The sequence below is a fragment of the Parambassis ranga genome, chromosome 10 (assembly GCF_900634625.1).
Source record: "Parambassis ranga chromosome 10, fParRan2.1, whole genome shotgun sequence".
Lineage (NCBI taxonomy): Eukaryota > Metazoa > Chordata > Actinopteri > Ambassidae > Parambassis > Parambassis ranga.
The window spans coordinates 6,617,646-6,758,431 of NC_041031.1; the positions used below are offsets into that span (position 1 = coordinate 6,617,646).

General features: G+C 43.5%; 13 protein-coding genes across 22 annotated transcripts; 9 read left to right on the top strand and 4 right to left on the bottom strand.

Moving 5' to 3' along the window:
* Positions 1-1,160: 1,160 nt before the first annotated feature.
* cysltr1 (cysteinyl leukotriene receptor 1) lies at positions 1,161-4,567 on the bottom strand. 2 transcript variants are annotated; one of them, XM_028417084.1, is made up of 2 exons: positions 4,312-4,567; positions 1,161-3,512 (listed from the first exon to the last, which is right to left on the bottom strand). In XM_028417084.1, exons 1-2 carry the CDS (start codon positions 4,321-4,323, stop codon positions 2,469-2,471), a joined length of 1,056 nt encoding a protein of 351 aa, XP_028272885.1. In that variant the 5' UTR covers positions 4,324-4,567; the 3' UTR covers positions 1,161-2,468. The 2 variants fall into 2 exon arrangements, with proteins under 2 accessions (XP_028272885.1, XP_028272884.1); XM_028417083.1 differs by having other exon boundaries at positions 1,161-3,515.
* A 15,213-nt stretch (positions 4,568-19,780) lies between these two features.
* lpar4 (lysophosphatidic acid receptor 4) lies at positions 19,781-24,508 on the top strand. The gene is made up of 3 exons (XM_028416519.1): positions 19,781-20,086; positions 22,574-23,370; positions 23,459-24,508. The coding sequence occupies exons 2-3, from the start codon at positions 22,795-22,797 to the stop codon at positions 23,945-23,947; spliced, it is 1,065 nt and encodes a 354-aa protein (XP_028272320.1). The 5' UTR covers positions 19,781-20,086; positions 22,574-22,794; the 3' UTR covers positions 23,948-24,508.
* A 1,843-nt stretch (positions 24,509-26,351) lies between these two features.
* p2ry10 (P2Y receptor family member 10) lies at positions 26,352-30,294 on the top strand. 7 transcript variants are annotated; one of them, XM_028416513.1, is made up of 7 exons: positions 26,352-26,801; positions 27,098-27,157; positions 27,283-27,341; positions 27,658-27,733; positions 28,479-28,701; positions 28,788-28,968; positions 29,087-30,294. In XM_028416513.1, exons 3-7 carry the CDS (start codon positions 27,330-27,332, stop codon positions 29,993-29,995), a joined length of 1,401 nt encoding a protein of 466 aa, XP_028272314.1. In that variant the 5' UTR covers positions 26,352-26,801; positions 27,098-27,157; positions 27,283-27,329; the 3' UTR covers positions 29,996-30,294. The 7 variants fall into 7 exon arrangements, with proteins under 7 accessions (XP_028272314.1, XP_028272313.1, XP_028272312.1 ...); XM_028416512.1 differs by lacking the exon at positions 27,098-27,157; XM_028416516.1 differs by lacking the exon at positions 27,658-27,733 and having other exon boundaries at positions 26,358-26,801.
* Positions 30,295-30,828: 534 nt separating this feature from the next.
* On the top strand, positions 30,829-34,403 carry gpr174 (G protein-coupled receptor 174). The gene is made up of 3 exons (XM_028416474.1): positions 30,829-31,074; positions 32,913-33,361; positions 33,459-34,403. The coding sequence occupies exons 2-3, from the start codon at positions 33,161-33,163 to the stop codon at positions 34,257-34,259; spliced, it is 1,002 nt and encodes a 333-aa protein (XP_028272275.1). The 5' UTR covers positions 30,829-31,074; positions 32,913-33,160; the 3' UTR covers positions 34,260-34,403.
* Positions 34,404-34,596: 193 nt separating this feature from the next.
* On the bottom strand, positions 34,597-40,008 carry LOC114442474 (integral membrane protein 2A-like). The gene is made up of 6 exons (XM_028416047.1): positions 39,672-40,008; positions 39,165-39,302; positions 37,761-37,940; positions 37,568-37,678; positions 36,449-36,593; positions 34,597-35,879 (listed from the first exon to the last, which is right to left on the bottom strand). Exons 1-6 carry the CDS (start codon positions 39,741-39,743, stop codon positions 35,785-35,787), a joined length of 741 nt encoding a protein of 246 aa, XP_028271848.1. The 5' UTR covers positions 39,744-40,008; the 3' UTR covers positions 34,597-35,784.
* A 13,100-nt stretch (positions 40,009-53,108) lies between these two features.
* tbx22 (T-box transcription factor 22) lies at positions 53,109-58,444 on the top strand. Its single transcript, XM_028416633.1, has 8 exons — positions 53,109-53,426; positions 53,724-53,976; positions 55,272-55,373; positions 55,446-55,620; positions 56,493-56,657; positions 57,436-57,500; positions 57,741-57,826; positions 57,915-58,444. Exons 1-8 carry the CDS (start codon positions 53,288-53,290, stop codon positions 58,442-58,444), a joined length of 1,515 nt encoding a protein of 504 aa, XP_028272434.1. The 5' UTR covers positions 53,109-53,287.
* Positions 58,445-64,952: 6,508 nt separating this feature from the next.
* On the bottom strand, positions 64,953-68,749 carry LOC114442386 (charged multivesicular body protein 1b-1-like). 2 transcript variants are annotated; one of them, XR_003671341.1, is made up of 9 exons: positions 68,608-68,749; positions 68,274-68,371; positions 68,045-68,191; positions 66,956-67,024; positions 66,770-66,877; positions 66,623-66,666; positions 66,317-66,389; positions 65,577-65,745; positions 64,953-65,032 (listed from the first exon to the last, which is right to left on the bottom strand). XR_003671341.1 is itself a non-coding variant. In XM_028415882.1 (8 exons), exons 1-8 carry the CDS (start codon positions 68,621-68,623, stop codon positions 65,698-65,700), a joined length of 603 nt encoding a protein of 200 aa, XP_028271683.1. In that variant the 5' UTR covers positions 68,624-68,749; the 3' UTR covers positions 65,452-65,697. The 2 variants fall into 2 exon arrangements, 1 of the variants encoding a protein (XP_028271683.1); XM_028415882.1 differs by lacking the exon at positions 64,953-65,032 and having other exon boundaries at positions 65,452-65,745.
* Positions 68,750-70,466: 1,717 nt separating this feature from the next.
* tent5d (terminal nucleotidyltransferase 5D) lies at positions 70,467-76,508 on the top strand. The gene is made up of 3 exons (XM_028415881.1): positions 70,467-70,516; positions 72,494-72,811; positions 73,128-76,508. The coding sequence occupies exons 1-3, from the start codon at positions 70,502-70,504 to the stop codon at positions 76,455-76,457; spliced, it is 3,663 nt and encodes a 1,220-aa protein (XP_028271682.1). The 5' UTR covers positions 70,467-70,501; the 3' UTR covers positions 76,458-76,508.
* Positions 76,509-84,826: 8,318 nt separating this feature from the next.
* LOC114443126 (non-histone chromosomal protein HMG-14A-like) lies at positions 84,827-88,262 on the bottom strand. Of its 2 annotated transcripts, none has more exons than XM_028417054.1 (6): positions 88,111-88,262; positions 87,130-87,162; positions 86,923-86,952; positions 86,120-86,164; positions 85,896-86,015; positions 84,827-85,798 (listed from the first exon to the last, which is right to left on the bottom strand). In XM_028417054.1, the coding sequence occupies exons 1-6, from the start codon at positions 88,123-88,125 to the stop codon at positions 85,751-85,753; spliced, it is 291 nt and encodes a 96-aa protein (XP_028272855.1). In that variant the 5' UTR covers positions 88,126-88,262; the 3' UTR covers positions 84,827-85,750. The 2 variants fall into 2 exon arrangements, with proteins under 2 accessions (XP_028272855.1, XP_028272854.1); XM_028417053.1 differs by having other exon boundaries at positions 86,120-86,167.
* Positions 88,263-89,208: 946 nt separating this feature from the next.
* sh3bgrl (SH3 domain binding glutamate-rich protein like) lies at positions 89,209-98,337 on the top strand. The gene is made up of 4 exons (XM_028415860.1): positions 89,209-89,445; positions 95,932-96,117; positions 96,993-97,073; positions 97,452-98,337. The coding sequence occupies exons 1-4, from the start codon at positions 89,401-89,403 to the stop codon at positions 97,485-97,487; spliced, it is 348 nt and encodes a 115-aa protein (XP_028271661.1). The 5' UTR covers positions 89,209-89,400; the 3' UTR covers positions 97,488-98,337.
* Positions 98,338-99,221: 884 nt separating this feature from the next.
* On the top strand, positions 99,222-100,787 carry LOC114442372 (uncharacterized). Its single transcript, XM_028415857.1, has 2 exons — positions 99,222-99,497; positions 99,821-100,787. Exons 1-2 carry the CDS (start codon positions 99,329-99,331, stop codon positions 100,486-100,488), a joined length of 837 nt encoding a protein of 278 aa, XP_028271658.1. The 5' UTR covers positions 99,222-99,328; the 3' UTR covers positions 100,489-100,787.
* Positions 100,788-103,159: 2,372 nt separating this feature from the next.
* LOC114443012 (sodium/hydrogen exchanger 2-like) lies at positions 103,160-114,706 on the top strand. Its single transcript, XM_028416915.1, has 16 exons — positions 103,160-103,406; positions 103,564-103,786; positions 103,880-104,120; positions 104,204-104,454; positions 104,535-104,752; positions 104,829-105,025; positions 105,107-105,196; positions 106,127-106,197; positions 106,358-106,492; positions 106,689-106,785; positions 106,881-107,009; positions 107,113-107,176; positions 107,328-107,460; positions 110,591-110,634; positions 110,957-111,169; positions 114,576-114,706. Exons 1-16 carry the CDS (start codon positions 103,160-103,162, stop codon positions 114,704-114,706), a joined length of 2,484 nt encoding a protein of 827 aa, XP_028272716.1.
* LOC114442373 (transmembrane protein 182-like) lies at positions 107,961-112,165 on the top strand. The gene is made up of 5 exons (XM_028415859.1): positions 107,961-108,309; positions 109,701-109,824; positions 110,022-110,120; positions 110,497-110,634; positions 110,957-112,165. Exons 1-5 carry the CDS (start codon positions 108,136-108,138, stop codon positions 111,175-111,177), a joined length of 756 nt encoding a protein of 251 aa, XP_028271660.1. The 5' UTR covers positions 107,961-108,135; the 3' UTR covers positions 111,178-112,165.
* Positions 114,707-140,786: the final 26,080 nt, after the last annotated feature.

Sequence of the window (140,786 nt, forward strand, 5' to 3'; positions counted from 1 at the left end):
GTCAATCATCTTTGTGATGAATTCAGTCTGCAGAATGAAGTTATAAAATATGACAGAGAGGCTACACGCCTGCAAAAACAGCAGCTCTCCCAGAGAGCTTCTCTAACTGTTTCAGATCTCACATGGTGAGCATTAACACATGTTGCAAAACCGAGCCTGTCGCCCCTGAAGGCAAAACAAGCTTTATTCCTAACCTTTCCCAAAAACTAATCAGCGCTAAGGCCAAATAACTTAAGGGGTGACAGAGGACAGATGAAAGAATTAAAGCCATATCAGGGGTCCATAGCCTGTTTAGATTTAACTGAATTTAGCTGGGACTTTCCTTGCTTCCTGTATAGTTTTCTCTAAGGTATGCTCTTAGTGCCGCCACAGAATCTCATCTCGGAGATAGCTCTGTTTTCGCAGAAACAAACATCTTTTTGTTCAAATGGAGGAAGGAGCTGATCATGTGCTTAATATTATCTGTTTATGAAGTGGTAATACAGTGGCCTTCTATGTTCTAATCAGCAGGGATGGCCTCAGCGCTCTGGCATCTTAGAGTTGTTTTATATTTCTAATTAACCTGGAAGCTTAATGTTTATTAGGTAAAGCAGACACTAATCCTGTTTGATACAGCAGGTCTGTAGTAAAAATCTTATCTTTTGAGATACTTTAGAGATGCATAGGTTCAACTTGATGATCACTTCTATGCTAATATATTAAACATTGATGCTACAAAATAACAGAAACAAAAAGGCATAATAATCACATCAATCTGAAGAGTAGCCCTCACTAAAGATGGATGTGTTGTATGAAATAAAAGTATAGTTTGATTTGAGTGGACATGCCCTCAGACTCTTATCTTAGTAGAGTAAATATGTTAATATACGCCTTGAACCTTATATCTTCAGCACAAAAGACACAGTTGCTCAGGATGAATACTGCGAAAGAAATGGAGACATATATTAGTGTGGACATGCAGACAATAATCAGTGCTTACAATATGTGTGCTGCTGTGACACCTGGTGGTTATACAGTGCAACTCTGTGAGGATGATCAGACAGACCAGACATTTTTTTTTAACATTTATTGATACTTATAACATGAAAATTGTTGCACACAACAAAATCACAACAGCATATGTTCATATGCTTCAAAGAATAGTTGAACATTTTTGGGGCGGTTAGCCTGGAAACACCACACACAGGTGGGGTACCCCCGACTACTGTGGCTGTTTCTGTTTCCAGTCTTTGTGTTCGGCTAAGCTATCCAGCTGTTGGCTGCAGTATCAGTGCTGTCACTCTTGGTAAATTTGGTCAAACTATACTTTTAAAAGCTACACTCCCAAGCTACATCCCAATATTTACTATAAGTATGTATCTTTAAATTGTCAAGTAAAACCATCAATGTTATTTACAAACGACGTAACAGTTCGTACTGTCTATTTACTAGAATTAATAAAAGAAGGGAAGAGTTATAAAAGCTGTTTAACTAATAAGAAAATGTACAAAGTCTTCACAAAACAATGATAATGATAAATAACAACAAAGAAAAAAATACAAATGCACATTTAAAGGTACAATATGCAATACATCTATTTTAATACAAATATAAAACACTAAAAAAGATCTAAAAAAACAAAAATAACAGCTGTGCCATTATACCCCAGACCTCTATGTTACAGAGATTAAAGTTAGCATGCTAACCAGATAAGCGTGGCCTGTATCCCACTTTGTACCACCAGGTGGTCTACTGAGCCAATGCAGCATGCTGTCCCAAAGCGAAGAAGTGTTTATGTATATACCAACAAGCTGTATGATGATCTGCTGCTACATGATCGTCCAATGCGTTCCTGTCCATGTTGGCAGGCCGGGTGAGCGGCCCTCCTTTTGCAGAACTGACTTTAACTGCATGTACGTGTTTGTTGAGTTATTATCATTAATGTGTGATGCAGATGACTGAGTGTGTTTCTTTCTGTGTGAGCTGAGACACAGCTAGAGAAGCAAGCCGGCACAGTGAGACACTCACTGTTAATGCTTTGAACCATCTTATGTCCTAATGTTTCCTCTATGCATTGAATTAAACTACATTAGACCACGCATCTTTGTTTTCTGGACTCACATAAGTGCTCCTTACTCGTCTGTTGTGTCTGATTATAGCAGAACACATATAGAAACTATATTGTACCATTAGCCATTCAGCCCCCTAGGATGCATAAAATAAGACATTCCTCTTAAAACGTCATCTAAAATGCATACTTACTGATTTACACATTTGTACTCAATTTTAAAACACAATAGCACACTTTTTCTATTAGGTAATGCAGAACTTTATGTTGACTTAAATATTGAACAATGCGCTCTCAAGAACAATAAATATCAGTTTCTCCTGAGACTTGTTTCTGAAATGTTCTAATACTTACGAGTTAACCAGTAACATTAATTTAAACTTCCTTTTTTTCCTGCCTCCCATCTTACACTAGGCTGTCACTAGGCCTTCAGCTGTTGGTTCTCCCTGGACTGTGACCCTCTATTGGGCTGCAGCCGGGCCGTGCGCCGCGCGCTGTTGCCGGACACTGACTTGCGCAGGGAGGACAGGCGGCTGCGGAAACCTTCTCCAGAGAAAAAGTAAAGCAGCGGATCAAAGCATGAATTGGCTGCAGCGAGGCAGAGTGTCACCACCACAGACTTCTGCATGGCCACCCTCTCTGAGCAGGCGGTGTCCTTGCGGGACAGGAAGGACAGGTGGACACTACGCTGCACATGGTAGGGCATGAAGCTGATCAGGAAGGTCAGCAGGACAATGACGATCATACGGATGGCTTTGCTACCTGTGTCCTGCTGACGCCTGGTGGAACTGTTGCGCGACACTAAGGTGCGGACTATGCCAGCATAACAGAGCAGGATGACCAAGAAGGGCAGGGCAAAGCCCAGCACCAGAGATAAATAGTTGAGTGTGACCAGTTTTTGCACAGCTCCACCCTTTGGAGGCTCAAAGCATTTGGTTTTATTTGTCAATGGGTCAAAGTGCTGACCGGTCATCAAGAAGGGGGAGGACGAAATACAGATAAACACCCAGATGCCCCCACACACAATGCGTGCACGGTTCTCTGTCACCAGCTGCAGGTTCTTAACTGGGAACACAATGGCCAAGAAGCGTGTGATGGACATGGCAGCCATGAAGTAGATACTGCAGTAGAGGTTTACATAAAGGGCGTAGGAGCTGATTCGACAGAGGAAATCCCCCTGGTTCCACTGGCCCTTGTTTACATAGTAGAGAACTCTCAGTGGCAGTGTCATAACACACAGAATATCAGACACAGCCAAGTTCAACATGTAGACATGAAAGGGGGAGCTCTGGCGGTACGTTTTAATGAGCACCACCAGGGCGAGGCCATTCCCCACCAGGCCCAACACCGTGATGAGGGAGTAGGCTGTGGAGTACACCTGGTTGCGGAAGTCATCGATGGACGGACACTCAGTAGAGTTCCACTCTGTCTGATTCACTGGCTCCATTTGCGACCACATATGCAGCTGCTGAGACAGACAGACAGACGTTGCATGATAGTGTGTGCATAAACAGGAAAAATAACCTGTGGTCGGGTGAACCCCCCCCTACAATATGTACACGCAGAAAAAAGGATGGCACGCTGCAGACTGTAATGAATAAACTGAGGCAGATTGGCTGCTACTGTGCAGCCTGGAGGAAACATGATGTGTAGATAAGCATTTCTGACCTTATCCTGTCACATGACAAACGCTCTGTTTGAGTATAGTTTCTATTACACAGACAGAAAACTCTGAGTTGACTCTAGACACTTTGTTTTGTTATTAAGTCTAATGCACCGAAGCATCGGATGACAATGTTTACCATCTGCACATCAGGTGATGAATGCATAGAGAACTTTAATACTTCGTATATTGACTGAACATTTCATCTAAAAATAAAAGAAGTTGAACTAATAATATATTATTAGTTACATGCATTTCTATTACACACATATGCATGCACCTTGCAGTAATCATGTTTGTGCAGCTCTAAAGCGTACTTAATTGCACAATTAAACATTCATACATGTTTCAACATCAATCAATCAAAAATCATTCATTTTTTACTGACGGACTATTCCTGTTCCTCTTTAGACTGAGAGTCATACATGAACACTTCAAGTGCCTTAAAAACCACAGACTTACATAATGCCATTCAGGCATGCTCTGAATGGTAACACAAGTTGTACTGTAATCTTCACTGAGTCTCTCCCCGTATTAAAATATAAGAAAAGACAAACTTTTTTTCTGTGGCGATAATCTGACTTTTATAAGTGTACCTTACCGTCAAATTCATGTCTGGTGCCAAAACAGAGCAGCCGGTGTGCAGATCGTGTGTCCTGCTGAAGCGCACAACAGCAACACGCTTTCAGAGTGTCTCTCCTCTGCCTCTCTGCGTCATCTGCCAGATGCAGCAGCAGCAGCAGCAGTAGTAGTAGTAGTAGTAGCAGGGTGATGCTGCCTGTTCAGACACTCGGTTGTGTGTGTGGCGTAGGATTGGTCTATCCCTTTTGATGTGTAGCACCACAGCATCAGCCCCTCTGACATCACCCCTCTGCAGCCCCACATTTACTGTAAATGAAAGAAAGAAAACGAGTGGTGCACCATTAACACACCGGCCTGAGTTGTGACTCCTCTTCCCTGGTAATCATCACATGTTTCTTTCTAAGGTGTTTCTAGTCTGACCTGTTCTGCTCTAATTATATTTAATCCGATCATTAACATAGTGTGCAGAATAACTCTGTGATGCTACACTGCTTTAATAAGTGTTTACACAAATTGAAACTTGTTCATCCTGCAGAGCCACAGTGTCTATTCATTCTTACTGAACAGGTCATTTACACATACCATCACAACTGTTTAAAAAAGTCTGCAGAATGTGTACCTTAAAGAACACACAGACTTCAATGTAGTTAACCAGGGACTTAAGTGAAACAGACAAATAATTGATGCTGAAGAGGCCCACAGACATGGAGACCACGGATAACTAATACTGACTACTCCAAAAGGAGCGGTGGACTGAAGGGGGGAAATAGAAGAAGTGCCTGGGTGAGGAGGGAGGCCATTTGATAGCAAAATTTCATTAAACAAAAATGCCAAAATTGCCTGTTTGGACCTGCCAGCTGTGGGCTTCCAGACCATAGGGGCTCAAGTTAAGGCTCTGAGTATGATTTATCGTCTTGTTAACTCATTTGTTGAGTGTTCTGTACAAAACAAGCAGTGATAGATCAGATGACGGTGAAGGGTAAAGTGAAATAAAACATATGAAGATAGGGATCAACCAAAGCTACCCCCCCCCCCTTTTTTTCCTGCAAAATGTCCTCAGCTTGTTGCTAATGAGTGTGGTTTACAGTTAGTTAATGGAGTGCGGATACTGCAGTGGAAATGGACAAACTCATTTTCACGGCTGAAAGCCCTGTTTGGTGGAAGAGGAGGGTAATTTATTCGTAACTCATTTAGTGTTTGGGCACCAGCAAAGACAAGCATTCATCCACACTGAGGAGTCATCTGTATTATGCACTTCATGTGAATTAAGGGCAATGCAATAAATAATTGCTCTGCAAAGTGTTGACTCTTTTGAGAGTGGTTCAAAGTGCATTAATGTTTTCTGACTAAACTCATTTCATGTTTTCTCTGAACTGACCGTAGTGACCATAACTGACCACAATGCTTTTACTTCTACAGACACACGTTTGTATTGATTACTCAGTGACTGATGTTCAATTCTTGGCAACTACTCATTACACCAGACATATCAAAGAGGCCACATCTATCAGCAAGGCTGCTCAGAACATCAAACCCATCCCACATAAGAAGCAAATGCATAGGGGAAAAAAATCGTTCCCATCTACATAACAAATGAAGGTTAGTGTGTGTGTGTGTGTAGTTTCATGAGCTGCTGTTGTGGTTCCTTTGTGAATCATAATTGCAATGCAAAATCTAATAATGTGGGTGGGAAGACATGATGCTTAAAATCCAAAAGTGCATCCCACAAGTTTTTATTTGTGAGTACTTTAACCTTTATAAAACAGTATAATAATAATAATAATAATAATGTTATTTATATATCACTTTTAAAAACTCAAGTGCTCCACAATAAAAACTCACAACCATATTATTATTCTTGTTTTCTTTGTTTGGAAAAGTTGTCGAGTAGGATTTTAGTCAGATGCAAGAATTGTCTCTGTGCCACACCTGTATGGATTGTATTAGTTACTTTGCAAACATTGTCAGGAGATGTGGGTTGGACGCCTGTGAGGGATCGTGCAGCTCTTACTACAGTAAAGACTTGCTCAGCTGTGAGGTGGAGGGAGCTGCATATGCTAAGGTGTGTGTCTCATCTTCACCCGAAAGTGTGTGCAGGATTTGTTTCTGTGAAAACAACAAGAACTTTTCTGTCTTTGTGATGACGTCACAACCTTGACCTCTACTTTTTTTCCTGTTACCATGGTGACAAATCCTTCCCATAAGGTTTAAAACACAGGTTTTCATGAAAGCCTTCAGTTTTATTATTCAAAGGAGAACATGCAGAACAACATCTTGTTATGTTTATTTGTGATGGTGTGAAAACATGTACAGGGAGCAGCCTTAAAGGGAAATCTCTAGAGCATCAGAAACTTTTGGATGGTGCTGACCAAACTTTTATGCAATCGTTCTGGTATGAGCCACTTTTGTTTACTCAATACAGACACCATGCATATTTGACCCAGCAGCTCATCAGCATTAGCGGTGGTTTCAGTCCTTTCATGGGCGTGAGAACAGCTGCCTCTCTTTGTCCTGAGCAAATAAATATTAGTTACTACAGTGCGATTTTAATGTTTCCCTCTCCTCCTCACTTAAATAAAAGTACGGTAGCTACATTATGATGAAATAGACACATTTGTGGAGTTAAAATCCTGACTGGTCCTCAGAAACTCGAATCTGTTACATAACACAACAGAAGGACAACTTTTAATTCAATTGTATTTCATTGGTATCCTGCAGACCAGGATGTTTATGTAGGTCACTTAATGAGTCACTCATCTCAGCAGTCTGCCGGAGTGTTTCTCAAAGTAGGGCTCAGCGATCAGACCCAGAGAAACAAACAACATTTGAAGCTTTTGTGGTTTCCTCTGCTGACACTAAAGTGATTGAGCTGATGTACAGAAATGACAAGAATACATGAAAGAATAACACTGTCGTGCGATAGCATCACACAAAAATGCACACACAGATAAATCAAGGAAATGAGACACTTTCTCTCATTATCTGATGATAAACACATAACAGCGTTCCGGTAATGTTTACGTAGTTTAAGCTACAGAAGAGTGACTGCTTCCAATCTTTTGAATGGTACTGATTTATACAAGCTAGCTGTGAGCTGTGTCATTTCAGGCGTTGTGGGCTTGTTTAAATTTTACACTGAACTTTAGCTCACCATCTGTAAATATTTCCTCTTGTTGCATAGTTCCACCTGTGCCACCTGTTTGTGATTTTGGTCTGACATGAGTGTTTGTATTTCCTGCATTGCATGGTAATTAAAATCAAAAGGCATGATCATTTTTTTAAACTACAATTAGGTGGCATACGCATGTACATTAATAACATGCATGTACACAATTGTAACACAAATAAACAGAGAAAGCAGTTTCACCATCGTGTTTAGCCGCTGCTTTGTTAGGCTTGTAACAGCTGGTCTTTAAAGCAGGGTACGTCACACTTAATCAGTGTTACAGCATGGAATTGTCACACAGCATTCAGCTTTTGGGAGTGACAAGCCTGTCACTCTAGTTTTTGATTCATGCAGGCATGCATGAACATAAGATCTGGACGTTTGCCAAATACAAGAAGCCTCATGATTCAAAGGAAATAGGGCAAGACTAAGTGTGTCACATTTCCTCCTTCTCTCCTGAATCTGTGCAATTTACCAATCACAGGTGTAGGGAGATTAAAACACACAAATCGTTACTTTTCTTCTCGATGTTGATGTTTCAGAACACTTATGGCTTGAAACATTGTCGATGTTTTTATAACATCTTCTGTGAACATATTCAACATTTTTTTCCTGTTAGTTTGGCAAATGTCTGCATATCAGAACGACTACACACAAACACTCTTGTCTTGTATGAGACACACACACACACACACCTGGCGTGTTATTTACTTCACTACTGCCAAGTGCTTGCTTAAGGGGAAATGACTGGATTTCTCTCTCTGGTAAATGAGATTACAACGTGTTGATGTAATCTAAAATGTCAAGAGTTGATTTATGTAATGATCTGACTATATAAATAGCTCAACAATATTTGTAAAGTAAAAGTAAAATGGAACAAAAAACACACTAAATAATTCTGCTTCCTTATCTTTTATCCATTCCATATAAAGTGTGTGTGTGTGTGTGTGTGTGTGTGTGTGTGTGTGTGTGTGTGTGTGTGTGTGTGTGTAGTAAAAGTGTAGTCTGAATGAGTAAGGTGATTAGTCACTGAAGAAGAGGGTTTTTTTAAGGTTAGCTTTAATGATCACACCCATGCATCAGTTGGATACGGCTGTGTGTGTCAGGGGTTGTGAGATGGCGGACACAAGCGCAGACTTAGCCGGAGGTGAAAACAAACTCAGTTCCTTTAATATAGGCCAGGGTTCGGTACACAGGTGATCAGTCAACGTGGCAGAGGTATCCAAAAGGCAAAGGCAAAAAAGCAGTAGTCAAATCCAAACCAAGTCACACACAAGAGAATCCAAAACTTACTCGAAAACACGTAGGGAAAAAACACAAGAATCCAAAACTTACTCGAGAACACGTAGGGAAAAATCACAAGAGCAGAAAGGCTACTTGGACGGCTGTGTCGCATGGAAGACTCACAAGACGAACTGGCACCAAGGGGCAGGAAACACACAGGCTTTATACACAGGAGGGCGGGAAGACAATTGGACACAGGTGAAGCACATTAGGGCGGAGCAGGTAATCACAGGAGGGGGAAGGGAGCACACATGAGGAAGGGGAAGTAAACAGAACTGAAACACAAGGGGAAGATCGAGTTTCAAAATAAAACAGGAAGTGACTAGTAAAACTAGAAATAATACAAACAGAAAATGAACTACAAAATAAAAGACCTGGCTGAAACCATGACAGTACCCCCCCCTCAAGGAACGGCTCCCAGACGTTCCACTAGAAACCACCAGTCTGAACAAAAATACAGGGAGCAAAAAAAAAAAAAAAAAAAAAAAAAAAAAAAAAAAAAAAAATCAGTCTAATAAGAGTCCAGAAAACAAAAACTCAGAAAACTGGGTAGAGACCCAGCGTGACGAAGTCTGGGGGGGCTCAGAGAGCAAGGCCAGAGGCTGAGAAGGCCGAGATTTCCCAGGGTCGAGAGAAACTGCAGGGGAACACCAGAGACGAGGTTGCAGACCCTCCAGGGTCTGGGCGGAAGAACAACAGAGATAGAGACACGGCCCCTCCAGGGTCCGGGCGGAAAAACAACAGAGACAGAGACGCGGACCCACCAGGGTCCAGGCGGAAGACCACCAGCGATGGAGACGCGGACCCTCCAGGGTCCGGGCGGAAGACCACCAGCGAGGACGAGACGACGGACCCTCCTGGGTCCGGGCGGAAAAACAACAGAGACAGAGACGCGGACCCACCAGGGTCCGGGCGGAAGACCACCAGCGATGGAGACGCGGACCCTCCAGGGTCCGGGCGGAAGACCACCAGCGAGGACGAGACGACGGACCCTCCTGGGTCCGGGCTGAAAACCAGCGAGGAAGGCGAGACGACGGACCCTCCTGGGTCCGGGCTGAAGATCAGCGAGGAGGACGAGACGACGGACCCTCCTGGGTCCGGGCTGAAGACCAGCGAGGAAGGCGAGACGACGGACCCTCCTGGGTCCGGGCAGAAGACCAGCGAGGAAGGCGAGACGGACCCTCCTGGGTCCGGGCAGAAGACCAGCGAGGAAGGCGAGACGGACCCTCCTGGGTCCGGGCAGAAGACCGGCGAAGACGATGGGGCTGACCCACCAGGTCCAGGGCAGACGGTCAGCGGAGACGAGGAGGCCGACCCACCAGACGAGGAGGCTGACCCTCCAGGGTCAGGGCAGAAGGTTGGCGGAGACGAGGCTGTGGACCCTCCCGGGTCCGGGCAGAAGGTCAGCGGAGACGATGAGGCTGACCCACCAGGGTCAGGGCAGAAGGTCGGCGGAGACGATGAGGCTGACCCACCAGGGTCAGGGCAGAAGGTCGGCGGAGACGAGGCTGCGGACCCTCCAGGGTCCGGGCAGAACGCCGGCGAGGACGAGACAGAAGACCCTCCAGGGTCCAGACTGGAAACCGGCGCTAGAGCAGAAGACCCTCCAGGGTCCAGACTGGAAGCCAGAGCCGAAGACGAGGCAGAAGACCCTCCCGGGTCCAGACTGGAAGCCAGAACCGAAGACGAGGCAGAAGACCCTCCAGGGTCCAGACTGGAAGCCAGAGCCGAAGACGAGGCAGAAGACCCTCCAGGGTCCGGACAGGAAGCCAGAGCCGAAGACGAGGCAGAAGACCCTCCAGGGTCCGGACAGGAAGCCAGAGCCGAAGACGAGGCAGAAGACCCTCCAGGGTCCAGACTGGAAGCCAGAACCGAAGACGAGGCAGAAGACCCTCCAGGGTCCAGACTGGAAGCCAGAGCCGAAGACGAGGCAAAAGACCCTCCAGGGTCCAGACTGGAAGCCAGAGCCGAAGACGAGGCAAAAGACCCTCCAGGGTCCAGACTGGAAGCCAGAGCAGGGGACCCTCCAGGGTCCAGACTGGAAGCCAGAGCGGGTCCCCTGCTCTTTCCTGGGTCCCGACAGGAAACCAGAGCAGGGGACCCTCCGGGGTCCGGACAGGAAACCAGAGCAGGGGACCCTCCGGGGTCCGGACAGGAAACCAGAGCCGAGGACCCTCCGGGGTCCGGACAGGAAACCAGAACTGAGGGAGGACCACCGGCGTCAGGGCTGGAGACCAGAGGCGAGGGACCACCGGCGTCGGAACTGAAGACCAGAGGCGAAGGACCACCGGCGTCGGGACTGAAGACCAGAGGCGAAGGACCACCGGCGTCGGGACTGGGGCTCGGGAGCGATGGACCACCGGGGTCGGAACAGGGGCTCGGGAGCGGTGGACCACCGGGGTCGGAGCAGGGGCTCGGGAGCGGTGGACCACCGGGGTCGGGACAGGAAGCTGGGGACGGAACCCCACCAGGACTAGGACAGGAAGCTGGGGACGGAACCCCATGAGGAGTGGAACTCGGGGACGGAACCCCACTAGGACTAGGATAGGAGACTGGGGACGGAACCCCACCAGGATCAGGACTGGGACCCGGAGCTGAGGGTTCATCAGGGCCTGGGCTGGAACCCAGGGTGGAAGACCCTCTAGAGTTCAGAAAGGACACTCCTACAGTCAGTGTCAATGCTGCAAATGTTCCAAGGTATAAAAAATCCACAAGCTCGGCGGATAAATCCTTGGAGGTGGCACCGAAACACCCACCCTCGGGTGGTGCAGGAGAAGACGACGTCTGGAGTCCGCCCTCTGACGGAGCGGGAAGGAGCGACGTCGTCTGGAGCCCTGCTGGCTCCGACGGAGCAGGGAGGAGCGACGTCGTCTGGAGTCCGCCTCCTGGCGGAACCGGAAGTGGCGACGTCGCCAGGGGCCCGCCTCCGGGCGGAACCGGAAGTGGCGACGTCGCCGGGGGCCCGCCTCCGGGCGGAACCGGAAGTGGCGCCGTCGTCTGGAGCCCGCCCTCTGGCCGAGACGGGAGGAGCGACGCCGTCTGGAGCCCGCCTCCGTGCGGAACCGGAAGTGGCGACGTCGTCGGGTGCCCGCCTCCGGGCGGAACCGGAAGTGGCGACGTCATCGGGAGCCCGCCCTCTGTCCGAGACGGGAGGAGCGGCGCCATCTGGAGCCCGCCCTCTGGCCGAGACGGGAGGAGCGGCGCCGTCTGGAGCCCGCTTGGAGCCCGAAGTGGTGACGTCAACGGGTGCCCGCCTCCGGGCGGAACCGGAAGTGGTGACGTCATCGGGAGCCCGCCTCCGGGCGGAACCGGAAGTGGTGACGTCATCGGGAGCCCGCCTCCGGGCGGAACCGGAAGTGGTGACGTCATCGGGAGCCCGCCCTCAGGCGGCACTGGGGAGAACGGCGTCAACTGGAGACTGGGAAACCAGGAGGGCAGAAAGGAGGCCACAGGAGCAGTGAACTCCTCCATTTCCTGGAACGCCCCGATGTAATGGACGTGGAGCCAAGGCTCTGCGTTCAGCGCTTGGTCCATGCCAGCTTTCAGTAGCTCTTTCCAGTTCCATAATTTTCCCAGTTGCTGAAGCAGGACAACCCTGCGGTTAACCATCCGCCACATCTCCTTCTCCTCTGTAGGCGGTGAGGTCAGGTTGTCCAACAGATTTAACTCGGCTTGAACAGTTTCCCTAAGCCGGTAAACCTGGCTCCAGAGGCGCACCATTTTAAAAGGTGCCCACTGAAGATTTCGGCTTTTAACAGCCGCTCCGACATCTTGCATGTCTGCTGCGTCCTCTTATGGCCAGTTCGTAATGTCAGGGGTTGTGAGATGGCGGACACAAACGCAGACTTAGCCGGAGGTGAAAACAAACTCAGTTCCTTTAATATAGGCCAGGGTTCGGTACACAGGTGATCAGTCAACGTGGCAGAGGTATCCAAAAGGCAAAGGCAAAAAAGCAGTAGTCAAATCCAAACCAAGTCACACACAAGAGAATCCAAAACTTACTCGAAAACACGTAGGGAAAAAACACAAGAATCCAAAACTTACTCGAGAACACGTAGGGAAAAATCACAAGAGCAGAAAGGCTACTTGGACGGCTGTGTCGCATGGAAGACTCACAAGACGAACTGGCACCAAGGGGCAGGAAACACACAGGCTTTATACACAGGAGGGCGGGAAGACAATTGGACACAGGTGAAGCACATTAGGGCGGAGCAGGTAATCACAGGAGGGGGAAGGGAGCACACATGAGGAAGGGGAAGTAAATAGAACTGAAACACAAGGGGAAGATCGAGTTTCAAAATAAAACAGGAAGTGACTAGTAAAACTAGAAATAATACAAACAGAAAATGAACTACAAAATAAAAGACCTGGCTGAAACCATGACAGTGTGTGTTTGTGTGTGTTGACTCCACCCTTCCTGATACTGACAGCACATGCCGGTTGTTGGACTTGAGTTGACTCAAACACATGAATCAACCAATAGGCCGTAAACAACATCATACTGTCTGGATTGATATTGTTATTGATTTGTCCTGAAAGATTCCTCAGTAGCGGCTGCTTTTACCAAGTTGATAATTCATTTTTATGGAAAACTCACTTTATGGCTCTGTGCTGCCTGGGAAAACATTTCTAAACACTGTAAACTAATGTCAGTCATGTATGGAAACCCCTCGGGCACAGACTCACCCACCATCATGAGTCAGCAACAGTCTAGCTTTACCAAGGCATGTGTGAACAAAGCCAGCTGAGCTGGGGCAAACGGATGGAGGGAATAAAGAAGGGACTCCTCGCACACACACACATTGTAGTGTTGGCCACAAAACAGCCAGGCAGAGATGAGGGGCTGAGATCGGAAAGGAAACAAAAGAAGCTTATAACCCACATTCAGGCAAGACAGGACAATGATCTTCAATGTCAACTTCCTGCTTTTACTCAGGTAAGTTCCATAGACCCTTCCATAGATCTGTTTAGAGGCAGACAAATGTTGATAAGAATCAGCCGAAAGGGAAAGTTCTGGCTGTGAGGAATGACATCAGTATCAGAAGTCAGTGTTTGAATCGAACATCCTCATATGAGGACTTCCAACTTATTCATCCTGTCCTCTATGAAATATTCTGACTTTGTTTGGTGACGAAAAGGTTCTAAATTTAAAAATAAGAAAAACAACTTTTTAATAGTGATGCCTGTGGCCTTTAAATGAACTGCAGTCAGCATCATTTCTTACAAATGAATAAAAAAATTGATTGGGGGTGTTCTAAGGAACAGGAAATCTCTAGACTTTTTATTAAAACAACAAAGATGGATTATATGTTAGACAGGAAATAATCTGAGTTAGTGCAGGACCTAAACACTGAGCAATAAGCAAGCTTTAAATGAACAAGTACTGATTGATTACTGACAAAAAGGACACACATGAACTAAAAACTAAATCCAAAGAAAAACATCAAAACAAATAATCAAATAATCCTGAAAGACCAAGAGGATTAGTTGGTAAAATGAACGACGATAGTGTGTGTGTGTGTGTGTTGGAGCAAAGTCAATATTTAATCTGTCAATATGATGTATCACACTGAGCTAACAAGTGTTGAACTCTTTGCAGGCCACATGGAGTTGTAACGTCTGTCTGGGAGATGAGCTCCCGGTGCTGGCCGGGGTCCGTCACTGACGGAGTGTTCTCGGCCTCCAAAGGATGGCTGCGCCGCTTTTTACTGCTAAAGCTGGTGACCGTGCTGCTGTTCCCCCATGGAGCAGGCCTCCCCCTGCTGGTGGGCTGTATTTTCAGTCTGTGGGCTCTACTGGTACTCCACTCCCCTCACGTCTCCACCAAGCCCTCCACTGTTCTCCTAGGCCAGCTGGCTCTCACTGACAGTCTTGTACTGCTTCAGTGGGGGCTTCGGATGGGATCGATGTTGGGTAGATGGATGGAGGAGGCTCGCTGTGAGGCCGAGATGAGCCTCATGAAGGAGGGAGCATCAGAGGCAATAAATGTGCTCTGTCAGCAGCTGCTTGATGCTCACCACCTGGCCTCTCTGCTCCTGCTGGGTCTGCTGGGACTGGAGGCCACGCTGGTGTCGCACTGGCCTCTGCAGACTCGCAGGTTCAGAACCTCACAATGTGCGCACCTCAGCTGCATTCTGGTGTGGATGCTTGTGCTGCTTGAACTTGTGTTATTGTTGCACTCTAAATTTTTGCAGGACTTTAGACCTCAGTTTTACCCCTCATCAACGCCAGACTCCCCCTCCTCTCTGGGCCTGGTGCCTCGGCCCTCCCTGCCTGCTTTCTCCATTTGCCTGAGGAAAACGTTATGGCTGATGAACTCATGGCTGCACTATGCCATCTTCAATAGTAAACCACAGAGGGCAAAGAGCACATTTCATTAGCTTATATGTAAATGAACAGGAAAGTCCTCCAAATGTTACTTAATCATGTTATTTATAAATAAAACTATATTTATGTGGGCCCCAAAGTGTGACTGTAGCTGAACTGAATGGACCATTGAAAGCACTGAATAGAGAACTTTTTTTTTTATTCTTGCACACACTTTGCTTCTCTGACCATCCAAGGACATGTACTGATACTTTCGGTTTAATGAGTGTGTTGCAGCAGGCTTGTTGATGTTACACGTGCCATGTTCACCCGAAGTCTTCCCCATGCAGGAAGCATTTGAAGCTGATCTCTCAGTTTAGCAGTGAGAGATGAGGATCTTTGTGTAAGAGTAAACATGCTCTCATCCTGCAGCCTCTCTACTATTTAAACTGGCAGAAAGCCTGGAAGCTATAAAAAAAAATGCAACGGTGAAATGACCAAAATGTTAAAGAGCCTGTCTCTACTACAGATGTCCGTGCATTCATGTTTCTGCAGATTATTATTTGTACAGCAGTGAAGTAGCAATATATGTTTTTCTAATGAATGGAAATGGCTCTAACGTAATTACTTTAATGTCTTCGATCCACCCAGTTACTCAGCTTGCTTCTATATGGATGGACAAACACATACACGCCCACAGAGACTGGAAAAGCATTTGTAGTTGTATCAGTCAAACCAGGTCAAGCTGATAAGACGAAATGGCACAAACACTCCACATCTGTACGATTATCACCGAGGTCAGTGGGGTCAAAGAGGATGTTCATCCTGTGAACACCGAGGGAATCTGTGTCAGAAACACATCACACGATGCAGTCAGTGCTGAGAACAGATACACAAAGAGATAACATCAACCTCACAAACTGCACATGAAGATGTTTAGGAGGTGAGCCACAGTGAGGTGAGCCGTGCAGTTTACCTGCGTGTGCCGTTACTAAAGCTTTCCTTCCTGCAGTGTGAGGTGTGTCCAGCAGAAGGAAGCACAGAGCAGCTGACGAGCTCTCGACAAAAGGCTGAAAAGAACCGAGGATCTCTGCTTCTACACTAAGGCAATTAGTAGGACTGCTTCAGTTCAAGAGTTCCTGGAACTAATTAATTAATGCTGAAAACCCAGAAACAACAGAAGAAAGAGCTGTGAGGAACACTGGCGAACACTTTCTTCCCATCATGCTCTCTGATTGGCAAAAGTAGCTCTGCACTCACTACACACGACTGTCACTCACAAGTGAACAGTGTGGAGGTCAGAAAATAAAAAATAACAGTAGGTACAGTTTATGTATTTAAAGCAGCACAGTTTAATGATAAGTAAAAAAAAAAGTTACAGAAAGTTAAAAGGATTTCCTGCATTGTGAGAGTTGCCTCAACAAACACTAATAATTCACATAATTAATGTGGATTTACATTCATCCAAAACATGTTATTTCCAGTGGACACCACACTCCGGCCCAGTCCGATCATCAACACTGTACAGAAAGTGCTCCTGCTTTGTCATGTATAGTTCAATAGCACCCCCTATTGGTCTGCATACATGTGTCAGAGACTCAAGCACGTTATAATCTCTGCTTCCAGATTATGGTTGATGGTAGTGTGAGCACTTGTCTCTTGCAGGCCTCTCTGCTCTCGCAGTCATTATAAGAAAGGCACAAGTTTACCACAGATAATGGCTCTTTTTTTTCACATTAAGAGAGAGCAGTGTGACAGAGTCCCATGTATGAACAATGACCACCGAAAACTAAGGCATTTGAATAGAGTTCAGCCATCATCAATCCTTATAACCCAGAAAGGCTTCAGAGGATTTTGCCCCAAGACATCAGTGAATACCCCTGCTTGGTGGTGTTAACCTATAAACAACAGGTAATATCCTTGTGACACTAATGACACCATTAATAATGTTATTAATGTTTAATAATAAAGGAACTATGATATATGTGTGCAATTTTGGGCTACTTGCATTCAAAATAACAATATGATAAAAACACATTTTGTTGCTATATATGCAGCTGTCTCAATGAATATGACCTGGATGACTGAGAATCTTCATCAACATCCATCCATCCATTATCTACTAACCCGCTTTGTCCTGCAGTGCAGGGTATCTTCATCAACATATATATGCAATATATATTTAGCATAAAATACAGATAAGGACTGATTACTGATTACTTAACCTGAACCGTGATGCTCCATGAGAGTGGAGGATGATCCAATAGTTACATGTTTCCGTCATTAATACCTCAGTTAGTTTAAAGCTTATTTAGCTTATTTAACTTATAAGTTCATGGATTTCAATATAAATGTTTAAAGAAGAGCTCTGTTTAAAAAATATGAAATAAGATATGATTTGTTAAGGTTTTCATAATAATGAGAGGAAGAAAAAATACAAACATTTGTGTTATCAGAAACATTGATGGATATTAACTTCTGACATCAGTGTTTCTAATCTCCTCACTGCAGCCCAGCTAAAACAGGTCCTGTATCTGCTCTATTTGGAGCTAAATGAAATTCAGTTATGTCTTCAGGTTTCTTCTCCTCAAAAAGACCATGTTTGGAAAAGAACTGATGACAGCTGACTTTTTAATCTATATGCAGAGACAAAGTACATCAGCCTATTAGATCAGAGACAAACAGCTCAGTCTGCACAGGCCGGGGTCAGTCTGGTCAGCCTGTCTGCCTCGCCTCTCAGTCTGGGGAATGAGTGCTCACCCATGGCTGCTCATGCTGCACCTATCAGTGCTGTGGGGTAAACAGCTTCTGCCCGATCTCAGGCCGTAGCTGCAGAGAACGCAGTCCAACCCCCCACGGCCTCAGCCGCAGCCAGCAGCATTGATCCGGCCTCCGCTGTGGATGGACTGGCCTCTAATCATTTCAGAGCAGAATGCCTCCTCACAGGGCTAAGGTCAGCTTCAAATGTACACACATACACCCCACTGCAGTCATGTTAATATCAGTCCATAAAGCCTATAAAGCTCAAGATTCCTATGTTGCACTGCCTCGCTGCCTTTGTCACAGCTCTGTTGTCAGGGCAGAGGTATGTATGGCATGGCGGGGCTGCCCCTAAACCCTCCTGGAGCCAATGAATGAGAGGATGGACAGAGGCAAAGGGAGGAAAGCAAAGGAAATACACTCATCATCGTATTAAAGGAGAGCAGGACAGAAGGGTTGGAGAAGAGTGGAGAGGGAGGGAGGGAGGAGAGTGGAGGGTTGCAGTAATGAGGTCTTTGTTCTGGTTGGTGTGACTCACAAAGCCTTGGCCAGGGCAGCACAGCTTAGTTACCGTTACCAAACAGAGAGAGAGAGAGAGAGAGAGAGGAGGGAGCAGTGTGTGAGTGTGAGGACCGGGGGACATTTCTACACTCTAGTCAGTCCTTACATGTCCTTTAATGCAGCCAATCATGACATCTCAGTAGTGCTTTGAAAGCAGTTTATTAGATTTGTGTCTTGTGGATTGCACACAGCCTGAGAAGTTTTAAAGAAGTTACACAAAGCAGGTGTAGAAAGGGTTGATACTGTTCGTGGCATGGACCTCCGTGCTGCACAGGGGGAATATCTCTGAAACTATTGGCTGAATTCAAATCACACAACTGATGATCTCCTCTCTATCTAGCACCATCATCAAGACCATGTTCCTGCAGAATGAATGACATCCCTGTCAGCTTTACACAGAAGTACACATGTAGCTGCTCAACATCATCACCATGGTAACTTGATGTGCTGAAAGCTAGGACTTTATATAAATGTCCTAATTTATATGCAGACTGAAGCCAAAGTGTGAGACATTATATAAATATGTTTGTTTTTTATCAGTGTGACTCATGCATACTTTTTTGAAGGCATGTTTTTTTTAACAACAATAAAGGCGAGTTAAGACATCTGGTGGTGTGTAAAGCATTGTTTGTGTGTGTGTGTGTGTCTGACTTCAGTTCATGCAGTAAGCAGGATATCCTGTCCTCCCTGCTGCTATTGTGGAGTGGTCAGCCTGCCAGACGCTACCCCCAAAGACTGTCGCTTAAACACACACATACACACAACGCACATGCTGTAGCGCCATGCCAACCTGAACACAATGGAAACCACTGCCTCCCTATCGCCTGGTTAAAAATAACTGTTTTGGTAGCCTCAGACATAATGATTGTGTAGTAACAATGCTGTTTGATCAGCAAAAAATAGCCCTGTGCTATTCTTACAGATATCATGCCCTGCACTTAACAGCGTGTTTGACCCGTGCAAAAGTTGGCAGCAACTCTGAAGATGTCCATTTTGACCTTCGTGGAAGTATGGCAGTCTTGTTATCAGTCGTTGTGCTTCATTGTGACACTTCCTGGCTCTTGTGATTTTTTTTTTAGTTGACCTTGCAAAAGGAAAACAGTGAACAATATGACATTAAAACAAAAGAATGAGAGGAATGTTTCACCAGAATAAGAAAGTCCTTTTCCATTCTGCATGTTGACTGCAGATTTTTGGGGTTCTTGTGGTGAGTCATGACGTCATAGATAGATAGATAGATATTTCTGTCCTCTCCTCCTTCACAATCCTCTGTTCACACTCCTCCTCCTCCTCCTCAGCCTGACCGAGGTGCTATTGTCTCGTTTCCTGTGGCCGTACAGGCAGCCCACCACACGCCCACGCGCATGCACGCGCACGGGTGGCGCGGGTGAGCAGGCGCGGTGGTCTGTGGTGCGGACTCATTTCTAGCGGAGGGACGGAGCGAGTCCTCAAAGAAGAAGAAGAAGAAGAAGAAGAAGAAGAAGAAGCGGCAGGATTTGTTACTGGCTGAAAAACTCTTCCCATCAGACAGTTGTGCTGTTGTGTAACAGTTTGGACTCAGGAAATTCAATATGCAAGCTCCGTCTTTAGACTGAAGTAAAGCGGCAGAAACAAAATCTGGAGTTTTTTCTTTTGACAGCTGCGCCGCCGCACTGCTGCCAGACTGACAAACAACAAGTGACCGGGAGGAGAGCTGTCACCATCCGTCCGGCTGCCTGTGAGTGTGCTCCACACAACAGCCCGCTTCACTCTGTAGCTGACAAAAACATGCTGCTAGAAGCTGCTTTAGACGCCATAAAATCCTTCAATAGCCCGTGCTGTCATGTCCCGTAGACAACACAAAGGCATGTCAGAATTTTGTGTTTTGCGACTTGCTCATTGTTTGGACTGTTCAGGCTCTACAAGGCTTCTAACCTGCTGTCTGTATAAATGGATCCTGTATCATTTTTATGATTATTATTATTGTTGTTCATAAATGTCTTATATTGTCTGAACAGTCCAGAGAGGAAGGTACACTTTTATGAAACTATAAAAAACTAGATTAAAATGATCTCAGTGATCCTGACTGTATTAAACATTACATTAAACACAGCATCACATTAAAAAGTATATTAAGCAAAGCACAGAGGATCTATGTATTCATGGTATTTGTTCTCAGTGAACACACTGAAGCAGTGAAGATGTCCTGTTTGTTGGTCCTCCGACTTCAGCCCTGTCCTCCATAGCATGTGAGAGATAGGAGCAGCTGGATGTGAGCTGATCCTGAACTCTGTCTGTTCACATCAGCGGGTCCCAGAGGCCTGTTTGTGTCACTGCTGTGGGGGGAAGCCCTGTAAGTGTGCAGCTGTCCACAACTGGTACATGAAATCTGTACACACACACACACACACACTCAGGGTTGAAATCCCTCTGCAGGACTTGTAGAAGTCCTCAACATGCTTCAATGTGTCTTTGCTGCAGGTCTGCAGTACAGGCAGAGGTTCTCCTATCATTAGAGTTAATGGTCTATAGAATCCCTGCAGAAACATCAGCTGAATATGAAGCTGCCGCCGTCAGGGGCCTGGGCCTGAGCCACAGTACACATAACCCCGTAGTGTGTGTGTGTGTGTGTGTGTGTGAGGACTGACACATGTTGAGAGATTGCCTGCTTGTGTATTCACGTGCGGACACTTGGATATGTAAGTGTGTGCTTGGTGCAGATGGGTACAGTGAGTGCATTGTGAGGGCCTGGTGGAGGCGTTTTGGGAGGCGTGTGAAAACGCAGTAAAGATGTCACACTGCAGCTGGCACAGGACGGGCCTGATGGACTGCTCACACTCACAGTGCCACCTTTGTGTGTGTGTGTGTGTTAGAGTGTGCGATGAACGGACGGAGTGAATTTTGACTTTAGTTTTATATTTAATGTCAGAAATGCTGATCACCTCACCGCTGCATTGGATTTGTTGCATAACACCAGATAAGGCTAGTCTTGCATGGTAAACCAGGTGCTGTAGACTTTCAGGACCCCCATTAGGTTGGAGGACTTGAGATAAGAGATTGGCTAAAATCAATACAGCAGAATCTGAGTTGTCCGGAGGTTTGTAGTCATTTATATAGGCCAAGCTGGGTCCTGGAGCCACATATGTCAGTGATTTACACTGGCTTTGAAAATATTTGACCACAACAAAATCCCAATGACATCATTTTTTTTCTTTCGGATTTAGTCCTGAGCAAATGGAGACATTATACACCTGTTTTGCTGTGTGCACACTGGACGGGCCATGTGAAACTGGTAGAGTTTCTCCTTTGAACACTGAAAGGAAGTGTGTCATTGTCACTTTCATGTTCATAGTTTCTGCATTAATACACTCATACACATATTATGGTGACAATTATAGTTATTATGTAAACTTGTCTCTCATTTCCCCTGTATAGTTCAGAGATAATGCAGCAGAGTTTGCAGAGAAACACGACTTGTCATATCAGCAAGGCCCTAGCTTTGTCTGCTTCTACATATCAGTGGTTGCTTAGTCTCTGTTTTGCATAGACACACATAATAAATTATGTTTTTCAGAGTATCTAATCATATTAGAGAAGTTATTGGACTAACAAAGCCTTGGTGCATATGTATTTCCATGAGGGATGTAATATTGGAGGAGATGTTTTCCATAAAACTGTTGATTGTGGATGTGGAAAATCACAGCACACACAGCACATTGTGACAGAGGTAAGGTCAGAGACATTCAGAGAAAAGTCTGTTTCATTTTCTGACATCACACATTCTAATATTGCCTCATGTAAACAGCTAGAAAAGGGGCATTGTCTTTCACAATGTCAGATTATTGTGATTGGTAATGTTTGACAAAACAACTGTATTCTCTGCACAGCACTAATGGTGGGAGCAGCTCTTTGCTGCTTTTCCACCAAGCCAGCATGCTGAGTTATTTACTTCCTCCAGCTGGAGTTCAGCCATAGATTCTTTTCTGTACTTGGAAGTGGATTTCATATCTTGAACACTGTTCTATGAATGAATTTACAGTCCTCATGCTCATGTCTCTGGGAGCTGTAATTAGAACGAATAAATGCATTTATGTTCTTATAGTTGCTAATTTTAGTTGTGTGTACTGTAGGCTTCATCCTCAGGAGATCAGAAATTGTTTACGTCTTGGTCTGTAACCTTTATAGTGAGGAAGTGACTGAGTGCTTTTTCCTTTTCTCTCTGCAGGAGGACCTACTAGCCCTGCGGCAGTGCATCCTGACCGCCTCTGCCTCCACTCTTGTGACTAAGTGTCCATGATGACTTAGAGGGGGCTTGACTGGTGGGTCCCCTGCTGACACCTCCGTTCCCCAGATATCCGCTCTGACTCCCCCTTTTCCTGACGCCTTTTGTGTACCCTGTTTTTCTGTGGAGACCCCCCCCTCCTCCTCTCTCTCTGAGCTGTCACCATGGCCAGCCTGGTGATCAATGAGACCGGACTAGAGAACTGTGGGATTGACGACTCCTTCAAGTACAACTTGTACTCTGTGGTTTACAGTGTGGTGTTTGTCTTAGGCCTGATAACCAACTGCGCTGCCCTCTTCGTGTTCTGTTTCCGGATGAAGATGCGCAATGAGACCACCATGTTTATGACTAACTTAGCTTTATCAGATTTAGTGTTTGTCTTCACGCTACCATTTAAGGTCTTCTACAATGTTAACCGTCACTGGCCCTTTGGAGATGGATTGTGTAAGGTTTCGGGGACAGCCTTCATCACCAACATCTACGGCAGCATGCTCTTCCTCACCTGCATCAGTGTTGATCGCTTCCTTGCCATAGTCTACCCTTTCCGCTCACGTTCCATCCGCACACGCAGGAATGCGGCGCTGGTGTGTGCCGCCGTGTGGCTGACCATCGTGGGAGGAGGGATATCAGTGACATTCTTCTCCACCATCAACAGCACCAACAGAGCCACCACCTGCTTTGAGGGTTTTTCAAAGAAAACCTGGAGGACCTACCTGTCCAAAATCACCATCTTTATTGAGGTAACGACAGACGTGTACACAAGTGGACAATTATCTTTATCAATACTAATCAAAATGTTTTTGGTTTTGCTTCCAATCATTTTCTCAGATTGTGGGCTTCCTCCTCCCCCTCCTGGCCAACTTGGTGTGCTCCTCGCTGGTTCTGCGGACGCTGCGTCGCCCAGTGACTGCTGGCCATGGCTGTGACAGCAAGAAACGCGTCCTACGGATGATTCTGGTCCATCTGGGGATCTTCATCATCTGCTTTGTCCCTTACAACTCTATCCTCTTCCTGTATGCACTGGTGCGAACCCAGGCCCTGGCTAACTGTGCAGTGGAGCGCTTTGCTCGAACACTTTACCCCATCACTCTGTGCCTGGCCAGTCTCAACTGCTGCCTGGACCCCGTGGTCTACTACTTCACCTCAGAGAGCTTCCAGAAAAGTCTGACCCTGGGGGGCAAAGGGTCCGGCTCTCGGCCTGAGAGCATCCCCCGCAGCGACACTGAAACCCAGGACACAGCAAACACTCTCCCCAGAGATACACACACTGTTGCCAGCAATGGAAAAGAAGCAAAGACATCTGAGAGTCAATTCTGACAGAGAGGAACGAACAACGAGACGGGTTTGACAGGAACCCTGAACTTGGAAAAATAAAGCAATCAGCTGTTTGGTCCTGGAAGTGGCAAAACACATAACTCAGCAGATTAGTTAAGTCCTGAGGTAAGTCCTGAGGTATGGCCTGGGCTTTATGGATTAATCCAGCACTGGTGAACAGAGGAATGTATCTATGTTTATTGGGAGAAAAAAAACTACAGCGACAAGAGACCCAGCCACACCAAGACTATTGTGATAGCCCAGAGACACACAGAGGCCTCTAAAAGCCGTCATTCCTGTCAACAGATAAACCCACACAAATGCACTGGATCATGGATAAGATGGAGGCTTCCGCCCACACTGTTGAAGTATGCTGTTAAGGACTTTTATAAGACAATATGCGTCAATGTTATGACATTCACAGTGAATTATGCCGTCTTAGATATTAATATTATGACACTCTGTTGTGATAAGGCCTGTTGTTACTACTGTACAACGCAGCAGTGACCTGCTGAGTCTCATCATGTTGAAGTGTGAGGCCACTAAATGTCTGTTTTGAATTACTTTTGCGTGTCCATTTAGTATTTTTTTCCTCCCCCCGGCCTCGTGCCTCTTCTCTTGGTCAATCCTCCTTTTGTCAGCAGCACTGTAAAAAATCTGACCCGTGTAGGAGTCTTTTCTACTGGGATTCTCCGTTTTTTCACCAAGCAGGCAGTGTGAGCATGTCCTCTGAGCTGCTCTGATTTAGTCAAGGACCTTGGCCTGTGTGCTGTGTCACAGGCCAAATGCTTATTATGACTGGAGCAATGGTCCATTGTTTGCCTCTGAATGAGGTCTCTCTGTCTTAATCTGGCCTTAGACTGCAGATCTGCTCAAAGTCTCTTACACACAGCAATGTGCATACGATCCAAAGTACGGATGAACGCTGTTGACTGTTTACTCAAAATCATTGCCTCGCACTGCTTAAGCACAAACAGTAACGACTCAGCAGATCCAGGAGGATTTGCCTATATGACTACGTGAGCAAACCTGGGGAATGCTTTCGTCCAAAAAAAAAGTTTGCTATCACTGCGCCATCCTCACACAAGCATGCAGGAATAAATAGGTTATGCAGCAGATGCATCTTGTGCATTAAGTTTACCTTTGAGGAACTAAGGGCATGCAAAAATAATAAGATTTATAGAGAGTGCTGGCACCACTATCAAGTTTAATGATGTAGTTATAGAACGTGTTCAAGCGTACATGGCTTTTATTTCGTAATGAATGGAATAATGGTTCATCCGGGGAGGTCTAAACAAGCTAAACACTGCAGCGAGGTGGTTTTTCTGCTGCAGGCCTTTGGCGTGTATTGCTGGTGTGAACAGGGAGCAGTGCATTATGGACCAGCAGCAGACTATTACTGTATATACTATAGACTTCTGCTGTATACTCAGTGTTAGTACATGTTGTTTATTCATTCTTCTGGAGCAATGCAGAGTTGGAAATTCCTGGCCTTAGTTGGGAATGTTATACCTACTCCAGTGATATGCTCAGAGAAGGAGGAAGAGGGGAAAAATCTGGTAATCCTACCAGAACCCTTTGGTTGTGTGAGTGATGTGGCTGTGTGCATTTGAGCTACAGAGACAGAAAATGAACAGAGTTTGCTTGGGGAGGGCTCAAGGGTAGGAGAAAGGAAGATGGCTGTAGTTAAATGGGCAGGAAATAAGAAGAGTGGGAGTGCAGGAGTAGGCAAAAGCTCACCTTTAACCTGTTAGTGGTTTGTGTCAAGGAAGTGACAGCAATATAGTGACAGAATGCATATGATTCAAATGCCTCTCTATACTACAGCAGTCAGTTTAAAATGAAGATTGAAAAGGTCACTGCAGCTCTGTGAGTCTGCTCTGACACCTAGTGGCCATAAGATGGAACACACTGATTTTTATTAAGTTCCTTTTCTGTGCTACATGTGAAAGCTCAGCATGTTCCGCTGGTTTGTTTGCATGTTTCTGTTCAGTACTGTCACACACAGGCCATGCAGGTTCCTAGCCTGCGAACCTTGCACAAGGCATATTCTCTGGGTGTAATATGCATACCAGCAATGTGAGCTATGTGTTTTTTTTTTGTTTTTTTTTTTTAGATGTGACAAAACTGAAGCTTTAACCACACCTTGTGGAAATTCCACTTCCTACTGTAAGTAGTCTCAGAGAATAATATAACTGCCTTAAAAAAAAAACGTTTTAAAAATAATGCTGCAATCAACAACAGATAAAAAAGGAAGTGTAGAATCTGATAGGGAAGTGGACATTACATTACAGAATACAAACTAAATCTTATAGTACAGCAGCATATGTACACAGAAGCTACATGTATAGCCAAAAAAAAAAAAAAGGGGGATTTCCTCTGGGTCTGCTGCGCCCTCTCACCAGATCACCTGCTTCAGAAATCATCATCATTTCTCAGGTAAGAAGAGCTGTACTCTGTCACGTGCTGTCACCTTGCTTGACGTCTGCTCAGCCACTGTGACCAAACAAACTGTAGAACAGCTCTCGCATGTGAGAGGGCAGAGCCACCTCTTCCCCTTCCCCTCGTCACCTCAGAAACCCAGAGCGAGATGAGTCAGAGACTGCCTCACATTCGCTTTATAATCTAACCACAACAGTAACGGGTTAATGCTGCCTTGGCATGTACTGACAGGTTGTTTTTTTTTCTGACACACAAGTGCACAAGGAGGGACTGCTGTCTACCATGTTTGCTACTGTGCAGCTCAAGGAAGAGTGAGGAGCTGCTGAAACCATGTGGTCACCTTTGTTCATTCCAGACTCTGACCTCTCCTATATATCCGTGCAGAATATCTAGGGAGAAGACACCGAAACACAAGGTAATTAATTACACACTTTTAAAAATGCTGTCTGCGTCGAAGTGAAAGCATGACTGCAAGGCACTCATGCTTCACGCTTGGCTGTTGACGGGGCTTGTTGTGACTGTCTTTACTCAGCAGTCAGTCTAAAATCTGTATGGTGTATTTATCTGTATCCACGTCCACATATTACATTACTTTATACTTACGTTAAATAACCAGTCAATATAAAGGTTTTAGAGCAGCTGTTCCTGCATGTGATTAAACTGATTTACAGTGCTTTGATTTTAACACTACAAGTCTCACATTTGGAACAGGAAAATGACCGAGCTCAGTGTTTAACTTCCCTTACTGCTACACAACTCTGGATTGTAAAGGTAACGTGAATCCAACCGTTAACTGCGGTGGGCTGAGAGCCAAAAGTCCACTAACCTTCTGTCAAGGCAGCAAAAAAAAAAAAAACTGTCACTGTTTCTCTCTTCCCCTCATGGGGCCAACATAGGAAGGGTGTGGACTTGTCTTGATGGAAGGAGGAAGGGTGATGTCTCAATGATAAGCACGGTAAATGTTCTGTCTACTTGTATTTGTTTCCTCCTGCAATCTTTGGCCATGTGTGATTTATTGATCTATATACCAGTATTGCACCCCCATGTGTCACCCAGCTCACACCTTGAACATACGAAAACATATTTTATATTACACAAAACAGGCACAGCTTGCTATACATTTCCTGTGGCATGTTTAACACACTGCACTTTCTCTAATGTTTGGGAAACAGTTTGTAATGTTCCTTGCAGGGACTTTTGGTGTTAAATTATTTAGCTCTGAGCAATTAGTCTACAAATTGTTACGTTAATCACTACTTTTTGTGATCTAGCTCTATAGTTCATCAGGAGCATCACACTCTAGAGGATTGTTGGACCACTTGTCTCCCACACAAATGCTACAACATGGTCAAAATCCATTTGTCTATAAAGCCACAAAAAAGCTTCCTGTTTTTGTTGTTTGTCTTTGAAATCACCCAGTTAGCCGCAAACTTCTTTGTGGTACACAGGCTGAGAAGTATTGTTTTTCTGACGCCATCTGAATCTTATCTGACGCCATCTGTTACCTAGATAGCAGCTGGGTAAGCAGTGTTTCTACGCATGGTGGTAAAAGCAGCAAACATATAGGTATACGATCGTAGCAGCATGAATACCTGTGGACTATTTATTATTGTTTATTGTTTATTAATCACAATAGCTATTGCAGACATGGTGGATTTATACATAATAAAGAGCTCCAATACATGAATGAGCTGGCTCTTCTCTTTGTGATACACTGGAGCAGATGAGGTTAAACACCTGCCAGAGATGGGACTGAAAGTGAATGAGATCCTGGTGCCGACTGCTGATGCCAGTTTTAAACTTTCAGTTTCAACTTTTAAACAATATGAGAAGTCCCTAAATGTAAATACATCTTAATTTAGTAGCACATGGGCAAACTCATCTTCCTCATTTGTTAAGGGCGATACAGTCAATTACATCCACCTGTGTGACTCTATAAAACATCATGAAATAATGGTATTACATAATACAACATATTACTGTTAAAAAGACATTCACCAGTAAAGTATTCCTTACTAACAGCAGTGCCAATAACTTTATTTGAGCATTATTATTTTCACAATTTCCTTCTCTCTGTTTTTTTCTCTTTCAGGATGTTATGACATAAAGGACTTATCTAAGTGTCTGTGCGAGATCAAAATGGTTTTGAACGTGACTGAGCGTTACTTGCACAACTCCTCCACAAGTTGTGGCCACAATTTTACAAGCTGGGAACAGAGCATGGAGAAGATGTACACCTACTTCTACCTGCTGCTCTTCGTCCCCGGGCTGCTGCTCAACACCACTGCTCTCTGGGTCCTCTGCAGACACATTAGGTACTCACACACACACACACACGTCAGAGCACTGAGTGCAGATCTGAGCTGCAGCTACTGTAAGTGTTCTGTCTGTTGTTCAACAGTAAGAAGACAAAGGCCGTGATCTTCATGATAAACCTGGCTTTAGCAGACCTGGCCCACATCCTCTCTCTGCCCCTCAGGATTTATTATTACTTCACACATACCTGGCCATTCGGTAAAGGCGCCTGCTTGTTCTGCTTCTACCTGAAATACCTGAACATGTACGCTGCTATAGTGTTCCTGGTAAGTATAGTGCAAATATTCACAAAAGCCAAAGCAGGGCATTTGGATGAAAACTTTCTTTTTTTTAGTTTAGTTTTAAACTAACTGTAAATCTTTTTCTTTCACTGTTTTTTTTTAGGTGTGTATAAGCGTGCAGAGGTGTGCCTTCCTGCTTGACCCGTTCTCTGCTCGTCGGTGGAGGCGTCGTTATGACCTGCTGATCAGTGTTATCGTATGGGTGGTGGTTGGCCTGGCCTGTTCCCCTTTCATCCTGATGAGGAGCAGCAGCAGCAGTCTCAACGTCAGCGTACACACAGTCACAAACACGTCCTTCACTCTGGAGGCCACCTCCACCCAACAGCCCGTAGCTTTCACCAAGCTCTTAATGCAAACAGTGAGCACGGACCCTGGCAGCAGATTCAAAACCAGTAAATCTAGCTGTTTTAAGGACTTGCCCATGCGTCGCCTGCCCCTGTCTTTGGTGGTCACCATGACGACGCTTGCTGAGCTGTTTGGTTTCTTGCTTCCTTTTGTCTGCATCACTTACAGCTCCGTCCGCATCGCCTGGTCCCTGAATCACAGAGAGACCCAGGATCAACCGAACAACAACCCTGGATGCAGCCGGCTGCAGTCAGTCACCTCCACCTCTCAGACAGACAAATATCAAGAAAAGCAGGCAAACAGGGAGAAGCGACGCGCCCTGCGGATGGTGTTGAGCTGCTCTGCTCTCTTTCTGTTCTGTTTTGCTCCGTATCACCTGAACTTTATGCTCTATATGATGGTGTCACAGGGCATCCTGTCCCACTGTTCCACCAACCTGGCCGTGCTTCAGTTCCACCCTGTGTCTCTGTGCCTGGCGAGCTCCAGCTGCTGCCTCAACCCTCTGCTATATTATTTTCTAACAGCTGAATTCAGAATGCACCTCACCAGGCGCACCTCCTCTTTCTCCTCCTCACTCCTCTCCTCCCCTACTCCCAGCTCCCCAACCAGGCGCCCCGTGCAGCAAAGACTGATGAGCATGGAGAGCAGCTGCTCTGAGAGGGAGTAGCATCATTCAGAGGAAATGGAAGTGAAAACAAACTGACAAGATAACATGTTTTTACATGTTACAGCTGTTTGAACACAAGCTGACCCTTGAAGCACTGACCTTAAGTTGAGGAGGTCAAACTGTGAGAATGTACGCTTGCATTTCCTGCATGTAACATCAGCACTGACTGTTTTATAATGTTAAAAAAGTGGCTTCTGTGCAGTCTTTGTAAAATCATAAAAACACGTATAAGCTATGTAATATAATCTGCACATAAATGTATGTCAGTTTTACTGTAAATTAAAAGTGCTTTCTGTATGTGTGACTGTGTGACTTGAGGTTTCCTACAAATGACAGCAGGTGCCATGTTCGTCCGTATTGTACTTCCTCTCTCAATGCAAAGTGGCTGGCAGCAGTTGCAGCAGAAAAAACCAGTAACTGCCAAAGCCCTGAGGTCGGATGTTAAACTGAAACTCAGCCCCTCAACCAACCACCCACCAATCCATCACCACACGCATCTGGTAAAACTATATCTGAGCCAATTCACACTCTACACCCACATTCAGACAGATAACACCCAGCCCTCCTTAGGAAAGCCACCACCTGCATGATTCTTCCAGCAACACCCACGTATCTTTCTGCTGTCACAGTCTTGCAACAAAAGTAAATTATTATCATGTTTTAATTTGTAAATTTACCACAATGTGACAGATAAACATAGTCCATGAGGAAATAGTGTTCAGGAGCATAATAGCAGAAGTTATGGTGTCAAAAATTCTTGTAAACCACACCCCTACACTCACAGGAAGCTCCGTGTGGGCTAAAATCCCCCATGCAGCACAGACACACACACACACAGACAGAGAATTACTCAAACAACAATATGAAAACAAATCAGACCAGAAAACAAGTTTTGACATAGAAATAAATGTATTTCTAAGATAGAGATCACAGATAACATGACAGAGAAAGAGAGAGAGAGAGAGTGAGTGAGAGGCGGGGCACAGAAACTGAAATGTGTTAGAGAGGGAGAAGGGAGGGTAGAGTGTGTTGGCTGATGCTTCAACCTTCTGCTTTTTGATGCTACGATGGTGACAGAGGTGAGAACTATCAATGTTATACTTGTTGTTGTTGTACAGGAGCTCTAACAGCTGGATGCTTTCAGTGTGAAGTCATGTCTCATAAGGGATCTTGGATGTTTCTCCAGTGTGAGGAATTTCTGTTATGTTGAGGCTACGTGTGTGCGCGTGTGTGTACGCTAGTGTCAGGGTGTCTGTGTGTGTGTTCTTCATGTATTGTTCTCATGTGCTAATGGCTTATGGCTTGCTGGAATAGCACACATGTTGAGGGTGCTAACATTTTGGGAGCTGATACATGAGGCTAAATGTCATGTCTGAGTGGAAAAGCTGAAACATGCCGACAACCCACAGACAGATGAATCACAGCAGATAAAATGATGTGTTTCCATTGGCAACATCTAATACTGCTGTATCTGAACATTGGGAAAACCTTCATCCTACTCCGAACTCTCTATTTTTATTTAATTGGGTAAACATCTACAACTTCCAAATATGGATTTTTCATAATTTACATTAAGACTGCTTGGCTTGTTTTTATAGGTCAAAGTTGTACGTAAATGTAAATATTCTGCAAGCACAGGGAGGAAATGAGAGTTCAACAAGTCTATGGATATGTCATGTCAGAGCCACATGGTACGTGCAAAGAGTGAGAGCAATAAGAGCGGAATCAGAATGAAACTGTAACACAGAGGTCAAAGGTCACGAAAACTGAAAAGAAGCAGCGGTCTAAGAGTCCCACGGGAACTTCTGTGAAGGATGAAAGGCAGTCAGAGAGCTGAGGATTCAAAGAAATCCCCAATTCACATCCAAACCAGCACTGCTAGCTGACTTTATTCAGAATGTAGTTATTCTACATTTGAGAGGCTTGTAATAGTGTAGGTAATAGTGTAATATTATTAAAATTAAATATTGGTCCTCACTGTGACTTTCATTGATAATGCGGTGCTGAAATGTTCATGTTTTTAGTGCAGTGACACCTGTGGCCATTACAGAAAATGCAGTTGCTGCATATGCTCATATTCAAAATGTGCATAAATTCCTTGATATAATTTTAAGCGAACCATAAAGAATAAAGGGCATCAAAGGAAGATGTTAACAGCCCATTGTGTTAAGTAGTTCATGAAAGTGGATGTTTACAGTGTGGGTGTATTACACCTACAGACTAGAGGATTAATTCCACATATCACAGTGAGTTTCCATCAGAAGAATAATGTCATCTACAAGCTTTTAATATCTTCTGTGCATATTTGTTTTATCTATTGTGTGTTTGGTTGTTTGGATGTGTATGGAACATGGTGTGACTTAACAGGCTTCTGGTGTGATGTCTCGTACACATTAACCACCCTTTTCCTGTGACAATGCTATCCACTCTAGTTTCACCGGTCCCTCGCACTGAGGCGTTTTTACACTGGCCGATGGTCGCTTCCTGCAGATGCTTCACACTGAGCGTTATGTGGGTGATTAACACAGTCAACTCCTCTGTGGGTTTGCATGTTTACGGTAAAGGTGGCTGCAAAAAGCTTTGATAAAACACAGCGGGTTTTTCAGGTTAAACATCATTTAAAAGCACAACAAGCATCAAGTGTGTGAGTGTTTGCATAGTTGCGTGCACTGTACAATGTGGTCTGTGTGTTAAACGATGGCTCTCTATATAACATGCAAAACATGCTGCAGTCAAAGGCTGAATTGACAACATACAAATATTATGTTCCAGCAGGAACTCTGCAACAGTCACATCACTCAGACTCAGACAGAAAACCACATCTCTGTCAGAAGAAGTATACTGGTTCGGCCATCTTGGTCTGATTTGCATGTGCATGGATTGATATTAATTGACCTGTTTTTATCTTGCCTTACAGATACCATGCTTTTGGGACTGATAGCAGCTTGAGACACGGTTGATCAGCGCTGGATGCAGACTTCACCAGGACATTTTTTTATTTCTCTGTTTGGCATGCTGCAGAAATGTAGCAGCGCACGTTGGAAAGTGCAAATCCTCTCACTGTAAAGAGACAGCATGGATGCTCAAACCAACCCAATGCTGGACTTCAAGCAGCTTTTCTGATAGAAGCTTCCTGCTGTTGACATTAACATCCCCTGGCTTAAGATGAACTTTAGTAACGATTCCTGTAATGAAAACCTAACAAAGACGTACCAGCACCATGTTTATGCAGTGGTGTACAGTGTGATCTTAGCACCAGGCCTGCTGGGTAATGTCCTGGCACTGTGGGTGTTCAGGGTCTACATCAGAAAAACAAAGAAGGCTGTGGTGTTCATGATGAACCTGGCTGTGGCCGACCTGCTGCAGGTAAACATTTAATTCGCAATACATCAGCTTTGTAAGCAGTGCTATAGTTATAGTGCTATAGTTCTTCTTCCATCTAAACACTGTTGACTCTCCTCAGGTGCTCTCCCTGCCCCTGCGGATCTACTACTACCTGAACACAACGTGGCCCTTTGGTCACTTTCTCTGTATGATCTGCTTCTATCTCAAGTATGTCAACATGTACGCCTCCATCTACTTCCTGGTGTGTGTCAGTGTGCGTCGCTGTGAGCTCATCATGCGTCCGCTGATGTACAACTCCTCAAATCCAAAAAGAGACTGGGTCATATGTGGGCTGGGCTGGTTGTTGGTCTGTCTTTGCTGTCTGCCGTTCCCTCTGTTGAGGAATGACACCTCCCACAACAGCACAATTCCGGTGTGTTTTTTAGAACTACCTCTACAGCGTATCAGTACTCAGACAGCCTGGGTCATGCTGATTTTAGCAGAACTATTTGGCTTCATCATCCCCCTCATCCTGGTGTTGGCCTGCACATGTATGACTGCAGGCAGCCTCCGAGACTCAAGGGCGGAGGCTATTCCCGACAGAGGGGAGAAGCGGAGGGCGCTGAGGATGTTGCTGGTCTGTGCTGTTGTTTTCTTAGTGTGCTTTGTACCTTACCATATCACTATGCCTCTGGACTTTATGGCTAAAGCTGAAGTCGAGATGACCTGCGACGTCCGGGCACTGATAAAGCGATGGCACACAGTGGCGCTCTGCCTGGCCAGCATGAACTGCAGCCTGGACCCACTCATGTACTATTTCACAACTGATGAATTCTGGAGGCGACTGAGTAAGCCAGAGATAACAGAGGGCATTGGCTTCAACAGGCGCCTGTCCTGTATAACCAGAGTGGAGGATGAAGAGGATGACGAGGATGACTAGGATGACTCTCTTGCTGCCAAAGGGCTTAATCTCAACCACTAAACCCTCTGATATATTATTACAATGTCATTTGCATGTATAAATATGGGATTGGGATTTTTTTTTATTTATTTCTCAATAAAATATGTGGTTTTATTTCCTAAATTTGCATATAAGGATGAAACTTATCTGTGCCAACATGTCCAGGAAACGGACAAGTCAGAAAAATCCCCTAAACCTTTTCCTCTTTTCCTCTAGATCCACTTTCATGATAAACTGACAGTAGGCAGAGGATGATAAAAAAAGGGTTAGTGTTTGCCTGTGTGCTCCAATAACAACCAAACGGCTAACAAAATTAGTAGGTAAAGAAATGCAACTTTATTCAACGACAAAGTGAAGTTCAGTTCAGTAGATACACACAACATTGGATTTTCTAATTTTCTAGTGTTCGGTTAAAAAGCTGAGACAGAAACCCATCTTTATTATTGTACAAACACACTTCCTGTTGATTGTCTTTCAGTACAGCCATCACATAGGAAAGTGGTGAAGTGTTTTTTTTTCAAATTTCATCAAGGATTTCCATAAAAGGAACAAATAAACGTACGCAGGTAATATGGTACCGTCAGAAATTTAAGGATTTACTGTTCCTGCATTTGTCCATGTAATGTAAAAGTGTTAAAACTAGAGATTCATAATCAACAACTCAAATTAGTGCTTCTCTAATCCCCGCCCCCCTTTAGCTTATTCACTCCTTTAGCTCATCCTTCAAGTTCAAAGTCACAAAAGAGGTTTGTACACAAACACAAAAGCTGGTCATATAAGGTGCTGGACTGTTTACCATCAGGTATGAGATCATTAAGATACACAATTTAATCACACAGCAGGACAGCAGAGGCCTCTAGGAGAAGCAGCAGCATGGCACTCTGGGTAAATATTTATAACAGCGGTGACCGAGAGCTTTGAGATTGTGCTTCTCTGTGACCATCAGTAAAAATCGATGACGAGCATGTGTGTAGTAAACGTGCTGCACCAGACACTTCCACGCGCTCTATCACACTTAACGTATAGAATATCTTGTCAAACCCTGTTACAAGTGGCGACAGTAGGCTGACACAAGATTAGTCTGATATGAATGACTGCTCAGTATCACTAGAACATTCAGTAGAATGACTAACAACTGTTGTCTGGAGGTGACTAGATGCTGTAATACAGAAACATCAATAAGATCAGTCTGCAGGAAGCTACAGCAACAAAACAACAACCAACAAATGAAAATTAGCATATTTTAAGTTAGCAGATTGACTTAAACTATCAGTACAAGACTAGCTAGTGAGTAGTTTGAGCAAGAGAGCTATGATCTATACATATTCAGGGGACCACAGCAGAGGGGGTTTAACGCTGTAACTTAAATTCACTCAACACTAGATTTAAAGCAGGGAAGGCAGAAATTGGAGTTTTTTTACAAAAGTAACTTTCTGCTGAAAGTTGTTCCCTCCTTCGCCCACTCTCACCAACGTTCTCCGTCACTCAGGCTCTCTGTGGCCGATCAAGCCTTGCAGATTTGGGTCTCCGTCACAAACCTGTTCTCAAAGTGATGGATGGTGAAACATTCATCTGCAGAGCGCTTCTGGATGCCTGCACCTGATGGATATACAACACATGAACCACTGACTTCAAGCTTGATTTTTTTCTGGTTTCAAAACGTTGGTATAAATTGTGTTACAGTGTGAGACCCAGGCTATTTGTTCTGGATGAGATAGTTGATATAATGCTATTATGTTTTGCATGTTGTTTGGTGTTAAGCAAGACTACCCCCCCCCCCCCAAATCCCAAATTTAGAAGAAAACTGTAAAAGAAAATTCTGACATTTTAGATGTTGTCATATGAGACTTATGGTGCATAAAGTGTGCGTGTTTACATGCATACTTTATGCATGACATTACAGATAATAGCAGTTTCATCATGAAAACTGGACAATCTGGTAGCTACTGGTTTTGTTTTTCTACACCTTCACACAATTTGTGCCAATATGACAGTATCAAAGTGTCAAAACCCTGAAACTGACACCTTTTTCAACAGAGCTTTTGCTGCTACTCCACTCTGAAATGGCAAGAGGCACCCAGTTGCTAAACACATACATAAATACATTTTTATATAATAATAATAATATAATAATATAATTGTTGTGTGTGTATCAGCCTCATATATACCTGGCAGGCTGGCACGGGGTTGCATTTTGTATATTTCCTTTCCATCACACAGTCGGCGGATGTAGAAGCCCAGAGGCTTGATGTCATCAATACGATCTGTCACCACCAGGTCCTCGTGCACCAGGTAGCTGCGGTATGAGTTAGACTACAGCAAAAAAAAAAAATAAAACATTTGGGGTCATCTTGCAGCCATTGTATTACATCTTTAAAGCACTTAAGTTTTGCAGTTGGTGAGCACGACAGCAGCTAAGTGAGAAGTGCTTTATATGATTCATGAATCTGCACCAAAGTTCGGCACTTTGTGAAAACCACCAACCAAGAACAACACGTGCTGCTGTGAAAGTCACAGTGGCGCCAAGAGCAGGACCGTTTTAGGACCGACTGCTATGAAACTTGCTGACCATAAAGAATTATAACCAAACCTAAAACCATTTTTTTTTCTGCAGAGCAGTTGTCCATGGCCAAACGTGATCATTTTTCTAGCAGCTTTCGTATTTATAGATAGTACCTTATTTGCTTACGGCGCCACCATCTGGTACAGATGACCAGAAACACATTTTAGCATTATGACTTTACACTTGTACGTATTCAAATCAAAGTGCTGCCGTGTACAAGTGAAACTGTTGTTCTCACACTAGAGTGGTTTGCAACACTAAAGGACACACGCACAAACACACCAACACACACTGTGGGTGGTGTTGAAACAGCTCATGTAAGTTTTGTCAGCAGCTTTGTTGTTACTCATTGCAGTTTGATTCATATCTTCATTTACATGTACTGTATCTGTTCATTTTAGTAGTAGCTACAGTTTGAGTACAGTTACTGAGTTAGTTGTAGAGAGTGTTGATATACCCCAAAAAAGAGAATAGGCCTCTCCGGCAGACATATGAAGTAGGTGATGTGTGCTGGATTTTTTTTATGTGACAAATTACAGACATAAGAGATTTGCACAGAATGATTATTAATCCCTGGATTTCCCCAGGTAATGTTTTGTACTTGGTATCAGAGCTTATGTAAGAGCCTGGATGAAAGTGCTGCATGTAGATTCTGACATAAGCCTACTGTATGCTGCTCTGCTGCATGCTCAGATCATGTCAGCACCCCGTGACGCCAACTCACCATCAGCTGTGAGAAGAGGTCGATGAGGTCCTGAGGGGGGAGCACCACTGAGGTGTTCAGTGGAATCACAAAGCAGGTCCTCAGAGTCAAGTCCAGATAGGCCGTTAGCTTCTGCTCACAAACACATAAACACATCAGGAAAGAGTTTAACCCAGGAGCAATCTTCGACAGTTACACTGCTCCTTATCCTCACCCTGTTGAAGTCATGGAGAATGTAAGCGGGGTCTCCGGGTCGGAAGCGGGGAGGGGGCACGCTGATGACGGCCATGCTGACAGAGATCTCCACCTCCTCCTCCACCTGTGGGAGGTAGTATGGCTGGCTCTCTCCTCCAGCTGAACCAGCATTGAACTGCATCGCACCATGGTACAGTCTCTGAAGAACCACCAAAATATGAACAAACAGGTCACACAAATAACACACAGTTCACATATATGCACTGTTGGTCAGCTGCAAAAGTAAAACTCAGAGCTTCTTATGACATTATATATATTCTGTGATACGATGTCACCACTTGTACATCAGCATACTGCAGTCTTTGGCCAATTAACTTTAAACAAGTTAATGGGATCATCTAGACACTAAAAAACAGAAAAGTGAGTGGGGTTAATCGGGTCCCTTTAATAAATACCATTCTGCAGCAGCTGAGGCTGCTAGGGGGAGCCAGAGCACACGTTCTGTTTGGATACAGAGTTTGCTTATGAGTGGCAACACTTTCTTTAAATTGACAGTCATGACACAAGAGTTGGTCTAAAGAAGGGTTAATTAAACTATATTAAAAAAAAAACTAGAGAACAGACCAGAGATACAAAACTATGGTGCAAAGTTTATATCGTGAGAATGTTGTCTATAATGTAGCAGCTTACATGTGGTAACATAGCAACAAGGCAATATGATAGACTCTCATAAACAAAGTTGAGGGTTTTATGCACTATGTCAATGGGTCAATGAAGTATTAAACACTGTGGCTCCTACGGTAAACTGATTGTGGACGCCTCTCGTCTGTCAGCACAGCAAAATGTTAATGAGACTTTCTCTAAAGACGAAGTCAGCACTCTTGTTTCTTGTTAAGGCAGCAGTGTTAAATCAGCAGTCACCACCAACCCATAATAACTCCTTATAAAAGCAGCACCCCCCTCCCACTAAACTCCCACTAAAGGAACAGAAGAACAGCCATAGAAAGCATGTCAGAGGACGTGTGGACTTGAGTCGATTCATTTTTCGACAGAAAGTGTCATTTGATTGAAAATTATAGGTGCAATCAGACAGATAGGAGTGTTAGGTACTGATGACTGTGAATAACATCTCAACGTCTCAGTATTCCTAAGGTCAGTTACATCACACTGCATGACTAACAGATCTCAGATTTCTATTTTTATTAGAGAGTGACGATGCAGAAAGGAAACGCAGGAAGAGGTTATGGCATGCGTGCAAAAAAAAGGGACTCAACAGTTTTAGTGCATCCATTTCCCCCTGACCTTAAATGTTAATCTGAAATATAACAGTGGATCTCTGTTGTTATGCTTTTGCTTACTGAAATATATGATCAAAAATAAGTGTTCAAAAAATACCCATGTCATGAATTGTGCATTCACACACCTTTGGGGTGAAGTATCGATAGAGACATGCCCCCCCAACGATGAGCCCACTGAGGATGAAGGCGATGCCCAGCAGGGTGAGCAGACAACGACCTGTGGAGCCCTCGTTGCCTGCTGGAGCAGAGGCCAGCTCAGGATCCTAAACACACACAATAACGTAACACATGATATTATCATGGATGCACCTTACATCGGTCTCAACATGCACAGCTTTGATGTAGCGATCCTGTAATCCAACTTAATCTTTGTCCTCTGCAGAACAGCTGTGCAGATGGGCGGTCCCATCGTGTGTGTCCTGCATCAGGTGCAATAGGAATACACGCAAAAACAAAAATACATGCAAATGTACACATGATGCGCTGCAACACACAGCATCAGGCTTAACATCCCAATACATCTGCACATGAATGGAGTTGGCGGTGTCTTTTGCGGCCGGTGCAGGCCTGCTACTACCAGGCTAAAAGCGGACACCGGGCTCAGACACCGCACTGAAACCCGTCTTACTCACCTTCACAGCAACTGGCACCTCTTTGCCCAGCGCCTTCTGCGCCAGAGCCGAGTTAAACGCAATCTTCACCATGCTGGAAGTGGAAACGTTAGCTCAGGTTTCTTGTGCAGAGAGAAAAAAGGGGGAGAGTGTTGGTGCTGGACTGCAGGCTCCGTTTATTCTCCGCAGCTCAGCGCTGTGACGCACTTTACAGCCTCAGCTTTATCTAGCGCTTCCGGTGGATGTGGGGGATTAAGATGACAACCAAGCGAGAAGCCAAAGACCCTACATCACTCTCAGATTACACAAAATACACAACCAGACAATGTCCACCCTAATTTAAGCGGCTGTTATTGCCTGATTAATATTGAGGACCGGCACAATTCAATGCCGCTAGTGTCCCTCTCAGGGGGTTCTATTCTATAGCTTTGGCGCCATCTCGTGGCCGTAGGTAGAATCCAACATTTTCTTCATCCATCAGCTTTCATTCATGAGATTGAGCCTAACACACCAAGACATAACTATTTACTCTTTAAGTTAAACTATGTTACCCACATTCAGTACAGCACATGACATAAAATGACTCAATCCTGCACTGACTGCACTGTAATGTAATGAAAATAATTTTTGAGTGCATAATGTAGCTCATTCATTTCTGGTGAATATTCCACTCTATAAACTGACTCTGTAAATATATTCCCTCCTGACTACCTGCCAGTGGGTCTGCCCACTCACACTGACACACAGTACACAGCCTTCAGTGCGCTGTGTGGAAACACAGGCCAGTGCCAAGGCTATACCGTCCTCTCTCTGTCTGTGGCCTGTGGTGGTCCTTTGCTTCCTCTGCTTTCAGTCCCCTCAGTGAGCTGTATGTATGAGTAAATAAACACTTAACTGCTGCACCAGCACTCTAATTCCACGCAACTCAGTGGCATCTCTCCAGCCCTCTGCACTGCAACTGTACCATATGCATCTCCCAGTCTCACAAACACAAGCATAAGCACGCACAGACTCTGCCAGGCTATGATATTTCCTCTGTTAAACAGACAGATTGGACCGGTAATCACCACTGAAAGGTACATAAACAGAGCAGCTGATTTCTGTACCTAACTCCCCCTCTGTGCGCCCCCTCAACACTGACTCTGCCTGAAAATTCTAAGTGGTCCTGAAGGCTTGTTTATGGGCTCGTCTTACGCTGTGTTTGATCTGAGAGTTTGCCCACACATGCATGCGTGGACACACACACACACACACACACACTGCAAGAGAGACTGAGAACCAGCATTAACAGTAATAGCTGAGATGATAAACAAAAGACTTAGTTTTAATCCTGAGGGCTTCTCAGCATCACACACAATATAGGGAGAGGAAAAAAAAACGCAAAGAAAAAAAAAAAACAGGGGAGCGACTGCACTCTGACTCCAGAAGGAAACAAGGGATGATTGGGGAGAAAAGCATGGAAGCAGGTGGGGGGTGAAATAGAGTGATTCAGAAGGAGATTGAAGTGATGACTGGGGAAAAACACAGAGAGGGAAAGGCAAAGCAATCTGCAGAGCCTGATGCTTGAGTGAGTTTTCCGAGGAGCTGATTAACGGCAGATTAAACCTGCCGTCTATTCAGTTTACATCTCAAACGTTCTAACACAACCGCTAGGTAGAATTTCTGTGCGTCTCTAACTGAAAAGACAAAAACTATATACGCAAAGGGACACCCGGGTTTGTGTGCAGGGGCAGTGAGCGTCATAATGGTGGATGGCAGGCGTGTATGATGGAGTCTGAATGCCAATGTTTCCCTGTGGTCTGCAGCAGACGTCCAACAAAAGCAATAAAAATACCCCAGGCCACACATCTACACAAGTATACACAAATGCACACGTTGTGCCTGCAATGTCAGCAAACTGTGAAAGTCTGCAGGAGCATGGCTGCTTTCATAAAGTGTGAGAAAAAGAAGCTCTCGTGCATGACATCACCCACTCACGGGCCAACAAATATGAACACACATTCAGCCACACACCTCATAGATTTGTCATCAATTTTAATACCAGACATGTAAAACCACAAGTGACAAATGACTTTGTCCCCTTCGCTGCTCCCTACACTCACACACACACACTCACAGACACAGAACTAAAAACTGCTATAGTAACACAGCTGGCCACAGAGTTGCATTGAACCAAAAAGTTAGACACTGCTCAGTGCTTTATAACGTCACTGACATGTCTTCATGTGGATCTACCATAATCACCATGTGCCTTGAGTGAGAGAACATTTAGTGGTCAGAGAGAGAGGGGGGAGTGCAGTGATGCTGCTTCAAAGCCCTTTTCAGATTTCCTCCACAAAATCAGCGTGCATCACACTCTCATGATCTCTGCCCCACCACACACACACTTCTGGCAATCACATATGGCTTTCAGACAAGGGTGACAAATGAGTCTTTCCTGTGAGTATCAGCTTCCAAAGCTACCTTTGCTCTCTCATAGCAGTGCCTGTCTTGTGCTCGTCATCCTCTCAGCTTGGCCCATGTAACAATTTCATGCTGAAGACTTTAAGACTGAATAGGGGGTTAAAATCAGAGTTAAGATCCGGATAGGACTGTACCAGGTAAAAAATTATTAATCACTTGTTAGGTTGTAGCTAGCTAACATTAGCTTATACAGTAAATCAGGAAAACACTTGTAGCAGTGTGGCAAGCTAATGTAAACAATAGGCTAACTGAAGGGTTATTGAGTTTTGCTATTGTTTGTTTTTTTCTATGATGCTAGTTATGCTTCCCCATCATCACACTCTCGACACAGTGTGAATTGGTTGATTCTCGCGAGATCTGAGACAACGGGGGTCGGCTTTAAACAGCCGCTTGTCAGGAAGTTGTCTTAGAAGTCGGTTTTTGTTCTGATGACAGCTCATATCGACGGCAGCTAGCGGCCACTGTTCTTCTTTTATGCGTATATTTTCTTACCTGACGAAAAAAAACAGCTACGTAACACGGTTTACAGGTTAAGATCAGTGACGTCACACTGGTGGAGCTATCAGAAGCCGCTGGGGGCTTCCTGTGATTCCGGTTTGGCGATTCGTTATGTGATTGGTTGATGGTTCATCCAATCACTTGCCGGGTGTACGTTTCCTGATCAGCAAACCAGGTACAGATCAGCTTAGTGATTTCAACTTCTGTTATTTTTCTAAAGTCATTTTATTTTATATTCAGCTGATTTATTTTTCACTATAAAAGGGCTTAAACAAGTTTATGTTGTGTTTTTTTTTTTGGACAAAATGTACATTACATTATGGCATTGTGTCTTCATAATGGACATTTAAACAGAACAGGTGCATATAACAGACAAAAAAAACAACAACAATACATTTATAATGTAGGCTTCTCTTTCAGGTTGTGCAAATACAAAAACCCTAAAACTAAGAGAAAAAGAAATAAATATATAAAAAAGAAGATGCTAGGGCTTATTTAGCAAATTAAATCTGTCAATCAAATTAAAAAGTTTGATTGCATACTTTCCTTTCATTATTTTAAGGGCTTTAGTGAAGGAAACAAATTCGTTATGGAACACAAAAAACCTAGGTTTAACTGACAAGTTTATGTTGTGTTATTATGCTAAGCTTGCTAACGTGGCCTAGGAAAATGCTACTAGCTGGTGTTAAAATGTAGCCACGTTATATCTAATATTTGTCATACTTACCTTTTTAACACCTTAAGGGTTATTTATGAGCAATGTTAGACAACAGTTACACCTGAAAGAGCTAATGTCTGTGGATCTACATTTACTTAGGCTTAGCTTGTTTCCCTAACTCGTGACCTAACATTGCTGCCTGTCTCTGTCTGTTTGACTGCAAGGGGGCACAAGGGAAAAAAGGAACCAGAGGAACATGGGATGAAAGGATTCTTGAAACTCAGGAGTAAGGGAGAGGACAAAAGGAATGATGAGAGGAAAGGAAAAAGGTGGGTCACACATGTACTGTACAACTCAAGGTAAGCAGTTGGCGCAGGTAGAAAGAGAAAGGTGGAGGAATAAGATAAGGGCAAAGGAGAATGGAGAGATGGAAACAGACGAATGCCTGTTATGTTTCTGAAGGTTAAACTCTGGGGAAATTACCTCATCATTAGACTGCTCCAGAGCTCTATAGCCATGTTGACTTTGCATCCAGAACACATACACACACGCTTAGCTGAATTGTGGCCAATGGTATCATAGCCCGGGCGAATCACTTCCAGATTCCGTGACGTCACCTCTGTCAGGTTCACAGGAGGAGCAGAAATCAACACACACACACAGAATACACCTTAGCAGCAGAGGGCAACGGGCTGATCTGTATTTTTGCTTCAATTATGACACAAAGGTCATTTTGAGGCTTCTTATTTCAGCAGAGGACTGACAGACATAAACTCTCATGGCTGAAAGCCATGAAGCTGTAGTCCCCACTGGACTTTAAAATGCCCCTAATAAGGTTTTAGTGGCCTGCTGAGGTTAGGAAGGAGGCCATTGGAAGGCCAATGGATGACGAGAGAATGCGGGTAGAGGAAGGACTCTGATTTCCCTCTTTAACTGCTGTTGATGTGCCAGTGACCACTGACAATTTCAACAGACCTGTTTTGGGCTGAGAGTAGACTGTGGTTGCACAGTGACACTCCCAGGTGTCAATGTACTCAGCATCAACAAATCCAGCAGTACGCCTGTGTGAATGCACAAGCAGTCAGTGATTTAAAAATCTGCATTAAAACAGATATTTTATATTGAAAGTGTATATTCATTTTTTACTGTGAAACCTTAATAATGGATAAAGTCATATAAAGGAACGTCTGTAATAACATGCTGTCACACAATGCGGATTAAGTCAGGTAATGTAATGCTGATCTTTATTCTACTTTCACCTTTACTTGTGAGCTGGCTTTCTGAGGGCATACTGGTGTCAGTCAGAGGTGTTCCATGTGTCGATATGATGTGCAGACAGACTAGCTTAGCACTGTTGCTGCCTTTGCTTCCGGCTTAAAAGATGTGGTGTAGGCTACAGAAACTTGTGGCCTGATCCACACACGAGGGTTTAAACATTTATTTAAAGTAGTAGTGACTTTTGTTTTGGTCACTATGATGGATGCATTGTGTTTTAGGGGGTAAAAAATTACATGTGACCCATGATACCTAAAAGCATCATATTGTATCAGTATAGTAATCATAAGTGTGCAGGTTTGTGCATGTGCTTAATGGAGGTGGAGGATATAAGAGTACGCTTCTGCATTTGATGACCTCCTGAGCACCAGCCCTGTTTCTCACCATGTCAAAGTTCAGCATACTAGAAAGAAGACAATGATGTGATGTGCTGTGGATGAAAATGATAGCCTGTGTGTGTGTGTTTGATTTTCTGGATGGACTTTCCTGTGTTTCAGAAGGCTAAGCTCTGGTCAGGATGTAGTTATGGAGCGCTAATTTGAGAGCTGTCTGATTGCAGGCTTTCTGTGGGCCCCTACTAAACACACACACACACAAAGACACACACTCTTTATCAGTCATTAATCTATCAGGTGTCATTAACAGAGGAGGATGGGCTGATTGGAACCAGAGGGAGACAGAATGATGTCACACAAACACACTTTACCGCCAGAGCTCTCATGTGTCTCCCTTTCATCCTCATCATCACCACAGAGTTGTACATGTGACTGACACATAGACAGATGAAAGCGCAAAAGTAGGCCTACAAGGGAAACACTTATTCTTGCTTCTTTGCTCGCCTGTAACATCTGAGGCACAGCCAGAGAGCTTCCATAAAAACAGATAAGTGGAATGTTGTGAAGCTCAGGCAACAATGGGAAAGTAATGTTGTGTGAAGATTAATGTGTGTCTGTAATAAATGGGCCTGTGTTTGGAAAGGCAGAGGGATTGTTTCTCCTGCTCCAGCCTGTTGCTTGTAACACACGGCTATCTTTGGAGGACCAGCTATTGTTTAGCAGTGACAGTAATCCCTTAAAGAGGTGCTGTGTTTGCACGCTGAGAATGGATCTCTTTATTAACACTGACGGAGGCTCATTATCTATAAATACAGGCGGGAGCCACTAATAAATCATTTCTCATGGCCCTGATAGAGCACTAACCACAAGGCATTAAGGCATCGTGAAAGCAAACCGCACGTTGGCAGGCCAGCTCTGCATGTGTGCAAGTTACACTATGCTTTGGCAGTCAGGATGATGGGGCAAGAACCGGGCTTTTGATTGAAATAGCATGTTGTCTTTTGAGTTCCCATTTCGGCAGCATTTAAATTATAGTGTCTCTACGGGGCTGCAGAAAGTCTCGTAGGGTGGGAACAAAGACTACATATGTGAGGACATGCTGGATACTATCTTGAACGATTAATTATTCCTCTGTGTTTCGGCCGGTGTGGACAGTGGACCAAGTAGCAGAATTAATCAGTTTCTCCTGCTCTCACATCAGTGTCAAAGCACTGCATCTGAATTTTCATGCCTGCAGGTGTTGTATGATAGTCTGGTGACGGCATAGGTGAGGCTGCAACAGCAACCTTCTTCTTCTTTGGCTGAGATCTGTTCCATTTATGTTTCATACAAGTATTTTACTAAATTGTGTACTTGATAGCCTTGCTGCAAATGAAGGTTAATATTTCATCAGTAGCACTGTGATACATCCAAAATCACACATTACCCCCTTTGTTTAAATTATTATAGTTATTATACTTTCGCAGGCACTTGAAAAGCACAATGCCACTGATTACATAATGATGGCATTACCTTTAAAAAGGCTCTTCGTAGTGGCATCATATATTACACTCTATGTGAATGACTTAACCTATATCTATCTATCTATCTAAGTCCTGTTTGTAAAATCTATTGTTTAAATGTTAAAAAAACAACCACATCGTTTTTATATTTCCTTTTATATACTATAACTTTTTATCTCAGGCTTATAACATCTGTTTAATCTGTTAATGAAATAGCTAGCCAGCCATATTGTCAGCTGACATATGGATGTTTTGCTTCACAAAAATAAGTATTAATTTGTAAGGGTGGACTCACAAGGTGTAGAAATGATCCTGCTAACAATAACAGGCTGTAAGTTTGATATTTAATACGTTTACATGTGTATCTTCATTTTATCTGAAAGTAGACTACGTGGTTAAACTAGTCAAACTTTGAACTTGCATACAGCTACAACCTACAGATTAAAGAACACCAGACTAAAACACCAGACTTTTTGTGGAACTACAGTCTTCCTTTTGGAGTCATGTTGCCTAAACCGTCCGTATACACTGTTGCCCACTATTCTTTAGCCTAAACAGGCATTTTTATCTTTGTGACTTTTGGCTTAAAAACATAGAATTCCTGCTACATTAACAGTATTTCCTCTATTTTCATTCTTCGCTCTGTCTACATAGTTAACTCGAGCCAGGCCAGACCTGCCAAACTCTGACAGTTTAACCTTCCTCAGAGGTCGCTCCTATTCGTACAGCAGCTCAGGCCAGCCCTGTATAACCAATCATCCCCCTATCCAGGCTCATTCTGCAGATATGCGGGAATGAAAGGTCCGATTTGGGGCCTGCTGGAAGTATTCAGCGTGCAGTCCCCACTCCGCCCAGCCCATCACCCCAGTCTGCGGCCCCTTCTAAACCAGCCCCACTCCCTTTGGCCCTGCGCGGCTCGGAGCTGTGATTGGCATGTGAATTACAGTGTGTGGTGATGATAATAAGAGTGCTAACCGGGGCCAGGCCTGCGCCTTCTAGCCAGCAGCCAATCCCAGCTGGCACAGCCTGAAAGACAACCGCTGCCACCATCTGAAGAGGCAAATAAAAATGACAAGCTAACTGTTAAAGAACTGCTGATTTTTCACATGTTGTTTTAAAAGCTTTTGTGGCTCTGCCAGATTTTTTTTTTCCAACTCTTTCTCTCTTTTCTCTTCAATTTTTACTCGTCCCCCCCCCCCCCCCCCCAACCACATCCAGATACATGAAACCCCTCATTTATCAGGGAAATCTAAAAATAATTCCCCTCTGCTGCGGTGCGGCTTTGATAAAAAATATTTGTGTTCAGTTTGATTGTGCTCTGTAGGACACAAACAGATAAAGACATGTGTGCCCTTGGGGCTTCTCAACAACCTTCCACCACATGCACACAAAACGATGGATTTCCCCCAAATAATTACTACTTCCCCTCACCAACACCGAAAGGAGCACTCAACACATTTCAAACTCCTGCTCATGTCAGTTAACAATCTGAAATTGTGTTTGTATTGGAGCATTGTTCATTTTTATTCATTATTTTATCCAAATGCTCCAGAAACATGTGCTGGTTACACATTATTGTATTAGGAAATTACTCACTAACACCCAGTGGATTAGTTTTCCAGCCCTTGACATGCTTCTGGGAAGATAAATTCTCATTCCCAGAGATCTGCTCCCTGCTCTCTAAAGCCACACAGATCCCAGTGCCCCGTTCAATCAAAGTCCTGCTTGGCAGAGCTGTCCGTCTAGGCTGTCCAAAAAGAGAGAAAAGACTATCGACTGAGACGCTCACAGGCAGAATCTGACTTTCATTATCAATTACGGCTGTTTTTGTTTCTTTTTACCACAACCATTAACCACATGGTTACTGGCAGTCAGAGAGAGAGAAAGAGAGGGAGAGAAAAAGCAATTTTCATCAAAAAGAATTAGCTATCCAAACAAGTGAGATGAATGTGCCAAAGAGTCAGGTTCACAGTTCCCCTCATGAAAGCATTGTGGACAGATGAAGATCTATATGTGTTTAATAGGAGGAGGGTGAGTAGCAAGGGATAACTAAAGGTTTAGAGCGAGAAAAGAAGGAGCGAGAGGGGAAAGATAATTCACAACACACTTGTGGTGAGAGGAGGAGGCTGCATCTTGGCAGAGATGCTACTCTCCTCTCCTGTTTTCCTTTTTGCCCTCATCCCTTGTTACCCACCCGACTAGGCAGAAGGAGCCTGTAAAGGCTGGATGCCGTGGCACATGAGCCATTAAATCTTCCTACTCTGTGGGCTGGAGGAAGGCGGTAGTACCAGAGCTCGTGCCCAGGATTTCCCAGCGGTGCCAGTCTGTAGATCCAGAGAGCAGAGGAGCTGTAGAGGGAAGGGGAGGGTGCACTTCCATGATCCAACCACAAAAAAGGCAAACATCTGTTGATGCAGAATTTGTTGCCTTAATAGAGCAGAAAGCAAGTATTTAAGAAATGTAAAAAAAATGTATTCATTATTCATTTTATTACGTCTTTCACTAATATTGCTGGCTGAAAATAATCTTTTTTGACATTTACTAGAGAGAATGTACTGTTCTGCAATAATTTAGCTTCAGTAACACAAGACCTTAATGCATCGTTTGACATTTCAGGACTCAAAAATGTAGCTCACTCTCTTATATCCACTCTTGCAGGACAAATTAGCAACAGTAATAATATGACCAAACAGCATAAGGGTTCTAAAGCACACACAGTGCATTGTAACATTTACTGAAAAAGTCAACACAGGTTGAAGACAAATCCAGTTAACAAGCTGTTTGGTGGTCAAAATCAACTGGTGATTTTGAAAACAGTGTTAAAGGTAGAATAGGAGATTTCATTCTGATGCACTTTTTGTTAAATTAGTGTAACTTCTCTTTACAATCCGATAGCAACCGATTAGTTCGGCAGTTTCGCTTTAAAACAAAGAATATTAATCATCTGTGGAAGCTATAAAATGCTAAAAACATCAGCCAGTCCTACGAGGCGACCCTGTGCGTATAGTTGGCTGGTTGTCACTCTCTTCCTGCTCTGTGCGCATCAGAGAGGTACGTGCATGATGGCCGAAGTCACTGACTGGTTGGGAGGCGTGGCTTCAGGGTGAGCTCCGAGAGAAAGGGGCGTGTGTTTACTTTCAACATCTGGCTGACTCTCACTGAGTTTTCCAAATCTCCTACCTTTAATAGTTTATATAGTGTATAGTCCCAACCATTTGTCTGCAGTTTCTTTTTTTATATAAATTTTAAGGAGCAGAAAAGCTTTTTTTATTTTTTGAGCTGTTGTGCAGTGTACTAGGATGGTAGTGTATATATTGGATACAATATGTAATATTGTACAGTAACAGTTTGTTGTTTTCGGCCATTGTTTGATATAATTTGATGTAAAGTTTCAAAATCATTTTATTTATATTTTTATTTCCCATCAGCACTTTCTGCATTCTGTGTTAGTCTGTGCTATAGAAGAATGCCACACAACACAATTAAGCTCCTGTGGTATATCAGAGTTAAACAGGATGAATATTCCTCTCTTTCATCCAAACATCAAGCCAGCAGCCAAATAAGATTAAACCCAAATTTCCCTCACTGATAGCTGATTGAAGAATGACTCTTTGGATGACTTTCAATAACAAATCAGGGATGAGATGCAACAGTATTGGCAGACACAGTCGATTAACTCCTAAAGGCAGAGAAGGACATGATTGGTGTCTCACACTGACTCTTCTGCTACTGCTGCTAAAGATGCAGATGACATGACCATAGTTACTCCAGCACAGTATTCATGAAGGGACTTAAGTCTGGACCCCTGAAAGCTGTACCCCCTGAGAGAGGGACAAGACTGAGGTTATGAGTAGCAGATGTAATGGTTTTTACACACACACACATCATGGAGCTGATGACATGTCAGGGTCAAGAGAATTTGTCACTGTAATCGGTCATGTTGTGACTGGCTGTCTTAGTTCTGCTCCTGCTCTCAAGTTTCTTCACATCAACTCTAGATGCAATCAGTAAATAACAAACATGTAAAATGAACCAGCATTGGAAATAGAAATAATTAGTGAGTGTGTGTGTGTTCCAGGTAAGCCTTCATTCATCAAAACTCACATCCCATTAGTGCCACAATGCACTAAATGTGTACAGCGTTCTACACTCAAACACTCCACAAAGTGTCACAGCAGAGGGCTGGTGGAAGCTTGACGTTTGGCAGTGACCGGGCATCCGCTCCAGCAGCCCATGCCCAGAATAACCCTCACACACACACACACACACACACACACACACTGCCCAACATCAGGATCCAACTTAAAACAAACCATCAGGAGGCCCCGTCACATCCATTCAGTGCAGAGCTACAGACAGACAGGCCTGTTTATAAACACACACACGCACTCATTGCAAGCTGTGAGCGTGTGCACATTTACAGTACACACAGACCCCGGCCATGGCTGTGCGGCTGGTCATGATTACTCTTTGGGCACCGGCCTGCAGCTGCAAACACACACTCACACACGTAGACTTACACTTCAGCCTCACAACAGTTAGAAACAAATAACACAGGATAAACAAAGCCTTTGTATTGAAATAGAGCAAAACACCGGTTTAAATTAGAAAAAGGCAGATTTTGTAAACAGCTAAAAGTTAACTTGCACTTTTACTCGAGTCCATATGGTGTGTTTAAGGCCTACCACGAGGCTTCAATTGCAAACCAATTATTCGCAAATGATTATTAATTAGGCCGTGGATACAAATCAACGGCATGCCAGCGAGCCTGAAGGCGCAAAATGATGGGGAAGCCTAATTGCAGCTGATCATCAAACTTCCGCATTAATGGAAACCTGAGGCCTCCGCTAAATTGGATTTGAGTCTCTCGTTTCCGCCAAGCGCGCGTATTGTGCTTAATAAGAGGAAACATGTGTGCCAAATACCCCGAATGGGACAAATGCAGATTTGCACTGGATTACGAATCAGAAAGCAACGGTTCCTGTTGTGTTTTAGCGAAACCAGGCAGAGGGGATCACTCGCCTGCATGGCCGCCATCACTCTGCTGACATCCCATAATCCCATGAGGAAGATATACGAGCTGACTGTTGAAGACAGCATGGAAAAGCAATCTCTAAAGCGTGTGGAAGGAAATACGCAGGCGATTTCTATCAGTTTTTCGCGTCTTATTTCAATAGGAGGCAGCAGCGGGCCTGCGCACGCACAGCCTGACGCCCATTCTTGCACTTTTTCGCGGTTTAAACCAGGAAGGATGCCTGAGATACACTTTGTTACAGTTGTGAAGGAAAACGACAAGTTCGAAAAGAATAAACATGAATCCAGACTGCGGTTCTAAAACAGGTTCTGATGACAGAGAACATGTGATTCCGGTTGGTCATAGTTCTCCATTTCCCGGCTGTTGTCAGAGATTTCCATCACCAACCAAACCAACCGTGCCATAAACACAGCCCTCATTTGTTTTCTCCTCAGAGCAATTATACCATGTGATTAAAAAACATTTTAAATAGAGCCTTTGCTGACTTTTATTTGTGTAAAGCGGATCTATTTCATGTCGACCAGTAATGTAATAATCCCGAGCTGTCATTACAGCCTAGTTTTCCCCTGTGCGCCAAACTCCATCTGATCTCCGCACTTATGAAAACCAGACAGACGCACACCCTCACCGGGTACCACAACAGAAAAAAAATCCCACTTCCATACCGGAGAAACGGGAGACACGAAGGCGCTTAAAAGGAAAGCCTTCAAATTAATATAGGAAATGTTAGCTTCAACAGAAGAGCAGCGAGTTTCACGGTGATATTTTACCTTCCACATGGTCTGAATTAACTTGACTTAAATATTTGTGCCTGGACTCCCCTCTCAATCCTCTAAGAAATTCATTCTGTTTATCTATCGACTGTCTAAATGGAGGGAAGCAACTTGGAAAACAACTGAAAGGCTTCATTCAAAATATAGCCTCAAGGGAAAATGCCCCTAAAATCCCAATTGAACACAAAACTCCAGTCCAGCAAACGTCTTTAATTGGTATTTTTTTGGCGTAATTATTTGAGGTAATAGATCAGACTGGCATCTAATTACTAAAATGAACCTACTTATTTACATATACAGTGGCACTCCGTGCGTAAAGATGGTCTGTGCCTGCTGTCCTGCATGCACGTATCACCAAGACCAGGTAACAGCAAAAAGGACGCTTATCTATTGAGTCACACTAGAGTTCCCTTCTAAGACAACAGTAAACAGAAAAAAGTCCACTCATGTTTTTGAATATTAAGTTCATTGAAACTGTTTAATTAATCTGATTAACCTCTGGCCGTCAGCTGTCGCACATTGCTTTGTTGTTTGTTTAACACGTTTGAAAATATTTTTCTTACACTTAAAAGGCACTTCATTCTTGTAGTTTGATTTTTTTTTCTTGTTATTTATGAGAAATGTTAAGTTTTAAATTTGAAGCACTATGTTACTGCTTGGAGTGTTTTGTTTTGTTTTGTTTTTTTCAGCGCAGGGCCATGTGTAGGAATGCACACTCACTCTTCCCTCCCTCTCCCTGTGACGCGCAGAGGGGAACCAGAGGAACACGTCCTCTGTGAGGCAGAGAGGAAAGGGGAGACGCTGAAACAGATAAAGGGGGAGAGGGGTATACTGTAGTGAGGAGGAGAGGCGTGCCAATAATCAAGGTTTTTGGATGAGGGCGCGCGTCTAGTAGAACACATGGGAACGTACCGGATCAATTACGCAGCGTCACGGAGCCGCCGCGAGAGAAGAGAGGCTCTCTGAGGTGTTGCTGCTGCTGATGTTTATTCTGCCCCGTCCTGCTCTGACTGCACCGGCACACTGAGCGAACCTACTGCGGGACGGAGTCAAAGTTCGCGCGGAATACGCATCGTACAGACAGTGACTTTGGCCAGGATGCAGGGCCTGAGCTCCCGGGCTCACGCGTTTTCGGTGGAAGCGCTGGTCGGGAAACCCTGCAAGAGGTTGAAATTATCGGAGGGACATGAGTCAAGTTCAGCAGGAGACACCGGCCGCGATGGGAGCATCCTCATCGGTGAGGCACGAGGACAGGGCTGTTACATCCTTAAGAACTTTTCGCTGTTTTTTGTGTCACAATCATTTTACGCACAATTTGTGTGAAAACTGCAAGTTTCATTTTTTTGTTTTACCTTCTAAAAACATTTTTTTTAAATTACTACAATTAGAATGTATCAGCAGACAATCGTACTGAAATACTTCCTAACACAACAGAGATGTACATATTATCCTGCATGCGCGTACATTGGTGTTAATGTTTTAAAATCAGTGTTTTCCAGGCTGTTTTTTTTTTTTTAACTTTTATACTTTTCAGGTCAGCACAAATATCCAGCCAGCCAGATGAAAAAAGCAAGTCCAGCTATAAGGAGGCCAGGGGACCCCTGTGACCCGCAGAGCCAGGCTGTCAGGTCAGGAACTGAAATCTCTGATCCGAGCAGCGAGGAGAACCAACCGAAGGAGAGCGACTGTGGGCCGGACAAAGAGGTTCAAGTAGAGCTGCAGGGCTCCGAGCTGTGGAAGAGATTCTACGAGATCGGAACAGAGATGATCATTACTAAAGCTGGCAGGTATAAATGCTGGATATCCATCCGTCCATCTGTGCAATTTGGATATGAATTTTACAAGGGCCCCATGGTTGGTGTGAAGCCTCAGTTTGTTGCTGATTGGCCCTTGGACAGCTTCGTATAGAATCCAATATAATTTAGTCTAAATATAAATGACAGGAACCATCTGCAGGCAGAAACGGCTTCTGTTCATATAGGGCATTATTAGACGCTTTTTAAGTTAAGTTTAAGTTTTGAAGAAAAATGGGGCAGTTTATTTCAATATAAATAATAAAAATAAGGCCAGGCCTAATGCTCCTCAGTCCGGCCCTTAACATTGTTCCGGAAGTTCTTTCCAGTAAAAGCATTTGCATTTATTTAAGTCACGATTCGGTGTTCAGATTATTATCAGTGCATCCATCCGTTGTCTTAACCGCTCTGCCCTGTTAACACAGGGTCACGGCGGGACTGGAGCCTGCAGCTGTTATCGGGGTGCCCCCTGGACAGGTCGCCAGTCTGTTGCAGGGCGTCAGTACCAATGACGAATATATTCTATGATAGGACATTAACTGCTCTGCGGTCACAGGTGCTCGTTTATCAGCAGGAAAATGGCTTCAACCGCATTGCAGCCAGTCAGAAGAACAAAGAAGTGCCCGTTTCACGATTATTATCACTACTCTTCTATTACAAACAAATGAGCTATGGAGTTATCAGTTAATATGATAACTGTAAATGCCTACTGTCCTATTTAGTTTTGTTCAGCACGCATTTCGAAATAAATTATTTTTTTGCGTTCAGGTCACTTTTTTTTTCAAAAGTAACACTTGATAATATTTATTCATTTATGTTTAAGTGAATTAAAACAAAAATAAAAGGAGAGTCTGGATAGTTTGCATCACCTATGAACCTTGTGGTGCGGAGGTATTGTTGGGTACACGTCGATTAAATTAACATGATCTTCTTGTCTCAAATTAATTAATGTGTGGTACCCCTGTGCGTCCTCTTCTGTTTTTTCCAGACATGAATTATTGGGACATAACTACTTGCTGAAATGTAGGTTCCGTTTATTCAATTACCGAGAACACGTGCTATAAATCTCGGCAGTGAGGATGCCCTCATGGCCCCTCGTGGTCCATGAGCTTTCCTGTGAACTTGGCCGATACATGCAGGAAGGTTTCTGCCGAAGGTTTTCCTGCCTGGTCTTTTTGTGTTGTTTAATGATGTGACTGCATGGAGGCGACACTTTATACTTGTTTTAAGAAAACGTTTTATTGGGTTGCTTTTATTTTAATCACTATGCTTTTATCATCTTTCTTTAGGAGAATGTTTCCCTCTGTGCGCGTAAAAGTGCGCAATCTGGACCCCTGCCAGCAGTATTACATCGCAATGGACGTCATGCCCGTGGACTCCAAACGCTACAGGTGTGTATAAAATTGTAAATCAATATTTACCTGTGTGAATATTTGTTGACTCACATGTATACATTCTCTCAGGTATGTGTACCACAGCTCGCAGTGGATGGTGGCTGGAAACACGGACCACTCCTGCATCTCTCCCCGGCTCTACGTGCACCCGGACTCGCCGTGCGCAGGAGAGACGTGGATGCGTCAGGTCATCAGCTTTGACCGGGTCAAACTCACCAACAACGAGATGGACGATAAGGGACATGTAGGTAACCCCAAAGCTGATTCTCTTTGTGGGATAAATACAGTAAAACTGAAATATGACTTGCTTATTACTATTCTTGTGTATATTCATTATTAAAAATATTGCAATGAAATCCTTCTGGCCTCCTGTGAAGGTTCAGTGGTGCACAAGTGAGGTAACCAGGGAGGTGACAGGAGGCTTGGGCCTTGATCCTTAAGCACCCCAGAATTTGTGTGTATGGAAGATTCAGGATTCCTGGATCTGCAGACTGTGTTTGCACTTGCACTTGTGGTCTATTCACCATTTATATGTCCTCTCAGATCATTGTTTATTATTTTTAAGTGTTCAGAAATTACAGGTTGGCACTTTATTTAGCTGGTTTGTGTTTTAGAAAATAATGTTACCTCTAACCATGAAACCTCTTATACGTATTGGCGGCTGCATTTTTATTTGGCAATAATAAAAAATAATGGAAAACGGAAATTAATGAACGGAAACACCACAGATGTGGTCATCTCTGCATGTGTACTGTTTACTGATATTTTATTTTGGAAATCAGACTCACCCTGACCTTATTTTTGCAGTATAGTTATTTTTTATTTTTTTCATTTATATATCAAATTTTGATAAGTGTGGAATAATTATTTTTACACCAATGAATGTTACTTGCCATTTTATACATTTAGGATGTTTTAGCTAAATCTGTGTTACCTTTAATACATGTGTTTATGTGTTTATAGACCGCAATTCACATTATTTAATACATTACAACATTAATTAATAACTTTTTGAATTATAATAAAAAGAGTTATTAGTTACTGTCCTGTTTTGTTATAAGGTTTAGCCTAACTGTACTGACTCACTCTCAATTTCATCTTCATCTCTTGATCCAGATTATTTTGCAGTCCATGCATAAATACAAGCCACGTGTGCATGTGATCCGGCACAACCCACGGATGGACTTGTCCCAGATCCAGTCGCTGCCTGCTGAAGGAGTGCACAGCTTCTCCTTCCCAGAAACTGAGTTCACCACAGTCACAGCCTATCAGAATCAACAGGTAATGCTCACTCAAACTAAACACATTAACCAGAAACAACAACTTATGTGTACTAAAGGTCTAGTCAGTCTAGTACCCTCTTTTTGTTAGCCAACAGAAATCTTCACATATTTTGACTAAAAAATTAGTTATTGCTAATTGGAAGTCTTCATTCTCTGTGTGCCAGAAATATTCAAAAAGCAGATGTTGGACTTTGTTGTCGACACAGTGATTGTTATGATGATCCAGTCAACAGCTGCGCCTGTTTGACCTCACATAAAAAAATTGGAATCTCCACATCATGAAGTTGATGAGGCTCGCTTCCATGTGGTCTCAGTGAAATCATAAATTTGCAGTGTCTTGATTGTGTGCCAGGGCAGTTGCTCCAAGCGTGTGTGTGTGTGTGTGTGTTCCTTTCAGGGGACCTGACCCTGCTGTTGGCTATCATTCCTTCAGTAACAGAGCCGTCCGCAGGGACTGCCAGCTCTTTTCATCAGGGTTCATTTTACTATCAGCGAACATATTATTACAGAAACTTAGTAACGAGCTGTGACTGTGCCGACTGCTGGAGCCCACAGCCTAATAAAGCTCCGAATAAAACTGTACGACCCTGAACCCCCTTTTCCAAGAGCCCTGTTTGACATGGCTGATCGCCCTGGGTGCTGCTGAGAGATGCAGTCCCAGAGAGGGAGCTCTGCCACTCTCTGTACTGTTGTAAAGCTGAGCTCATTGTTAGCTTAACACGTCAACAGTTGACATGTCCACTCTAACCTATGTCTGTTCTTTTCTCCTGGGCAAGATCACAAAACTGAAGATCGACAGGAACCCCTTCGCCAAGGGCTTCAGAGATCCAGGGAGGAATAGGTACGGAAAACCTCACTGTGAACATCAACACTCAGAAAGTTCTCCACTAAAGGACCCAAGAGGGATTATAAGCTCAGCCACTGAAATGTGAAGCCACATAAAACCTTCAAATAAACCTGAAGAGTAGTGCAGAATTTCACACCTCTCACTTTCAATATTTAAATACCGTACCTAGAATGACACTTTTCACTGTTTTTACAGTACATATGTGTGTGTGCCTGTGTGTGATTGTGTGTACAGGGGGGTGTTGGATGGCCTGTTGGAGTCATATCCCTGGAGAGGCCCTCTCAGCTTGGACTTTAAGCCATTCACCATACAGCTCCAAGGTACTGTGTTGCAGCTTTGTTTACTTCTCTTTTGCAAAATGACTTTTTTTTTAATGTGGTGATTCAACTTTCTGCTGTTTGTTGACAGGGAGCTCTGGGTCACCGGCCAGCAGTATGAAGAGCCTTCTCCCTCTCTCTTCATCTTCATCCCTTCACCCGTTCTCCGTCTCTGCGCTGTCCTGCCAGGACGCTGCCCTCCACACACTTGCTCTCCCCCTCTACGGCAAGACATCCACCTCAGCCACAATTTCTCCGCTGCACAGCAGAGCCTTCTCCTCCCTGGGAACAGACAGACTAAGAGTCCTTCCTCCTCTTCCTCCACTAACAGACCTCCCGCTCCTCTCCGCGCTGCAGGGGAAGAAACCTCCCCACTGTAGGGACCAATGTCCTCATGGGCCGCCTTGCTTGCTCCCCCTTCACAGCCCCCTCAGCCCCCAGGGGTCTCCTCTCCTCCCTCATCTCTCTGACACTGCAGGCCCCTATTGTCTTTACCGCTACAGCTTCCCCCTGAGCCCCCAAATCACAGCTATTTCCCGGCACGCCAAGCTCGCCGAAGACACCACGGACTGTCTGCTGCGCCAGTCTCAGTGGCACCCGACCACCAGCCATTGCCTCTGACAGCTGGACCGCACTTCCAGACTCCGGCCCTTTCAGTGTAACAAGCCAAAGCTTATTCCAACAAAACAGAGAATGCTGATCCTCTGTTCAAGCGAGGAGAAGTGTAACTGTGGAAGGGACTTTTGTATTTAAAAACTATTTTATACATTGTGTTGACTTTCACCAAAAAATGACCCAGAAGGAGTTTCTTCTTACTATGCACACTCATCTAAAACTAAAAACTTTGGAAACCTTTCTCCTCAGGCAGGATGTAGATTTTTATTTGGGACAGAAAGCACAACATTTCTATCTAAAACATTTCAGTCACTCTTCAGCGGCTGTAACGGTAAAGAACATCAGCAATAGGATCTGAGGTATGTAACATAATTTTTAGTAACATGAGATGGCTGTTAAACTCACCAGAAGTGCCCATTAAAGTATTTTTCATGTTTTTTGCTACAATCAAAAACATTCAATGTGCTCATTTTAGTGCAAACTTGCAGTGTGTACACACAAACTGAAACATTTGCCATATTTTTCATTTGTGTTAATATACAACTATAGAGGCTTTGAATAAGAAATGATAGGACAGACATTATATTTCAGTGAACAAAAGCACATTTTGTTTTTCGGTGCACTCTCAGTGTCAGGCCTGGCCACCCCTGACTAATAACATGAGCTCATCAGGTCTCTGTGATTTTAGGGGAAGAACAACAGCTGCCAGAATTCAGGCAGCCAGTTTCCATTCCTGCACTTTATTACCAATAATAAGACTAATCAGAGAAGCATGGAGGTGAAACGGTTATTCTAGAGAGACCTTTATTAGTCGCAGTCTGTAACAAGACTGGAACAATTAGGGCTGCTCGCTCTCTACAAAGCAGCCGTGTCATCATTGTTGTGTTCTGTGATGTTCCAGGATCAACAGTGAATCAGTATTGCTTGTTGAGCCATGTGGAAGGCTTTCAGAAAACTGAGTTCGTAAAGAGCAGAGTCAAATGAAAACCTCTCACTACTGTGGGCCAACATAATGCTGTGTGTTTTTGTCTGTACCAAAGAGGGCACGCCCGTTCGGCCGCTGATGTGATAATTCCTGCCTTCAGCTTCAAGTCAAAACCCAGCAACCATCCCTCCCTCTCTGTCAGCAAAGCTAGGAACAGCGGTTTAGGCAAAACGGGGGGAAATAGCCTGTTTCCCGACAAACGGTCATAACCAAACAGCAATTTAGTTGTCAAGGGTGAGCATGGCAGTGAGCTAATGTGCACTGGATGTGAAAATAGCAGGAAGGAGTTAATTGAGGAACTCAGGCAGGGGATGGCCCCTGTTTCAGCAGGGCTGTCAGGTGCACCGCTATCAAACAGCCTGCCCTTTGTCTGCAGACAGACATAATCTGTGCTGGTCATTTGATACCGTCTGTCATTTCCATGTATGCCGACGGACGACAATCATTTTCAACTCCTTTCTAATTCCTGATCTTTCAATTAGACAAATTGCTTTCATGACAGGAGGGGCTGCACTCTGCACCTGTCACTCTCCTACACAGCAGAACAGAGGCAGACTTAATACAAACAATACAAGTAAATGTAAGCACCTGTTATTATCTGTGTCTAGAACTTGCTATCATGCTGTACTGGAAGCAGGAGACAAGGAGTTTTGATACGTTATATGTTTTACAAAAGTACAAAATGTGCAAAATGGAAAAGCCCAAACGTCCAAGCTGTAAAGCTGCAGCTGGTAGGCTAATGATGTGATACTACTTCTGGAAAATGGAGGATTTCAATTTTTATACTTTTTGCATAGATTCAATCAGCAAGTTAAAAACTGTTCATTAGATGTTTGGCAGATGGTTTTTCCCCAGCCTTAAGTCAAGCTCACCTGCTGCTGATAACAGGCCCACATGACAATGGAATTCTTTCCTATCTAAAACAAAGTCTGCTTTAACATGTAAAGAACATGTGAAAGCAACTGTCGAGCTAACCTTTTGTCAACGTGTTGGTGAATATCCATCGCTGTTCGTTTATAACGTGTCAACATAATCCTCTTGTAGGCGGTGGCTGAAATAACATTGAAAGTGTGCTTGATTCCCGTTTGGAACAGCCGGGAGGGAAGTTTCTGGACTATTCCGCAGTGATTGACAGGCAGTAAAGGGAGAGAAATCTGACCCTGAAGTCATTTGTTTCCAATCATGTGAAATGGCATCCTGAAACAGGAGAGAAGCTCGACAGAGAGTTGGGACGTGTAAATATACTCTGTCTTCATTAGATTAACATACATGACACACACACACGTATGTCATCTGCTAATAATAGTTGCCATACACCTTTGTACGCTTTTTACACACACACACACACACACACAAGTTTTGCCCGCTTAGCTTTGTGCCCTGTGGGCTCCCTCGTGCTTGGCTCTGTGAGTCTCTTTGTGAAGGTTTATACTGGACGCTATTTTCTCTGCAAACTCAATAAAAGCTGGTTATTTATCAGGTCAGATTATGGGACATGACTGAGCTCAGCTGTAAAGTTGAAAGTGAAACCAGCTGTGGCTGAAATTGAATTACACTCAGTGAGTAATGTGAAAAGCAAGAGTAGTTTAACAGTTATTAAGCGATCCTCTGCTGCACTATCAAGCTGGCATATGATACATAGTTTCAGTGAAAGAGCTCCTCTGCTCTCCTTCTCAACTTTATCTGCCTTATTATACAGCCTCTGTTGAGAACATCAACAAGTTATAAATATGAGTCAAGTCTCTCAGGTCTTTTCTTCTCTTTCTAATCAACAATAAATAGAAAAATGACTCCATGTCCCTGGCAATGCGGCCCCACGTGTGCGTAAAGACAGGGGTCACGGGGGGCTTTGCAGAGGCATGTGCTCCTGGACAAGCCCCTGTCTTTGAGGAGCAGGGGTTAGATGAGCACAGGACAAACAGTTTTAACATGTGGCCTGGCAGCTGGCCTGCATGTTTGTGTGTGTGTTTTGGGGTTTCCTCTGAATGCTCCATCTGGGCCTCAGACCATGCCATTCATCACAAAATGTGTTAATCACCCAAGCAGCCCTCGCACCTTCACTCTCTGTTTTCACCTTCATTGCTGTGCTACACTTTGATCAGGTTTTCAGTCAGCACCCTTCAGCTGGAGTTGTAAGCAGTGCATTCTTGTATTCTGTTTTTTTTGTGCTGCAAAATAGGCTCTTTACACTTACACTCAATTTATTTGTATCACACACATCGTGGTTGATGTAATTGAGTGGTTTGTCATGAGTGGAGCTGTGTGTGTGTGTTAGTTAAGGGTGGTTGAACAAGGGCTGTCAACACTCAGCTTATGACCAACAAACATAACACACACTCTGACCTGGGCTGTCCATCATGAGGAGCCATACCTCCCTCAAAGAGAGTGTGTGCATGCTAATTCCTCCCCTAGCCAGAGGGGATTCTACAGGTGTGTGTGTGAGAGAGAGAGAGAGAAAGAGAGAGAGAAACTCCAGCGTTGGTTCTATTTAATACAAACCTATAAATCAACTCTTTTGGAACAAGAGATGTGAGATATTCTTTTTCTCTTTTCCCCTATCTCTGACAGAGGGATAGATGGCTCTTACCTCTTTTTGCTTCCTGTGTATGACAGGTTATCACTCCTGGGACTGATACAAAGACAGAGGGAAGAATAAGAAAAGAGGTGGAGGGTGATTGAGTGAGAATGATGCTCCGTGGCTGATGTATCAGGTGGCAGACAACGGGATGGGGGTGAGGGTACGGGGTGAGTGATTTAAAGCCGGCCCGTACTCTCCTCTCCTCTTATCCCTGCCTTGCTTCTTTTATGTCTCACCCTAAGGTCGACCCGCCCGCTGCCCCAGATGGTGCTGTCTGTCTGCGCTGCCCTCTACAGGATGTGCCCCTCTCACCCCCACAACTACAGACCTATACTCACCTAATTGATTTCAGGGGGAAGGCCTTCTTTCTCCTTCACACATACACACAGAGACGGCTTGCCAACAGCTAGTGCAACCCAGTGCACACACACATACACGCGGCTGGCGCTGTGTGCTGTCAACGCTAATTCAATTTGAGACGCAGGAGTGTGACTAACAGCAGACCTGCAGAGTGTTTTACCATATGCACCACACGAACACACACGCCTAGCAGATCACTCCTCACACACACTGCTCTGCCATATCCACTGGTATAGTAATAATGTAATTCCAGAGGTACTGGATCCACTCTTTTCCTGTTTCCCTCCTTGTTATTTACACTGTCATCTTGTCAACAGCTGCTGAGCAATTGACCTTATTAACGCCTACATCTTTACTGCCTATTAACTTGCTAGCTAAGTGTGCCTCAGTTAACTCCAGAATAACTTTAATTAAAGTTACAGTTACTGCAAGACATGCCAAACGTTCAAATCAATCAGTCAATCAATGTTAAAATCAATACAAAACGGTGTGGAGCACATATTAGCCCACACATATGTTTGATGGGAATAATAGTTTAGCAGTTATTTGCTGAAAAATAAGTATTTCAATTGTTTTAATTTGATCTGATGATATTCTCCTGGATAAAGGAAAGGGACAAAAGCCATTTTCTCTTTTGACACTAATGACACACGCTAATGTAAAAACACAGATAAAGGAAGTGTGGCACACATGCCCTACTGCACAGACAAAAAAGACAGACAGCTTCAATAAAGAGTAGAAGACAAAGCTACATGTCCACGTTCACAGGTTGTTTCACTGTAAGAGATATCAGGGTGTGTGATAGGGTGAGGTGAGGGTTAAGTTGAGGGGGGTTAACAGGGTGAGGAGAGGAGCGGTAGGATCATGTGTGTGTGTGTTACAGAGGGTGTGAGCAGGAGAGTGGTTGAATCTTAACGAAGTGTGCTCTGGAAGCGATGGACAGGGCCAGCTGGATTTAGGCGTGTGTGTGTGTGTGTGTGTGCGTAAGATAGTAAAACTGATTAAAAGCAGCATTAACACATCTGACAGGATACAATGGTCAAGAGGTGAGTGGAAAGTGGGGGAAGCCTCGGTCTGGAACAATTAGACACACACACACACACACACACACACACAACCACAGGAGCAGGAACAGCAGATGGAGAATGGGGAAAGCCCTGGGTAGCAGCGATTGGTCACACATGCCCATCGATATCCAAGTAGAACCAATCAGCTCTGCTTCCTGTGCTTGACCTGACCCTTCACGGATAGTAATTGAATATTTCAAATGGGAAGCTGAGAGGAAGACAGAAGTCAGAGAGGAGAGGAGGGGGAAAAAGAACCTATGAAACATTGCCACCTAATAGAGCACTTATAATAGATGTAGGGCTGTTTTACTGTCTAGACTCACAAATGATTATACATGAGTATTTCACCAATAATATCAACCTACTGTTAATGGTACAACAGCGGATGGCAAAAATATTTTTTTACCTGACACATAATCAAAGGACACATTACATACATACATCTTAAAAACAAAATAAGTGAACACAATAGTTTTAAATGATTAATAGTTAACGTCTGGAAATTATTACGTACTTATCCAGAAGTTATGGAACTATAAATTAGCCTTACCTCAGCTTTTATTCTCCAGATAAAACTTGGGCTTGGACTGCACATATCTTTTCCTGCTTGTGACTAATTGACTGAACATACCATTTCATATCCTGTGTGTGAATCATATAAAGATCCACGCAATCCCCCATGTTTTGCAATTATGGCTCTTTCAGCAGCTCTCTCCCCAACTGTGCAGAAGCAGGCAGGTCAGCCATGGGGACAGGACCACCAGCCCACCGGATCCCTGCCTGTCAGCGAGTAACGCTCCTCTAGAAACCGGGACAAGAATGTGTTGACGGCACTGCAGGGGAGAGCCACAAGGTATCAACACCTGACACACACACATATACATACACAGGTTTCCCCTCCACAGCAGAGCTCCTACAGGAGCTGTCTCCTACACATCTGGAGGAAGCATCCCTGCACACATGTTTGGATGCACAAAGTGGAGAGAAAAATAGGCCATGACAGTCTCTCCCAGCTTTAATCAAGTTGAAAGAAAAGAGCCCAGACATTTAGGGTTAAAAATAGTTTTAAAGCACAATGTATCAAATAGAGTTTGCGGTTCTTTCTGCAGAGAGACATGGTGATTTGATTTCAGATGATTTAACCTAAGGTTGAAATGACTGACAGCTGTTGGATCGTGGGGGTTAGCGAGAAAATAGGAACAACTGAGGAGCGTGTGCGTGCTCAAACACACTGCAGACATCGAACTCATCAAAGTGTCTGGTAATAGGCAAAATAGAGACTTGTGTCAATCTGGAGCCACTGATGATGATTGTGGATGTAGTTAAGTGTGTGCTGATGATGATTAGGAAGGACACAAAAAGGGTCAGAGGTGGCCGAGTGTCACTCTGGAGAACTCCCATCAGCTACAGGGCTGCCAATGTGTTCATGTATGGATATTTGTGTGTGTGCATGGACAGCACCTGTAATGGCTCCCAGCTGAGACCCCCCCCCCCCCTCCAGGATATGCTGAACTGTGTGTGTGTGTGTGTAATAAGGCACTGGCATGCGAGCGGCAGAGGGCCGCTTCCTCTACAAGTGACACCTTTGACCTCTCATCTGTTCCCTGTTGGAGGAGAGAAAGAGGAGGGAGGGGTCAAATGAAAGACGGTAGGACAGAGAGGCATCTGGTGAGGAGCACACATTCACCAAATACAAGATGACTTAACACATTTAAATGTTTTTAATGACTTTCTGTCTGAGCCCTGTTTTGTGAACATAAATATAAAACAACAGAAATAAACAGGTGTGCAAGGCAACGACACCAGAAGTCTCCACAACCTTGGTAGAGACAAGGATGAGATAAATAATTACAGGAGTAAATAAATAAATAAATACATGGCTTTTTGCATTTAATACACATTGCATATGTGCATATATGCACTCTGGAATGAGGTATTAGCTGTTTATAATACAAACACAAGAACATTTCCATCACCTTTATAGATAAACACATCAGCAGAGTAGTAGCTTATAGCAGAGGTAATTCATAATAACAGTGTGCAAATGAAGATTATTATAGTGATGCTAGCTACGATGTTAGCAGCTGGACTGTAAACAGCCTTTTTCAGCTCTGATGCTTCTCATGTATTTCTCTCATTAGAACAAACCTTGAGAACAGTAGAGGACATGAAAGGCTTTTTATTGACTCGCTGTTTTCTCTCTAACCGCCTTCATGCCATCCCTTCTCTTCTTCTACTTCCTTTCTCCTTTTTTCCCCCCACTGTGTCATTATGACACCTGGTCTCGCAGCCTGGACAGCCTCTGGGAGAGCTCATCCTAAGGAAAACACAAAAGACAAAATAGGGTCAGAGGGTGATGTGGACGAATATAATAACTTACTTTAATATAATCAGTGATGGACCTATCAATATAGTCAGAATATGAGCAGGAACTGTGACTGTGTGATTGTTTTGTGAGCTTACAGACTGGCTGCTGTTCTGTTTCCTTCATTACCAGATTGGTAAATATAATCTAATGTAATCCTATGAGGATTAGCTTTATGTCTCAAGTGTAGTTCCCTTATTCGTGAAGGATCAATATAACAGTTAGAACCTACACAGATCACACTATGAGCACTTTACCACATACATTTAGCAGTATGACACCCCCAATCACCCACCCACCCACACCCACACAAACACCCACACACCACCAGCATGTCCTTGGGTAAATCTTTGAGATCAAGGTAGTAAGTATGTAATTTTAAATTTCACTGTAACAGATGATGCATGTAATGTGAACCACAACTTATCTCTTTGCACATTAAGGCACAAACTTATCGATCACTCCCTATAGACAAGTTCATGTGCAAAATACACAAACAATAGGAAGCATATTGATAAGTGACCTGCTCTGTGGAAGCCACAGATGAAGCCAGTGAGGATGTCTGGCCTGGAGGAAGCTCCAGGTTAAGATCCAGCCTGACAGAAAACACAGAATCAGTTTTAGAAACCGCTGCTTTGAAATAATATTTGCAATCAATATTAACAGATGATTTTATAATAAAAAGAAGCCTTGGCAGGGGAAATCCTTAAGATTGTATTTTTAGGTCATTGTCCTTTATTTTACATGTCGTTTTTTACTTTAACAGTTTAATATAGTTTTTGTCATTATTGATATTTGTGCTCTTGTTTGGAGTGTTTGGGGATCTTACCCAGCTTCATCAGCCATCTGGTGCAGCAACATATCGACATCATTCTGATGAGACAACCAGTACATAAGCATTAAAATGAACTGTAGTGGAACACAATTGAAAAACAAAAACAGATTTCTGGGGCAACAAGTCCACGGGACTTATTACCTGAGGTGTTGTCAGAGTGGTGGTGCTGCTCATTGTGTCTTCCATCTGAGCTGTCTGCACATCCAGAGTCTCAAACTGGCTTTCAAACTTATCCATGAGTGCAGAGATCTGAGTGAAAGACAGAGGCAAACATCATTTTATGATATTCATTTGTGCTGTATTAAGTATAATGGATTAGCTTTGTACCTTCTCCAGGTTCATGCTTTTCAGTGTTGCATCCATGGACTTCACTACTCCAGACATGGATTTAGATACCTGCACAAACAATTACATGAAATTAGGCGCTCACACTAAAGTAGTCATGTCATTTCTATGCTGGTTTAACTCTAATTCAAAAAGCTTTTTGAGAATGCAATCCTTATCAGAGTGCTATATCCTCATACACCCACTAGGTGTCACTTTAGCCTTTTTAACCACACTGTCATGACTTCCTCTCATTCCAGATGCATCCCTAATAGTCAGAGGATGACGCTGATTAAGGATTAATCTTGTCAGAACCAACTTACCATTAGTTCAACAAGCAATGGTAAATGGGTTTATTATTAATGTCGTGGCGTCAATGTTTAATGAGACGGCCAGCAACATACAGAAGTGGGAGGAGGTGTTTTTCAGCTCTACAATCTTGCACTTCAACCATTTCTACATATGTTATTAAGAGCTTTGAAATGGTGCCTTTTCTATAGTGAACCTGAATTAAAGCTTTTTAGAGGCTGTCAGTTGTCACAAGAGCAAAAAGCTAATAGCAGAGAGTCTGAGGCACATCTGATGACATTATGTAAGTGGCGTCTTTTTGTTTGCATGTCTGCCGTCCCTTTTCTGGCTGACTCTAAAGTGGTTGCACTCTGCAGATCTTCATCTTTAGCAGTAAGATACGGTTTTAAAAATATACACACAGAAGCAGAGTAAAATAAGTCAGGTATATGCTATCAAGGAAATCTATTACTGTCTGCACTGGGAGGTGACTATTAAAATGTGTCTAATGGGTCAGCGGCATGTTAGAAATAAGTGTTAGGACATGATATCATCCAAATCAAATCCATCTGTGGATGTTTGATAGAAACATAAACCTAAACATTGTGATAGTAGATACACAGTTGATTAGATAGTGATAATGTAGTGTGAAGTAGATCAGATAGTAATTCTGGATTAAACTAAATCTTAATGTCTTTATGTCTGAGTCTTCTAAAATCTATTATATGTACAGTGTTGCAATGTCCCTGTCATTTTAAACTATGAAGAAATGTATTCTAGAGACCATTGACCTACAACCCCGACCTGGTTCATAGTAACAGAAGTTTGGACCCTAGAAGCCACTGCATCCACACGAGCACTCATCCTGAGGAAATGAATAGACTGATGCTTCTGACGGATGGCGTTCTCTGCATGGATCCTGGCTGCCTCCATGTTACCCTTCTGGATAGCCTACACACACACACAATGACACACACTGCAGCTGTACTGTAGTGTAGCTCGTCCTATCAAGACCACAGTGTAAGAAGCCAACCTGCTTCACTTTGTTTTTTTCTGCCTTTTCTTCTTTGTCACATTTCTTAGAGTTGCGCTGTAGCTCCTTGGCAGCAAACTTGAGGTTGAACAAGTGTTCTGTAAAGCTAGTCAAGGGATGGTGTGTGCTAGTAAAGGACAATAAATAACTTACAAGTTATTTATGAAAAACATACAGCATGCTGACACATTTAAAGGCATTATCTAAGTGAAGTGATGTCAGTAGAGCAGATACCAGCATGTGTTAGCTAGTTCTTAAAACCAGCTTGTGTTAGCTACAGCTGCTGCTAAACAAACACACCGTTATAGATGTTAGTCATCACAGGAAAGGATACTTTCCATATTCGACATGATGAAGGATCCTGCTGGGACAAACACTTACATCTAAATTCACATCCAGCCACTAGCTTATCTCCCAGAGTAGTTTGTTTGGATTTTTAAGGCTGTTTTCGGCCATGCAGCAAAAACAAGAGACTTCCCTCTGTGTGTACTTCCGCATTTGCTCAGGACCATCTAAGCAAAGTTGTATTTATGCATTTGTCCAACATTGTTGTAATTTACATGTTCGATTTTTCTCATTCAGTAATGCTGTTTTTATTACTCTGGTAAGAAAAGGGTTATAAACTGTTTCTAAAAAAATTGCAAATATAGTTTTTATACTGCGCAGGCGCAGGGCAGTGACGCTGAGGCAGGCTGACTTTTCATGGATGTCCCTTCATGTTTTAGAGGCTTCTATATTATTATAAATGGAGCCTGATCGGCTAATAGTTCAGTTACATCGTCATATATTGATACATGTGTTTCCTGGTCGCTGTGTTGAGGACTGGACCCTCGCACTGAGTCTGCGCCATGATGTGTGAACTGTCTTCATTCATCGTTGACTTTAAACACTTCTGGCTGCCTCTCACCGTCATCACACTCACTCATACACACACACACACACACACACACACACACACACACACACACACGCGATCACGATTTAGCACAGCGTGCGCGCCCCTCCTACGTCACGACCATTCGAGAGAGTGGACGGACGCGCGTGTCCAAAGCAGACAAGTTCCATGCAGGCTAAAAATAGTTTGTACCCGGTATCGGTAGGTTGTTGTACATGTCTAGTGACGTCATTTGTTCTTTTTTTTGTGAGGGAGTAAATTGACCTTTTTTCCACAGAGCCCCTTCGTGTTTGCTTTAACGCTATAAACCGTGTTTCCTTCACGTTGTTTCCGAGGCGCTGACGAGCAGACGTGCAACATCTGTAGTTGTTTTTGTGAGAGTTCCGCGTGGAGCGGATGGAGGGGTTTGTTTTATTGTGTTGGAGAGATGGAAGGAGAAATTGGAAATTGCAGTAAGAGCGGTGTAATAGGATAATCAGCGTCCTGGTAGAAAAGGTGTGTGTGTGTGTGAGTGTGAGTGTGTGTGTGTGTGCAGCAGCCGAAGAGGGCTGGGGGGGATTAACGGCTGGGTCAGGGGCGAGGGAGCAGCATGGATGACTCATACTGTATAGCTGACACGCTGTATGGACACAGCATTAGATACAACGATGTTTGAAAAAATAAATAAATAAATAACCAACTGGCTGCTCAAACCTTGGCCTCAACCCCAAAGTGTCCACCTGAGGTGAATGGCTGCGTGTTAAGTCACAGATATAGCCTGGTATAACCCACCATGAGCAGGCACGCAGTGTAAGTGTGGTGTTGTGATAACAGCGCTGGGTGCCACTCAGAGCTCAGGTGCTGAATTTAGCTGCTCGTATTTTAAACTTTTATTTCTTTAAATATATAGGGGCCGACACGCATATACGAATTATCTCTGACACTTGTTAACGCCCTCTTTCCCATCACAACTCCACCATCATTGTTGTAAGCATAGACACACACACACGCAGAGTCCCCAGTCATAACTGAATGACGGCAGGTCGCTATGGAAACTGCGTTACGCTCCGGGCGGCCGAAGGAGAAAACAAGAGCGCGAGGACTCATTTCATTCTTCATTTCAGCACCACGCGCCTCCTGGACAGCGCCCGAATGAACTCGCGCGCAGATTCTAGCATCCTATTCCTTATAAGGGACCGAGCCGCCGCATCAGCAGCACCGGGTCTGGCCGGGGTGGGTAGGGACTTCAAAAGCAAAACAAACCCCACGTACACGACACACAAACTCTCCGAACCTGTGGCTCCGTGGATACTCAAGGTTTCAATCCGCTGAAGGAGCCAGTCGCTCCCCTCACATGCCACAGCAACAGGTAAGTAACAACCTCCAGCTTTGGGAACTTTTTTTTTCACACCCTGGTACTCAGAAGCAGCTACAACTGGCTTCTAGTCTGGCAGCCACTTAACTGCCGGTAATTGCCTCCACCTGCCAGCTCAGGTGCAAATAAGTGTGTGGTTGGGTTATTAGAGTGGAGACCCAGCAGGGCTCTGGGTCATTGCCAGTATGGGCTAAGTGATGGTGGAGTGTGTGGAACAGGAGGCAAACCATCACATCCATATGGTGGTTATTTTATGGGAAACTATTCCATTTCTTTTTTTTTTTACAGTATATTGTGTTTACAGACTTTTACAGAATTTATACCCAGAACTGCAACCCAAGATTACAGATCTTTGTTGTTTGTGTTTGTTTTGTAGATGAGAGCCCTTAGATGTGTTTCTCGGTGGCCATAGATTATGTGCGAGCTGAGCCGATACGCCTGGATGAGTCACTCAGCCTGCAAGTTTGCAGAAGAGTGAGAAAGGGGAGGGGGGGAAGATAGAGGGGCCAGCTGGAAAACAGTCCCGCAGTGCCTCTCTGTGCCTCCTCCATGGATCGTTTTATGCTCTGTGCAGCCTATACGATCAGTGTCACACATCTGGGGCTGTATGTTGCCTTTTGATCCATGTCCAGTCCTTTAGGTGTTGTCAATGTGAACTTCTGTGTTTTCCGTTAGGATCAATCAGCTCTTTCATTGAAGAAAAAGAGATGTTGTCTTTGTAGACTTCCATATTGACTAAAATGCTGCTCCAGTGTTGTTGTGAATGTTTTGAGTCTTTGAAATCAGAGTAGATTTAATAGATTCTTAGTGGTTGTTACAGACTATTGCTCTGTGATGTCTGACAAACTGATACTAGACAGCATCCCATTATTGCTCATTAGTATCCCAGTGTTTAGCCTGCTAGTATTGACAAATCATAGCAATCAGCAGCATTCAGCTGTAGCACTGAGTGACAACTATTGATTAAAGCAAACAATAGATCATAATGGGCTGTTATGAACCACAGTTGCACACTCAAAACAAGAGTACTCACTCCCTGAAGCACTTTGACAGGCGCCCACAAAACACGCTTACTCCATCGCACAACAGAGACTCTTTGAACTGACTTGGTTAGACAAATATTGTGTGGCTTATTGAAAAATCTGTCTATCTTGTAGCGATTGATTGATGGGAGTCTGGATGCCGAGGCTGTGCGAGTATAACTGCCAGGAGGATTGCACATGTGGAAACCAAAAAGAAATAACTGGCTGATAATGAAATTCCACTTTGTTCAAATTTGTGTTACAAAACAGCTTCTCCTGGTGAGGAGTGAATGAGGCTCTGTTTGTAATGTGCACACATGGATACAAGAGCAGATGTGTGTCTTTAATTAATGACGTTGGTGTGATTAATGCAGTCTTGCTGGTGATGACTCATTCAGCTTAACCCTTGCTCCCCTGATGGAAACAATCAATAAACAAAGACTTTCTCTGCCTTTACTTATTATACTTATTAGGAACATTATTATTATTTTACAAAGCGTTAACATATAGGTGCATTTTATTATGTCGTGCAATGTTTTGAAAAGAGCTCTGATCCAGCTATTGTATCAGACTGAGGAAGATTGTAAATACAGTGACTAATAAATATAACATAAGTTATGTGTAAATAAAGACTTCACTTGCAACATTTCCTCATATTATGTTGTAAAGCAGTAGAAGATTATTTATTCAAAGCACATCTACATGTCCATGTGTCAGCTTGTCAACACAGCAGTTACATTAGCATTGTGGAAAAGCTGTCAGCCAAGCTGTGACTTGCAGACAGCAGACTGGCAGGGAGAGTGCATATGAGTGTGACTGAGCGCTAAGTGTGTGTATGTGTGTGTGTGTATGTGAAAAAGAGCGAGATAGAAGACAGTTAAACACATTACATGTATTGTTGGGAAATTATAATAAATTGTCATTGTGGACCTACTTCCCTTCTTTTCAGGGCAGCAGCAGCATGTCTGAGAGGAAATCCAGCCAGCGGTTTCACAGCCTGAATGCTGAGCAGGTGGAGGTTCTCCACCAGGTTCTTTCAGACGTGGTTCCGATCCACGGCCGTGGGAACTTTCCCACACTGGAGTTGCGTCCTCGTGACATCATCATAGCTGTGCGGGCTCGGCTGCAGAAGCAGGGCATCACAGTGAGAGATGTTCGTCTGAACGGCTCCACAGCCAGTCACGTCCTCGTCCGAGACAACGGAACAAGCTACAAGGACCTGGACATCATCTTTGGAGTGGAGTTGTCAAGTCAGGAGGAGTTCCAGGTGCGAATACTATACTCTCATTGTTATAGGGATATATTGACCTGCATTCATTCTTGTATATTATCCTCAAGCCGAAACTCTCTCATTTACTCTCTCTCTCTCTCTCTAGTATTGATTTTTCTGGTGCTACATTGATAATGATCCTCACCATAATTCAATTTTAGAAAGTTTCCAATAAAACTGAATTGGTTTTTCTGGATTTAATATTTTAACTGCATTAGCGTTGTAATATTCAGTTGAATAATACAAGTAAAATTGCTCTCAGTTTGCAGTCATTAGATGTAGCTGTCATGTTGTTGACCTCTCACCCTCCCAGGTGATCAAAGAGTCCGTATTGGGCTGCCTGCTGGACTGCCTGCCTGCTGGGGTCAACAGGGAGCGGATCAGCAGTGGCACAATGAAGGAGGCCTACGTTCAGAAAATGGTCAAAGTCTTCAATGAACACGACCGCTGGAGCCTCATCTCCCTCTCCAACAACAGTGGCAAAAACCTGGAGCTTAAATTTGTGAGTGCCCTGAGACGGCAGTTTGAGTTCAGTGTAGACTCCTTTCAGATCATTCTGGACCGTCTCCTAGAGTCCTACATGCAGCAGGAGTCACAGCACAAAATGAATCCTCTTGCTCTCAAGGACCTGCCTGCTGCGAGTCAGAATAAAGGCTCTCCTTCACTAACCAATCAGACCACCACTCCAGAGTCAGACAAGTCCACAGGTAAAGACTTAGTCAGCGAAGAAAAGGCTCAGATCAGCCGGACACAACAGAGAGATGAAGTTCATGAAAAGGAGTCCCAGACAGAGTTCTCGCAACAAACTGATCATTCAAACCAGATAAAGCACTCCGTACAGGAAACAGACAACAAAGACAAAACACCCACTGAGCTGTCTGAAGAGTCAGAGGACAGAGGAAAGTTAAAAGAGACAGAGCAGTTGGAGAAAAAAGAAACCTCAGAGGAAGCTGACCCACAAGCTCAGACTGAACTCAGACACAAGCCAGAGGTCATAGACAAATTTGAGTGCTCAACACAGGTAGACCAGTCAGAGCAAGCAAAGGCATGTGATGGTCAACAACCAGCACATACAAATCATAATGAAATCTCTGTCCAGAAAGAAATGGATAACAGCACAAATCCTCCTGATGAAGAGACAGAACTCACAGAGCAGATGGGACAGTCTGAGAAGCCAAACACTTCAAACAAAGCCCAGGAAGAGCGAGAACATCACAGTACAGAGCAATCCGATGAAACAAGCGTATCTAAATGCTTCACAGAGGATCAGAGAAGTAATAAGGAAGATAAAACTCAACATGTGTCTGCCCCAGACACTAACACATCTTCACACGAGGAGATGGAGACACAGTTAGAAGATGAAAGAGAAGCAGAGGGCAGTGAGGAGACACAGGCTGAGAGTAAAAATGACACAGAGAGCGAAATTACAGAAGATATTTTAGCATTAGAAGCTAAAGACATAGAAGACGCACAGGGTATTGATGGTTCTGGCTCCACCTCTTCCACTCCTCCCGTTTGCAATACAGAGCCCTCTTGCACACAGTATACACTGGAGATTCACAGCACACAACACACGGATAACTCAGAAACAACACCAAACACACATGTCAGCCCTCAGGATATTCCGCCTGCACCGCCCAGCCTCGTTTCTGACAAAAAGACTTCCTCCTCTCCCAGTAAGGCCTCAGAGAGACTATCTCACATGGTGGTGCTCAAACACTCATCTCCCAAACCCCCTCGGAGGATGTGCAGGAAGGTCACCCCTAATCCCTGCCTCAGCCCCGCCTCTGAAAGCGAACTTGGCATTATGCCCTGTCTAGATTCAAACCATTGCCTCAGCACCGAACCTGAGACAACATTTGACCCAAAGGCAGCGCTTCCCACTTCACACCCAACAACAACAACAACAACAACAACAACCACTGATACAACAAATGGGACTGATCAGAATCCTTCCATAAACCCATCCTCAAACCTTGACCCCACCTCAGCTCCAGATCCAGCCCCTGATATTATCAATCCCATGTTTGATTTACCTCAGCAGCCAATTACAGCAGCTTCAAGTGAGGCTCAGAGCCAACAACAGACACCCTCCACACATTGTGATGAGCTGAGCCAGTCCTCCCCCACAGAAACTGTCTCTGGACCCAAACAGTCAGAGCCTGTTCACTCAGTGGACACATTCATTTTACATGCTGACACATCCAACACCCAAGAGCCTGTACATACCTCAGAACCTGAGCTGAGTGATGAAGCTGAAAACAGAACAGAAGAGCCCACCAAAAAGATGGACCTGAATGAGCACATCAGCCCACAAGAGACCACACTTAGTTCACCCTCCCCTTCCCACTGTGTCACCCCTCCGGTGTCCTGTCTCACCCCTCCTGTACTCAGTCTTTCTCCTCCCTGCTTCACTCCCTCGCCCCCCAGCCTCAGCCCTCCTCTGTGTCTGACTCCTCCATCTCACTGCCTCTCATCTCCGATGTTAACCACCATCAGCCCTGCTACCAGCTTTAGTTCTCCACCCCTAAGTTTCAGCCCAACCTCATCCTGCCTCAGCTCACCTCCATACCTCACCCCTCCTATGCTCAGCCTAAGTCCTCCTCCACTCTGTCTTACCCCTCCCTCGCCCTGCCTCAGCCCTCCCCTCCTCTGCCTCACTCCACCAGTAGAGTCAGAGGACTTTATACCTCAGGTATGTTCAGACATAGAGCCTTTGATATTGAACACAGACAGCAAAGAACAGATTAAAGAGTCTGCCCCTCAGCCAGGAGTTCCTCTCTTACAGCTGGAGGATAAAAAGGAACATGATTATATCTCATCGCTGCCTCAGGTTGCCGAGCCTGTCTCTTTTCCAATCACAATCACAATCCCAAGCTCCTCCTCACATATGATGCCTCACTCTCAGGGTGCAGGCTCAGGGGAATCTGCCCCTCCAGAAGCTGTTGAGGCATCCAACTCTGTGCCTGGGAACAATGAAGCCCCCAAGGTATCCACAGACATGTCTGAGCAGTGCAGTGTTCCTCAGGCATCTGACTCAGTCCCTGCTGTTGAAGTCCTAGCAGAGAGCATGTATGGGGACTTTGAGGCTGCCATGGATCACCTGCGCTACCGCCTGATCGCTACGAGGAACCCTGAAGAGATTCGAGGTGGTGGCTTGTTGAAATACAGCAACCTGTTGGTCAGAGACTACAGACCAGCCAGTGAGACTCAGATAAAGACTCTGGAGCGCTATATGTGCTCACGTTTTTTCATTGACTTCCCTGACGTACAGGAGCAGCAGAGGAAGATCCTGTCCTACTTGAAGAACCACTTCATCGGTGAAGAGAGGAGCAAGTACCAGTACCTGATGACACTGCGTCGCGTGATTGACGACAGCACGGTGTGTCTGATGGGACATGAGAGGCGTCAGACACTGAACATGATCACAGTGCTGGCACTGAAGGTTCTAGGAGAGCAGAACATTATACCCAACACAGACCATGTGACATGTTTCTACCAGCCTGCCCCGTACCTTGCTGAGCATAGCGCCCCTTATCTCGCCGAACCCAGCTACTGCAGTTACTACATACCCCAAGGGGGATCGACTCTGTTATATCAACCTTACCCCCTACATCTGCACCCGCAGACTGGACTAGTCTAAAGCACGCACCAACATACAGGTACATGTACTTACACAAAACACACAAGTGAGCAAGGGCATGGTGCTCACCATGAGCTGGAGAATTGAAATATAATCCAGGGATAAACTGTTTGGTCTATAATAGACCTATGGGGGTGGGATTGAGTGGGTTTTTACAGTAAACTGCCTGAGTACTCTGTAAGGTTCTAACATGATTATATATAATTATCTTGGCTTTGTGGGAAAATAATAATTCTTCCGGTATTGTTAAAATTCCAGAAAATGCTATATGCACTGCATGAGTCATAGGCCTTTGGTCTCCTTGGGAATCCAACAGTGCTCTTGACATTGAGAGACAAACATGCACACACACACACATACATACTTACTTACATACATACAAACACACTTCCAGGTTCTTGAACTCTTATACACTCTTTTCATGTTCTTACTGTGTTGTTCTTAATGGGTTTGTTCAGAATGTGGACCTTGCCTGTGGTTGATATTGTGCATGGATAAATTAGGACTGTTCTCTCACTGCCAAATACTGTGTGACTCCTATGCTTCTTAAACACTTTAATGTATCTTTGTTATTCCTTTACTGATGGGGGTATTCTGGGAAAAAATGCAGAGGGACAGGTCTACTAGTGTGTACAGTATTTTCCTCAAAACACACACACACTCACACACACACACACACATACATGGAAACATGTATGACTATATGCACACAGAAACAATGCATGAGTAGCTAAATAGATCCTAAAGTCAAAACAAAAGCTTTTAATTTATTAAAAATTGATCTATTTTTGCAAGACTTTCCATGATAATACTCAGTGGTAAACAGACCGGTCAGTTCCTACAGAAAAAAAAAATACCAACAACAATGCCTTTGGAATAGACTGTACAGTGTATTGATTACAGTAAACTGTGTGCGACTACACTGCATTGTTTTCAGGTAAATTGTGTTAAGATGTACTGCTTGATTCCTTTCCCTTGTGGAGTCTTTTCTGTAATCATGTGAAGTATTGTAACATCTAGTGTTAAGTTATTTAATGCTAAAGTTTACTCTGTGGAGGTGGTCAGGTTATAACCATCTTTGGGTCATCTCTAAACATGGCAGATGCATATCTGTCTAAAATCAAAACAATTACATTTAAGCTCATTGTACTCAATGTGAATCAGCATCCCCTGCATTCACATGGGGTCCGACAGGAGACCACCTCAAACCTGTTTGAATCTACGTTTAACGCTGTGTAACAGCAACTATGACCAAAGATGGTTTGGTAGGGAAATCAAGTGCCTCAATGTGAGACATCATAGGCATGTCTTTATCTCACTGCACTGGGGGTGTTTATGGGGTGGGCCTGGGGCTGGGTTGTGTGTGTGTGTGTTCAGTTGTTGACCCCTGTTATTGCTGCCCATTTTGATGTCTTCTTTAATGTAGTCCTTTGTTGTAGTTTATTCATGTACATTTTGATAAAAATAAAGGTGAAACTCGACAAACCTTCACATGTCAGAAGATTATTTCTTTCAAAGCAGCTAAGCCGTCACTTTAAAAAGAAAAAAGTTCTAGTATCACTTTATCATGTCTTCCTCGACTCACTGCGCTTTGCCTAAAATGACATGCTGTACAGCTTACGTATCCTCCCCATGATTGCGTTCTGCTATGATCCACTTAAGCGTGACCGTCAAATCACGATGGGGCCCAGGAGAGCAGACCCAAAGCTGTGAAATTCTGTCTGTGTGAGGCCTCTTATCACAAATCACCTGTCCTTCAGATGTGTTTGGACCCAGATGACGCACAAGCTACGCAACACAGCAGGCTCAGCAATGTGTAAATGTGAGGAGGATAGGAGAATAAGGTTGGTGAGGTGTGAGACTGATCGGGTAAAAAGAAGAGGAGGGGGGTAGAGAGGGTCTGTAAGAGTACCGGTATATGATGTGTGTGTGCTACTCAGATGGGAATATACATGCAGAGGCGGCATCAGGGTGTGGTTCTTTTCTCCACGTTGTAATTGAGTAGACCTGCAGTAGAAATTAAACAATGGGACTCCCTCAATGCCTCCATCCTCTCCTCACACTTCACACCACTGATAGGTAACAGGCACAAGGGGAGATGAGGCTCTATTCCCACATATTTACATAGAATGTAGGAGCAACATTACATGTGTACACAGCTCTCAGTAAGAGAAAGAGAGCATATGATCTATAGGGTCTGTATCAGTGTCTCACAGACCTCCGAGGCACTCTTGTCCACTCTGGGTTTCCATAGAGACACAGGCAGGGAGCACTGTGGGCGCAGAGAGCATGACGGAAGACAGGGAAGACCCACACAACAAATGAGGGGGAAGAGAGATGAAAACAAGCAAAAAGGATGTGGGTGAAATGAAAAGAGAAAGATAGTGGACAGAAAGATAAATAGATAAGGCAGAGGAGAAGACAGAAAGCAGGGGAGTGAGGGGGTGAGGTTATAGATAAAGCCAGGCAAGAGGAGCCAGCACGGGGAGGGGGGGAGTTGATGGGGAAAGCGTGGGAGGTTGTCAGGCCTTCAGTCACAAGGGAGTCACTGTGAGGTGGCTGCAGTGACGGCAGCAGTGATGTCATAACAGGAGAACACACACACACGCACACACACACAGCTGCATGCACATCAATTTTCCTAATGGTCTGCCCACCCATCCACCCTCAACAAACACTTTCAAACTCAATGAGACAAAAAGAGAACATCACCCACACATCTGCCTCCTCTCTTTCCGTGTCTCTGGCCTGATGCTTTTGATTCAAGTATCATTTTATAATCATCATTCAGGTTTGACTGATTTGTTTGTTCTGTAGTTAAAACCCCAAAAGCCTGTGTCTGAACAAAATCAGGTTAGCAGAGGCTTAAAGGATGAAACATGTTGCTCTCCCTGATGTTTGAGATGCTATAATCAGGGATTCTGACCAATTTATTTATCCTCCCCGCTCCTTTGATCACATTTCCTGAATTAATTTTTCAGCAACTTTCTATTGATCAACAGTACTCTTTAAAGCCTCACTGGGTCTCTGTGGTTATTGAATGTCATTAAATTGGGACATTAAACATTTAACACACACATTACAAAAAGCATAATCAATAACAGAAGCCATAATCATTACCGAGGCTTTCTATGTTCCCCAGTAGACAAAAATGTAGGTGCAACTAAATAGATGCATCGTATTCACCATTCATAATTTTATTTCATTCACTACAACCTCCCACTCATTTGCCTCCCCCCATCCCCTGCTACTCTCCTCCTCACCCCCTTCCTCCGTACCCACTGTGTGCCTCCCACCCACCTGCTTCCTTGACTGCTATGAGTCAGTCCTCTTCCAGCTGAGGAGACATGAGGATAAAAAAAACCTGGATGAAAAACAGCCAAGAAAACCATTTTACTCAAACAAATAGAGCAATTGGCAATGCGAGTGGCTGCTGCATTTTAAGTTCTAACTACCCCACACACACCCAATCGCCCTTGTCATTGTAAATACACACACACCACCCCCACATTGAAATTGATGCACTCTTATCTTATCTGCTAATTCATCCTTAAAAGCAAAAAAAAAGACAAGGCAGAGAGGAGTGTTCCAAAAATACTTTTTCATTTCTCAAGATAGAAGACTGTGTCGTCACGACTCTGACATGGATGGATGGATGATTTCTTAAAGGCGAACTTGCCAAAAACATGCCTTACATGGGGCCTGAATGAGAAAACCCAGAGGAATCAAAGCTGTCAGCCACATTACTTTGTTATTGTACTTACAGCATCACTGCATATGTGCTATTTTGGTGCTCTGGTTGTACCACCATGAGTTTCACTACTCTCACATCAGTCCAAACTGTGCACTGATGCAGAGCAGAGTGGCAGACACTTATGTTTCCTGAATGGTGTGTGTGTGTGTGTGCGTTTCCCTCACGCCTGTCTGCTGCTCTCAGGTACCAAAATCTGTGGTCCACTGAGACCTTTCTTACTTGATTAACCGTGCAAACTGAATGTCGCATAATGGATCAGAATGTTAGCCATGTGACAGAAACAGGCTTACATAACTGCTGATCGATCAGGCGGACAAAAAAGCACATTTTACAACAGAGTGAGCAGCAGCAGCACAGCTGTACATGCAGCTGTGCTGCTGCAGATTTACCAGTTATCTTTACCTCTCACACAGCCTCACACGTGTGTGTTTATGTAAATTGATATATATTTGTTTCTGCATCATTAAACCTCAGAAAGAAATGAGAGTAACTTAGGTCTTAAAGGAGTAATCCCAATTTTGACCAATACGTTCTGCTAAAAACATGTGTATAATGTGTGTTTTCTTCTGGTGGAGGATCCACAAATTCAAAACAAACCTGATGATGCATAGTTTGGTCTTATAATAAGAACAATCCTGCTTTACAAACTGTGTGCACTTTGAAAGATGTTGGTGTTTACCTTGAACAAAGGATTGAATCATTATCAGATTTTGTCAGTTATTTCTTTAGTCTTTATTAGTTATTTTACACTCTCTTTTAGCCCTCAGGCCTTAATTAGCTCTACAAATGTCTGCCTTTATTGAAAATCTTTTGGTTTACTCTCTCTGTTTTCTAATTAACTCTACCACAATTGCTAGAAAGTAAATAATTTAAGTTCAACTCTTTAGTACTTATACTTTGCATGATTTGATTGATGATACTTTGGCTACTACTTACATACCACTTGATTAAATATCACACATTGTGCAACTACTTAAATAAGCTGGATTCCCTGACAGCAGTGTCAGACAGGAGGATGAACAGCTTCCATCCTCTCCACCACGTGCTGCTGAGGTGCAGGAGGACTTTCAGTGCCAGACGGATCCCCCCTAAATGCACCACTGAGCGCCACAGGAGGTCATTCCTTCCTGTGGCCATCAAACTGTACAACTCCTCCCTCTGAGATCAGACAATCTAACACACTGTATTGTAATTTTATCCATATTGAATTTATTGTAGACAAGATTTTACTATATAGTCATATTATATATGACTATCAGTCTTCACTTGCCTGGATTTTACTTGAATGTTTATTAATGTTTAGAATTTATTAGGTTTTATTTTTATTTTACTCTTACTACTTTACCTTATTTTATATTTCTAACCTGTTGTTTTCAGTATACATGGAGCACCTGGAATGAAATCAATTTCCCCCTGGGATCAATAAAGTATTTCTGATTCTGATAAATGTGAAAAACATTTACAGCTGCTTCTGTCAGAGCCCTTTAAAATAATAAGTTGAAACAAGAGTTGTACAAGGTTAGGGGCTTGAGTCAGTGCAGACATTCGTCACAGTCTCCTTTCATCGCTTCATTCCTCCAAAATCTTTTTTTTTTCTGTATGAATGAGCCTGACATCATGAGCCGGTCAGATCTGTCTGTGTGTTTGTGTTTGCTGGAGGAGCTGTTTGTGTGTGCTGATGTTTATGCCTGAGATATGTAGCGCTGCTGCTGTTTGCAGTGAAGCATGTATTAGCATGGGACTGGAAGAGAGGAGGGGAGTGTCTCACTGTGTTTGTGTGTATATGTGTGTGCATGTGTGTGTGTGTGTGTCTACACTGACTGACGTCACAGACGCCCACTCATTTCCATCTTGTCTGCGTGCATGGAGAGAATAGATCCCCATCTGCATCCAGCTCTTTCTCCCTCTGCACACTTCCTCTCCTCTCTTTGCACTGCCCCCCTCCCCCTCCTCAGTCCCCTCTTCCTCACCTCCTGGTACTTTTCTCTTCTTCTCTTTCACATCCTGCCTCTTTCCATTCACTTTTGCACATCCCACCCCCATAGAGCCTGTCTGGCAGATAAACAAGACAGTCGAATACAAACAGTTTAAGACAGCCAGACAGCCACATCCTCTCAGAGTAGTGTTTTATACAGACATGCCACTAAACATCTGCTCACATCATACATCGCTAAGGTCCGGAGGTCTGGAGGGAGGACAGGCTTTTTTTTTTTTCTTTTTTTTTTACAAAACGTGAACATGCACCTGTTGGCAGCTTGTGTATGCGTGCGCACGTTGTCCTCTTGCTCTGAACGTGTGCAAAAGTGTGACGTTGTTTCCACAACAATTGCTCATCCTCATTCACACAGTGATATCCCTGCTGACGACAGGACATCATTTAAATCACTTCCCCGTAAAAGGTCATTCTCATTCTTTACTCTGAGAATACCCCACCCTCCCCCTGCATACTACACACACACGCAGGAGGGTGTGAGCACATACACATGAACCCTGACCAGAATGATGTGGATGTGAATGGACGAGTATAGGGCTGGAGATGCGTGGGATGACAGAATAAGATGTGTTTAAAAAGGAAAAAAAAGGACGACTATTTTAGTCAACATGCCATCAGAGACTTAGAAAGGACAGAGGGAGAATGAGCAGTGGGGGTTCATGCAAGGATGGGGCACATCTCCCTGGTGATTACTCAGACTAGACTGTGAAAAGACACAGCAGAGGATGAACAGCAGACTATCTGGCACACTGGCAGATGGTCGGACAGACAGATAAGCAGGCAGACAAATATTCAGTTCAGCAGGCAGTGAGCATATGATGAAAGATAACATGATATTGGAGTAGGCTAATTAGCACTTTGATGCCTGGCTACCTGAGGAGACGGCTGCATGTGTGTATGTGTGTGTTTGTGTATGTGCATCTTAGTATCAAAGCCTTTAACGAGTCAGAGAGCTGATCACAGGAGACAGGATGAATGGACAAATCAATAGAAGGTGTAGAAATATCACAAGGACTGCACAGATAAAAGAAGGTGGAGACCACCCTGGCTGATCTTAAACTTTCTGTCCGATCGATAGTGTATTTCCCCCGTTTCCTCTCACTTCACTGCACTTTATTGATAGATCTCACACAGTCTGAGTCTGATTATGTGCTCTTAATTGAACCGTCTGGTTGGACACATGATGGGAAATGCATTAAAACAGATGACGCTGACATAGGATCAAAAGACAGAACGGAGAATGTGAAAACCTTTCGAATGCTTTTTTTCTCAAAAAGCTAGGATTAAAATAACACTTTTATAATGTTATATTGACTGAGAAATTTTTAGGTATATCAAAGCGCCACAGGCAGACATGAGCTTCACTGAGGGAATGTAAAATATAAGGCAAGGCTGCCATCTAGTGGCGGCCCTCTGCAATGACACCCTGCACACAACAAAAAATCGACAAAATGGAGCCTGGTGCTCGGCCATGACGATGCAGGTCAGAGGGGCTGTAAGTGCTGCACACAATAGCGGAAGAAAGGTCAAAAATGAACATAGCGTCATATTGTGTGGAAAATGCAGGCAGTGATTCACAGCTGCGTGGACACTCAGAGCTGCTGTGTGGAGTGTAGAGCTGAGGCCTGCTGCAGGCAGATGCTCCTAATCTAATCTACAAACAATGTTCTTCTTTTAATGAGGGAGGTTACAAATCATTCTCACTGTATAATAACAACACCGTCTCCTTGTATATGTAATTCAAACACACACACACATGTGCACTGTCCATACTGGAGGCAGCTGCACAGACACATTCCAAGCACAGAGAAAGTGGCCTGTGCACACTGCGTTTGCTTCACAGACTACATGTATTTAACTAAATATAGAGCCATCTTTAAATGGTGATGATAAATAAAGAGCAGTGTTTTGTTTTAAGGGTGGAGGTGAATGTGGATCACAGCCCTCACGCATGAGTTCGTGTAGAGTTTAATGTGAGTGTGTGAAGCCTGCAGGGGGTAGAGAAGACTCTGGGTGGATAAAAAAACGTCTGATGTAAGCCCTGTGATGGCTGCGAGACAGAGGAATGACGGGAGAGGCTTCACCAAAGGCCTTTATATCCAGTTTGTACTACAAAAATGAGCATTTTATAGTGATCACAGGGATGATAAAGAACATTGTCCCCAGCTGTAGCAACAAATATGTGCAATAAACTGGTTTGAAGCCGTGGCTAACAAACACAGCCATGCAGCAGGTTTAGAGGATCGGTGACCTTCCACTGTGTAATCAGACAGAGCAGGTAGGATGGAAAGCATCAGTCAGGAATCAGTGTGGTTCTCTCAGAAGGAATGTTGGATTTATCTGCACAGCAGGGATGTTCTGTGATGTGTCACACTCTGGTTGTGTAAGTTCCATTCCTATTAAAATGGATGCAATCATGTCTGATCACACTGAAAAGCTTTCACCTGTGGTTAATAATGGAGACTATATAATGTTAAGAGCATGTTTTCAGGCTCTGAAGCAGCTTTAAATTGTAATTTTTAGATAATAGGTGGTTGCATTTGCTTAAAATCTGCTGCTGGGTGTTCAAACTTATCAATGGAGTCAATGTTTATGCAGAAAGAAACAAACTGGAGACGCTGATTCGAGGAAAATTCCCAGGACTTCTTTTTATTAAGAGAATTTCAGAACATAAGAGAGGGACCAGACACCTGCATTTGTCAGAGAAGGTTTCCAAATTCAATTGTTTTTAAAAAAACCCGAGTGTTTAGAAAAGCTGACATGACAGCGTGGATGGAGCAGGAGCTGTTTTTTTTTTGTTTTTTTTGTTTTTTTTTTTACACGCAGGGTCGTCTAAGGAGACAGGTCGGAGGCAATCACTGTTCCCGGAATGTTTCACATGTTCGTCTTCCTCTTTCTTATGGACAACACGCTTCAAAACACGTTTTTTTTTTTTTAAACACAATTTCAATGAAAAAAAAAAAGAAAACAAGACCATGAGACAAAAGCAAAAGGGAACTCACTGCACATTTAGAGGTCTAAAAGAATCACCCACATTAACATGGCTGAACCGTTAATAAAACATGGATAAAAGGCTGAACTGTCGCAGGAGGAGGAAGGTCTAATCTGTGGAGAAGGAAGAAAGGGGAGAAGGAGAAGGAGGAGGAGAGGGATAGAGCAGGGAAAACACAGTAATACACAACTCACGACATGGCCAATCCGGCAGGGACACGCTTTCTACACCAAACAAGCCTTCAACAATCATGAAATGCCATTTAAAAAAGATTTTAGTGTGTTCATCTTGCTTGCAGACACTTGATATGACCACTGCAAATCTGCAAGGTGCTCCATAATCAGCTTTGCTTTTTGTGCTAAAAATCTGTACGGATACTTATAAAATCATTGATAAAAATATTCCTCTGTTAACAATACGCCTTGGAGGGAAACCATGTGAGAGACTTGGGGGGGCTGGCTGGCTGACTGAAAGGGGGGGTTTTGGGTGTGGGAGGGAGGGAGGGGCTTGTAGAGGAGGAAGAGGAGAAGGAGGAGGAAGCTTGGGCAGTGGTGCTACTCGGACTTGGCCTCCTCCTTGGCCTCCTCGGGGGCTGCCTCCACCTGTGGGACAGAGCAGGGAGAGGGAAGGTCAGAACTTTCAGCTAGTTTTAAGCCGATGCTGTAAAATAAAAGCAGACATGTCTGAGCGCCCGCTCACCTCGTTGGTCTTGGCCTCTCCGTTCTCAGAGTGGTTTTCTTCCTTGGCCTCTGCCTCGGCATTCTCCTTTGCCTTCTTGGTCTTCTTGTCCTCCTTCTTATCGTTCACAGCCTTTTCTTTCTGCAAACACGCATGAAGGCAACAGAACAAAGTGAATACTCGAGCTCAACGTGTCTCCTCCGGCTCTGCAATGGAAGTCAAAGCAGAATAAATGGTACTGTTACCTTTGCTGCCTTCTTGACCTTTGGTTCCGGCTTGGGTGGGGCCGGCTTCTGGAAAAATGTTTTAAAAAAAAAGATTTTATAAAAGATACACTCAACCACAATGACCTGTTCTTCCTAAATTACATCACGTTGTTATATTTCTGAGGATAAAAGACTTTCGTCAAATAAAAATGCACCTTTACATTTTTATCAACTTATTACATATTACAAATCTAAAATATTCCCTAAAGAGAATCCTCACACAATGTAAGCCTTTATAACACATCGACTTTTTTTCAATAGTTAATTAAGGACTTTAGACAATGTCAGGGTATTACAGGTAATATCTGAGAGCCTCTATTATGCCAGCTATTGGCACTAACTTGGTATTACAAGAATGAGTTTATTCATGTGCCTTTATGTTGTATTAACAGTAATAAAGATAGATGTGTAAGGGTTTTTAGAGTCTTCCCCTGACATTTTCATTCGCTGTCATCAATACATCCTGTTCAAATGTGTAATTAATCATTTTATTGCCTCTGAAGATACTCTTGCCAATTTTAAGTCACTGTGAATTTACTCTTCACTCATTCTTGAGCTTTACTGCCTATAAATAACATGTTTTGTAGTTTTGAATTGTTAGGATTCACATTTTGATGGTAAGAAATGTAGTTTTAAGCTTATTTTAGGATGCCAACGAGCAATAAAGTGCTTCGTTTGGGTATGTATGTTTTTGTTGCTACTTTTAGGTATTCTACAATGATTGATGTGTTTGTTAGTGGAATCTGTTCGTGGAAATGGGATCAGTGTGTATGTCTTCTTACCGCTGATAACCGAGCTGATCTCCTCTGAGGCTGAAACAAAGCAAAGATTGTTATCGGGGGCTTTTATTTTGACAGGGGTTGCTTTAGGGAAAAACAGAGTTAAGTGTAATGTAAAAATGCAGAGTTCTTTCTAAAAACACTCAGATATTCATTTAAATTAAATTTTAATCACGTGTTTGAGGTGTTACCAGCATGCCCCTCTCTTACCTCCTCCTTTTCTCCTCCTTCTGTTGCCTGGTTCTGAAAAACACAAATATAAGAGGTTAAAATTAAAAAATGTGATTTTAAAGGGTTTTACTGCAGTTTATAGGGACAGCAAACAGCTGCTAAATGCTTCAGGCCCACATTATCACTAATTACAGACTTCCTGAAAAAACTTTTCCGTTTCAGGTGAAACTAAAAGTGTGTGTGAAATACAGGTAGATTAAACGGATTGCAGGGCTGGGACGTGGACCTAAAGCGTGGGTTCATTAGTGGGCTGTGAGAGCTGAGCCATGTGGGTCTGTGGAGCCATGTTTTGGAGGGTCTGGGCCCTGCTTTTCCCTTTCACTCCCCCATCTCTTTCTCTCATTCAATGCATGAAGCTCAGATTTGAAAGCTGGCGCGGGAGTTTTTGAGAAGGGGGAGGGACCTACTGAGGCTCACGGGCGCCACCCGGCGACAAAGCCGCGTCATCGCAGCCATTTGGGACTATGAACAAAGAGAGAAAATATATAATTTTATCAAAACGCGACGGCCAATGTTTGTTTTTGTGGCCAAAATGCAAAGTAAAGGCACCAAGGCATTTTCTGGCGGCACTTTCGGCCGGTTTTGTGGCCGAACGGCGATAAGTGAAGCGTTTGTTCTCGGTAGGTCGGCGACGAAGGTGGACAAGAGCTGCAAAGCATGGCTGCTGCTTGTGCTTTAACTGCATGGAGACCGAAAGAGACTTCTGACTACCCAAAGGACAGCGGCTGGCACAGTAAAACGCGTTTTATAGGCTGTGTCTAAGCAGGAAAATATTCATTCTAACACACAAAAAATGTACATTATATCTAGAAAATAGGCAAAAATTACCAGCGACAAATAACGGATATACATTGCGTTATAATTAAGTAATGTCTCAGAGGGATGTCTTCACAATCGTTTGCATTGCATTAATGGCTGATATCCGCCTCAAACTATGTTTATTATTTTGAGAATACGTACCTTTCTCTTGGGCATGTTGATCTCTTGGAGGTTTTCTTACAAATACAACTAAAAACTGTTTTTCTTAGTGGGTTCAGTGCATGTGAAGACGAGTGTCTCCCTTATGCTCGGCAGTGTAGTAAACACACTGGAACAGAGAGGCGAGTGGTTGAATGGGGGGAGGGGTGCGGCTAAAGGCATGATTGATAGGCTCTCAGCCAATCAGGTGACGCCATTCGGGGCTGCAGAACACTTGGAATTTTGGAGCCGGTGATGTTCTGGGGTCTGCGCGAATGGCTTCTTGCAAGGGAGAGATGGGAGGAAGCCTGCAAGACTGAAGCGTTCGAGGACATGTTGCCTTCATACAAGTGTCGCTGTGTGTGTGTGTGTGTGAACGAGAGGGAGACAAGAGGCCGCACGGCTAAACCTGCGTGCGCCGTCACAGGCCCCGACAGCAGGCAACATGCCCCGGTGTAAAGCCATGCATCCCCGCTGGCTCCTATTAAAGCCACTTCTCACATCTGCACCGGCCAGCGAGGCCAAATTTCACCGTAAATTCACTTCGTGCTTGAGTCCAATATGGCGCCCACTCCTCTCCGACACATTTTTTTTGTTGTTTGTCAGTCGGCTTTCCTAAATTCGTTTCAGGGAAAAGCCTCGCGGTGCCTGCTCCAGACGCCTGCAGGGGGCCCACCAAGCCCGTCTAATGAGAGGCGGCTGCTCAAGACGGCGCTTCCTTGTAGAGGCTGCTGTAACACAAAAGCAGAGCACACAATCACAGCACGGGTTTTTCTTTCTTTTTCTTTTTTTTTCCATTTTAATTTTTTTGCATTCTCCACACCTCCTATTGTCCAAAATTCAGCACAACATCTGCATCATTTAGGGAACAATAGCCGCTCAGTGTCTGGCTTGCAGACAAAAGAGGTCGATGCTGAAATACTCAGACAATATCAGCCCACAGTGTTGCCATCTTGACAGGCTGTGTGCGTGTACGTGTCTCGGAGTGTGTGCTTTTGCTCCACACACACACACACACATTCAGCGAGAGAGAGAGAGAGAGAGAGAGAGAGAGGCTAGAAGGGGCGGGCAGGCGGAGTGGAGGCGGAGGAGGAATGCAAAGCTCCATCCAGTGCTGAGAACCGGAGCATTTGCGCAGATAGTCTGCGCTGCCTACATTTACACACACACGCCGTTATTTCACCCGCTGGAAGTTTGTTGTAGTTTTTTTTTGTCTCACTGCTGAACCTGCAGCGTCTGCAAAGGAGCAGGTCAATCGAACCGCTGCTTACCGGACAGCATCAGGGATATAACATGGTGATCAAAGTGTACATAGCAACGTCCTCTGGATCCACCTCGGTAAGTGATGGTGGGATTTGTTTTTTTTTTTAGCTGGATTGTTCTGCAGCGTGCATGCAGCTGAACTTTTACTGAACTCTTAATAGTGATGTTCATCCGGCTGTCACCCTCTCAGTCTGCTGGGATCTGACCGGTCTGGAAGCATGCAGCCCTGTCCTCTGTCCAGACTTACCGTGGACACAGCTGAGCTCTCTGTGTGTTTTCTTGTTGATTTGAATGTAACTTTGTCACAGAGAAAGAGGCAGAGAGAGAGAGGAAGTTGGAGGCAGACTTCTCTCACAGCTGCGGTTTGTCACTGTGCTTCCTCCCCGTTGAAACCAGACTGAATACAGGAAAGAATAAGAAAAACATCAATAAACCTTTGTGTCACCTGAAGCCAGGAGAGAAAATGTGTGTATGTGTGTGTGTGTTGGAGGCACTTGGGATCTGACTTGTTCTACTAAGTAAGCAGCCTGGAGTACCCTGAGCTTCAGGCTTGCCAGTTTCTTCCAGTGTGGAGAGGAATGGTGGTGATGCAATTCTCCTGGGCCCCCTTTTAGACATGCAGCTGCAGACCAGGAACACTTTATGCAGTATTTAGGACTTAATGAAGGTCTGGGTCACTCTGTACGTATGTAGGACTGCAGCAGAATATGAACCAGACTTTGTTTTCAGGCCCTGGTGTGATGATTCTTAACGTGTGGTGATGGCAGCAGTCTTTCCATGCTTAAAGGTCACTTGAATTACTGCTTTTCCTGTGATGTGATTTTTACATCACCTTACTGTCACTGAGTAAGCAGAGGAAACCATCAAACACAGAGCCTCTTTTCATTTAGGCGACGCTGAGTGACTTTATTGCCCTTACAGTAAATGACATTTGCAAAGGCTCAGCAGCAGCCTAACAGAACAGGAGCTTCCTGCAGAGTCTGAGTGGTCAGAGTTTGGAGCCAGTGGTGCCATCACTGTGCTGGAGTATGTCTGGGAAAATACATTACCTCTCATTGATCTGGCTTTAGTGCAAGAACAAGTGGAGAAGGTTTTATACTTCTTTGCCACTCACACACAGACACTTCCTTGTGTGCTATATCATCTCCATTCCGCAAGTGAGTCAGCAGATCAGCAGCTGTATGTTTACTCTGGTGACATTTGCTAATTTCTTAGGATTGTTTTAGTTGTGAGTATATAACAGGACTTATGTGTGATTTTCACGCTGGTCTAAATGTTTCTGTGTGTACTGGCAAACTGCCTTGCAGCAAATTGTGGTTGAAACTCTCTGCCCTCGCCTTACAGCTTACAGTTTGATTGCATCAGTCGGTGTCTACAAAACAATGTGATTGCATTCCACAATCCAGCACTGTCTGCAGCTCCCACTCCAGTCTAACTCTGCATGTGAATGAAGAAACTGCATGAAAAACAGGGGAGACAAGTAGGAGTGTTCCAAAAAAAAAATAAAGCTTTTGTTCTACAGAGGAAAACCAACTGTAAGTCAGGGAGTCGGATGCTATAAAGTTGCAGGATTGGACTATTTGAAAGTCAGCATGATCCAGATAGGTGTTCTTTTCCAAAGACATTAAGTTCTTTGTTATGTTTTAGCATTTAACAAGCTTGTTGGGATGCTTATTTATTTTTGATGTATTCATGTAACAGCAGAAAGTTACAGTATCAGTAACAGGTTGATTGTCAATGACTCATAAAACCACTCCCTATACGTTTTTATGAAGGATCATAAGGATATGCAGTCTGGTTGTATTCAGAGTGAAGGATTATGGGAATTCAACCCATCCAGATCCATTCACATGCACTTGTGTGCTGAGTGGTCGAAAAGTTGGCTTGAACTGGAATAGGGACGACCGCAGTGGGTTGTGAACATCTTTTCTACAGCAAAGCAGAAGGACCAACAACTGTTACACAAACAGGAGTCGCCTGCATATGTTTGACACTGAGTGGTAGCAAGTTGCTAAAACAGTGAAACGTGGGTTTGCAATGCTTGTGTAGCACCAATGCAAAACCAACTGTGCTTTGTCATACTTTTTGTTCATACCCTGTGATGGACTGGTGACCTGTCCAGAGTGTACACCGCCTCTCTTCTGTAGATAGCTGGCATATAGGCCCTGTGACCCCTTACTGCAGTACAAAGCAGGTTCGGATGATGGATGGATGGATGGATGGATTGATGGATGTTTTACTCAAACTTCCCCTTCACAAAAAGTGTCTTCCATTTTCTTGGTTGCCACAGTGACAAGCCCTTTTGTGATCAGGAGATTGTACATGCACTTATTTACATAACCAATAAAATATATATAATTTAATTCACTAAACTTGTACTATTTTTTCTGATGAAGATTGTGTCAATATAAGACAACTACCTTCATAAAATACGTATTGAGTACACAAAGGTTAATTAGAGAAAAGGCCAGAATAGTCGAGCGTTCCTCTGCAACATATATGGTGAGTAGGTTGTGTTGGGTGTGTGCTTGCCAGTCCAGTTTGATAGTCAGTTGTGAGCTTTTTGTTTGTGCTATTTAGCAACGAATAGCTTTGCATATGATTATTGTCTGACATCTGCTCCTTTCCACAGAAAAAAAAACAAGAAAACACTGACATGATACACAGTATAACAGGTCTGCTCACTGGCACAGCTGGTGTGTGTTTACGTTCCTGAGCAAAGCCCCTCCCTGACCTGTGATCTGTACTAGTCCTATACAGTATGGGTGGTATTCCTGCAAACTGAAGGAGAGCTGACTCTATTGCATTTCCACCCAGTAATGAGAAGCAGAGTGTTCGAATCACCTGAAGAAATAGTGTGTGTGTGGATTCTCTGGAGATACTTCTAGTACTGCCGGTGGCTTTGTAACAATTAGGTCATACTACATACCCACACCCTTATGCAAAATGTCAGCTTTTTGTTATATTTGTTTAAAAACTGCCATGCATTCATGTTTCATCTGGTCCTTAGTTTACACTGAGGGTAGATTTGAATAACAAACTAGGGCTTGAGCCTAAATACACACATGCAAATACACACCTGCTGTATCTATGGACCACAGGGTGAATTACATCTAATGTCTGTATAAGCAAAAGCATTTCCTCAATTATTTCCATTTACGCATTACAGCCACACTATTGTACCATGTCCTTATCAACGCAGTAAATGGACTGAGGTGACATACAGTGTGTATACACCAGTTAAATGTGTTCTGTCAGATGTAGTGTACTGCATGTTTGGCATTAAGGTCTATATGTCAGCTGCCACAGTGACTCAGTTTTGTATAACCTTTTGCTGTTGTTTCACCTTTATGCAGCAGTGAGTGGACCCAGCCAGAGCAGCAGTGTAAGACTCCTTTGTAACAATGCTGTAATGTTGGGTGGAGGCTACTGCTGCTGGTAACATTCCAGTGAGGGCCTGTTTTCAGCAGAATTTTGACTTGATCTAATCAAGACAAAAAACCTTTATCCTCTAAACACACAGCTGGGCTGTGGTTGATTCATGTTTCCTTTGGGCCAGAGAGAGGATTTTCCTGCATTTAAATGTGCTGCAGAGGGTATACAGAGGGCAGTTAGTCTTTTAGTTATGAAGATGAATTTAGTTCAAGCATGTTTTCCTTTCCGTTTGATTTAATTGACCCTAACTCTGGGTCAGCATAAGTGATTTAGTCAGTCTCCCCCCTATTGATCCAGGCCTGTGTTGTGGATACAGTCCATCCAATCAATGCCTTCCATTGTCTGGCAGCTGCCAGAGTTCTGACCTTTTTTCTGGGATTGATCAGGTCTCCATCTGATCTAACTGGCCTTTCACATGATGTGCATCCACATGGGGCAGATTCCTTCTCCTGCAGCAAGGTTGACTCCGTGGTTGGTCAAAAATAATGATCCATGCAGCAGTATGTTGTGAAACAGGTGACACGTCTGGTCTATCTCCTCATTTCCTCTGCAACAGCAACATCCACTGGAAATGAGTGCAGTCATTAAATAAATCTGAAACGTATCTGTAGATCAGTAGTTGAACTAAAGTGCTTCAAAACAATCTTTAATGGACACAGCTAAAGATCTTCCATGGGTGTGTACATGGGCTGTTTAGGAAATTTGATAAAACATAAGTGGATTCCAAGGAAGTCGCTCTCCTTTCTGTAAGTTTGACTTCAGAGTGGCAATTTAACTAGAAACACTTAGGAGTCTAATTTGTCACGCTTGGCTAAGCAACTACAGTGGTGGGAGCAAGTCTTTGAACACCACAAGGCACTCTGTAAAAATATGCAGCACTGCTCTATGATGATGCCTATGAAATATGAACCAATTTCGACCAATCAGCTCACGTGTAACAGTTGTCACTGTGAATGTGGGTCTCTAATCTCTAAGTACTGGGGTGTCAAACACGGGTGCTGTGGATTACTATGATATTATCCTGTGAGGGTCTATGAGATTAACCTGCTGGCATCACCATAAATCATTTGGTGACCCCATTCACATGACCCCAAAGTCAGTAATGTACAATATGTGAGGACCTCTAATATTTCAACACATGTGATAACAATGCATAACATACAGTTGTTGAGCTATTCGGGTCCACAGTGGGTGACAGATTGACATTTTGACCAAACAGCAAATCTTTCCAAAGCCTGATCCATGAAACACCATAGGATCAACTGTCCCCTTAGTACAACATGTGATGCACAGTGTCAACATGCAGTTTATCTGCATGCAGGTATGAACATTTCCACAGACTGTAGAAATCAGTGTTGTGGTGCAGGTAGAATTGGCTGCAAGCCTGATAAAGGCCCAACTGTCTGGAGACTGAGGAGTAATTTAGTAGCATTCCAGAGAGATAAGGAGTGAATTACTGGTATATACAAGGATACTTGTTTATCACCATACCCAGAACCAGGGACAGTTTGTTTGCTTCCATATTAAAACCACCAGGGGCTCAAATCAAGACTCCAGAGCCGTTCAAAGCTGGGAGTTCTCACTGTGCAATTAGAGTTAGGGGGCATGTGGCATGTGGCCAGTTTGTCCGACAAATTAATTTTGCTTGGCAACAGTACAATGAGAGCTTGTTGGACCCATGGCCAGAGTGCAAAAGAGAGAAAGAGGAAGGAGAGTGTAAGAAATCTTATGTATCCATTGTGTACAATGCAAATGTGAGTCAAAATAGGGGGAAAGCATGGAGGGGTATGCAGATTCTTCCATCAGATTCTTCCATCAGTCTGAGCTCACAGCGTTTTGCTCAGTTGCTTCTTCCCGCGCTGGTTTCCAGAGCAGGTGGGGGAGAGAGAGCTGCTTTCAGGACTTTGCCCTTTGGAGTGCAACTGCCATTAAGTGATTCAAATTGTACCACAGCTAATCTGCCAGCATTGTCAGATCGCTCATTTCCATGCCTCAGTGCTGTTTCAACAGATGGCTATTAAATAATCCAACCTGTCTCGTCTGCACTCTATAAAGCTGGTAGGGGCCGTCACACGGGGGTGTCGGCACAGAAGACAGAAAGACCACAAATTGATCCTTATTATGTTTTTTGCTTTTTTTGTGGTTTGGGTTTTAGTGTGTGAATGTGTGTGTGTGTGTGTGTAGCTAAGGCTGCTTGTGTGTGTGTGTGTCTCCTTGCAGCAAGCCTTATTTGGCTCGTGTTTGACCAGTTACCTCCTCTCGAGTCCCAGAGGAGCTCTTGTTTCCGTCTGGCCTTGTAGGGCCATCCTCCCTCTTACACACACACACACACACACCCAGTGAGAGCTCATTGGACCACACACACACACACACACACACACATTCATACATCTATGCAGATAGATGCATATGTGCAGACTTCAACCCAATTGGTTGTGTGTTCACTGTATTTCTGTGTCATTGTATTTGGGATTCTTAGTGACATAATGTTAGAATGCGGCTGATAACACACTGCGACAGGGGCGAGATCCCTTATGATGTCACCTTGTTGTCTTTGATCCACTTTCGTTTCCCTTTGAGATGCGCCTGCATTTTTTGCATCCTCTTAGATGAAAAGCTTGCTGTTTTGCCTGGAGCAGGATTTTGAAAGTGTCATAAATAGGACAAGTGTTAATGTTTAATGTCGTGTTTAACCAGTGTAGCAGAGGGGTAGACGTGTCAGAAATGATCACATCTGCTGAAAGTGGTGAAAAAGAGTGTAACTGCCACGTGTGAACTGCAAACACAGTCTGTATTGGTTAGAATTAAGCTCATTTTATTACGTACATGAAAACAATGCACTTTGTTTGGAAAATTTTTCAGCAATATCAGGGATAATTTTCTCAGCATCGTCCATGTTCACTTCTGACGTATGACTTCATTCACTTGTCAGCATGCGAGCGGTAACTTAGTAACAGAGCGTTCTCATTTCCGAAGCAGACTGATAACAGTATGGTGAACTGAGTCTCATATGTTTTGTCAGACGGCTGAAGTTCACACATTGCTAACTGACAACTTCCTCTTTGTTATCCTCTATCACCTCACCCCCCCTCCCCCTTACCCCTCCACACACACATACACATACAGATTAAGAAGCAGCAGCAGGATGTGATGGGCTTCCTGGCGGCCAATAAGATCGAATTCGAGGAGTGTGACATCGCGGCCAATGAGGTCAACAGGAAGTGGATGAGAGAGAATATTCCTGAGGAGTCCAGGCCTGCCACGGGGAACCCATTACCCCCTCAGATATTCAATGAAAACAAATATTGTGGGGTAAGACTCTCATACACACATGTACACACATGCTGTAACTTCTCTGATAGCTACAGTGACTCCACCGAAATCATCACCTGACTCAGCAGTAAGCCTCAGCAGAGCATTCAGGTTTCTTTTAGCTTCACCAACCTTGTATTGCTGCTTGCTGGGTGATCAGGATGTCCTGCGGACTGGGAAGTTTCTTGAGGTCTGGAGTGTTTGTTCAGCAGTAGTAGCCACACACTTTGCAAGAAGTTACTGCCTTCTTCTTCCCTTTCCTGTTACATGAAGTGTTAAGGTGCATTTCCTATATTGTAGTATTTCCAACTTTAGCCACTGCCCTTCTCATATATACTCTACAAGCATAGCATAAAGCCCTGTGCTAGTACATGGCGGTTTACTCCCTTTATAAACGCATTATCCTGAATGCACTGTGGCATCATGCTGTGCAGCTAATGGATGCCTGAAAGTAAAGTAAAGTTGCACATGCAGGACGGGCTGTATTGAATGACACAGACAAAGAGGACAGCATTTCCCAGGATACTTACAGCTGTAGGGCACGTTAGAAAATCAGTTTGTGTGTGTGTGTAGCAGAGACAGGAGGGAATACAAAGGAATGAGGAGGAGTGAAGGATCCAGAATGTGATTTAGTAAACAGTAAATGGCTGACTGTGTTAGCTTGTTTACTCTGGGTTGCATTCACAAAAGAGGAGGCCCTCCTATCAGACCAATTTCACAGGCCTGTCCTTGGACAAATAACACAGATTGTCATCCCTGGGGCTCTGATCCAGAGTCTGTTTCACATTATCATTCCACAGGATAGAGCAGGGATTTAGGTGAGCTGATCCTCTGATCGATCTCAGCTTTTCTCGCCCTCTCTGTTTCTCTGTCAGAACTATGAGGCCTTCTTCGATGCCAGAGAGGACAATGCTGTGTATGCATTTTTGGGTCTGACTGCTCCCCCAGGCTCAAAGGTAAGCTCATAAACACAATAACACACGTTGATATTTGTTCTAAGCTGCCTTACTGGATCCTAACCCTATGTCCTGTTACAAACAGGCTTTTGTGCCTACATATATAGGCGTCCTTACACTGTGATATCCAAAAAACACATATATTACATAATACATCTGTTCATGATATCCAGGCCTCCTCTCCTTTTCCTGTCTCTCTTACACACACTGGCTCCTCCTCCCTGCAACAAGAGGAACTGCAGGGAGGTTTGCCAGTTACCATAGAAACAGAGGGGTTTTCCTGTGTGGGGTGGCAGGGGATATATAAACCAATATCCTCCATTTTAATATATCACACTGTCCCTCCTCTTCTCTCCCACTCTCTTTGTCTCTCCACAGGAGGCTGAGGCTCTAGCAAAGAAAGCACAGCAGTAGCAGGGTGACACTGTTTCTTCCTGAGAACTCAGACCTACCTTAGACCCTTACCTGGACCCAGACTGACCTGACAAATAACCCAGGAAGCATCACTTCACTCAGCTTTTTAATGGACGGTTTTGATTTTTCAGTTTTTTTTTTGTATTAATCTTTGTTCAGCTGTGCCTTGCCAGCTGTAGTGAAAGGAGGTACTAGAGCAGAGCGTTATGGGTGTTTTAAAATCAGCTCTGCTTCCTCCCTTTATCCTCAGCCTGCTAAGCCAATTGGCCTAATGACTTGTCAATCAACCATTAGCATGAACGTGTAGCTCATTGTTTGAGAACTTTCAGCACAACAAGTCAATGGAAGAGAAGGCCACCATGTTAGCATAGATCATACAAGTTTGTCATCAGCTATCACTGGAAGTCTTAAAATCTGTAAACAATCAAACAGCCAGTTATGTCATCACCAAACTACAGTTTGTGGTAGAACCATTTTAATCCCAGTCTCTAATATGTTTCATTTACTTTATCGTGTCTTAATGCTGTTTTAAAGGCAAACTTTTTTCTACAAGAGGATGTTTGTTTACAAATTAAGAAACATGCCAAAATGTAAGTCTGCAAACACAGAGGGAAGTTTTTTTTTTAATTGGCAGTTTTTAGGGAAATAGGATAGCACTTTCTCTTTGCTATAAAAAAATCCTGTTGTTTTGGTAATCCCTGTCTTATGTAAGTTTGGTACAGCCTATTCTCTGAAATAAAGGAGAAATAAAACAAAACACATGACTCTTAATACAGCAAATCCAATTTCAAATAAAGTCTGCATCCTTTGTTGTTTTTTGTGTACAATAAATACCTTTAAGTTGATGGAATATGGCTGTTTCTTTGATTTATTGTAGTCTGCTCATAAAATATGAATTTTAGGCATTTCCATCTACACTTTCATTACATTAACCGTACCTAAATTAAAGGTAGGGTAGGAGATTTCATTCTGATGCATTTTTTGTTAAATTAGTGTAACTTCTCTTTACAATCTGATAGCAACCGATTAGTTCACCAGTTTCGCTTTAAAACGAAGAATATTAATCATCTGTAGAAGCTATAAAACGCTAAAAACATCAGCCAATCCTACGAGGTGCCCCTGCGCGGAGTATTGGCTGTTTGTCACTCTCTTCCTGCTCTGCGCGCACCAGAGAGGTACGTGCATGATGGCCGAAGTCACAGACTGGTTGGGAGGCGTGGCTTCGGGGTGAGCTCCGACAGAAAGGGGCGTGTGTTTACATTCAAAATCTGGCTGACTCTCACTGAGTTTTCCAAATCTCCTACCCTACCTTTAAGGGGTTTCAGGACTTTTTAGGTAGAACTCCAAGCAGTACAAAGCAGTGCTCGCTGGGCTTTCTTGTGTTCCTACAGTGAGTTATGATGGTACACTGGTTTATCTTTCAGGTCAGCAGTGACCCAGAGCTTACAGCCCAGACCATGCATTTCCCCTGTAAACATTTTTTATTTTGCTTCAGGGTTGAAAACATTAAAGTCTATATTTCTTATACGAAAGATAGAACATTAAACTACACGAATAACATAACCTTCAAATACAAATGTTTAAGAAAAGCCCTTTGGATTTGGAATGTTTTAACTTCTCTGTGTACAGTCACTGTTCTTTCCTTTCTCCCTCGGTTATTTTCAATGTCATATTAATAAAGGAAGTGTGTACTTTATGGCGGAGGAGCTGGTTCTCAGTTGCAGAAGTGAAAGAGGAGGACCTTATAACAACCACCACACTCTGCCATCAGTGCATGGAGAAGGACGGACGATCATAGGAAGCAAAAGAGTCGGGAAAGCAGAGCACATTCACTTTGTGCCATGTTGGCTGAAGGTTTTCTCAGAGTGCTTTGTTACAGGGAGGAGAGAAAGTTTTACTCTGCTTCCAAGCGAAAGAGATGGCAGACAAACACTCATTGTGCTGACATGTTCAACTGTGTTCTGTCTGACTCGAGCTCTACAGACCTGCAGAGGCATTCAGCTGAAACAGGTAAAGACATTTATTACTACTGACTAACCAAAATGTTGAAACTACAGCCTGATGCAGTGTGAAATATAAGTTCTGTAGCCATGCTAGTTTGTGACAAACCATACAGTTTCCTGTAACAGAAAGGGTTCCTCTTTTTTACAAGCACTAAGATTTGCTGGGTTAAAAATAAGTTAGCATTAAGAAGAAAACTAGCCACTTCTGAATAACCAGATTTTAGTTTGGGTATCACACAGTAATACTAACATAGTATTGTATGTACACATGAACACATTTTCAAAGTAAAGGTCAAACTTCTAAATAACAACTTCATTTTGTGTAATCAGGGATAAACCAGGAAGGGCCAAACTCCACTGCAGCCCAGAAACTGAAAGAGATGCCTCAGGGTCTATCAATCCCAAGGTGTTCACCTGACAATGCTGTGCACCATGTCTGCATAGAAGACTGCAGCCTCCTGGAACAGTATCCAGACCTGCAGGTCGCTGACCCGGGCCGCCGCATCTCACACAACATGCTGAGAAGCACCATCAGCCAGCACAGCGACCACACTTACCCTCCTGCCCCTGAAGTCTGCCTTCACCCAGTCCCCCTGCAGGGGCCACAAGGTGAACCCGTTTTATCCATACCAGACCAGGGCTATCTGGTGATGGGAGCCAGTGAGAACGTCAGCCTGGATCTGCCTGGATCAGGCTTAGAACCCATGTCTAACTCTGTGTTGAATGGGCTGCTGGAGAAACAGCTGGAGGAGGTTTACATGCAGCATCTGACTGACAACTTAGCCCGATGCAACTCCCACCTGGGGAACAGTCTCCTGCACGGTTTGGTGCCTCCGCCGCAGGGTTCAGACTCTCCAGAGGCCGGTCCGGAACAAGAATCAGAAGAAAGTGGCAATAAAATAAGTTATCTGAGCACGCAGAACATCGCCCCCTGCTCCTCCAACTTCAGCTCCCCGGTGCTGAGGATTTCAGAACCAGACAATCCTCACCTACATTGAGACATCCTGCAAAAGCATAAATGTTCAGCTCTGCTTTTTTTCGCTTCAGCATTTCACACCCAGCTTCACACATACCCACATGTAGACTGTAAAAGGAAAAACAAGTGCAATCCACTATATCAGTGCTATTTTTACACAATGCCTTGTTTACTTGCCTAATGAAGTGATGCCTCAAACCTGCAGCTTTCACATGCCATCTGCTGTCTGCTTTTAGTACTACACCCCATGAGTTTACCTGTTGTTTATTCAAATGTGTTTTAATATTGTATTGTGTAATGTATTTAAGAAAATAAAGCCAGCTTTAAAAACCATAATGTTGTTAAAACTTTTATTGATGATTTTACGCTTTTTAAACGCCATTACATTATTCAGAGAAAATGGTTTAAGTTATACATAAACATAATTATCTGAGGCTTCTGTCATTTATACTCCCAACATGAAGACAAAAGACCTTCTCTGACCCCTCCCCAGATCAGGAGATGAAGGGCTATATTTATGCTTAAGAGAAAACCGAGCATGTTGATGCTGATCAGCTGATGTTTCAGCTCCGCCAGTGCTGATCAGTCTTATTGTTCAAACTACAGAGTCAGTTTCACTTTAAATGTTTCACTGTTTAAAGTTGGAAAACATATTTTCATTCACTGTAAAAACAGCACGCTGTAACTAGCTCATCTAACAGTCAATGACTAATGACCAGCAAAAACACTGCATTCAGGTACAGCAGAACGATCATGTTCTTTCATAAATCATGTTCTGTACTATTTCATCCACAAACATTGTGAGTAATGCTCTGATAAATACAGACCTAAGGGTGTAGCAGGTCACTAACAGACAACACATAGCACATTCACCACTTCATCCGGTCTGACAATCTGTAACACAAGCTGAAGGAGCTGGGGCTTCGACTGAATAAACAGCCAAAGAAATGATCTCATGCCAAGCCTGTGATCATCTCTTGCTTTTGATCGTATCCAGGATCTGGTATATATATATATAATATGAGTAATCTGATCATCCACATCCCTGTTTACATGATTACAGTGTCCAAGTTTCTGGTCATCTGTACAGATGTGCACCTTCTCGCATTTAATACATTAGAGCTGGCAGACTAATCAGGATTTGTTTTGTTTGGATAATTAAGATTTCTTAACATTAAAAAAAAAAGCAAAAAGCAAAAATACATGACGTTTGTATCAAAAGCTATTTGTGTGTTTACATTTGTTTTCAGATGGATGTTATGGCTTCTGGGTTGGAGCAACGCACAGTCACCACAGTACATGTAGGAGATGTGGAAAGTGTGACTCTGGAAAAAACACCTGCAAAGCTGTTGTGTCACTTCAGAAATAGACAGGATCAAACATTCACTTCTAACATTACTGACCAGACCTCGAACAAGACTGTACAAAGGCAGGAAACATTTTTCCCAACTGAAACTTCAGTTTCCACACTGTTGACCTGTCACTGACGCCTGTAATAGGCCAGTGGATACATGCAGAGTATTGGGAAATGTACGCTTTCCCTGTAGCTACACCTGAATGAGAATATACAAAGAATTTAATGAAACACATTTGCAGACACATCATTAAGTGAGCGGAAAAGTTCTACGTTCAAAGTGGTCACATTTAAGAACTCATTGCTATCATCTGATATCATCTGAGTGCAGGGTCACGGGGGGCTGGAGCATATACTAGCTACATTTAAGAACTCATTGCTCATAAATAGTAAACAATAGAAAGACCACCTTCTGATTCATCTTACAGAGTAACTGTAAAGGTATATGCCTCATTACAAATAATGTCTATGATATGATGTAATATACTGTGAAATGGACAGGTAACATGTCCATGGTGAGCATGCTACGCCCTTCGTTTCATATAAGCTGGACCCTCTCATGGATGGATGTAACATACTGTGAGTATAACCTACAAGGGAAAAAGTTTTAGATTTTTTTTCTCTCGTTAGTTTCAATGACCTGTGCAACTCAGCAAAGCCTATTATTTCTGGTCTTTGCACAGTGAAGACAGAAACCTCCCTGCTCTGCATTAAATAAAAGGAAATGATAAACCCAAATTTAATAATAAACACTGGATGGGAAAGACACTGTCTAAGCTGCTAATTAAAGTATTTCTGTTGTCACAAGATAAGATGTTTTTAACTCCATGTGTTATACAACATCCTAATATTCATAACATTCCACATCCCCAATACATTGTTTGTTTGAAATGAAGATTACAAATCAAATAAGCCAACAAAACACAAAATCTACTAAATTAAACACTGCGTCTAGAGAGGGAGTAAATGTTGAGAATTAGTTCATGCTCCTGAAGCCTTTTAATCACTCATCTAATTACACAATAGATATTAATATTTCATCCTTCAAAACAAACTTGATGAATATCATTACATACTGCTTTGTATATGCATATGGCTGAAGCCACAGGTTAAAGTTAGGGCCACAGAAATCCCTGTAATATCCACTGATGGAAGCTCAGCTGTGTGAGTGCATGCATGTGTTTGTGTGTCCCTTGCACTACTGGTTGCATATCATTGCAAGCTCAGGGATTCCTGTGCACATTAGTGGCTGCATGAGTTCTGCCTGCCCCCCCTCCCCTGTCTCCATAACCCCTGTCCTATTCTCTGTCTCTCTCTGTTGTCCCAGCATGGCTGCAGGATGGCCGCTCTGTGGACTCTTCGTCTGCTGCTCTCTGCCTGTGTGTTGGGGTGTTTGGCCCTGACGACTCCCGAGGAGCGCCCTCAGCCCCACAATCTGCCGCCCTCGCCGGGCTTCAACAGCAGTGACGGCAGTCTGTTTGTGGATCTGCCCATGGCTCTGAGGGTGTTCAGCGTGGACTACCACCATGTGCAGGCTCCCTTTGAGATCGTGCTGTGGATCATGCTGGCCTCGCTGGCTAAGCTTGGTAAGCCTCAGCAGTGCTTCTATACACATTTGAGGAATCAGGTTGTACTTGATGTTAGTGTGGATAATGAATAAAACTCAGAATAAAGACATGTGATACTTTTTTTGCTATTGGGAAACTAATAAGTTGTCACAACAGTAAATTCTCAACCCCTCAGGATTCCACTGGTCAGGTCGAGTCCCAGCAGTCGTCCCAGAGAGTTGTGTCCTCATCATGGTGGGCCTTCTGGTAGGAGGGGTGATCTATGGAGTCCGCCACTCTGCTCCCCCGACTCTTAGTGCAGATGCTTTCTTCCTCTTCCTGCTGCCACCCATAGTCTTAGACGCTGGGTATTTCCTGCCCGGCAGGCTGTTCTTTGAAAACCTTGGTACCATTCTCTGGTGAGTTTGTGGCAGAATAATATGTATTAGTTCTCGTCAATACCTTCAGCAATGTCTTAGAAAATGAAGCACTGATGTTGTGTACACCTCCAGGTATGCAGTGCTGGGAACCTTATGGAACGTGTTGGGCATCGGCCTGTCTCTGTACGGTGTGTGCCTGCTGGCTGAGAGTACTCTCGGAGACATCTCTCTGCTCCACTGCCTGCTGTTTGGCTCTCTGATCGCTGCCGTCGATCCTGTGGCTGTGCTCTCTGTCTTCCAGGAGATGCAGGTCAATGAACAGCTGCATATATTAGTGTTTGGAGAGTCACTGCTCAACGACGCTGTGACCGTGGTGAGGGCACAAGCAATGTGTGTGCGTCCAGGCAGGTGATCCTATGATTGTGTTTGATTCAAATATGTTTCTCCTCTTCTCAGGTGCTCTACAAGCTGTTCGAGTCCTTCCTCCGCCTGCCATCTGTGTCAGGGTTGGATGTGCTGCTGGGCGGCTGCAGGGTGGTGGTGGTGGGTCTGGGAGGCCTGTTTGTTGGCCTCTTCTTTGGTCTGGTGGCAGCCCTGACCTCACGGTTCACCTCCAGAGCCCAAGTTATCGCCCCACTCTTTGTCTTCCTCTATTCCTACTTATCTTACCTGACCTCGGAGATGCTTCACCTCTCTGGCATCATGGCGTGAGTGCAGCTCAACCTCCACCTAAACCAAAACCAAAAGAGCACCTTTTGTAAATGTCTTTTGTTGTGTCTTCCTGCAGGATTGTGACCTGTGCTGTGACAATGAAACAGTACGTGGAGGCTAATGTGTCAGAGCGCAGCAAAACCAGCATCCAGTACTTCCTGAAGATGTGGAGCAGCGTGAGCGAAACCTTAATCTTCATCTTCCTTGGTGTGTCCACAATACAGGATGTCCACATGTGGAGCTGGTCCTTTGTCTGCTCCACACTGCTGCTCTGCCTCATCTGGAGGGCCACAGGTAGCTTTAAATATCTGGGAAAATGTCTTTTTACCTTCATAAAATCACAAACGCACACATTCTCACTGCTGGTTAGGCGTTCTCCTGTTGACTGCTGTGGTGAACAAACTCCGGAGGAACGTGGTGACCTTCAGGGACCAGTTTATCATTGCCTACGGTGGCCTGAGAGGAGCCATCTGTTTCTCCTTGGTCTTCCTCATTGATGACTTTCCAAAAAAGAGACTCTTCATCACAACTACAATCGTGGTCATTCTCTTCACAGTCTTTGTGCAGGTAGGAAAATAATATCACAAAAACGGTTTCGTCGTTCTGTGGGGTGTTTTGTCAGTTTTGTTTTTTTGAGCTTGGTTCTAGGGGATGACTATAAAGCCTCTGGTGGAGCTACTGGATGTGAAGAGGAAGAAGAGAGCTCTGCCGACTGTTAGCGAGGAGATCCACAGCAGGGTGAGAAATTACAGCAATCACACAGCAAAGCACTGCTCTGTAATTTGATAAGCTTTTATTACCGTGTGCCACATTACAGGTAAAATGAGTACTTGTGGTGGAGATGTAGACACTAAAATTATCTTATGATTTACTGCTGATGTAAATGTACTGTCACTGACACTTAATAAATCAATGTGAAAAGTGATTAATACATTCTTGGCCTAAAGTAGAAGGAGAGGAGTTATACAGCTTTTCTTACATGTTCAGCTGAAAATGGACATCATCTGCATCTATGACCTTGATCTCAAGGGCTTATCACTAAGAAGGTCCATGAGGACATGGGACAGCAGTAGAGAAGGGTTCTCTGTCTTACAGCATAGAGAAGAAGTGAGCGGCTGAATTCAAATGTGCTGTGTACTGTGATAGTGAGGCGCATGATGATGATGATGATTGTGCGATGCTAATGGAGTGCTGTATGGCATGTTGAAACTGAGAAGACACATGTCCCTTACAAGGACAATTCTCAGCCCTGATAGCTGCCACCCAGTAATACATATGTGATCATGTCTAGCATCCTCCATATTGAGCTGATTTGACACCCTATTGTTGCTGGTCTGGACCCCTTTCTAGGAGTCCAAAGCACACTTAGTCCAGCTGGTCAAAGGAGAGTTCTATTTTGCAAAATAACTGCCCTAGGCTTTCTAAAATTCTCCAAAATTTGGCCACATCCTTATCAATCACCACTTCTATTGGAAGGCTTGGTTTATAATGAAGCATAAGTTATGTAAACTGTAGATTTATTAAGGTTTAAGCTTTAGTTATTCATTTGAAACTATGGTGCTAAAAAGATGATTGGATTTTGTTTTTGAAAATAATACATGAAATATTACATAGATTGACTGAAAGTTAATAGAAAATGAAACATGTTGATATAATGTTTACATTCAGCTCATAGATCACGTGCTGGCAGGCATAGAGGATGTGGTTGGCTACTGGGGGCAACACTACTGGAAAGACAAGTTAGTCTTTCAATGTTTTTCTTTTCCTTGTATTACCATTAGATGGCAGCAAATGCTGCATTTTCCTTTGGTCGGACTCATAATTTTGTTGCTGTTTTTCCATGTGTCTGCTCCTGTGTGTGTGTGTGTGTGTGTGTGTGTATGTCGGTCTGTGTGAGAGGTTTGAACAGTTCAACAAGAAGTACCTTCGGCGCTTCCTAATCCGTGAAGATCACCAGGCTCCCTCCAGCATCCTCAGAGTTTACCAGGAGCTGGAGAGGAGGGAGCAGAGGGGAGATGAGGAGGCACCACAACTGTAAGAAAATTCACTTTTACTTTACACTAGTGCTTTCTCAATGTGATCTTCCTTAGCAGTGGAGGTTCCTATTGAATATGGCATTTATCCTACGAATAATAGAGGATACAGGCCTTCTACACAGAGAATGCCTTTGAAATATATTCAGTGTTGCAGTCTGTTCAACATAATGCAAATACCTAAACCTTACTTTCAGTGGGGATCCTCGCTCCCCCAGTCGACCCCTCCTGCCAGAGGAGATGGACAGCATCAGGCGCATCCTCTCCAGAAATCTTCAAAACTTTAACAACAAGGTAAATTAAAAACTTTGCAGTTTGACACCAACGATTGTGAATCATGATTCACTTGGATGTACTTGGATTTGTGTCTGTGTGCTCCTCTACTCCAGCAAACACCAGCCTACAGCAGACACACTCTGCACCAAGACACCAGCATAGACAGAACAAGGAAGCCTCTTCACAGACACCAGAGTCTCGGAGAGAGACACACGTATAACACCATCACACACTGGACCCAGGTGAAGGAAGACACAAAAAACAAATGTGCAGCGATGTAAATAAAAAATGTGAGTGGCCTCATTTGTGCCCACACAGTTTTACTCTGTATTTTCACTGAGACAGGGGGAGGATGGAGATTTCAGTGGGACAAGGAGAATGAGAGCAGGACTCAGCAGATCTCATACAGGTAAAGACACAAAAACCTAAAGATAAAAAAGATGCAAAACAATCTGTATCTGATTATCTGCAGTTATCCTACAGGGTTAGAGATTTCCGACCTTTGACCTGAACAGCTATAGTACCACAATACTGACCCTATGCCTCTCCTGTCTTGGCAGTGTGCTCCATGAGCCCAAGACCCTTCGTCCAGGACTCTTTAGTCACAGCAGCAGATCCAAAATCTGTGAGAGAAGCACCTGTGGAGAGGGCCCCCCAAAAGCAACTCAGCTTTGTGTTGGAGAATGAGAATCAGCAATGAACACAGACTATGAGAGAGAGCGATAGAGGAGAAAAATGCAATGAATTTAGTGTGTTCAGTCATTTAGAATGGCTCCGTGAAGTGATAAGTACCTCATATTCTTTTAGATGTGTGGGGTGCAAGACTGCATTGATAAAAGGCTTCTGCAATTTCATGGACATCTCCAAATTAAACATCATTTTGAGTGTTTGCCAGTGATAATAAAGCTTTCCTCTGCTCCATGCTTCACCTCTTCAACAACCCTGGTGGAGGCCTGGGGGTCATTTACATCTCTGGTCTAATTCATTTTCAAAGTGGTGCTTCAAGAGTAACGCCTCACCTAGAAATACCTTGCAGTCATAAACGCTGTCCACATTATTAGCACACACACACACACACCACCCCTGCTTCCCCTTGTTTCCTTTATAAATGCAGCACAGCCGCTGGTAATTTGACGAGGACAAGCTTACAGCTTCCTAAAATAACTCCAGTTCAACCCGCCTGTCTGACCTGCTCAGTTACTGTAGCTTCTTCTCCTCACAGCTCCCAGCATGCCAGGGAGGGGCTGGGGCGGCCTGGCTGCTTTTGTTGGGCAGAGGGCTCCACAGTGGACACCAGTGAGAAGTCAGTGACCTGAAGACAGGCAGCTGAGGAGACAGATATATTAAAGGAAGTTTAAGGCTGGAGCTATGAAAGTGGGAGCTGCAGCCTTGGCTGCAGGGATTTTTGGGGTAGCAGGGACCCTGTGTTTCCTCTTAGCCTTTGGTACAGACTACTGGTTGGTAGCCAGTGACAACTGTGGACCATATACATGGCCGACGCAAACAACACTGACAGGGGACACAGATGCCAATGGGACTAAGGTAGGGCAGATACATGTTCTCACACATACAGTGCTTATAATTTTGTTTGCTGGTGATAGGTGACCTCCATCGAAACACGTACATATACCGTACATACACAAACATCGTCATAGTGGAATTTTATTTTTAGCAAAGAAAGTTCACACGACATACACGCAAAAAAGTGTGGAACCTGATCAGAAGGAGTGTACACAGTGGTGTGCAAGCTATGCCACTATAGGATATTTAAAGATGTACTGAGCAAATTTAGTAATGCACTTCTATAAAACTGGGCGAGGCAGACTTGAGCCAACTCATGAGAGGGCGAGACATACGGTCCTCTTTCTCTAGTCTGGCTATAGTGAATCTTTCAATTACAAACATATACTGTAGGTTTTTACTTTACACCCTGTCTATAATCTCATTTGAAAAAGAATAGGATCTGCAGAGCACACCTCTGTACTGTAAGTCTAACCCCAGCCTGATGCTGACAGCAAACTAAACACATGCCTAACAACACTCTGGTGTCATGTCCCGGTGGTCTCCTGTCATGGTAAATGATTGTATCCTTTGCAAAGTCTGTTGATGCAGATTTATTTTTAAATAATGTATCATCCACCCCATCTAGTGTTTTTCAAAACTAAAGCATCTAACCAACATTAACCTAATATATGACTGTATGTTTATGAGTTGTCATAGTTTAGGATATAGTGAAGAACATGTCTTTACTGTTCATGTATCTGCACAGACTAGCATTAGTTTGTTCATATTAGCATTAGCTGCATCTTCACCAAACTATGTAAGACATAAATATCTGTACAAAAACATCATAGCAATTCATCCCTTTAGTGGAGATATAACATCATAAGGTCATCAGCCACTTGAAAAATGATTCCTGGACCCATTATGTAATCATTCTTACAAGCTGCCCATTGACCAATAAACTGATCTTCATACGTGAGTATCAGTTGAGTGCTCCTATAATTTTCCAGTTTATTCTCCCATGCAGCATTCGTGAGAAAGTTCACAATGTGCAAAGTCAGGGATGTATTTATAAAAGCTAATCCCCCGGTGAACTCCTCCGTAACATCACAGTCTTTCATTTTCAATAGAAGAGGATGATTAAAGTTGTTGTGTTATTCAAGACCATCAATCATATTTCTGACAACCGAGTGGAGAGTATCGCTCATGCGTGTTTCATAAGTTCCCCTAGAAAACCTCACAGACCAGCAGGCCATAATCAGAACCACGTTTGAAGCCGTGGCACCACTGACGTACAGAATCACACAGAGCCGCTCACACAGACACAGTGTTGACAAAGCTGACAGGAAATAAGACTCGTCCATCTTTAGATATTTGAGTGTGTACATCTGTGATGTCAATCAGTCTCAATCTGTATTTTTCTTCTTTAGATCCAGTTAGTGGAAGCAGTCACTGACTCGCCTTCGTCCCTCATTTTGCACCACGAGGGCTTTTTCTGGCGCTGCGTGTTTCAGGTGGAGCCCTCAGCACACGCAGTCCTGGCCACTCTGTTCAGTATGTAGGCTTCTTCTACCGAGACACCACATTGTTGTTGTTGGGGGTTGTCCAGCGTGGTTGCATGTCCTGAGCTCAGCAGTGTGGACTGCTTGACGTATAGGAAAGAAAAATACCCCATGATATAATGGACTGTAGTAATAATGGGAAGCTTCAGTGTACAAAATTGCATTTTAATAGTTTTCATCTTTTTTTAGCAAACCAGCCAGAGTCAAAGGTGTGTATCCATGGTTACCTCTTTCCACTTCCTGTTGCACTTGGACAAGTTCCTCATCCTAATTACGATGCCACAGCAGGTAAGTCACAATTCACATGCAGTATATACACACACACACACACAAACACATGCAACAATGGTCAATTATTCTGCAAAGATTCATATGGACAGGGCCAAAGCGGTCCTCAGTAATGATGAAGGTTTGGGTTTAGTTGAAAAGTTACAAGTTATATGAAAGAATATTATATTTTATCTTCATTGGGGTTGTAGAAAACATTTTTGCCAGTCCCAAAATGCAACTCAACCCATGTTTAAATGTTCAAATCTGTTCCAATATTGCTCATATTGCTTACCTATGTGCCTTATTGTATTACATATTGAGCCTTAGAAATGCTGGCTGTGGCTTCATATTTACTTCAGACAAGTGTATTCAGCTCTGCTTGTGTTTCTTGCAGTGTTTCGGGGCTTCTGGACTTTACTTATAATCCTCGGGCTGGTCTCAGCTCTGACTGGAGGCTTTCTCTTGGTCTGTGGTGTCCCTTTCATCAGTCACAAGCTGTACAAGCTTGGCGGAGCCTTCCTGATTGGTGCCGGTAAAAATACAGACCCATGCATGAACATGTGTGGATGTGGAGGTGTCTGCAGTGTAGAATATACTGCCAGGGGAAAAAATGAATGTACAGACACACAGACACACACAGACACACACGTGTTGCAGCTGTCAGCTGTTCATACCTGTCACATGATAAACAGATACTTAACACACAGAGCTGCAGATGTCACTGTATAACAACAGCAGGCGTAAACATTGCTACCGTGGTAACAGCTCGAGATGAGGAGGAGCTGCATTCTCCTGCAGTTACTCAGTGATCGCCTCTGTCTCACTGTCCTAATACTCTCTCTGTCCCTCCACAGCCTGTTTGTTCCTGTTCATGCTTCTGCTCTATGTGCTGTGGATGGAGGTGGTGGATGTGAAGCGCTACATCCTGCAGGAGAGAGGAGACTCATGTCAGAATGCACAGGTCTCCGTGCTGTACGGCTTGTCGTTCATGGTGGCGGCAGCTGGCGTGCCTCTGGAGCTCGTCTCTGGGCTGGTCTTCATGCTGGTGGGCCGTGCACTGCTTGCCAGTAAGTGAGCTGGCCATGTGTCCTGCAGGAGAGGAGAGGACTGACCTTTTTATGTCCTGCAGTCAGACTCAGCACACACACACACACACACACACACTTGTGGGATGAAAAATCTGGTTGAAAAAAAATATGACCAATACTACAGCATCACTTGCTTTACTTATCTTCTGTAAAAATCACAATTTACTCAAATATACTGCTATTTCATCACTTTTTTTTTACTTAATGCTGAGTGAGAAATGCATGGGTGAATCAGCTGTGTCCCCTGTCCTGATTTTGGCAGAGGATCAAAGTGTGCTAGCTGTGCAGAGCGAGGTGGGAGCTTGGAATGGATGGTTGGACTGACACAGAAATGGTGGGCTCGTATTGAGGGTGGGGGGTGGAGCAGGAGACGGACGGATACGACGGCATAGAGAGAGAGAATTGATGTGTGTAGGGGGGCACAAGGGGGCTTTGAGAAATGAACAGCTGTTTGTGGGTTTGGTTGGTTTAGAGCAGGCCAGCCACCTGCCTCCTTCACCCCAATCACATTTCACCCCCTTCATGCTGTCCTTCCAGGCTTTTCTGTTGTCACTGTTTACAGAAATTGTATTATAAGGACTAATATATAAGCTCATCCTCCATTTCTCTGAATGTTCAGCGTGTGGAAACCAAACTCTGAATCACACATATCCTCTTTCATCTGTTCTCTCACACACGCTGTGATCAGACGCACCGATGTTGATGTTGGAAATATGCTCTGCTGTTATACACTGCTGATAAAAGGTCTGATTTATATAAGGTTGGCTGTAATATAACAGCACAGCTGAGCTGCGATGCCTTCTAGCTTTGGTACTTTGTGGTATTTTACATAAATGTTTCTGTGTTCTTTCATGTTTATCTAATACACAGTGAAATTTGTGTCATTGTCCACAGTACTGATCACGGTCTATCTTATCACCATGAAGTTTTAATGGTAATCAATGCTTGAACTTTTAATAAAACAGCTGAAATGTTGTTGTTGTTAATCTGGGATATCTGGGTATGCATGGTGGCACAGAGAGGTCAATAGACTGCAAATAAACAAAACACCAACAAACTAAGAAAACACCTTCATCCACCTGAAATTCAGACACAACATTTGCAACATGCTGCAAGTACGCTGATAACAGAAAGGTTTTTAGGGTATCCTGACTGACCTGCTCGACCAAAAATATGCACAAGACTAAGCAATCATGTGATCAAAACATTACGTTGAACCAAAAAATTCAAACATTTCAAAATTCAGTCACTTCAAAATCATGAGTTCAGTGGTTCTGTGGAAATGTTTCCATTTCCATTGTCATTTAATTGTGTTGTGTTTGCAGTGCATGTGAAAGTACTGTCACATTTATGACAGTGTTTTTTTACTTTGCATTGAGTTCCCTCTTCCATAACGGAATTAACTTTGTGACATACTTTTATAACGGCACTTCTAAGCAACAGAGTTCAGTTTGACTCAGAGAGCACTTCAGCCACAAGGAAACACGTGACTCCTGATCCGAGGAAGCACGATGACAGAATGACAGATAAAAAACAAAGTCAAAGAAGAAGAAGTCAAAGCCTGTGGCATGCAGCCACTGATTTGCCAGCAAATATGAGGCTAGCTCTGTGGTTGTCATCCACTGTGTGGGAGACAGTGTGTGTCCAAGTGCAAAGTCTGGAGGAAGTGTCTGCACTTAATATTAAACTCTGGGCATCTCATGAGAGGAGCATCAATCTGCTACTATTAGAACAGTATTATCATTCTATTTTATTTAGAGCTTCAAATATTAGCCTGTCAATAGAAATTGTCAATATTCAAAATGTGTGGCTGTGACTGACAGAAATCTGGCAAGCAGTTTCTTTCTTGGATCTTCCTTCGGATCAAACGCAGACAGCTCTGATCGTCACCATCCACCACCAGTGCAGGCTAAAAGCCAGAAATGATGGATCAGCCAAGACATGTGGCGGCAACAGCATGAAGTGTTGATGGGAGACTAAAACTCTCCTCTGCAACATGATTTTACACCTTATCTGCTGTGGAGGTAGATGTGCTGGGAACTTTTGATTTATTTATTTTAAATCCTGGTTAAAAGGTGTTTTTAGAAGCTAAAATTGCTGATGTCATCATCAGGAAGGCATCTGAAAAAATAACAAGTAACCTACAGATAAACAACTATATAAATGAGAAGAGAAACATGGAGTTCCACAATAACTGGTGTGACCTTTGAACTCAACAACATGGAGTCAGTCTGAGTTTGCATGAAGACAGAAGAAGTTAGACAAGATGCTTCCAGCATTTTGTCAGCCAAGTACATTGTATAACTGTACAAGTGTTCGTTTCACTTGTTTTTAAATGAACTTTTATCGCCTTATCGCATTATGCAACTTTTCCACACACACCAAAATATCTCACACTTGTGTAACAGCACTAGTAATAGTGTGTAATGCCCAGCCTATGAATTGATAGTGTCCCTTGACTCATGCAAATGGTTACAGTTCCACATACAGCCAGCAGAGGGCTCTCCAGTTCTCCTCTTTGAAATGCTTACCTCTCATTAATGGACAGAAATATGAGGGAGCAGTGTGTGGAAAGGAGAGGACGGAGAAGGGAAGGAAAGGAAGCAATTACTGAGCGGAGTATTGAGCTAGAACCCTGGCTTGTTCAGTGACTGTGGCTCTTCCTAATCATGGTTAATTAACTCTTATGTCTCCTCCCCTGTCATCCACAACAATGGAAACACACTATCACTTCATTTAAGGAAGGAACGATCTGCAGTTGAAGTGGCAGCAATTATGGTGTTATTATACAGTCATAGTTAATATTATGCATTTGCACATCACATGAATAAAGACATGACATTTTAATAAAGCAATAAATGCTTTGAAAATTAACCGAGACAAACCCAAAGAGCACATGTTTTGTCTATTAGTGCTAATGAGTATGTATTATACGTATGTAATTTGCCAGTATTTGCTGAAGGTCCCACGAATGTGATCTGTCAGACAGCAAACAGCAGGATGTGGTCCCACACTGTAGGGAAAATTAACCCTAGACCCCTCAGCCCTCCACCCTCCAGAGCACCTGGACTGAATACTGGTGGGCTCTAATCCAGTCAAAGCGAAGGGGACACACTCAGTGAGCGCTTTTTGCTTCTTTTCTCTGACCCCCTAACTACACGAGCAAGCAGATTACCTGCTCTGTGTGTGCATGTGTGTAAGGCAATAGGCCCTGATCTTGGCTCTTTGTGTGCATGTGTGTGTGCATGTGTGTGTGTGTGTACGCTCACACACAGGGCCAGACGGACACCGTTTCTTCCAGATAAAGGCTTTTTCTCCTGTCAGAAATGACTGCCCTGATAAGAGCTGATATGAGAGAAAAGCAAGCCTTATGGCATCACTCTAGCTTTTTTTGTTTCTTTTGTAAACCTCAAATCCCCAGGAACAGACCAACCCACCAACCCACCAACCCACCCCCACACCAAACACACACACACACACACTGCTAATCTGTGTTGGGGGTTAGAGTTGAGGTAAAGAGGGAGCAGGTGGAGAGATAAAGAAGAGTTGCTCTGTGTGTTTCTTTTTCTGGTTTGAATAAAATAAAAAAGTGTAGTATATTAAAGACAACACACACACACACACACACACACACACACACACACACACACTGTTCACACAGACAGATTATGTCTCAGACAGTCAGAGCTCCTGCCTTCAATTAACCTCACAAAGACGGGATCACTTACACACACATGACGGCGAAAGCTGGAGGGAGACACTGATGACTATATGTGTGTGTGTATGTCTGTGTGTGTGTTTGTGTGTGTGAAATGCTGCTGCAATGTATACGCCAAGCTGTACTGCACAGACCTGATACAATAGTTAAGTTATTGGTGAAGGACATAATGTCATGTGCTATGAAAGGTTCCACCTTTGCAGCACATGATTCTCAAATGTTACTGTACACAGCTGATGGAGATATAAGAATTGAATGTAGATTCACTGTCAAGTGAACTTAAGTGAAAATAAATACTTGAAGGAAAGCACCTCATCTTTACTTTTAGTAGCAACATTTCACAGGCAGGTATTGACTGGCAGGGATGGAGCGCTGCTATTAGAATGATATATTGTTTGGTTACAGTGTAGATCATGGCTTCTTTAAACAACACAGTCAGGGAACTGATGTGGATGATTGCTGGTGTGATTTTGCAGCTATGTAGTGATTCATTTCATCATTGCAAGTAAAAGCCTCAATATTCTGCAATAAAGTGCTTTTTCAGATCAGATGGCCGCATCACAATCAACCTCTGTTATGGCAACAGGTTCTTTGTCAGAGGCCATCATTTTATAATTCCATATGCTAATTATAACAACATTTTAGTCAAATGTCCTAATAGGATTAAATGATAAATAATGTATATCCAGGAGGTCATAGGTCAGTTAGCAAAAAAAACACATCTAATAAATCCTACAAACTCAAACCTGACAGCATGGTGGATGCTTACAACCACAAGGAGGTAATTCGAGATGTCATGTTCATCAGATTCCTGAGAAGCTGTTCTGGAGCTCAGTGTTGGAAGCTCTATACGTCATCATTTTGGCAGTGCCTGGTCCACCTAATACAAACATTGGCAATGGGAGAGCCACAGAGTGATGGAATCCACCTCAAACACCCACTACCTGAATCATACACACATTTAATGCAGTTTATACATATAACTTAAATAAATCATTTACATATTATAGTGGAAAGGGACACTTCTGTTGTACCAGGCTGTACACTTGTTTATTTCTGAGCCTTTTAATGTGGTGATGTGTGGGGGCTGATTCTTTTTTCAGAGCCAGCCACTGCTGTTTTTGACATGATGCTGCAGAGAAAAAAGAACTCTACCTGTTTCACTTTCATTAACACAATGCAAAACACTGAGGCTCTAACACAGTGTGGATCACTTATACACATACACTTTAGGTCTGTGTGATGGCGTATGTGTTGCCATTCTAGTGACTTACAGGGGCTTAAAAGCTTCATTCTAATGACAGAAAACCATTAAGGAAATTTGTGGCTGTTTTCCACCCTCATTACCTATAATATCATATATTTACCTGAAACACCAATCATCCAGGCAACAGAGCACAGCGGGGAACCCCCTTGACAGTTCAGTGTCATAGAAAGACAGTGGCAGTGGTAACACACCACATAACGACACATAAAGCACGTTATTGTGTTGCCTCATTCGTTCACCTGCTGCTCATCTGCAGGGGGGATGTAAAAGTGTTATAGTCCAGTCGCCGTCTGGAGCTACACACTGTTAACACACACTGTGTACTCTATGAGCTGTCTGGCAATCAAACCCAGCACAGATACAGTCTAATCCATGTAAATGGTTAATAAATAAATACCACCATGTGGAATGGAGACGTGCATGAGAGCTCTGTGTGGACAGACAGAACAGAGGAGACTCTGCGTTTGTCTCATCCACCCATTTTCTTCTTCTATACTGTATGTCTTTATTTCCCCCTGCCTTTAACACACACACAAACACACACACACACACACACACACACACAAAACCCTTTTTCTGTTGAAGGAGAGGAGAGAGGAGGAGGGGGGGGGGGGGGGGGTTACGATTAGTTTCAGGGTTCTAGCCCATTTGATTGGCAGCTGGCAGCATATGGAGCTGTGAGGAAGGTTTGCCCACGCTCACTTCTGAGGAAACAAATATTTGCCTGAAGGAAAAAGAGAGAGAGAGAGAAAGAAAGAGAGGGAGAGAAAAAATATTAATTAGTTTTCAGACGCACTGAGAGATAAAAGTCGGCAAGACGTACCCATCAAAAGGCTGCAGAGTTAGCTGCAAAATGGAAATTTTCCCCAAGTTGACAGATCCAGCAGGCTGGTAGACTGCAGAGCTGTGGTATAAGAACACATATAGAGCTGGGAGAGCACTGAGGTGCACAAACACAAGAGCCCCACATGGAGTCTAACATCTGTGCAGACGTTAACATAGTCTGAGCAGGATTCAACAGAGCATCTTTCACACTTCTCTAGGCTCTCAATTATATCTTGATTACCATCTCCTCATTGACATGTACAGACACATATGGGCCACATATAGGCACTCAAGGTAAACACATACCAGTCCGGAAACACCTCGAACCATCCACAGAGGCCGTTTTTTTATGAGAACAAATAAATTTATAATAAAAATTAAAGTTTGAAGTTGCCCCAAACAACAGCATGTAGTTTACGATGTTTGCTGCACGGCATGTGAGAAATGGTTCAGACTCATATCAAGATTTTTTGGAGCTTCAAAAAGCTGCTCACATCAGTGAACAACTGTGATGACAACATTCAAAGCATCATAGCAGAGTTTGTCTTTAACCCCTCAAATAACCACAGAGATCAGACACCAGCTGCACACACAGTGTACTTGCTCCACCTATGAGTGCATCAGTATGTTCATTTAGCACTGTAATAAGTTGCTATAAAGCCATTTAATAGCAACCTTTTAGTAATTTTCAGTGATGTCACAGCTAGTTGCTTAGTTCTGCTTCTGGTTTTGATGCTAAGCTACAGGCTAGCTGGCCTCCTGAACTTAAACACAAGTCTTGCGAGTTGCATTCAACTTTTCAACTCATTTTAAAAATGTAAGCAAATGAACACGTTTCCCTGTTAGTTCAATATTATATCTACAAACAAGGTTTGTTTTCCATTGTTCACATGACAAAGATCGAATTCTCTGGGGCAATAATTAGAATTAGCATCAGAACGCTGCTACGCTAAATAAACAAAATTAAAACAAACACACCTATTTTCTTCTCAAGTCATTAATTATTAGTAAAAATAACTTACTTCATCTACAGTCTCACAAACCAATTCACTAATCAGGACCCCCCAAAAAAATAATAATTAAAAAAAAACATACACATGAAAGAGACTAGCTTCACTTTGATTCACAGTGTTCAGACACTGACCATGGGATTATGCAGCGCTGATAAGGTAATTAACAGACTATGATAGTGTAATTAAGCAACATCTGAGAAGAAAGGCTGCTGGAGTGGCGCGTTGGTGTGGGCACACATCAAAGCCTGTGGCACTGCTTTAAAGGCAGACTGGCTGTGCAGAACATTTGGTTTAGCACGGTCCCTCAGTGAAGGTATCAACAACTGCTGAAAGAAAGCTTGTTGTGCCATTGAGAATTAGCTGACAAGACCAAATAACTTTATTGTGATGGAAATAAAATGCTTTTTTTTTTTTTTTTGCAGCAATTTCACTGTACGAAATGGACGGAGATCATATCGTGGGAACACAGAGGCAGTAACTGATAGCTCCATTGTTAGAGAGCCAAATGGTGTCTCTCTCTCTCTATCAGCGCACAGTCTCAACAGATTCCACTGAATAAATGGAACTTGTATGAATTCACTTAGGTATTTACCTCGCTTTGCTTTATTGAGAATGCATCTTTGTGGGGTTCGTCATCGCAGAGAGTGCACCCCCCCCCCCCACCCTGCTCCCTCTGTGTGCACTGAACCAGCACAAATTCGGTTTTATTGTATTTATTTGTTTATTTACTCTTATCTCTTTTCCATTTCAGAGGCTTCCTATCAGAGACCTGCAAACCTCAGAAGCTGAGTGGCAGGGGAGCCGCGGGTTTTACATTTGTGTGTGTGTATGTGAATGTGAGTGTCTGTGTTTCAGGATAAAATTAAAATACAAATAGAAAGGAAACATTGGAATCATCACTTTTGTTATCGTCAGCTTTATACGGTTTACAGCTCCCACTGTTAACAAACTCCTCCAGGGTGATGAAACAGAAAAATGTACTCATTTCATGACTCACAGAATATCTTTTAAGTATTATTATAAACACTTGGCAAGAGTTGCTGCACTGGATGTAAAAACTCATTTTAGGCATTACATGAGAGTATTGGGTTGAATAATGAAGCGCTCCGCCCTCTGGTGAGTACGTTATGTATGTAGTATTCATGGACAATGTGTGACACACATATAAGGTTTAATTCAACACCTTTTAACACCCTGTTCCCTGCCAGTGTGGTGAGGACTGTCTGCTTCACAAAGTGCGTCACCAAATCCTGGTCATATCAAAGAATGGCTGTCTGGCTCGTCTCATCTTAAGAACATCCTGTCACGAAAAACAAATGAAGCACTGACAAAAAAAAAATAAATGTTAAAATGTTATTGTTTTGCAGTCTCATTTTTGATAAACGATCACAGTCAGCCAGACAACATATTGCTTTCCTGTGGCTGCTTAAGAAAAAAAAAAAAAAAGTTTTCCAGTGTTTCATCAGTTTGAGGCATGCATCCTGACGCAGGAGTGAAGCATCCTGCTGTTTTCCACTGGGATCGCCTTCGAATGCGACACACTAGATTAATTGCATTGTTTGGCTCATTTATACTAATTTCAGCTGTAACTTGAAAACACGGGTGGACATGATGACAGAGGAGTGAAAGGGAAAAAAAAGGAAAAAAGTGAATATGCCCACATTAGTGTTAGGGACATGAAGCCAACACTGTACTCCAAACAACAGCGTGCTCTCAGCCTGCAGATGAATGCAGATATACCAATGTACTGACCGCAGCTCCAGGTGCGTTTGTTTTAATGTGTCCATGCCAGATGAAGAAGCTTGTGAGGCACAGCTGGGAGCACTGCGACGTACAAAGTTTCTCAAAGTTAACTCCACGGATGTGAGGGGGAAACTCAACCCGAGAAGAAATTTCATGATATTGTTGATAGAAGCAGCTCACAGATCTGATTTTGTTTGGAGTGTGCTCATATACTGGTGGTTTAAGACAGTGCAGTGAAGGAGCATAAAGTCCCATCAATCACTGCCTCATTACCACCACCAGTGTCCTCACCGCTTACCCCAAGTACTTCTGTGTGTGTGTGTGTGTGTGTGTGTGTGTGTGTGTGTGTGTGTGTGTGTCTGGCACACTCAGGAGGAGAGAGCGAGCGATCTCACCCAGAATCTGAACTGCTTCTTTGATCTCTCAAAGCCAAACAGGGAGAGAGACGCTCGCCCCTCACAGAGAGGATTAAATATCCCTGAGTCGGGACATCACAACTCCCTCTCACCACCCTCCTTCCCCGACTTCCACCCCTCTTTCCTCTGCTCCCTTCCTCCTCACGTCTACCCTGGTTATCACTGAGTCTCCAGAGGGGCTGGAGGGAAAGGAGAGCGAATGTGGAAGAGAAGAGGAGGAGTAAAGAAAGTAAAGGAGAGACTGTGCACTTTTAAAAGCCGAGAGGACATCTGGGTCCACGAGGACTTTGACTGTTTCACCCACACAGGTCAAAGTCTGGATAGGTCACAGTACTGCCCTGGGGTTCTTTGTGTGTGTGTGTGTGTATTCGGAGAGGTATTGTCTGGGTCAGATGGGAATGGCCGGGAACCCACATCAGGCAGGATTTATTTAAGAGTTAGTAGGTTTGTCAGAAAGCTGAGGATTTGTTTAAGAGAGTGGAGTGGAAGGAGGGATGTTGAAACAGCCAGATGAAAGAGTGCAGGAGGTCCGAGCTGTTGTGCTAACCCCCATACACCGGGTGGGACCCTCTTTTTGACTTCTGCCCCACACACATCTCTGAGAAATTGTTTTATCAAAGACTAAAAAAAGACGAAATACTTTGCTCCAGGCGAAAAGAATAATATTTTTGTAGCTGATTTAATCTGCTAAAGGACAACAGATTTCCGTGTGTCAGGGGCTGCTTGACAGGTTACACAGTATGTGCTGAATCTACATTAACAACACTATTTTTAGAACAGGTGTGATGTGGGAATGTGAGACAACATATGAGTGCAACAAATAGGTAGTAGATGTGTGAACTGTAAAACACTCCGGGGCAGTTTCTTTCACATGTTTGGTTCCAGTAGAGTTTGGTGTAAACTTCAGATAGTGAGGTCTGTAGTCCATCTACACCAGACAAACAACAGCGGAGGTCATTTTTTTATGGTGATTAAAATGGTGTTATATGCGGCCTCATGCGACTGTCTGCTCAAGCTGAAAATGGTCCACAGCTCTATAATAGACCCCGTTCACACTGGAGAAATCAATCTGGCTAGAGAGGGATTCGGGTCGTATCAAGATATATCCGGATAGTTTTTTTCTGTGTGAACACCGTGAATCCAGATATATCTCTCGTAGGTGGATCTAGCCGGATTTGCTCAAATGTGGCTCAGGTCTGATGCAAATGTGGCTGGCGAATCCGGCTAGCGACCAGTGATACTTCCGGTTCACAGGGACAGTGTTCGGGTCACGCACAAAAGCCGTATGTAAACAACTGTCGAACTACGACAGCTTTGCCCCAAGTTTATTTTAGACAGGGCTACAAAGGAATAAACTGCTTTTTAAACCAAGGGCCTACCGCGGCCTGAACGGACTCTGTATATTACGAGGCGCCACGTAGCGGTTTGCAGGAAAAGAAACAAGCCAGATTAAGCCAGAGTGAGCGCGGGCACGCATGTGTGATAGCCAGATTTGACAATAGGTGTGAACGTATCCAGCTTAAAGGCTATCCAGATACAATCCTACTCTAGCTGGATTGACTTTCTCCAGTGTGGACTAAGTGTTTCACAATAAAGGCCAAAGGCAGAACTTTGATTCCAACAAAAACACCACCTCTTCTAATGGACAAAATAAGTGCATCCATTGTATTATACAGAATATTAAACTGCGGGCGTCATTTTAGACAAACACCTCTGTAATCTATTAATTTAGATTACAATTAAATGGCCGGTATCAAACGTGTATCGACACATGACTTACACAGCAGTGTTATCTGTCTAAAAAACAGCATACATAACCCTGTGGTATTTCTTATCTAGCTAATTATTAAAGTTAATTACTTGCTTTATAGACAAGCAGAGGATCTCCTGCACAGGCTGCTTTACACATAGCACGGGCAGAGCAGGTGAAATGCAAAGCTGCACAGTGTTTATTGTAACTAATGAAATAAGCTGCTTTCTATTTGAACGATATAACTTTCAAGTGCTGCTTTTCATTGCGATATTAAATGTGAGAACTGCTTTTCCACGTATGTTTTCTGGAGTGTGAACACATTCCGTGTGTTCCTATTACCTTCAGTCGAACAGAAGCAAAGGTCAGTGCTTTCCGTGAGGGGTTAATACAATCACCATTACTGCTTCCTGCCGCTGTACCGGGGCAGGGGAGGCAAAGTGGGGGTGGCGGGGGAGGAGGATGAGAGCAGCAGCCGGGGCAGACAGAGAAAGGCGCAACTCTGACTTGACAGTGACAAATTGCCTTGTATTTATTCAAATTGTGTAATGTGATCTTTTTGCTGTGCTGTAATGTGTGTGTTTTCAGAGTGTGACCCTGCTGATGAGTTAACACTAACAAGCTCGTAAAGAGAAGGCAAGGTGAGCCGGAGACAATGTGAAGTGAGGGGATGCTCGACTGACAGGAACAACTTTCAAACACAGAAACATGTCTGACCAAGGAAGCTGATCTCATCGTATACTTTTGTACTTATGTAGTTATGATCACACAACTTAAAACACTCATTAGATACTGTTTTAGTCAGGTAGATGAGGAAATAAGCTTCACGTTTGTTGACATGTGATTTTTACATCCTTCTTGGCACGGGGTAGATGCTACACTGAGAATACACTGATTCCTGTTTTATACACTCATCTAAAATGCCACACTTGTCATTCAGTCCGTCATTATCCTCCCCTACCAGTAGGCTCTGCAGGTGTGTTATCAGTCCTTATAAGGAGAGGCAGATGGATGATACCCAGGACTTTTCAACCAGTTTCTACTGTGGATCATCCTCCTCATGGCAAACATAACTATGGATTAAAGGGAGACAGGTTCCACTGGACTCATTATCATCATTATTGTAATAACAAATTTGGGTGGGACTGTTTTCTGGTAACACAAACAAGTAATCCCTGTAGGATTTACAGCATCAGTGTCTCTGTACATAGTGGCCTTTACACGCAGCAGCCTTCCCAGAGATGAACCTACATGTGATAGCAATGCACACTGTGCAGTGACTGTGATTACTGTTGGTAGCAGAGAAATGTTCCTTCTACTTACGCCTGAAAGAGTTGTGTCATCTCCTCATGATCAGTCAGTTTCAGATGTTTAAAGGTCAACACCACACTGACTAGAGCCCAGAAAACTACCAATCACACTCAAGGCTACACAACATTATGTTTACAATTTTAGGTTTAGAAATAACTCCAAATTTCTCCAAATATTCTCTTGTGAAGTATGGTTTCTACCTGTTACAGTGTCAGAACATGTGCTGTTTCTCATTAGAATATAAATATACATTCAGAACTGTGTAACCAATGATTTCCTTTCTTAACAGGCCAGAAACTGAGAAGACAGACTATTTGCCAAACTCTGTGACACACTAACAGTCAGGCTGACCCTGCCACAATGGACAGATAGAACAGCCGACGTAACCTCCGCTGGTTCTCTTCGCTCTGCCCTCTGGATTATTGATACAGACACCTGCAGGGATCCGGGAAATCAACACACACCGATGAACACGGCCAACACACACATACACCGACACACGGAGCCAGCACGCAACAGGATGAGTCATGGAGAGCTGAGGTCAGTGCAGAGATCTGTAGACGAAGTGAGGAGAGAGGGGAAGCACCTGCTCGAAGCGGCCGTGGGGACAGAGGGGAAGGAGAAGTGAGGACAGCATGGATGAAGGAGTGCTGGGGAAGAACACTTGAGACTGACAGTCAAACTTTATTTAAAAAAAGGTTTACAGCCTCTCAAGCTTTTGATCTGTAGTTCAACCTGTAGTTTGATATACAACGCCACTTTCACCTCCTCAGAGCTCAAGTGTGCAGAGTAGCATGATTACAGAGTGATAGGGATCAATGGAGTGAAGGTAAGATGCAGTATGAAGAAAGAATTTTCACAATGAATTCAAAATATCCTGGCAGACATTTAAAAAACGACGCTGTACAACCTTTAGTAGTTCTCCTTCCCTAGAATGTCTGTATATGATGTAAAGTGTTTTGTCCCTCTCAGTTTAACAAAATGTTTTCTTCTTTTTCCTCTCCTCCCTCCTCATGGTAAAGCCTTATCACTGCTCCAGGGAGCAACTGACATTCACACTGATGCTAATGACACCACAGGACTCAAGGCGCTCCGCTCTCCGCTCTCCCCTCTCGCCTCTCTCTCACTATCTATTTCTCTGTTTCTCATTTGTGCTACTTTTTCTCTTGTTCTCTTTTCCTGGGCAATTAGACAGAGGGAGAAGTCCCAGTTGTCTCACAGTGGTAATCAAACATCTTTTTCTTGTCCATTTAACACTGGGATTAATTTCCTACAAGGTTAATTAAAGAGGCCCATCAGACAGAACTGATTATTGCAAAGGTTACTGTAGCACTAATACGCACCGTTTTCATGACGGAGTCTGTATAAACGTGTGTGTGTGTGTGAGCGTGTGTGCACATAGTGATGCACACAGAGAGTTGTTTTGTTAGCATGGTTGTGTTAGTTGTGTTAGCACGGCCAAAACACGCTGGTGAAGTTGAGGTGTCTTTATTCAGAGTGGATGAAATGTGCAGCTGCTACCTGCTGCTTTTTGGATGCTGGACTGTGAAATTATGGTTTTGGTTCAGCACCGCAAACAAAAGCAGAGAGTTTTTCATCATGGCGGACTTTATCCCAACAACAAGTCCTCATGCATAAACAGGGGAGCGGGAGACCAGGGTTTGTGCCTTGGCCCGTTGCTTTGTCAATTTGACTTTTGTTTTCAGTCGCTGTTTGGTTTGGTGTAGCCATCTAAACTACACGACCATAAACACACGTTACAAGGCAAACTGCAGCTTCCCTTTCTTTTATTTGTTTATTTAGCATGGTGACAAGTTACCACAGCTGGAATATTTAACAAACCAGGCTTAGACATTGACCTTCTCAACCCTCCTGATCATACAGACATATTTCACTGTCATCCTGAATGTGAAACTTTTTATTTTAAATATAGCATTTTTCAGTAAATATGGTAGCTCCTGCTATATTGATTTATTTATTATTTAGCAACACTTAGCAGCCTTTTGCATTATGTGCAACTAGCCATGGATTGGAAAGCCCATGGTTTGTGGTTGTAAGGAGACAAAACTCTTCTTTTAAACACGTTAAAGACTTGATTAAGTTTTTAAGTTTGTGCAACACACTGACTGTTTGATTGTGCTTTGTGGGTTTGGATCTAAATATCTGCATATGGCTGGTGTTTTATGTTGGACCTGTAAATCATGTATCCTGTGGAGAATGAGCTCCTGTCCACCTCTGAGCAATCACTGAAAACAAAGGTCACCATGACAGGTATAACTAGACAGAGAAAACATTCCTATTCAAGCGGTTACCATAACAGCGGTGAGTATGACCAGGGTCACAGTCCATGACACACACACACACAGACACACACACAGTCTCATTTAGCAGAGCAGCAGCCATTCTTCTGAATGCCAGCCTGTTTCTGTTTATACTGCACAGCAAGAAAGAGCCCTCAGGTGACACTCACACATTTCTACGCACCCAATCGCACATGTGCAGGTTCATTAGCATGCTAATTGGAGGTGAGGACAGTGTGGTGTGGAGGTGGTACAGAGCAGCCCCAGTGTATTAATCACAGGCTCAGTGAGACCAGCTGACTACCAACCTGCTCTCTCAAACACCCCCCATACAACACCAGAAAGGTATAAGAAGGGGAGGGGGTTTCCGACACTACCAGACAATTGGACATGCAGATCGGACCGACCATTAACCCCACCTCAGTCCCCTCATGCCTTCCCTTACCCATGCACCTCCTACACCCACTTATCCTCCTCCTACTTAGCTGAAGCCAGCCTCTTTAAGTCCACGGCCAGCTGGTAAGGGGAGCTGCAGTGCACAAGCAAGGCTGTGTTCACACAGGTTCCATCAGAATAAACCGTGCACAGTGTCACTTAATAACATGTAGCATGATTTAATTTAAGCAGACAATATACCTATTTTTACGTCATTTTATAAGTGTAAGGATGTTCATGTTTGTTACGTTTATATTTAAATCTTACATGTAATGCAGCTCTCTTGGTGTGACCCCTTACTTTTAATTTCAAAGAGTAAAAACAGACTGACAGGAAATCATGCACACATCTTCCCATTATGGGTCACCATGTTTGATTCTTAGCAAGAAGTGAGACTGCAAACCAATTTACAAAACAGGGCAATGGCAACTGTTTCCTGGTCGGTGTCCAAAGGTTTCATGCAGGACTCCAGTTACAGCCTGAGATGTGAGAATAGAGTTATTTTCTAATGCTGATTTAAAATGTCCACAGGTTATGTGAGCTTGAGCTGCAGCCTTGAGTGCTGTGTCAACAGGTATATGGACAGCACTGTAGTTTTGATTTTCAGGATTCTGTAACTGTGCCAAGTATTTAGCAGATAAGAAGCTGAATCACAAATACGTTTAAAAATGTGGTGAGAGACAGAGAGAGAGGAGCCGACGTAGCAGCCAAAAGTAACCTGCTGTTACTGTAACAAGGGACCCTGATAACACGGTAATAACAGGCTAATCGTATTTGGGTTCAGAAACCACAACATGCTAATTCAATTAGCTTAATAAGCCCCTGTAGATAAAGGGCTTGTTTCGGCTGTTGTGATTGGCTCAAGGTCCCAGGGAGGTGGTCCTCTGGGGCAGAATCTTTGAGCATTCACCGCCACCAGTAGAGGGGGCACTCCCAGTATGTCAGTGTGTGTGGGTGTGTGCCACATCACTCCCTGTGTAAAGTAAGAGTGACCTGTTTCCATGCTCAAACTTTCTATCAGTGGGTCAGTAGGTATTTTTTTTAATGCAGTTTTTTGAGACAAAGTTCACACACACACACACACACACAGATTCAACAAACAGATTCTCCAAAGAATTAAGTTCACAGCTTCTACTTCTGTAAACTGTACATCCTCTTAAAGTTTCAAACAATGGGGAAGAAGTTGTTCGTCCCTTGGAACTTCTTCTTTATTGTTTGTCTTCACAAACACACGAAACAATGCTGAACAAAACCATTCTTAGTCTATTGTCCTGGTTCTGTGTCTCAGTTCACTCTGAGCGTCTGTCTCAGCGCCGGGCTCTTTGTGTGGAGATGCACAGAAAGGCACGGCAGTATTGTTTCACTGGCTGAGGAGGAGAATGGAACTGTTACAGTGGAGAGAATTGGCAGCTGAGCCCAGCGAGGAGATTCTCCACACAGTATTAGGGAGAGGAATCACGACGCTCCACCGCCGCGTAAGGCCCCGCACTCACCCCTCACACACACACACACATGCAACACACACCCCAAAAAAACTAGCTAGCATAGCCTTGACTCCCTCCCCTTTTCCTCTGTGAAATCTGCATTCTCTCTTAACCCTTTGTTTCTCAGCAGACGAGCTAATCTGTTTACGGGTGTTTGTGAGGGTGCCTTTGTTTGTGCCACGCACATATGCATGTACACACACACAAACACATGCACACATTAATCTGCAGGCCACGAGCCAGCTGACACCAGCAGAATATGAACACCAATCCTCACAGACACACACACACACACACTGTGTTTCTTTCTTGCTTTCTTGTTTCTTTCTCCCATGTTCCCACATGTACGTGCATGTGTACGCGTTCGTGCATGCAACACGCCTCTATGCATATTCTACACAGCTATAGAAAGTGGGGGATGGTGCATCTGATCAGCAGTACGTAAAGCAGATAAGAGTGGAGGCAGTGTCAAATGAGCAGAGGCAGTGTAGGCAGAGAGTGAACGGAGGCAGGAAACTGCTGTAAACAACACAGCTTGTATTTAAAGAAGGATTTGTTTCAAAGCAGAGGGCACAGCTGGATCTGTACTGTACACATCAGCAAAAAAAAAAAACATACACACACACACACATACATACAAAAACACTCACACTCCCTCTCTGACTGGGCCTGCTCCTCTCCTCACACCAGCTTGATCCCCTTCATCAAACGTCACAGCAATTTGAGAGATTAGACAGCACGGATTAGACACCACAAGGCTGCCTGGTTTTGAAGCGTCGGATGCCTTTGTGCTCCATTCTTTCCAGGCCTTTCATTTCATAAGACGATATTATATGAAGTGGTGGTAAGACTCTCACGTTCACAATAACAGCGTCTCACTTGATTCACTGACTATAGGATCTGAGTGAGTAATTATGTAAGAAGTAAACACCTCTGGCTGGCTGCTTATTCCACCTTGCACTGGCATGCTTGTTTATTGGTTGGCCTTACTAGATTTCCCTCTCTTTCTTCTTCTCTGATTAATGAGATACACACACACACACGTGCAGGCTCATACACACACTTGAAGGCACGTGCTCTCAACAATCAGCTCCCCTCTCACCAACTTAGCAGTGCTATTAGTAATGATTGAACCCTATCCAGTGGATGTAATATATTAGCAGGGAGATTATTCTGACGTTAAAACATGTTCCTTGCGCTGACAGCATCATCAATCACCCTCACACTGCCTGTAGAAGACTCACACACTGGACATAATTGCTTCAGCATGGGGTTGGGTTTGGGGTTTGGATGTGGGGGTGGGGGGTGGGGGGTTGGGCTAGGGATGGGCGGAGGAGCGGGGGTGAGGAGAAGGAGAACGTGTGAGATTTAAGTATTTGAGTATTGGTATTTGCATGAGTCGCACAGGCAAGTGCAGAGCGGAGAATTAAAGTGAGCTCTAATTGCAGTCATTGCTCAGGAAAAAGAAGTCTAATGATTATTTCCAATAATAATAAAAGTAATGTCTCCATTACTACTTCCCTCTTGAGTCCTGTTCAGGTGTGTTTTATTTGTTATTTTTATTTTTGTCTCTTAACTGTTTACACAGTTTAAGAAACACTCACTTAAAGGCTTAAAAGCAGCATCTACTCAGTTTTTCCATTAGGGGGCAGAACAATAATCTGTCAGATAATGACCTTATGAAAATGAAGAGGAAATACTTTCTTGTTTTGGCTCCTCTTTGGCCACCTCCACCAATTCAAAAGACAAACCTTTTTGAATATGCAAAGCTAGAACTGAAGGTGACTGCAGATTTTGACGGATTACATTGATGAGATGAGGACTAGTAGGTGAATTCATGTTTGATTTAAATATTTAGGTGTGAACATGTATGCATTATTGTCCACATACAAATGTCAGTGATAACTTTATCAAAGATATTCAGAAAGTCCGTTTGCAGTGCTGACATACATGTTGTGAGTTTTTGGCCTGACTGTATCAAGGTCTGCACTGTTAACCCTTTTGCACGGTGGTGGGTGTGGCCTAAATAATGATGGTGTTAACCTCTGCTAACAGCTTCACACATCCACAGTTACACGTCTGTTACACTGAGGAAGGCTCAGAATGGACTGTTAGGGTCATTGCCACACACAAGCCCCAACAAAGAGCTACACAAAGACTGGCGGTGCTTCATCTGTTTCCATGGACTTTTTTTTTACTTGTGTGAACAGGATTTTGAGTTAAGGAATGGAAAAACAGTATTTTAAAATGATATCAGCTACTCCCAAATGAGGCTTAATTTCAACCATGTGTAGCTCTTATTTAAAGAAGTGTCATGTACTTGTTATTATATTCAATTAAAAACAAATAGGCTACATTATAGGATACATTCAAAATAAAAGCACCCCTCAGTCCGTGTCATTAAACCCAGTTTATCTGTGATTTACACTGAAGGCTAAGTACATGAATAAAGTTCCCCTGTGTGTCTCTGGCTCTATGTGATAAGAAATGTTACAAAAAAAAAAATTAATAATTTAGCGATAGAGCATCCTCAGTTTTTGTGCCTGTGCTGGTATTGTATGTTTTTTCTATTAGCAGCTCCTCTTTTTTTCTCAGATATTGGACAGATACTCCCTCCCTTTCTCTGATCTCATCTCTGTTTCCAGCATGTTTCCAACCCTGCTGTTTAGCTTTGCTCACACCTGATCCATGACATTACTTTTTCATCACTAACCCACAGTATTTGCATGCTGCTCACAGGAAGGTGTAGATGTAAAAGTACACCATAGCCGGCAAAGCCCACTTTTATATTTCTGTTATCTGATATAATCCCTGCTATTCCATGCTGCGTCTTCTCTTTCTATAACACAGACCATCTCTCTCTCTCTCTCTCTCTCTCTCTCTCTGTAATGTGATCCAGTGATTAGTATTCTGCTCAGGCATTAGGATGGAAAGCAGAGTGGCTGCCGAGAGGTGTGCTGAATCACATCACTCATATTCCTCTGTGTGTGTGTGTGTCTTTGAAAGTGTATGTGTGAGAGAGAAAGAGAGAATCAAATCAATCTTATATCATTGACCGGCCACTAAGTGTTGTGCGTGCAAGCGTCACTCTGCATTGTTTAAACACACATTTACCATCTAACTGAGCTGCGTTGCTGCCATTTGTCAGTTTCGCCCCCTCATGGTGTGTGCGTGTGTGCATGTGCTGTGTCGTATTCACACACACGCCAAGGTCAAATGCACCTGATCGCTGCTGGCTGCTAAATGTAGGCACTTCTTTTATGTGCTAAATGTAACACAGATGAAATCTGTCTTTTGTTTATGGTTTAGCTCACAAAAGGGAAAGTGTGTGTGTGTGTGGGGGGGGGGGGGGTCTTTTTACTACATGTACACTAATTGGTCATTGAGAAAGAGAGAATTTATTGCAGCTAAGCATCAATAATGCCGAATGTTATTTCATAGAGTTCCAGATTACTTGTGTTGTTTTATTGTGAGGATTAATACGCTATAAAAACTAAAATTAAAAACAAAGTGTTTTATAGCCAGGAAAACAACAGAGTGAAATACACAGTGGCTTGAGCTGGCAAACATCCTGACAGGCCAACAACACCATAAATTAAGCCCTCAGTGTGTGTGTGTGTGTGTGTGTGTGTAGTTATTTTTTGAGGGGAAAACTCAGCAGAGTTGAGAACACACTCTCGTAGGCAACACCACAGAAACCTTTCCAAGGCCGCACCCAGTTATATGCATGCAATTCATTTAGTTCATGGTCACACTGTGGACTGCTGGGAAACTGACCTGAGGCACAAGTCTGACTTTGTTTTACCTTCAGCTATAAGACACATAGAAATGACACCACAAAAACAGACTTCAAAACATCACAGATGCACTCCGGTTTAGTCTACATATCTAACACTTAACATTATAATTGACTCCTAATATTTCTACTAAATGTATGCTACATAAATATGACAGCGCTACACTCATACATGCAGGCTCGACATCTTGGACCATCCGTGGACACCTCATCTCATACTGTAGTTTGGAGTTGGTAGGCAAACCTGTCATTGTGTCACAGCATATGTATACAGGGAGCTTTAGCATTATCCTACCCAGCTCTGCACTTACTGTTTGCATTGTAGCAAACATTTCAGGGTGCTGTTTCTGAATTTTAAGACTTGAAGTCCTCTAGCTGCAGGTGAACTCTGTTATGTCGGACAAAATACTTTGTGAGGTAACGCTGAACTTTCCAGCTCAACATTCAGCTGTTTTCTCTCAGCCTTTTCAGCTGGTCAGGATTCCAGCATTAGGATGTTTCCATGATTTATTTAGTCCTATTCTGAATGGCTGGAGTTGAACCAGGGGGACACGACACCAGCCAATCACAGACGGAGACTATGAATTATAGAAATATCATGTAAACAGCTCATAAAACAGCCTTCTGACAGACAGGGACAGACAAGAATTTTTTTTTTCAATCGATAACAAACAAGTATAATGAACCACAAAACCTGTTTAAGTTCATTTTATTGGATTATTTTAACTACACTGTCCATTCTTAAAATGTATTCCAGCTCTCAGACTACCATATAAACCATCATCTACCACCATTATGGCACTTTGGTGAAAAACAAATGGTCTTACAGAAGCTTTGTTTCAGTAACAACATGTATTTTCCCTACATCACAAATGTCTGTTATTTGATTATGCTTTCTTACAGTAAACGGAGCATAACAGATTTCGGTTAACATTTCCTGACAGCCTGCTCCATGATGATTCTCTGCTGCCAAACTCTACTTTGTTGTGTTAACAAAAGGACAAAAATTCATTACAGTATAAATTTCCAGAACGCTGCCACACTGTGAAGATAACAAATACCACAAATGGTAATGTGTGTACAAGGCATGCTTTATAAAAAGGTAAAAAGACTAGAGCGACACTGTGCACAGGTACACAGAGGGATAAAACACAGTGTGTGTGCATGTGGATGATGGGAGTGTGTGGCCGGGGGGGTGAAGGAGGAAAACAGAGTGTGTGCATGCATTAAAATAGGGGATTTTCTTGTCAGAGTAGCAGGGTTGGGGATTAGTTTAGGATCTGACTGAGACATAGGAGAGGAGGGCTGATGACTTTAGCCACATAAAGAGATGACTGGGCAAATATGGGCACATACATCAATATCAGCGGCAAGCACATTATAGCAACGCCCAGTGGGGTGAAAAAAAAATACAGCAGACAGCCGGGGGGTATTTTATTTGTTTATGCATGACTGGAGAGAAGGAAATTAATATCATTGTATTGAAACCGTTCCTATGGAAGATCTTTATGCTTCCCCAAACCGCAGATTCACACACACACCAAAATAGATGCATGACACACACACACACACATCCTGCTGAAAGACAGGCACTAAAATAACCTCTGTTCCAGCTGGTGGACTGCTGAGGCTCCTGCTGGGCTGTTTTAATGGGGAAAATTAGCCAAGCAGAAAGGTGGATCCTGTTTGTTATGCTCCACTGTCCCCCTTCCACACAGTCGGCCAAGGAGGCATCCTCTGTTGTCCTCTCTCTCTGTCTCTCTGAGCTCTCTTGACACTGTGTATCTCCACCAGCTGCTGCTGCCTTCATACATCCCTCTCCTCCTGCCTCCACACTCTGCCAGGCACAGATACATGCAGGACGTACATCCCAGCACACACAACACACACATGCACACTCACACGCCATAGCAAACTAATCACAAAGATTCTCAGTCTCCAGATGAAGGTTTTATTCTATAATATTCCACATCCATCGTTATATCTGAACCTGCTCCTGCAAATGTAGCTCACCTGCAAGTATCCCAAAGAGAGGATGTGATGAAATGAGGAATAAAAGGCTCTAACAAATGAGAGGTTTGCATGATACAGGAGGCAGAATACAGAGGGAGAGATTGAGAGAAAAGAGAGTGAAGGATGAGAGGAGGATATGCAGAGGGGTGAAAAGCTTCTTTGTTCTGGATGCCCTTGAGACAGCTGACATTGCCACAATAAGACCTTCTTTCAGAGGGAAGGAGATGGAGTCAGAGCAAGAGCAAAGGAAGGAAAGAGAGTGGGTTTAGATCTCTTGACATACAGATATGATAGTAGTAGTGATAGTATTAATGTCACTGTGTGTGTTTGTGTGTGTGTGTGTAAATGATAACATTTACACAGTTTAATCGAAAAGGTTCTGATTTTTCGGATTCTGTCGGTGATATTCACCATGACATCACATGGTCCTTGAACACAGCACTAAAAGAAATCTGTGCTCAGATGATCAGAAAGGTTTTAAACAAACCTCCAGGGACAGATATAACCATTGTAGGCATGTTCAGACGTGACAGTGCCATTATGGAAGATACACAACGTTTGAAATTTACTTTGCCAATTAAGTCGTTAAGATGTTGGTTAAATTGTTTAAACCAGCTTATTGGCAGTGCCCAGTGTTATAAGTAACTATCACTAGGTCACAGTCACTACAGTTAGCAAATTATAACATGCAGTATGTGTAAACATGTATGCTGATCTAATGTATCTATCTAACACTTTATTCTGGCTAAAGTTGAACACTTGCTGGTCAAACTAAGGGGCTAACTGCTTAGCTGACTGCATATCTGTTAACACTGTAAGCGTATTATTTAGCTTGCTCTGCAGGTCTACCTAAGAGCTAATTTACAAGATGGTATTATTGAGACTTGGTTTCAGTCAAAATATATATTTAACCAGTAAATATATGTTCTTGACAAAATAATATCTGCCAAATAAAAGGTCAACAAAGTCAATGTCGCTTACATGCCACATTCATTCACAGTGGAACAAACCACAAAAGAATGCAACACAAAGTCAAACTGTAACAAGCTGAGCTTTTCCATGACTGCAAAACCTGTTGCCCAGATTAAACTCCTGGTTAAACTTTGACCTTTAGCACTAAATACTGTGTGTCCACACATTTTTATGTGCTTTTTACTTTCACTTTGTGTTATAATATCTCACAGCACTTGTAGTGATAACCTTATAGCTGCCTTTATGAAAGCCCAGCTGGAAAAAAACTGATTTTTATCCCTAAAACACACATACTTAGGAGTTTTGTGTTCTTTCTCTCCACTTAACCCCCAAACAGAAATACAGAGAAAGGTTAGGGAGATTGAATTTATATTTTCTTTCCGGATGAAAGAATCAAGCAACAATAAGATGATGTTTCTAGTTTTTACTGCAATTCTGTATTGCTGCCTTGCATTTGTCACATCCTGTAACACACGCACACACATACATTTTGGAAATATGAGAGTGTGTTAGAACTTTCTTCCTCCTCACCCAGAGTTCCTGGCCCCAGGAGGTAGAGGGTCTCTTCACCCGCCTCGCACGTCCAACTCAAACACACAGCAACCCACACACACAGACACACACACACATACACGCCCTTACACACACTGGCAGCAGACCACATCAGAGGGGGTCCATTCCTCCCCAAGTCCACAGGTCTCTGGATAAACATATTATTCTGGATTAAATGTTTCCCATATTTGTTATTCTTTCCTTCGAGACTCCAGGTGGAATTGGTATGAAACCAAAAATCATATGTACATTCCTTTGAAAGAAAGAGCGGGCCGAGAGGGAACACTTCGAATAGGGAACGAGAATTCCCTTTCAGAGCGAGAACTTGTAACAACATTTGTGCAGATTTCTCGATTGCCCCAGATTCTTCGTTACACATCTAACAAAGGCTATGCTGTACTGTTGAGTGTTCTTTTCCCCCCGCAACTCCTGCTGCAGTATTCTCGTCAGAACCAGGAAGTGTGTGTGTGTGTGCTCCATGGAGCTCTACTGCTGGCTCTGAATCAGATCCAATTGGTTCAAGAGGCACTGACCCTTGTAAGGATGCTGCAGTGTGTGTGTGTGTGTGTGTATGTCTCACTACTCATGTGGTATCAGTTTGAATAGAGATAGGAGGTGACAGCTGAGCAGCAGCTCAGCCACTGTGAGGCCTAAACCGAGGTCTTCAGAGGCAGACAGTGATGATGGTGGAGTCCTGCTCAATTATGCAATTATGTCCAAATTACTGCCAGAGCCTGTTGCCCTATCAGAAGCCGAGTTATAGCCTTGGGCAAGCCAATCAGTGAGGTGACGACGTGTGGTGAGAGATCACAGACTGCCCACCTATAGCCCCAGTGGCGATAGTAATATTATGAGTCATAATGGTGGATGGAGGGATGGAGACACGTGTAGCAGAAGAAGTTGTCCTCTCTTCCATCCATTGAACAACAAACTCATTCCATTTTAGTTGGAGAAGATGTGTTCAAACGTTGGCAGTCACCACACCCTCAAATCAGACAATCATGATGCTCTTGAGTGATCTCTGCCTCCAACATGAGCTCACTTTGCATACTAATTCAACCATGGACTACAATAGTCTGATACCCGTGTTGGCTTCATCCTAACGTGTTTATTTTTGTAAACTGCACAGCAGTGGGACGTGTGTTGTGGACAGAGTGTTCTCGCTGCAGTGTGTTTGATGTCTCTCTCTCACTCTCTGTGGACCCTGGAGACATTGCTCATGCATAATCGCTGTGTGTCTTTCTGATCTGCCTCTATCTGCTGCTGGTGGAGGTTAATGCACAGAGCTGCACATAGCTACAGAAACACAAATTAAAGTGAATGCAAAACACAACGTATTTCCAGCAAACAGCAAATGAATAAAGACAGAAAAAGGCAGGAAGGAGGGAGGTTTGTCATATTTATTGAGGTGACATAAGATGCAGTACTACAGCTCCTCAGGCTTCTCTCATCTGTTCACATGTGTCATTTAGCACTCCTTAACAGCTCAATCGAATATGATGTTTTAAACACAATCTGTGCACTCCCATAATTCATCATCCTTACCTTATATTAGGCTGGGAAATCAGAGGAAGGGCTGTGATTGGAGGAAGGAACAACGCTCCTGTACGGCTCAGTATGCTGGTGAGTACTCTCAAACTGTAGAGGGGGCAAAGGGGTCACGAGGTGTGTGTGTGTGTGTGTGATGGCAGCATCACCAGTCCTCCAGGGCTCAGCAGGCTAATTAATAATGAATCCCAGAGAGTCTGTGTTTGAAATGCAGATGTGCAACTGCCGGCTCCGCCTGCTCCTTCACAGGGACCTGTGTGTGTGTGTGTGTGTGTGTGTGTGTGTGTGTTTGTGTGTGGGTTTGTGGGCCACAGGGGAAAGTATGTTGGCTGGTTGTTTAGCTGTGGCAGAGAACTCGTTCATGTTCTCCATGAAATTCACTGAAGGTGTTCATTAAACACTCACTGACTTTTTCAGCAACACTTGAAGAAGAAGAAGAAAAAAAAACAGGGAGAGAAAGAAGTTTTTGGAACAACGTTGGACCTCCTCTGTCCTCCAGATTCCTTTTTTTCCTCTGTGGTGCCATCAGAGGCCTCAACCCCAAGCTCTTCTCTGCTCTCAGCACAGAAGAGGCGAAGAAGAAGGATGTGGAAGAGGAGCTGGAGAGGAAGCTGAAGAGCATACATTACATTTCTATAGGCTCTCTACTCTTCTTCACTGCTGTCGGTGAAGGATGCTCTGTGTTCACATGTGTGTGTTTTTGAGCTCAGTTTGAAGTTTAACAGATGGTAATGTTATGTAGATTTTTTTTTACCAGCCATGGCTCCTTCACTGACCCAGGAACAATATACTAGCCTCTTCTGCAAACAGCACCTGTAACACACACACACAGTGGTGAATAATCTCATGACAAACATTGCCTTTGTTTGAAGGGAAGGCGAGAGGGACAAACAGTTTCAATTTTGTTCGGGTGTCTCAAATCCTGCCAGATAATAAAAAAATAATATTCCAACAATTGCTTTTGCAAAGAGTGTTTGTTCTCTGAGTGTAAAGGTGGGAGATGAAAGCCTCCATGACCTCAGGCCTGTGTGTTGTTGTGACTGAATTTATAATTAACTAGAAACTAAGAAATAATTTTATGCTGCAATTTGCATCACAACTGGAATACTAATATCCAGACATGAGACGTTTAAATCAAACTCTCACTCCGTGTCTTTTTGAGTTGTTCCAGGAAATTAAATGAAGTTTCAAACAATTTATTTATTTTATTAACAGAAGATTTTCTGTTAATAAAATAAATACAAGTCCTGAGAACTTTAAGTGACAGAAAACATCTTATTAATTATTATATCACCAGCATTATAATACATGTCTGGCATACATTATGAATTTTTTTCATTTTCCCATAATAAAATAAAAATAATAAAGACTAAAATTTGCACTATTGACCTTATTATCAATATAGGAAAATTTGGAGCTCAGATTAGGAAAATCTGATGAGTCAGCTTTGTTAAACTACTGAACTGTTCTTCATTATTAAGTTAATTAAAATCATATTTGACAAAAAGTAAACTACATCTCTTCCTGAATTTGTTCTTGATGAGTGACACACATCCCATTTATTGAATGTTTAATCTCAGTGTCACACATGTCATAATATTAGTTTTCATTCTAAATTCCTGTAATTTCAGCTCAAACTGAGGATGTCAGAGAAACACACCCGAACAGGCCGCGTCAAGAAAAAAAAAAAAGAAACAACCGTCCACACACGTTTCAAAAGTCTCAACACTTCATTTTAAACCTGTTGAAAAGCAACAACTCTCCTACTTCTCATGTTATGATGTGCAGATGCCTGAACATCCACACAGTATGTAGAACCACACACACACACACACACACACACACACGCGTGCGCGGGGACACTAACCCCATGAACCAGGGTCTCCCGTTGCAGACCAAACACACGCAGCGCTCCTCATACATTATGAATGTACATTTACACTGGCGCGCTCTCGTGGGATGAGCCTTAAGATATAGCCACATACACTCATTGGTGTGTCCAATGCATTCATTCCTCTCATGACCTGGACACACACACACAGATGCAGCCAGTCAGCAGCCAACAAACGGCTTGTCACAGAAATGACGTGAGATTAGTTTCAGGTTTGTATGTGAAGAGCTGTTCTGTCTACACACGGTGTCACTGTCCTTTATTGGCAACGTCACGGGTTAATGGGAATATCGATTTTTACTGTCTGGGTGTTTAGACTGAGAGATGATATGAGAGCTGTGGATTCCTTTAAACTCAACAAAAAAGAAACGATTTAATAAAACAACACTTTTCATTAGTAAAGAAAGATCTTGTGATTTAAACGTACCTGCTGTCCACCTAAATAAAGAAATAACCACTGGACAGCGTTGGTGCGCAGGAGCAGAGATTTAGGCTTCATGGGGAAAAAGTTTACAAAGGTCATGACACCAAGTGACAGGTCCCGCCCTGAGGCCCAAGGCTGTCTCAATAGCAGACTATAAGCCTGATTTATCTACAGGCTGCAGCATGGTGCGCTAATGTGCAGCGGCTCAGCGTTTAGGCAAAAGGATCAATCATAACGACAAATAAAAACTCCTTTAACATTCTTATAGTATTTAAATAAATACATATCTGATGCCTGCTCTGTCATTTTAATTACAAGTTACAAAGCATAAAAAACAACAAACCTCCACAGGAAAATCAGCAAATAATATATGGAAATATAATAAATATAGAAACTAAAATCACGACATGTGCACAATTTGTAATAAAACAGAAAAATACAGAACAAAAATATTACAGGTATTATTTAGATTTTTTTTATACATAATCCCAAATTTGAATATTTATATTATTTAAATTACACGCGTCATGTGTGCATAAATTATGTTTTGGTTAGAAAGGAGATTATTATTTTTCTTCAAATGCAGATTAAGATGATGATTGTTTATCTTATCCTTTGCCTGATGAATATACTGCAGGTCATCGTCATTAAATATTTTTATTTACTCCTTAGCCAACACAGTAAACAGCCCAGATAATCACTGTGAGATTCACTCACAGCCGCCAAGCACACACAAACAAACAAGCGTGACAAACAGCCACAGAATAACATTCCACGAAGAAGAAATGAAAGAAATTATGAGTCATTAGTTTTTGTTATTTAGCAGTTAATGTGCACCTTGGTAGGGAGAGAGAGAGGCTGCAGTGCTGCATGGTGTAAGTGTAGCGGGGCTGGCTCGGGTTATCTGTGAATGGGCTCTTTATTGGAGGCGCGGAGCGGGGATTTGCCTTTTATTCGCCTCGCTATGGAAACGCGCTCGGCGGCAGAAAAATGTTGATGTGAATAAAAGGAATCAGCACAAGGAGCGTTTCTAGAGAAGCATCTGTTACACTTAGAAACTTAGACTATCGAGAGCAATACAACCCCCTCTCCAAAGTCCCACTCCTGTCTGCTCTCTGCTCCACAAAACGCAGACTGCAAAATTCCTTTTTATTCTAATCACAGAGACGCATTTGTAAAAATTTAAAACGCCAAATTCAGATACAATTAGCCGCGTTTGTAAAAAAAATACATAAATGGAGAATTCATCCTCCAAAAATCAATCCGCTGTGGCGTGTCATTTAATATGACACGTATGAAATGCAGGAGTCCCACTGAAATCCCACTGCCCTCATTGTGCTACAACTTTACTACACATATTGTATTTAATTCTGCTCACTGTCTCATCCCATAACGACGCGATCGAAGCAATCCGGTTCAGTAAACTAGGCCACTAGAACAGCACTGCATCTCACATCAAATATTCAGCCTCTTTCAGCCAACTTTCAAAGAGAAAACATAAACAATTTACACGAAACACCACCACAGGAATCAGAGGGGGAAACAAAACAGCAAACATGTGCATGCGATCAATTATTATTTTCCATCCGTACAGGCTGCGCTATCTGCGCCACATCCTGTCATCACCCTTCCCCTCAATGCCGCCTGTCTGTCATTCCTCCGGTTATACCGAGGCCCTGTCCAGCCTCCTGCGGCCCTGTCCAACACCTCCAGCCCGCGGTAAGCTCACCTATACTCCGGCCTCCAATCTCTGTCTGTCTCCACCACCAGCAGCTTGTGGCTCGGCTCAGCGCTCTTTAATGACTTTCTGGTGACTGCAGCCTTCTTTTATTTCTCCTAAATGTATGAAAATGTATGCAAATTTAAATCAAGCTTAACCTGGGAGCTCGAGCAATATATTTAATGGAATTTCAAACCAATAAGGAGACTGGGACGCGGGTTTCTAATGGCAAATGTGATTACGCAGTTTAAGTTGCGTCTCAGATATGCAGATAGATCTTTTTAAACTCTGAGAGGACCTGATGAGATTCTTAAAGACTGGAAGTGCATTATGCGTGAACTCACGTTTGCTTGTCTGACAACATGTAGGCTACACTGAGGACGTTTTCCAGTTGTAAACAGTCCTGTGAGGACACTAT

Bases quoted from the DNA above. Each gene is read 5' to 3' on its own strand.
- lpar4 (XM_028416519.1), top strand. From the start codon at position 22,795: ATGGCCAGCCTGGTGATCAATGAGACCGGACTAGAGAACTGTGGGATT. The intron at 23,371-23,458 runs GTAACGACAGAC...TCATTTTCTCAG, and splicing joins AAATCACCATCTTTATTGAG to ATTGTGGGCTTCCTCCTCCC.
- p2ry10 (XM_028416511.1), top strand. The intron at 27,734-28,478 runs GTCAAAATCCAT...TTTCTCTTTCAG, and splicing joins CACACAAATGCTACAACATG to GATGTTATGACATAAAGGAC. The intron at 28,969-29,086 runs GTAAGTATAGTG...GTTTTTTTTTAG, and splicing joins ACGCTGCTATAGTGTTCCTG to GTGTGTATAAGCGTGCAGAG.
- gpr174 (XM_028416474.1), top strand. From the start codon at position 33,161: ATGAACTTTAGTAACGATTCCTGTAATGAAAACCTAACAAAGACGTAC. The intron at 33,362-33,458 runs GTAAACATTTAA...GACTCTCCTCAG, and splicing joins CTGTGGCCGACCTGCTGCAG to GTGCTCTCCCTGCCCCTGCG.
- LOC114442474 (XM_028416047.1), bottom strand. From the start codon at position 39,743: ATGGTGAAGATTGCGTTTAACTCGGCTCTGGCGCAGAAGGCGCTGGGC. The intron at 37,679-37,760 runs GTGAGGATAAGG...GTTTGTGAGCAG, and splicing joins TTCTCCATGACTTCAACAGG to AAGCTAACGGCCTATCTGGA. The intron at 36,594-37,567 runs GTGAGTTGGCGT...TTTTTGCTGTAG, and splicing joins ACCTCTTCTCACAGCTGATG to TCTAACTCATACCGCAGCTA.
- tbx22 (XM_028416633.1), top strand. From the start codon at position 53,288: ATGCAGGGCCTGAGCTCCCGGGCTCACGCGTTTTCGGTGGAAGCGCTG. The intron at 53,427-53,723 runs GTGAGGCACGAG...TATACTTTTCAG, and splicing joins CGATGGGAGCATCCTCATCG to GTCAGCACAAATATCCAGCC. The intron at 57,827-57,914 runs GTACTGTGTTGC...GTTTGTTGACAG, and splicing joins ATTCACCATACAGCTCCAAG to GGAGCTCTGGGTCACCGGCC.
- LOC114442386 (XM_028415882.1), bottom strand. The intron at 68,192-68,273 runs GTTGGCTTCTTA...GTGTGTGTGTAG, and splicing joins AAAAAAACAAAGTGAAGCAG to GCTATCCAGAAGGGTAACAT. The intron at 67,025-68,044 runs GTCGGGGTTGTA...TTGTTTGTGCAG, and splicing joins CTTCTGTTACTATGAACCAG to GTATCTAAATCCATGTCTGG.
- tent5d (XM_028415881.1), top strand. The intron at 72,812-73,127 runs GTGCGAATACTA...TCACCCTCCCAG, and splicing joins CAAGTCAGGAGGAGTTCCAG to GTGATCAAAGAGTCCGTATT.
- LOC114443126 (XM_028417053.1), bottom strand. The intron at 86,953-87,129 runs GTAAGAGAGGGG...GCTTTGTTTCAG, and splicing joins AAGGAGGAGAAAAGGAGGAG to CCTCAGAGGAGATCAGCTCG. The intron at 85,799-85,895 runs GTGAGCGGGCGC...TCTGTCCCACAG, and splicing joins GAGAGGCCAAGACCAACGAG to GTGGAGGCAGCCCCCGAGGA.
- sh3bgrl (XM_028415860.1), top strand. From the start codon at position 89,401: ATGGTGATCAAAGTGTACATAGCAACGTCCTCTGGATCCACCTCG. The intron at 89,446-95,931 runs GTAAGTGATGGT...ATACACATACAG, and splicing joins CGTCCTCTGGATCCACCTCG to ATTAAGAAGCAGCAGCAGGA. The intron at 97,074-97,451 runs GTAAGCTCATAA...GTCTCTCCACAG, and splicing joins CTGCTCCCCCAGGCTCAAAG to GAGGCTGAGGCTCTAGCAAA.
- LOC114442372 (XM_028415857.1), top strand. From the start codon at position 99,329: ATGTTGGCTGAAGGTTTTCTCAGAGTGCTTTGTTACAGGGAGGAGAGA. The intron at 99,498-99,820 runs GTAAAGACATTT...TTGTGTAATCAG, and splicing joins GAGGCATTCAGCTGAAACAG to GGATAAACCAGGAAGGGCCA.
- LOC114443012 (XM_028416915.1), top strand. From the start codon at position 103,160: ATGGCCGCTCTGTGGACTCTTCGTCTGCTGCTCTCTGCCTGTGTGTTG. The intron at 106,198-106,357 runs GTTAGTCTTTCA...TCTGTGTGAGAG, and splicing joins CAACACTACTGGAAAGACAA to GTTTGAACAGTTCAACAAGA. The intron at 111,170-114,575 runs GTAAGTGAGCTG...GCATCACTCTAG, and splicing joins GGGCCGTGCACTGCTTGCCA to CTTTTTTTGTTTCTTTTGTA.
- LOC114442373 (XM_028415859.1), top strand. From the start codon at position 108,136: ATGAAAGTGGGAGCTGCAGCCTTGGCTGCAGGGATTTTTGGGGTAGCA. The intron at 108,310-109,700 runs GTAGGGCAGATA...TTTCTTCTTTAG, and splicing joins CAGATGCCAATGGGACTAAG to ATCCAGTTAGTGGAAGCAGT. The intron at 110,635-110,956 runs GTAAAAATACAG...GTCCCTCCACAG, and splicing joins AGCCTTCCTGATTGGTGCCG to CCTGTTTGTTCCTGTTCATG.